The 144,179-nt window shown below is 36.8% G+C and overlaps 2 protein-coding genes across 3 annotated transcripts; one reads left to right on the top strand and one right to left on the bottom strand.

Moving 5' to 3' along the window:
- Nucleotides 1-21,649: 21,649 nt before the first annotated feature.
- On the top strand, nt 21,650-67,652 carry LOC134793653 (very long chain fatty acid elongase 7). The gene is made up of 9 exons (XM_063765291.1): nt 21,650-21,813; nt 48,259-48,404; nt 49,317-49,424; nt 50,220-50,300; nt 54,239-54,295; nt 55,599-55,704; nt 64,828-64,964; nt 65,647-65,808; nt 67,035-67,652. The coding sequence occupies exons 2-9, from the start codon at nt 48,264-48,266 to the stop codon at nt 67,173-67,175; spliced, it is 933 nt and encodes a 310-aa protein (XP_063621361.1). The 5' UTR covers nt 21,650-21,813; nt 48,259-48,263; the 3' UTR covers nt 67,176-67,652.
- A 7,228-nt stretch (nt 67,653-74,880) lies between these two features.
- On the bottom strand, nt 74,881-88,217 carry LOC134793635 (mucin-2-like). Of its 2 annotated transcripts, none has more exons than XM_063765267.1 (3): nt 88,062-88,217; nt 79,752-79,976; nt 74,881-77,690 (listed from the first exon to the last, which is right to left on the bottom strand). In XM_063765267.1, the coding sequence occupies exons 1-3, from the start codon at nt 88,210-88,212 to the stop codon at nt 75,916-75,918; spliced, it is 2,151 nt and encodes a 716-aa protein (XP_063621337.1). In that variant the 5' UTR covers nt 88,213-88,217; the 3' UTR covers nt 74,881-75,915. The 2 variants fall into 2 exon arrangements, with proteins under 2 accessions (XP_063621337.1, XP_063621336.1); XM_063765266.1 differs by having other exon boundaries at nt 79,722-79,976.
- Between the last annotated feature and the right edge of the window lie 55,962 nt (nt 88,218-144,179).

Genomic DNA, 144,179 nt, shown 5'->3' on the forward strand with positions numbered 1-144,179 from the left:
AGACCATGCTCGGAATAGAGTACCAGGCGGAGTATATTATTATACCATGGTACATACATAATAATATGTATTATTGTGTGTGATGACCATCTTGAGTCTTTGTAGGAGAAGGTTTACTACCTAAAGATAAATTTTAAAGGTTCGTCCATACTTAATATTTTTTTAAACAGGTAGGACTGGTTTTTGGGTCTGTTCTATAAACTTGTTCTTTACAAATTCAAAATTCTGTTAGTAGGTACGTAATCAATTTGATTTATACTTATAATTCAATAGCATTAGCAAAATCTTGATTTTAAGGTAGGTATTATTTTAGTGGACAACATAAAGATATTGACACAGAATAAATAATAGTACCTACTACCGTAAAGAAAGGACACTTCCTACGAAATCGAAATTTGACAGCGATTCAGGGTCGAATCATGCTATCCCTTTCTAATGTACCTCATCATCATCATCATCATCTCAGCCATAAGACGTCCACTGCTGAACATAGGCCTCCCCCTTGGACCTCCATTCGTACCGGTTGGAAGCGACCCGCATCCAGCGACTTCCGGCGGCCTTAACAAGGTCGTCTGTCCATCTTGTGGGTGGACGTCCTACGCTGCGCTTGCTAGTCCGTGGTTTCCACTCGAGCACTTTTCGACCCCATCGGCCATCTTCTCTGCGTGCAATGTGGCCTGCCCATTGCCACTTCAGCTTGCTAATCCGGTGGGCTATGTCGGTGACTTTAGTTCGTCTACGGAACTCCTCATTTCTGATTCGATCACGCAGAGAAACTCCGAGTATAGCCCTCTCCATAGCTCGTTGAGCGACTTTGAGTTTTGAGATGAGGCCGATAGTGAAAGACCACGTTTCGGAGCCGTAAGTCATCACTGGTAACACACATTGATTAAAGACTTTCTTCTTGAGGCACTGATGTATGTCGGACGAAAAGACATTACCTACGTAGTTTCCCGAACGCTGCCCAACCGAGTTGGATTCGGCGGTTGACCTCTTTCTCGAAGTTGGACCTACCTAATTAGACTACCTACTTGTCCTAGGTAGATGTACGAGTCAACAATTTCGAGTACCGAGTTCCCAACAGAGACTGGGATGGGCACAACATTGGCATTTGACATAAGTTTCGTCTTGTCCATGTTCATTTTCAAGCCCACCCTTTGTGAAACTCGGTTGAGGTCATCGAGCATCATGCTGAGTTCCTCCATCGACTTTGCCATGACTAAGATATCGTCGGCAAACCGAAGGTGACTGATGTATTCGCCGTTGATGTCAATGTCAAGTCCTTGCCATTCCAGGAGCTTGAAGGCGTCTTCCATTACGGCAGTAAACAGTTTCGGAGAGATAACGTCTCCCTGCCTTACGCCTCTTTGCAATGGAATCGCCTTCGTGCTCTGCTCGTGTATTCGGACCGACATGGTGGCGTTACTATACAAACACTTCAACACTTCGATGTACCGATAGTCAATATGGCATCGCTGAAGAGACTCAAGCACCGCCCATGTTTCCACCGAATCGAAGGCTTTCTCATAGTCCACATGTACCTATGTCTTTCTAATGTGTCCCATCGGCTATTTAGGGTTGTCAAAATTCAAGTCATTATCTCAGATAACTCTGCACGCAAAAGGACATCATGTGGTACCCTAATAATTGCTCGGAGCAATGCTGAAGCCGAACGGTTCACCTCCTAACTAGTCCAAGTTACGCAGTCAAAAATTGTGTTCCTAGCATTTCCCTCTATACCTTCTTATTGCTTAGCCTATAACAACAGTGTCATACTGTGGCATATGTTCAGATAGCGGAAAAGCTTGTTCACAATTTCACTGTAGATGGGTTTGATAGACCGAACGCTTTGTGATCTACGCGGCTATTTTGTTTTCGACAAGATTCCTTGTGTGCACCTGGTCTGCGAGTTGTCTCCTCAAATATTCTATAAAAATAGTGGTTTCTAATATGTTTTTATAAGTTTTTCAAAGGTAAGTCGCATATTTATGCCACATGGAATTTAATGTTTAAATAGTTTTTGGGGTCAAACACATTTTAGATAAAGGTCAGTTCTGTGGACATTACAATCAAAGTAAACGACTCTGGTACATAGATATCCGGTTTTTTCTTATTTGATCCTCAAGTACTGAAAAATGTATCCCGCCTGTAAAGGTGCCGCGTAAAAATTAGCTTTAGGCTCCCTTAAATTTGCAATTTTTACAGGAAAGACGCGAACAAGTTTGCTAAAAAATGTGTATGACCCTTTGGCGATAGTTTAAATCACCCCACTAAAATTGAGCTGTCGGCTAATTTCGACCTTTTGGTAGATAAAATTAGCCCTCCATATTTTACCTAAGATATGAAAATGAACAAACACTTGGGATGTACACGATTAGATTGGATGTAAACATATCGACTGATTTTTAATAGACACGAGTCCTATCACTATTTACTATGGAAACCAGTTGAAATTACCCCGCAAAAATAACTTACTAAAATAAAAAAAAACATACAACCGAATTGATAACCTCTCCTTCTTTGAGATTTGGAAGTCGGTTAATAACTAACGAAACTTATTATCAATAGTTGTAACTAGCCCGCCGAGGGACAGTTTTTGAAGTGAAAACTTCTTTAGCGGCGCTGTGCACTTTTAGAGGTGGGGAAAAAAATGTTAAACTCGAGAAAGCGTAAGGCGTAAGGCGTAACCCTCTCTTTCTACCGCGCGGCGAAAATGTATGACTGAGCCTGCTGTTTAGGCGGCGCAGGGCGCTTGCGTGACGTCATGTCAGTCATGTGTGACGGACAATGTCATTGTTTTTTTATTTAAATGCCATCTAGTGAGTTTCCCTCAAACTGGTATTAATATAACTGTAAATAGTACTCACAGTGATGTGCTTAGGTGTTTCAAGTAATGCGACGATATAACGCTAGATGGCGTTAACCTCAATTATACATAGTGCTGCAGACATTTTGCACTATATGGCGCTGTTATTCATATTTTGAGTTACAATGTCGTTGAGTTTTCACTTCTGCCGGCACTCCCGGAGTGCAACCTGTTGTTTATTTATTGAACACAATGCAAGCTTACAGTTTCAGTCCAATTCACTTACATACTAGGACAACAGTTACAACGAAATATGTTTGCCTTTTTATATAAAAAAAAACTCATTTCAAAGTATACCTACAGACTCAACTTCATTGAATGTAATTCTGAAAATATAAAACCTGGATAACTAATCTACAGTATGAATATTAAGGCATCAGTAAAAGTACTGTATTAGATTAGAGATGCAACGGATAGTTGTTTGGCCGGATACCGGATACCGGATATTCGGCCTGCCCATCGGCCGAATATCCGGTATCCGGCCGCCGAATATTCGGCCGGCGGAATTATACCTACATTTCGGTTTTCAGGTGCACATGGAGCAGATTTTGACCTGTTTCGTAGTGAACGTTCGCGCGGACTCATTTCTACGTTCGAAATGAGTGCGCGTGCATGTTTGTAGAATGATTAAATTGTTTTAAAATAATAACGAGTACGATTATGACCGTGACTGTTTCTTAAATCCAATTTTGTTTACTCCGAAATCAAGCAATGTTACTATCCGGTATCCGGCCGGATAGTAGGTCACTATACGGTATCCGGCCGGATAATAAAATAATGGCCGGATAGGCCGGATACCGGATAGTAACCGAATATCCGGTGCATCTCTACTGTAGATACCTAGTAGTTTTCGTTAGTCAAAGTTTACTTTATAACTTACCAGTCGAAATTGCCCCGCTGCGCGAATCGAATATTTATTTCATAATCTCATTATTAATGAGTCATTAATATCAAATAGTGGTCCGTCAAATATTTGCAAAGGTCACAAGCCACGCACGACGATGCGACGTCGTATCTATTCTAGATGAGATATTTTAAGGGTTCCTTACCTCAAAAGGAAAAAAACGGAACCCTATAGGATGACTCGATCGTTCGTCTGTCTGTCGGTCTGTCGGTTTGTCACAGCCTATTTTCTCCGAAACTCCTGGACCAATTAAGCTAAAATTTGGCACACATATGTAAGTTTGCGATCTAAAGACGGTCATGTAACGTAAACCAATGAATTTTAAACATGGGGGCCACTTTTGGGAGGGCTCATTTACCTCCCTTAATTAAAAATTTAAGTTTTTGGAACTATATCGTGTTACATATCAAATAAAAGAGCTCATTGTGAGAATTTCTAATATTTTTTTTATATAGGTACTTTTAGGATAAACAGTTTCGAAGTTATTCAAGAAAATAGGCAAAAATTACCATTTATCTCCAGTAGGGTTTAAAATTTTGAAAAAAATTACACAAAATAGTTCTTTATCTATAAATGACAGGAAAACCTATTAAAAATGTGCAGTCAAGCGTGAGTCGGACTTAATTACTTAGTTTTTGATCCGATCCCTACGGCTTTTTTAAAGACATTTCACTCACGTTTCACATAAAAAAATACATTGTTAAAATTGCGTAATGTACGGAACCCTTGGAACGCGAGCCCGACTCCCACTTGGCCATTTTTTTAATTCCCCGTGCAAAGGTTGTTTTTTGCCCTTCTAATTGAATTAATTCGATGTTATTTCTACAAACAAGCGTGCGATAGTGTTGAGCGGGGTCAGTTATAGTCGGAGTAAGGTAAGAAGTAAATTTTGACAGTTATGTATGTGTTAACCCTTTATACCTGTATAAAAATTGGATGTTTCATACATCTTGGATGATCTGATGTTTCATTCATCTGTCGGTGACACATCTCCATAACCTAAAAACGCAAAATCTCGCAAAATTGTATTGAAATGACACTATACACTATACACAAGTTTGAAAAATACTATAGCAGAGGTATTTATTACCTGACCGCGAAAAACTAATAATTGAAAATCGTGATCTGCCTGTCTATATATAGATAACGATTTTTTAGGCCCTCTAGTTTCTGAAATCCACCGAATCACGACAGCCTGGTGCCAGTGGTACCTATAGCTGGTCAAGCAAATCTTGTCAGTAAAAAAAGGCGCGAAATTCAAATTTTCTATGGGCCAATATCCCTTCGCGCCTACATTTTTCAAATTTGCCGCCTTTTTCTACTGACAAGATCTGCTTGACCAAGTATATCTACTAATTGTTTGGCAAATATAGACTGTCGTCATGCCAACTTTTGATAACACCGTATAACACCGGACAGATCCTCACTGAGTACAGTGAGTACGGATTCAAAACATCCATAAGTCAGGAACAAATATCTGTAATTGATAAATACATATAAAATTCAGTGTAGGTAGGTAATGTAGTCGACTACATCAATATTGCAGTGCGACATTACTGCCGACTGTATTACTGCTGCAAATGTCAAAATCGATGTTCCTGCCAGGATTTACGACAGTTGCGGCAGCAATGCAGTCTGCATAATGTCGCGCTGCAATTGGCTATGTGGGAAGTATATGGTGGGTGTAAGTAAAGCGATCGCAGCGCATGAGGTGGTGAAAATTGGAACTAACAAAGGATAGCGTCTTTAACATTTCATACAAGTTATATGGCTCGAAATGGAACTTTAATTTACGATTACTCCTGAGTTATTCATTTAAATTGTATGGTGTAAGCTTAGAGGATATAACCAACGGAGACGCCATGTCTCAAATCGTCGGTACAAAATAGTCTGCCGTTTTTTGCGGGGGAGGGGCACATCAAATGTATAGGTACGTCATGTCAGATAAACGTCAGTCCATACATATGGTTGACAAGTTGTTGACCATTGGCCGCCTATTTTCGACAGAGGGGAACGCCTGTTAATGGCGGCTCCATTGTTAATTACTCCGAGGGTGTAAGGGACCATTGTAATCTGTATGAAATGCTTAATATAACTAATAGATTTAATTTGATAATTAATAATACTGTATCCGTGTAAATAGCTTTACAAAAACTACATATTATGAAATCTTATTATAGAAGATAAGAATGGGTATAGTAAGTTATCCTTAAAAGATAGACATACACCGTCGCGGACTTTTTTTGTAGGCCGATAAAAGAGAGTCAACCCTACCATACATTGTGTTATTATAACTCAAACGGATTAAGCAGCGTTTTCGATTAAAGCACCTAGACAGCGTGATTTTTTCCGACAACATCGTCATATTTCAACCAATTTAAACAAAACCTTACCAAGTTATATACCTAAACCTTCCTCACGAATCCCTCTATTGATAGATGATATAAATTGTGTGAAAACCCGTTCAGTAGTTTTGGAGTTTGTAGTAGTTTTGTAAGATGTAGTGAATTGACGTTTTCCCCTAGATTTGTGGACGCTAGGTTGCGTGACAATCGTGCACGTAGCGAATACTGCAGCAGTAATGCTGGAACAGCTGCAGTCTGTTTACTGTGTACCTTATCTCTGGCCTGATACCTTAACTAATAGAAAATACCAAATTATTGGCCACTACATAAAAAATATACTAGTATTTTAGCATCTACTCGAGCGCACGTTGATGTCGTATGTACTGTAGGAGTGATATAGGTGCCTAAATGTTTATTAATTTTATTTGTCTATGTAAAAACTACACAAAAACCCTGAAATTTATTTACCGAAAATAGTTTTATAAATACGTATACACACCTCACATCACAATCGCATCATAAAAAGTATAAAAACATTATGAACCTTTTGCCCGGTTATTATGTTCAATGGTTGAATGAGATAGATTGACCGGTTTTTAAGTAATAGAAAATAAAAAGTACGAAAAATATAAAATTACGTAGACGATTGAATTTTCTAGTTATTTAAAACGTTTAGAAGTTTTCAAAACAAATCATTTGGCGTGTTTCTGGGGGCCGATTTTTGAAATTCGACCACTCGATTTCGTGTATTTCGTTAAATGATATCTCCACTACTAGGCGTTTAAATTCCACTAATAGAATTGAAATCGAGTAGTCAATACCACTAGAATCCAAATTTCGATCGCTCGTATTTCAAAAATTAGCATTTCGCCGTTTTTCACCGATTTTCGAGTGACGAAATCGAGCGATCGAAATTCAAAAATCGGCCCCCTGGGCTCTGTAGTCTAAGTATCATATAACAACTACTTAAATCGTTGTAAAACGTCAAGATTTTTAAATATGTTGTTAGTTCTTAGTCTTATGTCTATGACTATGAACATTTGTTTGCCAACATAATCAAGATGTATGTAGAGAGAAACTAGAACTTGGGAGTTTACCGGACGGATGAGTTTGTTAGAATTATGTACATAGAATATTCGTAAAGTGACTCAAAACAAATATTGACGGAGGATAATCAAACATACTTAAATTAAATCTTGCAGTTATGATACTGATGTAATCAGAAATCAGATAAAATAATATATCGAGTAAATATGATCGAAAAGGAAACTCAATATCAAAACATAAGGTATTTTTATAAATACACACATCGCACAAATAAATAGCACATCGTCTCCGTTGGCTGGGTGACCTCGATAGAATGGGTGAAGATCGTGCTGTAAAGAGAGCCTACTTGGGTCGACTGACTGGACGCCGTCCTGTAGGTCATCCTAAGTATCGGTGGGCGGATAGAGTGGAGGCAGATCTCCGGGAGCAAGGCGTCAGTGAAAACTGGCGTGAATCCGCGAAGGACCGGGTAAAATGGCGTGCTCTTGTGTTGGAGGCCAGGACTCATTTTAGGTCATCGCGCCAAACTAGTACATAAGTATTTTTATAAATAAATATTATGTGACAATCTTACACAAATCCGCCTAACCTCGCATTAAGCTCTATAAGGCTTATGTTGTGGGTTAGTGTAGTATAGTGACTATGACATATATATATAATAGACAGATATAGATATAAATACTAGTACTTAAATACAATACATAGAAAACTTCCATAACTCAGGACCAAATATCTGTGATAAATGCCCGTACCACCCGGGACCTCCTGCTTCCAAGGCAGGGTCACTATCGACTAGGCTAGGACACCATTTATTTGGTGTACTAATTGCCTTACTCTTAGTAGACGTAAATGTACCGAATTGTGGCGCAGTCATCCTTAAAGTAGGCGACCCGCGCGAAATCGCCTTTTCATACAAACGTAGTCCTCATATTCGTCCCTGGATTTTAACATTATTTAAAATATTTTGACATAATTTGTTGTATATCAACAACCGCCCCTACGCTTGTTTTTTTCCGTATTTTAACTTATTATAAAAATTAGGATCAATTAAAAATTTGTAATGAAATCTGTTTTTCGCACCTTATTTTTTACAATAATCATAAAATCTAAAAAAGTCAAACGTAGGTATAGGTAGTCATAGCTAAGGTTAATATACATCAAATTATGTAAAAATGTTTTCCATAATGTCAATACCCAGAGAGGAAAATGGGGACTACGTTTGTATGGAGAAGCGGTCGTCCTTTTTCCTCTTAAAAGCCATAAGTATGTCTCCTTTCTCCGCCGCTCCTTCAAATAGAGTATGCATTCTGAAGTGTGGCCGCTGCTGTGTTTGGCTGAGCTTTTGAATTCAACTTTAAGCTTTCTATGATCAAAGTTGGCTTTCAAAGCTCCACTTTAATATGTGTAACCGGTGTAAGCAAAGCAAAGGCACTCCCACTTGCAGTGGCGTATTGGAATTTACAGTACAGTGTAAAGAGAGGCAATAAATATTGTCGATGTCGTGGTCAAGTCTATGACGTTACTTATTCATAAACACGCTAAATGGTAAATACAAACCTCAATTAGCTATTAAATTCTTATCTGTCATTTCGACTTAAAAAAGGATTAAGTATACATAAATTAAATAATAAGGCTTAGTAAGTTTTATAGAGTGGCAGTCAATGATTAAATGTTGGCCGTCCGGGATTCCCTAGTTCAATTATTTTTTTTTATTTACGTATGACGGGTGGCGGGGTAGTTACTCTGTTTTGACGAGGTTTTGACATTTTGCTGGGACATCAGTCATCCGTTTTAACGCATTCACTGCCAGAGGGCGTGGCCTAGGAACAAACTTGTATGACGGTGGACGCACATGTGCGGGGGCAGTGAATGTGTTAACCAGTGCAACCTGCTTAAATGGCGGAAATAAAGGTAAAAAAATCGCGATACGCACATGCGTATTCTAATTTTAATAACAGGTTAAGAATTAGATATGGACACAGAATAAGTAATAGGTATAGTGCTACCGTACAGAAAGGAAACTTCCTACAAAACCGAAGTTTAACAGCGATTCAGGGACCAATCATGCTGTGTCCCTTTCTTATGTATGGTACTATATCCCTTTCGGCTATTTGTCAAAATTCAAGTAATTATCTTATCAATCCTAATAATTGCTCGGACCAAAACTGAGCCGAACGGAGCCGAGAATGCGAAAGGAAGAGTTTCGCACCCCTGATATGGATCTGATCGGTTAGTATCAAAAGTAGTTTTCGTAAAACGCAAGATTTACAGAAAAGTTAAAATGGCAAGCCATTTACACCGTTTACTTTACTGACACATAATCTTGCAGTAGGTAATACGGGGCATGGCACCTCAATGGCACATAACTATGTAATTCTATGTGTCACCGTTGTAAACATTTGCAAACTGCATTGTAACGAAGTTAACATGATACAGATACATACATAATTACATAATTATTATCTTCATCACGCACTTAATCTATAAGGTACACGTGGAAGTGCGGTCTGGGAATGAACTTTACTGTACAAATGTACAAGGTCAAATATGCGGCCAAAGTGCAAACATTTAGTACTTATATGTGACGTTCCACGGGAAAAGGTACCTTATGAGGGTTTCTAGTTTCGGAGATATTAAATGTTTTGTAAAGAGGTGAAAAAATGCTCAATTTTTTTTTATTGTGCGATCTGAAACCTTAATGCGTAACGTTTGTTTTTATTTTTGTTATAAGTTAGTTATAAGCCTAGTAATGTCGTCTCAGAGTTTAGTAGAAAAGGTACCTTATGGAAAAAAGATTGAAAATTCCCAAAAAAACTAGTCAATACGGGAAAAGAAGTTTGGTAGAGAACTGTATTAGCATTCTGCAAAACTAATTTGATAATTTCAGTTCTGGTTGGGGCGCCTCGCAAATATTATAACCGTACATAGACCGACATCACAAATCCAAGTAGACTGCTATTATACCAAAGTTACTCTCGTCAAGTCTTTCTTGACTAGAATAATCTTCATTTGGTTTGGTCGCATGCAGTAAATCAGCCATTGGTTTGCTGAAAAATGCCAATACCCGACGCATTACCTTATGGAATATCTGAGGTCATTGAACCTCAATGCCGCTTATCTTCAATAGCAACCGAAATATATTATTGATAAGAAATATACGATTTATACCATCTTAACCCCAAAATATTATTAGTTTATCCTAACTGTTCCATCATCATCATGCCTCATCATGTAACTTGACCACAAGGTACCTTTTCATTACATACAAATTATTGGTCTTTTTTAAGATTATTATGACGAAGAACTAATTAAATTGGGGGCAGTTTAATGTAAATTAATATTTTCTATTCATAAAAGATAAACTATAATATGATTGATATTTTGTAGTGATGTATTATTAGATTTATTTCCATAAGGTACCTTTTCGTAAATGTATGGAGCAAATACTGTTATTGTTATGTAAGTTTAAAGTGGCATAAGGGGTTAAATATAGTACTTAGTTGGGGTTTTAGGATTTATTTCATTTGAATGACAGAATTTCTTTCATATGTGCTCAGAAAAATTGATTGTGTGTCACATTAAAAGTAAAAATATTCAATTTTGTGATTTTATATGAAAAAGTCAGAAAATACATTTTCACCTCTAAATCGGTATTGTTTTTTGCTTAAACTGTCTGTCAGTGTCGTTTTCTAATAGATAAAATTTAAATCTTGAGAGCTCATTGCAATCAATCGTGAAAATGAAATAAAACTTTATTTTCAAGAGATTGGTTAGTATACACATAAATCAGTCGATATCAAAAGTTTCTATTTGCATTACAGAACAAGTCGCAATATTTTTTTAATCTCAGATATATAAGGCATTATTATTTGTAGTCAACTATGTAACTTACTTCAGGAACATAGTTTTTTAGGCGGCTAAACTTAAAACTTCTCTATCGTAAAGTTGCTCATTTCACAACATTATTTTCAAAAAATCATATCTCTGTAACTACGCAACCTAGAAGGTTGATCTTTTGTGTTATCGATAGCTTATTTATTGTAGATTACTGGGGTATGCATAACTCCATACCCGCCATAAGGTACCTTTGACCGTGGGACGTCACATATATTGCCGGCCAAACCCGATTTCGGTCCACACCGGTTCTTATGGACACGTATAAATCGTCTGCATCATTAGGATGCTTATTTTTTAAGACAATAGTTGTAGGTTGCATATTAGAATTTGAAATAAAAATAAAAATAATAGAGTTAGACCAAATAATTTTGCAACGATTTTGACAGCACAGACTGTGCAAGTGTTATTTATACGTCATAATTTCATAGAAGTTTGGGCTATCGAAATCGCTGCAGACTTATCTTGATCTAACTCTAATAAGGTAAATTTAAATTAGTTTTTTTTCACACTTGCATCAAACAAAGCTATTTCAATATTTCATACTGACGTAATGGGAACTGAAGTAATAACCTATTTTATTTCCTAGGAAATAATATACTCTACGCCAGATGGGTAATTTAAAGACGAATTTAACATTTATTTAGCTTGAAACTTAATGCCTTCTGTGAATGTGGAAAAAATTGAAAACAAGAGTAATGAAAACGTCTGTGCTGCCTTTGTGGTATCGGGGTTTCTAATAACTTTCATTTTTAATTAATAACTGTAAAGAAGATTTTTACAAAATTATATTTTTTACAAAATTAAATTATTAACTGTAAAGAAGATTTTACAAAATTATATTTCCAGTTTATTATTTAATTCGTTGATCCGTGATATACCTATAGTCCGGTATAAAATAGTAGAAATTAAATAAAATGGAACTAAACAAATTTCATGCTAAATTTTTGCCATGTTTACGTCAAAAATGTGACAGTTACGTAGGAAGTGGCGCCCTCAATAATTTTCTACAATTTCCAGTCGGACTATAGGTACCTCGATTTTCGCCATTTTTGCCCATAAAATGATAGATCCGTTAGAAGTAATTTGGTGTCGTTGCCTGGCCGCCTAGTCACGTTGCGCGTCGCGTGGTCTTTGGACTGCTTGGCATTAATCCTTGCCGCCATTAATTAATGCCACCGATTCACTTCTTGGTTGATTGTTGGGTTGCGAGTTTACTGTTATTTGTAAAAGGCGGTCTTCGCATTCGCAACGCGGATCCGCACGCCGCTTTAGTGTGATGAGCGTATAAATATTTGGTGTTAATGTACATACAAACACGTTAGCCATACATGACGCGAATACAAGCGCCAATATGCCACAGTATTTGTACAGCAACATGCGAACGACAGGACGGTCGATACTACTGACGCGTCTGTAGCAGCAGTTATAATTATTTTATTGCAAACTTTATAAGACGCAATGGTCCTCATAAACACAAATTGTGGGACAAATTAACAAAAGCTGTCATATACAGGGTGATTCAGGAGACGTGAGCAGGACTAACACTGCGCATTTCGTAAATTATAAGCAACTGTTTCGTATCAGTATTAAGTGAGGTTAACGTTAATTTTCTAGTCGTGTTAAAAAAAGTATTTAATTTATTTACGACATGCAATGGTCACCCTACAATTAGAATACTAATACTAATCTACCGATATTCTGTGTCAAATTGAATGTCATCACTGTCATCACGGTCTGGTTACTTTTGAAAACTCATATCTCACGCAAGTTTGCAGTTTATTTTCTTCGTAATCAAAATGCTGTCATTACGATGAAAGAGCCGAAAGAGGTTTTATGTTTATTAATTAGGTCTTGTAGGGTGACCATGATTGTAGAGAATTAAATTTGCCCTCACCAAAAAGTAAAAAAAAAAGGAAAAAGTGTGGTTGTTTCACCTAAATACGACGGTGATCGATCAATTATCAGTTACTGAGTGTGCAGGATTAGTCCTGCTCACGTCTCATGACTCATCCTGTATAAAGTGACATCCGCTTGTATTACAAGTTTTAAAAAAACGGGCCCCTGATATCAAATAAAAGTAACCACTCACAACAAACAAGATTTTTGGAAAACTAAGACACCTCTAACCTTTACAATAACCTCACCCGCGTTATAACACCCTCATTGATCAAAATCGGTTCAGTAGTTTTGATGCTACGGTTGAACATACGCCAAGAACATCACTACACCTTATTAAAACCAAGTCCCCGCCGCGTCTCTCTGTTTGTGTGTTTGTATGTGCGCGATAAACTCAAAAACTACTGAACAGATTTTCATGTGGTTTTCACCTATCAATAGAAGTGATTCTTGAGGAAGGTTTAAATGTATAATTTGTTAAGCCGTGCGAAGCCGGGGCGGGTCGCTAGTATATCAATAAAACGCAATAAAATAACCTTTTTCTGGGCTTGTTGTGGTTTGTTTAGTGTGGTTGCGTCACTTTTGTTTCCAATGTAAAAAAAAGATACCTACAAATGTAGCAACTATAAACAAATAAGACAAATACCCGAGCGTCTACCGCGAATATTGAAAATCGAATCGTCACTTTCGCTCGTTTAAATTGTAAACTTGCTGCATCATAACCCTTAAATTGACAACAAGACACGGATTCTATGTACATAGGGTTACCAGATGACAGGAATTTTCCTGACAGTCAGGAATTTTGGCCTTTTGTCAGGAATGGGGACGGAACACGAAAATGTCAGGATTTTTTTAAATTGATATACTTTTTTATTTACTTAAATTAATCCAAAAAAAATTGTAAAAAGTTTATAAATGACGAGATCCACTCAACTTATCAATAACTTCGTAATTATTAATTAACAAATCTTTACTCAAGTATACATACATAGATGTTTTAGAAATCGAAATCATGTCTAAATTCGCATTTGCAAAGATAACAATATAATAAGAAGTATCCTCTGCCTCTGTGATTAAAAATAATGTAGGTCCGATTAAACATCTTGTTTAATCGGACTAAACTTAACTATTAACTCACCATAATAATACTATTGCCCTTTTAGGGCCAATCGCTAACGGCTTTTTGTCAGGAAATTCTAAATTTGTATCTGGTAACCCTATATGACGGTTGCCATACGTCCCGTATATACGGGACTGTCACCGTATTTGAGTATCACGTCCCGTATTTTTACTGGTCCCGGTTTTGTCCCGTATTTTGTCGACCGGTCCCGTATTTATATTTATTTATATATTATATATATTGTGTAAAAATGTCCTATAATATTTATTTATTTATTGATAGCGCTCTAGAACCCCCAGCTCCGAACAGCAGCAACCAAATACACCCCCCCCCCCTCCCGTCAGGTATAAAACTTTGGAGACCCCTGCTCTAGAATACCACTGTCCCTTATCAGTTCCGACTAATTATGGCAACCCTACCTATATGCACAGGAGGCACATAACCTTTGACCGTCTATTGGCATTTTTTCTGAAACAGAATCATTAGCAATATTGAGGCCCTATTAGGAGGCTTTAGCTCATGACGTCATGACATTACCTACACGTTTTTAGGGTTCAGTACCCAAAGGGTAAAAACTGGACCCTATTCTAATTTTATCCAATTCATTTTCCATAGGGGTGAAATGAATACAAGATAAAACCGGGCAAGTGCGAGTCGGACTCGCGCTCGAAGGGTTCCGTACCATAATGCAAAAAACGGTCACCCATCCAAGTACTGACCCCGCCCGACGTTGCTTAACTTCGGTCAAAATTTCAACTGTCTAGCTATCACGGTTTGTGAGATACAGCCTGGTGACAGACGGACGGACGGACGGACAGACGGACGGGCGGACGGACAGCGGAGCACAGTAATAGGGTCCCGTTTTACCCTTTGGGTACGGAACCCTAAAAACATATATAAGTAACTCGCACTGTTTGATATTATATTAAGTACATTTAAAATAGCTACAACTCGTAATATCAATTTATTTCCAACTTAGATCCATCATCATCTTCCTTGCGTTAGCATTCAGCCACGGGAGCCACAGAGCACTCATGGGAGCCTGGGGACCACTTTGCAACTAATCCCGAGTATTGGCGTAGGCACTAGTTTTTACGAAAGCGACTGTCATATGACCTTCCAACCCACAGGATAAACTAAACTTTATTGTGATTAGTACGGTTTCCTCACGATGTTTTCCTTCACCGAAAAGCGACTGGTAAATATCAAGTGATATTTCGTAGGTGCATACCTACTACATAAGTTCCGAAAAACCCATTAGTACCAGCCGGGGTTAGAACCCGCGACCTCCGGATTAAAAGTCACACGCGCTGGTCGCACGCTCTTACCGCTAGGCCACCAACGCTTCCAACTTAGATTAATTATGTTAATCATGTACCATTTAATTATATATTATACTTTTAAATTTAAAATTTAACTGTTAACTAGCCAAAAAACTAACACCGCGAATTGTTAATTTAAGGTTAGTGAGTATGCATGCACCTATATGTCACTAATTCATATTCATATTGATACAAGAAAGTTTATCTATTAAATACACCCCAGGCCAAAAGTATGGAAACAAACTTACAGGACAATAAAAAACTGTAATTTTCACATAAATAATGTATTTATTAAAAATAAATATAATATAGTAAAATGATAATAGAACATTTTAAAAGTAAATTACTTATAATTTTCTTTAATAAAACTGTAAATTCAACCTTTCGTAGAAAGACAAAAGAAGCTTGATTTGTATGTTCTCTCAAATTTATATTTTTTTCGCATATATTAGGATGTTTTAATACTTTGGGTGCTGTTTTAATCTTATAAAACTGCCTAAAGTAATTTTTGCGTTACCAATACACAATAATAATAATGGAAATATTAAATTTTAAGAAAAATAACTTTGTTACCATACTTTTGGCCTGGGGTGTAGGTACGTACTTAATTTTGTGTGACAACTATATTGTCCGAGTCGAGGCTCGAACTATGGAGTGAGAGTGACTGACTCACCTTAAATGGCTATGTGGGAGCCCCGTAGGGGAGTTCGAGGGTCAAGTAACCGATTTTAGCGTGAGCCGTGGCAAAAATGTAAAAAATGCCGGAATGTTAAAAGTTTAGGTCTGTTGTAAATTGCAAACTATCAGAAAAATATTACAGAGGCATTATCTATGTAAGTATACCTAATCAAAGGACATGATATCTTGGGTTTAAAACCAACTTTTATAGACATCATGAACCTTCTATCCGAGTTTTTTAGGGTTCCGTACCTCAAAAGGAGGAAACGGAACCCTTATAGGATTTCTCGTGCGTGTATCTGTCTGTCTGTCCGACCATTCCCCCTCACCCCTTTATCTCTGAAACTACTGGGTCTAAAATTTTGAAAAAAATACACTAAATAGTTCTTTAACTATAGAAGATAGGAAAACCTATGAGAAATGTGCAGTCAAGCGTGAGTTGGACTTAATTACTTTGTTTTTGATCCGACCCCTACGGGTTTTTTACGAAAGACATTTCATTCACGCTCCACTCTTAATAAAAATTGGGTAATGTACGGAACCCTTGGAACACGAGTCCGACTCGCAGTTGACCGTTTTTTTAGCGTTCCTTACCCAAAGGGTAAAACGGGACCCGTCCGTCCGTCCGTCTGTCACCAGGCTGTATCTCGTGATCTGTGATAGCTAGACAGCTAAAATTTTCACAGATAATGTATTTCTGTTGCCGCTATAATAACAAATACTAAAAACAGAATAAAATAAAGATTTAAGTGTCCCATACAACAAACCTGATTTTTGACCGAAATTAAGCAACACGTCGGGCGGGGTCAGTACTTGGATGGGTGACCGTTTTTATAGATAATGCCACGGAACCCTTCGTGTGCGAGTCCGACTCGCACTTGCCCGGTTTTTTTAGCCTTGGAAGGGCAAGTTACTTGTTAAGTGAAGAAAAAGTATCCAAGACATGTGGGATTTCCCTACATTACACTTACCTTTAGCGGATCTGTTAACCGGACCTCTGGCTATTCAAATATAAGGAGAAATAATTAACACGTCTCGGAACAATCCACGGAAAAACTTGTAAGCCAACTATTCATACCGTCATTTTTTTGGATTCCGTACCCAAAGGGTAAAAACGGGACCCTATTACTACTCCGCTGTCCGTCTGTCCGTCCGTCCGTCTGTATGTCACCAGGCTGTAACTCATGAACCGTGATAGCTAGACAGTTGAAATTTTCACAGAGGAAGTATTTCTGTCGCTGCTATAACAACACATACTAAAAAACAAAATAATATCAATATTTAAGTGGGGCTCCCATACAACAAACGTTATATTTAGCCGTTTTTTGCGTAATGGTACGGAACCCTTCGAGCGCGAGTCCGACTCGCACTTGGCCGGTTTTTTTTTGTCTGATTATTGATGAGCGCAAAGTATTGAGTAAAAAATGTATTATGCTGGTTAAAAAAAACTATTTTTAAACTTTACAATGAACTGTGTTTGGGGAAAACCCTTCTGTAAAGTTTTTAACAGAGTAGGTACTTGTACTACTTGTATAACTCCAGCATTACTATTTGCGCAAAATGTAGATTAACAAGATATGTAAAATCTAAAAGATACAGATAAAGTATAAATGTCCTGGTAAGTAAATGTAGGTACATAGGTCACTAGATAAGTTTTGCAATAGACAAGTATGAAACAAAGAGGTGAGGTGAGGAGGTAAGTTAAATAAAACATTTCAAATAGACTGATGTCTTACCATTCGTTTTGTAACATTTAAAGTCTGCAGGGCATCGGTCGGGCAGACAGACGAAAGGGTGTACCTGTATAGATGGAACTGGACGGACGGCGAAAAAAAATGTTTTGCACGTCTACATAAAAACTGATAATTAAGACTTTCGTACACACAGGTTCAAAACATAACCCTCCCTTGATTTCAGCATGCAGCAGCAGTTGGATACCTAACAATAGAAATGGCAACGCCACATATCCAAACGCATACCAAAGCTTCTTTAACATGTTGCCAATTGTGCATAAAATTGTACACATCTCTATCACCATCACTTCCTTCCTTCTTTCCTTGAGCTTACCGTGGGGCTTAGTCAATTTATGTAAAAATGTCCTATAATAGGTATTTATTTATTATTTATCACTGGCTCATTATTTTACTGCCGACTGGGCTCTTGATAGTGTCTTGGGGCTTTTGGGTTCTGCTTATGTTTTAAAATGTTTTGTGTGTCTATGTATATCAATCAATACGTTTACCGGTAAGCACTAGTTAGGTTAAATAGTGATATAACTCTTTTTAGAATACCGACTTCGAAAATATTAAAATAATATTTTTAATTTTTTATATGTGCTACCAACTGATAAGAGTCTGTGCGGAAAGAGAAGAGTCGTAGAATGTATAAGCTTCCTTATATTCCACGACTCTTCTTTTTCCGCACAGACTCTACTGTTTGAGTTAAAGATAAATTTATCTTACAAATCCATAAACATACTTATTCTAATCTAATCTATAATATATTTTCTTGGTGCTAAAGTTGTGTTTTAAGTATGTTTTTGGATTTATAATCATTGCGTATTATGAATGGTGTTTGTTTGATTTTTTGAATAATTGGTAGCTTAGGATAGTCTATTACATATTGTTGTAAAGAGCTTTTATTTATTTTTAATGCGTGCCAATAATTATTTCTTCTAAGCGATGATTGTACATATATATTTCCAAGTAAAACGTTTAATGATTTCATATATAATTTTACACATAAGTATCTTTCTATAGGTACCTATCTATTTTATTAAAATAAATACGTACTTCAATAAAAATAAAGATAACAATTTAAAACGCAGAGTAGTAGGTACCTACATTAATCTTTGGTAGGTACCTGGTCTACATGCTTAAGCACAGTTCAGGACTATAAACGCGAAAATCGAAGTTCGCAAATTGCGGGCATCTTTTTCTGTCACTCTTATTACGCCTTCATTCGAGTAAAAAAAAAGATCCCCGCAATTTGAGGATTTTGGTTTTCGCGGTAAGCCCCAGTGCATCCTTACATTCAACTTAAACATATAAATATTAAGTTTACGTTATAAACCGATAATTTTTTAACTAGCACACAAAATGTTAAATAACTACAATTTTCTTTTTTATATATTTGTAGACCAGAGAGTTTATAGAACGTGGGTTTGATAATGGCATGATATAGAACCGGTATTTGCCTATACTTCCTACGTTCCGACGGCAATAGATCAAAACCTTCATTCATTTTTCTACCGATACCGTATGGCTCTAATTATGTCACGTTAAATGGAAACGTTTAGATTAAGTACCGAAATGTTTGGAGCCGATAATTTGTATGTAAAGACTAATACATGTATAGGTAGGTATATTATATTATATCGCTTACAATATTAGAGGCTATAACCGCATACAAATATTTTATCATGTTTATATTTAGGACCGAAAATTATAGAATCTTGGTTCATACTATGAGTGTATGTTTGTTGAATTGTTTTTATAGCTTTTAATTATCGTTCTAGAAAATATGGTTTTAGGTTAAAATGAAATCAAATCTGAATAATTGCGTTCTTAATAGTATAGATTTACAACTGGACAAAGCTACAACCCCAGTTTCTTTTAACATATTCCAAAAACTTATCTATTTTTATGATGTTTGTGTTTTATGTTATGATGTATGAAAACTTGCTAATTTAAAAAATAAAATAAAAAAGGGAACCGCCTTCAGAAACAAACCCACTAAAAAGCATTAAATATTTTCCCCTCCCATATCCTTATCCAGTCCTTATCCTGTCGTATAGTAAATTTCTGCCAAAAAGTAAGTAAAACTTTTAAATTAAATTAAAAGAACTCCTTCCTCTTCCTCAGCGAGTATGCGCCCACTGTTGGGCATACGCCTCTCGTAATCTCCTCCAAGCAGCCCGATTTGCTGCTTCTCTTCTCCAGAGTGGGCCTGGGCCGGGCACGTATGTCGCAGAGATGATAGGAGATGGAGCAAGCGTGTCCTAGCGTGGAGGCCTCGTTCAAAAAGACCAGATCACAGACCTCCAACAAGATGGGAGGATGTCATTAAAAAGATTGCAGGCCCACTCTGGAGGAGAGAAGCAGCAAATCGGGTTGCTTGGAGGAGATTTGTAGAGGCGTATGCCCAACAGTGCATGGGCGCATACTCGCTGAGGAAGAGGAAAAAGTTCTTTTAATTTAATTTAAAAGTTTTAAACAAAGACCCCCACCGCATCTGTCTGTCAGTATGTTCGTGATAAACTCAAAAACTACTGAACGGATTTTCATGCGATTTTCACCTATCAATAAAGTGATCCTTGGGGAAGGTTTAGGTGTATAATTTGCTAACTCGTGCGAAACCGGGGCGGGTCGCTAGTTATGATATAAGAGTAACTTTATCCTCAGAGGAAAACATCGCATAAAAACCTGCATGCATACATACCTACGTATAAGCAAATAAACTACATTGTGAAAATGATAGGTATTTGTACATATTTTGGTGACATAAGGAAACTCTTTTTTTAAATTCTAAGTTTAAATATTCATTTTTCCATACGAATAGATAGAGTCGGACCAAGAAAAGTCTGCAGCGGATTTGATAGCCCACGCAGTGCAAGTGTCATTAATACGTCATAATTTCATGGAAGTTTGACGTTTAAAATAACACGTGCACTGCGTAGGCTATCAAATCCGCTGCAGACTTTTCATGGACTGACTCTAGGTATCTACTTGTACGGCAGTCCCGCTCAAACTCTACCTGGAGCAAATTAATAGGGAATATAACGCGAAACTATGTGTCGGGGCGCCACTACCACAATCCATCACAATTGGGGGGTCTCCCGCGAAACAAGAAAATCGAAATTTCGTTATCTAACCCTAACCTCTATCATACTTGCATATTGGAGCGATAAAGAGGCAGATAACTATTCGATTCTCGCGTTTCCCTGTAGGCCTTTGTTAACTAATCAATGTCATATTTTTTTGTCTGTGAAAACTTGTCAAAAAACAGAATAAGGCACAGTATGTACAGGTTACTCTATGGTTTACTATAGGCACTAGTGCTGCACTCTGTCGGCAGAACATTGCAGTAATATCCCCTATTAATACAGATTTGTCAAACTATATTTTTGTAGACATCATTGGCATTGCGCCTTTGTACTATTTGTAGAACGTCCCGGTTCTCCTCAAAAGCAATAGACTAGTTTGTCCGTCGCGAGTCCGTCGCACGTCGATAAGCTCTCATAATTAAACTTCTTACTTAGTGTCAAATTAAAAGCATAAAAAACAAAACAAAAAAAAATGTCACTTGCATCGAGTAACACATGTCTAACGTTTGATTACCTTATGCGTGAAAAAATTGTACCGTCACACTTTTTGAAAGCGGTTTGTACTGTTGCTTCTAATAGAAGATCACGACGAGAGTCGGAGTCGTACTCTGGACAGCGTCGCACCCGTGTCGGTTATCGGATTACAGTCGGCAATCCGCGATTAAACACGTTATGGGAGTTTGATGCTGCGAAGTCCTTATCTCGTAGTGACGTCAGGGGCAGCCATATATACGGCGGCGTGCCGCGCGCGCGCTCATTATTAGTCCACAATAGACCCGCGCATTCGCCCGCGCCGCCAGTTCGCACGACAGATCTAGATCGCTGCGGACGGTGCTATATCCATAAAATATTATTGAACTATTGCACCAGTGCCCTGAGTGAACATTTCTGTGCTGGAGCATTAATAAAGCTGGTAAGATTTAGATTATACTTATTGATTATCAGAACATAGAACCTTATAGGTATTATTATTGTTAGAATATTTCGGTAATCTAGTTTTATTAGCGTTCATTATCCTTATTTCTTCAATGGATCTTTCAATTAATGAATAATTGTTAATACTTACTGCTCTGCGATTAAAACTAGGTAATTCATGCAGTGTTTTATCTAGTAGCACTTAGGTAGTTGATGAATGATGAAGTATACGTGTATAGGCACATACATACTTTGCCATGAAGTACCTACCAAGGCAGGCAGTCTAGATTAAAATACAGGCAATAAACATTCCAGTCATTAATTTGGAAAAATATAAACGGATGTAGAATCCGTGTCCTTCTTTGCGCTTACAGAATTTAAAAATTAAGTAAATAAACAAAAAACAAAAGCTGAATAGTTTTGTTCTAAATAGTTTAGATTTACAACTGGAAAAGCTAGAACCCCAATGTTTATTAAACATATTTATTTTTTGTGATGTTTGTTACTTTAGTAGTAGAAAGTATTTTAATTGAACTTTGCTAATTTAAAATTTACAACGAATTAAGGAAAATGACATGGCAAACGAAAGGCAAAAAAAGTAGTATACTATAATGAACAAATAGTATAATTGGCGTTAATAACATAACATAAATCAGTCAAAAATGGTTCAAAATATTTTCATTAAATCTACAAACTGTTTACGAAGATGGAAAATCACTCTACCTAGGTTTCGTCCTTGTGAAAATTCTTCCCTCGAGTTTTCTCGGTCACCCAGATATTGTTTACTAACAATGAACTTGAGATGAGGAAAATAGTCGTCAAATGGATAGCATTGATATTAATTGCTTTACCTAGATTGCTCAACATTTATCCAGTAAATAATGACTGGGTCTGAGAACCGTATTGACAATGATGTCTTGGGCTTAAATCGTTCTTAGAACTTGCTTACAGGTGACATACAAGTTCTTTGTGTCTCGGAAAGTAGTGTCTATGCAGAATGCGTCGAGAACCGGACAATACCATAGCAAATCCTAAGTACAGATTTCTATGTGAAAGTCCAAATCGTACTTACCGTATATCTGTATGATTGTCTTGGACCACATATATCGTGCACTCTTCGTCAGTCACGCTGCTTTATATGTCAAAACCCTTATCTATTAGCTTCATTGTTGTTGTCTTCTGGCAATAGACAATAGACCGCATGTTCGAAGTTCAATCGATTTTATATCGGTACACATTGGCGTTATTCATAAACGCATTAAAAGCCTCAATCAGTTATATGAATAGTTGTCTTGACTTGTCGTTGGCTGTCATTTTGACTCATGTATTTGTAAGAAAGGGATAAAACAAAATTTAACTAGGTTCGTAAAGTTTATGAATAAGGGGATTTTCCACGTATATTTAATTTTACCTGTGTTAAGTTTTACAAAAAAATGCGAATAAAAAGTAATTAAAACAAAGGTAGGTAACTGTTTTAAGGGTAGGTAGAGGAGTAGAGTTTTGTATTTTCATAGTTTTATCCTTACTCATGATCCTCAACTACCATCCTTATTAAGTACGATGATCCAAAACAATGCTTTCATGAAGGTATACTATGTGAGAATAAAAACTTCAGAATAAAAACATGCATCTAACACTAGGCTCTGCCTGTGGCTTTATCCGCCTAGAAGTTGTAAAACTGCCCCCTCCCCCTCTTCTCACTAACTACTCTAACTAGCTCTCCACTCCTGAACTAACGTTAATTGGCTATTGGCTTCTTAATACTTCAAGCTCCTTAATATTCAATGTTAAACTTTAAAGCTTCTAAATTATACCCAAGTCAGAAGAGCATTTATTTTTATTTTAAAGAACAGAGTTTCGTCTAACAGTTGTAACTCGAAGCGTAGGTACAGTTAGTTATAATCACTCAACGGAGATAGATTTTTTCCTGTTTTTGAATAACGTCATGGTTCGATGATGACTTGGGCATAATTTTCATGGCTAATAATTTTGCAATTAAAATCATGGCTCATCTTGAACCGGCTACGCGTGACGTCCGAAATGACTGACACCGGCTCGACTTTACCCTTGAACTTTAATTGAATGAACTTTAATTTTTGTCTAATTCTTTCAAGGTCGTATTATCACAACTTTTACAAATGTAATTAAGTGTATATTATTATGTTTTTGCAGGCATTCTTTTTTTTTTTGGTGAATATATTAGCTTTAATTTGTCGAATTTCGTATAGGTCCGTAAACTAAATTTAACATAGCCGTGATACTTCGTAGTACCTTATATAAATGCGTTTAGCCAAATTATCTAAACAAAATGGGCCTCATGCATGGGCCGGGGCCTCGATTTACCTTTACTTGGACTCGCGGCTCGCATTGATCGTACGTACTTAATGGCTGAATGCTTGTATGATTGTATGGACTATCTGCCCTTCACCTGCAAGTTCAATGAATTTTGCTAAAACATTCGTCTCTGATTTATGATGAAATCATTCAATGTTTCTTTAGTATCGAAGTGATTTAGTTGTTTCTTAATGAACTTTGAGTTCAAATTAAGTTCATCAATCAAATTTTTATGTTTATTTAAAATAGCGTTCCTATTCAGTTATGAACTTATGATATTAAATAATGCTGTATTTAATCTGCAAGATTTCTTTTGGACTTAGGTGTCTTATGGGCATCAATCACTATTTGTTGCCATCTATTGCAAAAAATCATATTTTAGTAGGTACTTACTTTTAAATTATCTATGATGTATTTAGTATACCTTAAAAAAGAGTTGAGGGCTTCTTCTTTTTCCGTAAGTTTGTTTATATTCAGTGGGTCTATGTTGTACTTGGTGCATATGGTATCGTGGATCGTTCTTGCGTAAAGGAACCTTGGGCAAGTTTTAATAAGGTGATCAATTGTTTGTTGTGTGACGTCGTCACAGGGACACGCGTCATTGTCAATTTTGTGAAAACGTTTTAGATAGAATTTGGTATATCCGTGACCGGTTAGAATTTGTGTCAATTGAAATGTGATGGTTGTATGTTTGCGTAACAAGTATATATCGTCCAATGTGGGTAGCCAGTTACTCTTCCATATTAGTGTGACAGTGACAGTTGCGTTTCGTTCGCTACGGACCGTTAGCGATTGGCATGTTGTCTACGGGGCTAGTGCTGTTGGACTAAGCTAATTCTGCAGACTGCATGTCATTTGTTATGACAAAGCGTGAACATATGTTATCATAGATGTATTTATGTGAGAATATGGCGTATTTATTGAGAATGACACTTCTACGCTTTTTTCTGTCAAAGTCGCAGAGTTAGGTTAGACAACTCTAAGTATTAATAAGCACGTTAATCGATTGTAACTCGAGAATAGATGAGAACACGGACGTCATTAGTAGGTACATGATATAGCCGTGAACTTTTCACTTATTCAGTAATTGGGGATACTAGCGAAAGCAACTTTTAAATCTTTTTATTATTTGGTTTTTGAGATTTTATGTGGTACTTACAACAAACTAGCAATTTAATCTAATAAAACTCTTGCAAGTTGATTCGATTTGCATTCAGATGACTGGTACAATATTTGGTACTATCGAGCTGACACTTTTGGATTAGACCGCAATAATAAATGTGTTTTTAAAAATGAAATTTTGGACAAAAGCTTATTTAAAAACTTATAACTGAGTTTAGGATGAATCATATCTTACAAAAAGTGAGCAATATGAAGATAAATACCTACAAGAACTGGGTTCCGACTTAGGGAAAAAACTACAAACATTGAAATAGCAGCCAGCTAAATAATAATCATAACTATGTATTACACCTGCAGCACGCGCGTCACAGTTAATTGATCAGTTTATTGCAAGATGTCATTATCAATGGAAATTGTCGATTTACGCGTAACGGAAACATGGGGCAAATAATCCCAAGACGAGCGAGCGAAGGCCTTATGTAATTGTATTGAACTTCGCGTGTCGGGTACATCGCAGCGCTGCGGAATGGACACCTAGGTTTGAGCATAATGGCGTCTCAGTTAACTGAGAGGACTAGTCTGACTTTGAACTTCTCCAAGAGGTTGAGCAGCGAGGAATGTGCCGGCGACGGCGGAGCGGTCTCGTGGCGCAAGCAACGCCGCCGCGGTTTAATGTTGCAATTGAACACCCGCCACTGTCGCTTTGCTGGCACACTCTGGACTTTGATTGCAATTACTGTTTCCCATTTAAACATTTTATTTTTAAGTTCGATTAGCTTACTACTAGAAGTTTTGAGACAAAAGGAATATCGAAATCGAAACGCAATTTTATTAAATACGTATTATTTATTCATCCCATTAAAAATATTAAGTATTACATAAATTATATAAGATTACCAACCTAATAATTACATCGGATTCTAGGGGGCAAATTGATTGACGGATAGGGATCCCGTCATACAATTTGCCCCCTAGAATCCGATGTATGCGTAATAATCTATGGAACCTAGATAAAATAAAATGAGGTGACTGGAGTGAGCCAAAAACGTCTAACAATAAAAACGTTTGACAGTATCGTAAAAATATTTGGTTTAACAAGAACTGACTACCTAAACGTAGTGTTTTTTGTTAATTTATCATTAAATATTTGTATATTACTTAAGAGTAATTATTTTGAACCACACTCATACAGCTTTTCCTAAAATTGTGTGAATTCTGTGAATGACCATGGAATTTAATTAAAACATCCGTTAGAAATATTATATTCTTGGTATACTCCGCGTTTACTTGTATAGATACGCCGAATGAGGCGCCAGTAATCTCTAATTAGATTGTTATTCTGCATTCTTTTAAATTTAGCTTTTAACAAAAGCCAATTAGTCGCGAGTCGTAATACACTTGTAACAACGGCGCCATATTCTATTAATCTGCTATTAAACTAGTTAAATTACATGTTACATAACCAGACAGTTTACATCAATTATTGACATTTAAATGAAGTCATCCTTTGTGTTCATATCGGGGATTACTTTAGTATCAGTCTAACGTTCGTTGACTGCGCGTAACGCAAATCTTGGAAACATAAACACAGAGGTATGTAACACATTAAAGGCGTTTTGTATTCATAACAACACTCGTTGAAAAATTATACCGTATAAAAATATATTTTACGGCTGTAGTTAAATGTAAATAACCTGGGTATGTAGTATATATTGCAAATTGTGAAGTCGTACAGTCTTACATTTACTTAGGATCACTTGTGACTAATTCTGGAGGCTCTACAGACGAAATTAAAAGACGAATTGCTATTACAAGATCTGCCATGGAGAAGTTGAAGAGGATATGGCAGGACAGAAATATCACCAAGGCCACCAAAGTCCAATTAGTGTGGTCTCTAGTAATCCCTATATTACTGTATGGTGCTGAGACATGGACAGTGAAGGTGCGAGAGAGACAAAGAATCGACGCACTCGAAGTGTGGTGTTGGAGACGAATGCTGCGAGTATCTTGGACACAACACCGTACAAACGTCTCCATACTTGAAGAACTCAAGGTGAAAGAGAGGCTCTCAGCTACGGTCAGAGCGCGTATCCTCAGATACTTCGGACATGTGACGTGGAGAGCAGGCCATATAGAGAATTGTTGTCCAGGGACGGGTCAATGGCTGTAGGTCAAGAGGACGTTCCCCAATGCGTTGGACGGATCAGATAAAAGCCCTTACCAACACCCCACTTGACACATGTGCCAGAGAAGCATCTGCCAGGGAGAACTGGCGTAGAATCGTTCGTCCGTCGTTCAACGTGACCACGACTGCTCTGCCAAGAGTAATTCGACGGAGAAAAGAGTAGTATAATTATAGGCATGGGTTGGCATAAAGAACAGTAACTGAAATGTTATTAAAACCCAATTGAACCCTTAATTTCAATAATAGAATACATATCAATAAATTCCTGTTTGTTTAACTGTTTTATGAAAACGTCAATTATCTTTAGTACTTTTAATATGCAATGTACGGTCAATAGATATACAGTGTGGAAAGATAAGTCGGGCCCTGGAGGGAAACTACCTTAAATCCTTAAGCTGGCTCATTTTACTTAAAGGAGACATTCCTTTATTTTTAAAAAGAAACAAAACTGCATTCAAAGATTTTTTAAAACTAGCTTGCCTCGCCCGGGACTCGAATCGACTAAAAATTCCAAAAAATAAACATTCGCAATTTTATTCTACTAGTCGGTACAGTTAATGTTAATGATAACATTTCTCCAAGAAATATTAGGTCTTAATACACTCGTCTGTCGTACAAAATATCCATAAAATCTAATATATAGTACTCAAGATTTTTTTAGACAAGCCAAATTGAAGAAAACTATTTGAATGCAGTTTTGTTTCTTTTTCAAAATAAAGGAATGTCTCCTTTAAGTAAAATTAACCAGTTTAAGGATTTAACGTAGTTTCCCTACAGGGCCCGACTTATCTTTCCACCCTACCACCACGTACCACGTGTCCCAAAATTCAACGATAAGCTGGCACCAGAAGATGGACCTGCTCATGACTACTCGAGGAAAAAAAAGAAAAAATATATATGTCAATTTATTACGGAATTACAAAAAAAATGAAAGTCGACACCCCTAGTGGTATTTTTAACGACCAGGGGCCTATTTCTCGTACGTTACAAGTCTTGTAATACAAGTGTGTATCTATGGTAACGCTTGTATTTCAATATTTTTTACAAGTTTCCGTTTCACGTAAATGTATAATTGTTACAAGAGCGGGGATAAAAGAGTTTTCACAAGTGTTGTTGATTCACAAGTTGACAAACACTAGTAGATATTATATACTAAAATAGTAATTTCGTTTCTCAAAAGCTGTACTTTATACTTGTAGCTTGTGACTTATCACGAAATAATGAGGAGTCTCTATAAACTGCTAATATGCGTTTTTGGTAAAAATCGATTAATAAATAAATGAAGATATTGCATTTTTAAGATCTCAAACGTGTAAGTTTTGAATGCACTTCCTTAAAATCAGTAATATTATTTAAATTTAGCTTTTATTCTCCAAAAAAAAACAGTAAACTCATTCCTATGAAATTATTATAATTGGGAAAGAACCAGTAAATGACCGATAATATAATAATTTTGTAACGAATTCACCCGTATTATAAAAAAAAACTGACCCACCCTGAAGCTTGTAAACATTCATAGAGTGACTGACGAAACTGAGTTTGATTTTACACTTGTAATTGATAATTTTGAGAAACGCTTTTCATTACTACTTGTATTATTATACGCTTGTATATTCCGAAAACACAAGTCAGCCATTTTATTTTCCTCTTATTAAGATTATGATGCATAACAGTGACATTGACATTAAGATAACATTTATAATGGCCATTGCATTTCCTTTTTGCATAGTAAACAAACCTATTTTCTAACTTTAGACAGCCGCCTTGTAGCACTTGTAGTAATCATTCCTACGAGAAACAGAATTAAAACACACTTGTACAATGAAATTTTAAATGTAAGCTTGTAGACTTGTGAACTTGTAACGTACGAGAAATAGGCCCCCGGGGCCCGTTTCTCAAAAGCTTTCTAACAAAAGCTGTCAAAAAGTGACATCCGCTTGTATTACAAGTTACAAGCTTTTGAGAAACGGGCCCCAGGGGCCTATTTCTCGTACGTTACAAGTCTTGTAATACAAGTGTGTATCTATGGTAACGCTTGTATTTCAATATTTTTTACAAGTTTCCGTTTCACGTAAATGTATAATTGTTACAAGAGCGGGGATAAAAGAGTTTTCACAAGTGTTGTTGTTTCACAAGTTGACAAACACTAGTAGATATTATATACTAGCAAAAAGCAGAGCTTTGTAAGGGCTCGCGGAGGTTTTCTACCTTAACGTACCGAACCGGTTGCTGTCCGGTACGCCTGTCTGTTACAGCTTTTACTTTGTCCTTTAAAAACGTGTCCAGACGACAAAATCAAATTGCCAATATCATCCACACGTAATATACAATTTCATAAGTGCATTACATCCTACACGGTCGCCCAGTACTTTTTGTAAGGAACCCAACTGGCTTTCCTACATAATGTTGGGTCAGCGAGCCAATGTTCTTGAATTTATTTTTGCGTCCACTCCACACAATTGATCGAATAACTATCCCGTCTGGACACCTACTGGCGGTAATCACGCTGCTCCGCACATAAACTAACACACACAGTTCCACTAGGTACAGCCAGGGTCCAGCATCAGCTCTATCTTGGGTACTGCTCTTCCAAGTTCTCATTAAGACGTGTCAGATGACCAAAACAGCGTGTGCCTATGTTGCACCAAACCTGAGTTCCACTAGGTACAGCCAGGGTTTAGCATCAGCTCTATCTTGGGTACTAATCTCCTAAGTGCTCATCAAGACGAGTCGGATGGCCATAACAGCGTGTGCCTATGTTGCAACAAACCTGAGTTCCACTAGGTACTGCCAGGGTTCAGCATGAGTTCTATCTTGGGTACTGTTCTCCCAAGTGCTCATCATGACGAGTCGGATGTCCAAAATAGCGTGTGTCTATGTTGCATCAAACCTGATCGAGTTCCACTAGGTTCAGCCAGGGTTCAGCATCAGCTCTATCTTGGGTACTACTTTCCTAAGTTCTCATCAAGACGAGTTGCATGACCAAAACAGCGTGTGCCTATGTTGTATAAAACCCGAGCTCCATTAGGCACTGCCAGGGTTCGGCATCGGCTCTATCTTGGGTACTACTCTCCTAAGTGCTCATCAAGATGAGTCGGATGACCAAACCATAATGTGCCTTTGTTACACCAAACCTGAGTTCCACTAGGTACTGCCAGGGTCATTTTGCTGAACTGCACGCCGACGTTTCGATTGGCGTGCAGTTCCCATACAAGTTGCAGTCGGGTTGTAGTCCGTCTGTATCCCAAGTAGCATGGAAGTGTCGGCAACATCAATATAGCAGCCAATTAAGAACTTAGAGTGATTTAAGGGACGTATAAGAGTGTCAGAAAAGATTTAAGCTGTATAAAAGGTACTTTACAGACATTATACAGCTCAAGCTGTATAAAATCATTATAAAGGATTCTGCGGAAGCATGGGGTGCTTTATCAGAATATAAAAAATCTACTATAAAACTAAAAGTGTTGTGAGAGACTACAAGCTAATTCTATCGTAAAAGCTGTATACAGGCTGTATTGTAGTAACACTTGGCACTTTTAGCTGTACAAAAGTATCTGTCAACTGCGTTTTAAAACATTAAGTGTTGTGAAACACTACAAGCTAATTTTATCGTAAAAGCTGTATACAGGCTGTATTGTAGTATCACTTGGCACTTGTAGCTGTACAAATGTATCTGTCAACCCCGTTTTAAAGCTATTTCTTATGGCGTAATCTTACTCTCCTATAAGAATAGTAGTTGTATAACTTCTGTCCGTAAGGGTATTATAAAACCAAATGAATAAATGGCAGCTATAGTACAGCTTTTTTCTGTATTACTGACAGAGTCGCTTATAACAATCTTTTGGCGTAATTGTACACTCGTATAAGTATAGTAGTGTAATGATTTCTGAAAATAAGTGTATTATAAAACTAAAGGAATATATGACAACTACAGTACAGGTTTTTTATTTTTTATACGGATCTCTAAAGAGAATTATAACTTATGTACGGAGAACCGAAATACAGCCAAACGAATACAAATATTCTATTAAAAAGCTGTTTTAATTACAAAAGCTGTAAAATACACTCCATTTATTACACAGCACAGCTACTAAGATTATAATGCTCTCCAACTATCCTGTGGGCTGTTTAAAAATTGTCGCCATTTTACAATAAAAAAAAACGTATTTGTAAATATAATTAAAGAAATACTTGCAAATATTTAGCAGACTAACGCCGTGTTATGATTACCAGCTAAAATAAATTGTTTAGCCTTAGAATTAATATTTATAAATATTTTTGATACTCTAACCTTAAAAACAAACAGTAACTTTACCGATTTTTGATATTTTCCTTATGGTTTCTCTTTGTTATTTTGCAGGCGCGTAAATATTTTGCCAGAAAAGATACACAGGTTCACAATAAATAATAATCCGCACTTACCAATAGTGTAATATTCCATTCAAGTCCTGTATAATATTTACTTTTACTTTTACCATCCACTATAACACTTTATTGTCGCCATTACTATATTACGAATGAACAAGATTAAGACATTTTAGTTTCTTAAATGATTATTATTCTCTTGTAATTCTTTCTTATAACTCATTTAAAACTTATATTCTTATATCGTACTTATAAGAGATTATCTGTAGTGTTAAAGTTTCCTGTTACACCGAAATATAGCTGTAATGCAGCTATTATGCAACTTATGTATTGCTTATACAGCTACTCTACAGCTCTAATAACGCCAAAGGCTGTATAATTTGGGCCCTTTTTTTACTTATAAGGGATGTATAAGCGCTTATACAGCTTTTGTACAGCCTAACTGTACAGCTTATAGTATACAAATACACTTTAATACAGCTTATATACAGCTTGCAATGCTACTTGGGATCGGCCCTAAGTCACTGAAGTTTGTATTAATTATGCTTATCTTTATTTATAATTTTAGCAGTTCCAAGCAATAGTAACACTAAAGGCGCCATTCATTAATTACATAAGACAATTTTTGCCAGCTTGTGACCCCCTCCCTCCCCTATGTAAGAAATAATAAGAATAGGCTGACCCCGTCCAGCCACCAATATAATTTATTTTCAAAAAAATTTTTTTATGAATGTTTATTTGTACCTGTACAAAGGTACTTGAGCTCGTTTAAGCTAACTCTGCACCGTGTTGGATAGCATAGAGTGTGGAAGTATTATTTTAAACGTCATAATTTCATAGAAATTAAAAAAAATATCGCATCTTTGTGATCTTACTTAAGAACTATGAAAACCCCCTCCCACCCCCTTGTAAGAAAAAATAAGATATGTTCGACCCCCCTCCACCCCAAAATCGTCTTACGTAATAAATGAATGGCGCCAAAACTGTATCTCGAACTGAAAATTACCCGATTTAAGTTTGCTAACACAACATGACTGATCATCACATCGTCAGCGTCACAAAACATACGAGTAAATTGACCTCCGCAGTAAATATACAGCAAGATTGATTGTTCTAGTAGGTATTCACAAAAACTGAATTGCTAAAATGGGAATCAAACCAAGTGAAGCGAGGTGGGTTGAATCCAAAATTGTACCCACTTTGGTATTCATCGTTGTTAATGGCGTAAGCGCCATCGACATTATTGAACTTGAAAACACCACATATATAGGTATCGTATTGTCTGAATACCCACAACACAAGCCTTCTTAAGTAGTCAATTTGTATAAGAATGTCCAATATTTATTTATTTATTTAGATATTACTAACGCCATCTGTTAGAGAAAGAAATAATTAACATTAGCACGAATGTTAATTCATCATTTTGCCAACAGGTGGCGCTAGTAGTAATACAAAGTGTTATTACTTTATTTTATTTTTTTAGGTTTATAAAATGATATTTTTATGTTTGATAACACATCTAGACATTAATTTAAATTACTATGTTAAATTTCAAACCTAACAGTGCAGTAGTTTTTCCGTAAAGTGTACCACAAGAATGCATAGTTCGTCGATTAGTGATAGGGCTCGCTTCGCTCGCCCTAACTAACATAGTAATTTCGTTTCTCAAAAGCTGTACTTTATACTTGTAGCTTGTGACTTATCACGAAATAATGAGGAGTCTCTATAAACTGCTAATATGCGTTTTTGGTAAAAATCGATTAATAAATAAATGAAGATATTGCATTTTTAAGATCTCAAACGTGTAAGTTTTGAATGCACTTCGTTAAAATCAGTAATATTATTTAAATTTAGCTTTTATTCTCAAAAAAAAAACAGTAAACTCATTCCTATGAAATTATTATAATTGGGAAAGAACCAGTAAATGACCAATAACATTGCCAATAACATAATAATTTTGTAACGAATTCACCCGTATTATTAAAAAAAAACTGACCCACCCTGAAGCTTGTAAACATTCATAGAGTGACTGACGAAACTGAGTTTGATTTTACACTTGTAATTGATAATTTTGAGAAACGCTTTTCATTACTACTTGTATTATTATACGCTTGTATATTCCGAAAACACAAGTCAGCCATTTTATTTTCCTCTTATTAAGATTATGATGCATAACAGTGACATTGACATTAAGATAACATTTATAATGGCCATTGCATTTCCTTTTTGCGTAGCAAACAAACCTATTTTCTAACTTTAGACAGCCGCCTTGTAGCACTTGTAGTAATCATTCCTACGAGAAACAGAATTAAAACACACTTGTACAATGAAATTTTAAATGTAAGCTTGTAGATTTGTGAACTTGTAACGTACGAGAAATAGGCCCCATGTCTACAATTTTTCAATTATTTATTTTAGATTTTTTTTTCCTGGAGTAGTCATGAGCAGGTCCATCTTCTGGTGCCAGCTTATCGTTGAATTTTGGGACACGTTGTATAACGTTTGGTTTTGCTTATCTGTAGAAAAATATAGAAGCCCTGTTCTTATATAATGCATACCGAGTAATATTTCAAGGGCAACATCTTGACCGACGCTGCGCCAACGCAAAACCGGACCAACGTAATAAAAAAAAAATGTTTTGCTGTTTGTTTTTTCTTTATTACAAAATGCGGATTAAATGACGAATACGGTTATAATGTACGGCTTTGTGTAAAATACTCTCTACAGAATGATGTTATAGAAACGTGATATCCTTAAGAAACGAACGATAGAACCGCGTTAATGATATCACCGTAGATTTTATTCCAATTAATGTTCAGTCATTGCTAATGGTTTTGCTATATAGAGGCTTCCCTTATTAGTAATGGTTGTTTCATTGACACTCTATAAGTAGGTAGGTACTTAATGTTGCTCAATCTTGCCGTGACGACGAGATATTATAATTACAGCGACAAAGGCTGCTCTTATTCAACATCAACAGGAAACAATTTGTTGTTACTAACAGTGGTAGTTTTTTTATAATCGGAAAGAATTTGAATCTGTTTACTTCTCCATTGTTTATGTTACTCGCTGCCGTACTCATTAATGTGTGCATAAATTTGGAACTTTCCAGTAAAGTCTAAAGCGGAATAAAAACAATTCGTTACGCCCTTCAGATGGCTTATTGTTGGAAAGACAACTTTTTGCAAATTAATTATTTTTCAAATTTAATTGACTTAATCGACCGTTTTCCGGCTCCTTGCCACACTAAGGGTTAAGCAATTATTTTCACATGCACTTAAAAATAGGTAACATTTTATATCCTTCCCGCTTACAATACGAAATGGAAGTATAATTCTGTGTGATACGATTATTGCAATGTGTCATATAACAGGGTAGTGTGGACACGGCCACGCTCAGGGCCGGCCGAGGCGTCAACGACGTCGTGTGTATGCGGTGCCCGCGCGCAGCCCGGCAATGCGCAATAAACGATTGATCCAGGCATAATCGAAGGTTCGAATCTCTACTCGATTTGCTATTGACGATTGACGATACACAGTGCATCTTGCTCGCACCTATAAGCGCGACGATGCTTTACGGGTCGTGTTAATAGGGGGCTGCCGAAAAACTGTTTTTTTTTATATATAGAATTATTACCCGTTATAATCAAGGGCAAATGCCATGAAAAAATTCACAAGTAAACTATTTTTTTAGCATTAGAAAAAAGGGTTACAAGGGGTTAAGATCAAAAGGTTAGGAAAGACATGTCAAATCACTTACCTTCTTTTTAATGCAAATAAAAACGGAGTAATAGACTATAATTGCAAGGCAAACTCCAACCAAAACCGTAGAAGATTAAAAGTTTTCATTTATGTTACCAAGCATACCATGGCAATATAATTTTAGTATAAAATAGCTAGTGATATCATAGCCGAGGGATTAATCAAGATGCAAATGCAAGCTGCAAATTTCCTGGCTTTTCGCCCCCTTGGATGTTTTTATTATTAGTACCTAGATAATAAATCAAGCTGAGATTATTATAATTCGAATACACCTCCAGTACACCAGGCACAGGAGGTAATTCTCGAATGAATATTTGCAAATTTTCATTACATTTGAATCGAATTATATCGTCACTACTTTGAAAAAAAAATCGTACTTATCTCACACTGCTACTCAAAGTTGAAAGGCAGTAACTCTGTATACATCACATATATACATAGATACCACAATTTTGTTTTGATTGACATAACAAGATACGAGTTTTTTTCAAAGTAGTGCCGATATAGTATATGCACTTTTTCGTTAATACTGAACTAAATGTGTGCGAACACGATGCACAGATAAAAGTATCGAATTAGATTAGGATAAAGACAACGCTGGCCCGATTTAATAGTATTCCATGTTTTTTTACAAAGTAGTCAGTTAAATGCCTCTGCGCACCGCATAGTCGGTTAGTAAGGTAACTAACACAATTGGCCTAATTACAGGAAACCCTATAGGTACATACTTGATTTATACATATTTTATTGGGACTTCTGATACTAACACTTTGAAATAAAACAAGTTCAGAAGTCAATCAATATAGTCCGGTAGCCGGCTGCAAGAAACCCCATCTGATAAAAAAAATAGAAAATACCTACTCTGTAGTTGACTTTTAGTAGCTTCAACTTGGTAATAAATTTTGCGCAAATGGAAAAAAAGTGGTACAAAAATTCATCAAAAATCTCATCGAAAAACAGAATGAAACTTATATGGTAGGATAGCTGCCCTTGAGGACAGTAAAAGTGGTCGGCCAAATCCTGTGTTGGCAGGTTCCTGCGTCCGAAGTTGTGATACCACGTGACAGCTACAATTTGTAACCTCATCGAAAATTAGAATTTAATAAATAACGGATTATAATAGCTAAATTAAACGTGTTGACGTATGTCTCGGTTTTACCACTTTTACCTTAGCCTGGAAGTATTTGCAGTCCGACCACATTTTTTTTATAAATTTGGTCGGACTGCTTATTTTTTTAAATCTTCAATAACAAGCGACAAAACTGCCAGATTGCCCTAATGACCTCTGCAAAAAAGTAGATATTTTCGAGCACCTCAATAATGTCCAATAGGACATTATTACAAATCTAACTAGGAATTAGGATAGATGGAGACAAATTTCCGGATGTCAGATCAGATCATTGCGGTTCTACACAATACAATGTATTTTTTATTGCTTACCAATAATAATACAGTGGAAACATAAAACTAAACAATACGATTGGTAGGATAAAGACGGTTTTATCTTTAACAAGCCATTTCTTCCAGACAACCTGAGTGGTGGAAATAAAGCAAGATGATCTAAATTGAGCACTAAATAGAAGATATATAAATTTATATAGGTATATAAATTTTAAAAGTTGGTAACTTAAAAAAATGCCATACATTTATTTAAATAAATAAATAGGTATGTATATATTACGTTTGTGTTTTCATAAAAAACTCGCATCGCAAGGATACCTACCGAGTGGGCAGTGCCTACTCATAAGTCATAATGTAGTTAAAACAGTCACGGTCAAAGTTGCACTAATATCATGATCCATTTATTTCCTTCCTCTTCCTCTTAGTTATTTAATAAGTCTGTAACGACGCGATTCGGGAAATGAATTAGAGATTCACTAGATATGAAATAGTAAAGATAATAATAAATAGTAAAAATAAATAGTAAAGATATCTGTATTTCTTTAGGGCAATATATATTTACTATTTCATATCTAGTGAATCTCTAATTCATTTCCCGAATCGCGCCGTATTAGGTATATTTAATCGACTTAATCGTAGATCTATGTAAATACATAGTAGGTAAATAGATGTGTAGAAGTAAAAATGGAAAGAGAGAGGTGTTTTTTGTGTAACCTTCCAACAGTCTAAGCGAATAATATAACATTTAACTTTCATAACAATTATAACACCTCTATGTAGAACCCTTTTTATGTGCAAATAAATGATTATGATTATTAATTGATCTACAATGATGACGTAAATGTTACAGAATATTTTAATAATTAAATAAATATACTTGTTTTGATTTGTTAACGATATCGCGTGTTTATTTTTAAACTTGTAGAATTTTTCCAAATATATTTACGTTACATTGAATCTATTTATGGAATCTTGTACATTGACTAGTTACGTTATACAAAGGCTTAATGTGATGCATTGATTATCTCGCAATAAAAATGTAAATGATCTTTAATCCAACAGGCCAAAGTCACTCTCGTATATACGACGTATGTACCTATACTTAAAGGTGCATTTAAACTGACTATATTTAATGTATGCCTGACAACCAAATGTAAATCTAACAATTACATAGAACAAGACCTCCAAAGTCGTTACCGTCATAGTATATTACATTACAGAATAGCCCCCGTCTAAAGCCGACCACCGACTAACAGTCGGCCGGACGATATCGGCCGGTCAGTTGTTCGGAACTGTCAATTTTTTGTTCTAACTGACAGGCCGATATCGTCCGGCGGCCTATTAGTCAGTGGTCGGCTTAAAAGCCCCTAAAACAATATTTACATACAATATAAATGTTTGTAGGTCAGTTACCTATAGAAAAAGTTTTAATCTTTTTTTTAGAGTAGACTTAGAGGTCTACAAAGAAAACAGCTTTTGAAATGCAACCCGCGTAAGCGAATGAAAATGGGGTTGAACAAAACTAATTAAATTTTCCTCTCATCTACTCTAAAGTTAGCTGGAAGAGATCCCTTATAGGGATAAGTTTGCTTTTGTACTTCTATTCCTGTAAATTGTATAAAAAGCGCTGTAAAAAAAGCGCTGGTGGCCTAGTGGTAAGAGCGTGCGACTTTCAATCCGGAGGTCGCGGGTTCAAACCCCGGCTCGTACCAATGAGTTTTTCGGAACTTATGTACGAAACATCATTTGATATTTGCCAGTCGCTTTTCGGTGAAGGAAAACATCGTGAGGAAACCGGACTAATCCCAATAAGGCCTAGTTTCCCCTTTGGGTTGGAAGGTCAGATGGCAGTCGCTTTCGTAAAAACTAGTGCCTACGTCAAATCATGGGATAAGTTGTCAAGCGGACCCCAGGCTCTCATGAGCCGTGGCAAAATGCCGGGATAACGCGAGGAAGAAGAAGAAGATTCCTGTAAATTGTATATATACTTGGTCAAGCAGCTCTTGTCAGTAGAAAAAGGCGGCAAATTTGAAAAATGTAGGCGCGAAGGTATATCGTCCCATAGAAAATTTGAATTTCGCGCCTTTTTTTACTGACAAGATTTGCTTGACTAGCTATATTTATACCTGTATTGTGTAGAGGTAGAGTCTGTGCGGAAAGAGAAGAGTCGTGGAGTGTAAGGGAGCCCATAATTATATTCTATGACCCCTCTTTCCGCACACATTCTACATCAAAGTGATTGATAACTACTATTTGCTACTACTACAACTACAACTACAAATTCACGGGCGGTAATTAGTTCACAATATCGGGGCAATTTACGAAACTTATGTTTTTTTCTCAGTTTTATCGGTCATGTACCTATTGATTTATTACACGGCCACGGCTGCTATTAGATACAGTAAACCTGTGTTTATGTTTTAACACTCGAAGTTTTTTATAAACACCTAAGCAAGTGCTCAATCGATGCCGCGATGCATATAAAAATGGACTTAAAATCAGTATTTTTCCACTAAACGAGAACAGCGGACGCTGTTTACTTGTCGGGGCTTTCGGACTCGAGAAGCTTCCTTGGTAAGCTCCTACTGATCACACTCTTATTACCTTCCCTTGTTAATAAAATAATCTACTTTTATCAGTCGTATCGTCAATGCGTTTTGACGAGTTCTAATTCTTCGGGAGTGTTAAATACAGTCAGCATTCAAAAAGTGTTAAAGAAAACCATTATGACAAACCTATTTTAATAATTATCTTAGTAATTATTTCGTTTTTATTGATGTTGTTGTATTTCTGTGCATAGTACAGTTTACAAATTTAGAGAAACGCAACAAAAGGTTTAATCATGGTTTAATTACTAATTTTGAAATTACTTTAGGTGCTGTAATCCAGTAATTAATAATTTATTATTTGATTTTGTCTATAACTACCTACTTACTAAGTTCTGGTCGAGGCTCTGGCACAAAATGTGCAATAGGTAACATAAAATTTTAACAGTTTCAAATTGTCACATTAAAAAGTTTATCGTTTGATTCCTAAAGGCGACGTTTACCCGCATTAATACCTATCTATTATAAATAAATAAATGAAATTAATAGGTACCTATGCAACTTCACTTTAGATAAAGTTCAGTATAGGCAAGCTTTCATATAAGACTAATAATTTTTGTACAGTTATATTATCTAGAAGCTCATCATCATCAGATCATCACCATCATCATATCAGCCCTTTATCGCCCACTGCTGAGCATAGGCCTCTCTTCTAGTACGCCACTTGTCCCTGTCCTGAACTAATCTCATCCAGAAGTGACCCGCAATTTTCCGGATGTCGTCCACCCTAGAAGCTACAGGTGTCTACTCGTAAATATTTTAGTAGTGTCAATTTTAAATGATAAGATAATTTTGAAATTTTCTGTTGATTGGGATCATTTATACTTAAAATATAAATATATAAATATATCTTATTTATTGGTTATTTAGGATATTATGACGTCAAAAAGTTCGTTGCTCCGAATCTCATTAAATATTTGCGACTCGACTCGAAAACCTGTTGGCGGCCGTAAGCTTCTGAGGTCAACCCGATTTGATAATCTTGTTTTTATTATTATCCGACTTGACCACATTAACCGCTTAGTTGACGTCAAAGCTTGAATGTACTTACTTACTTATGCAGAAATTTGCAAACAGATTTGACAGTGGAAACAACTTTTCTCTGGAGTAGATCCAGTTTTCTCTAGTGTAGTACATTCGAATTGTCCTAGATTCATGGTCACAGACATATGAGATGAGGCTACATTGATCGACAAAAAAAAGTATACCTAATACCTACCTACTACCCTTAGCTACTACTATACTTACCTACTATTAATGTTATTATTCCATTTTTTCTGCGTTAAAGTAATAATATTAATCAATTATACGAGTATATAAAAATAACTGAATTTCAAATTTTTATTTGAACACTCATTGTCAGTAACGAAGCGATAGCGTCTGAGAGTTATGTAAATAAAAAACAACGGGTTGCACTCCGGGAGTGCCGACAGAAGTGAAAACTCAATGACTAGTCCAAAATGTCTGCAGCACTATGTATATTGACCCATCCTCCTTTCTATTGAAAAACTTTAGTTCCGAAATTGCTGGCCAGTGAGCTTAAATTTGTAGCGTTAATTGTTTAAAATTCGAATAGAAATTGTTACCTTGCAGACCTCGCATCTAAATATATTTGGTCATGATATTTTGAGTTTTATTCACCAGTACTAGAGTTCACTTTTATTAGCGATTTCATCAAGATGTAGCTTTATTGAATTATATTGGAGTGATATAAAGTTAGAATGTAACTGTGAGATCCTCGTATTTCAGCCCGTACAAGATTAGAACATTGAGCTTTATTGCTTAATATAAAAGTCCAGTTTTAAATAATTGACCTGATTATGATACCTTATGACTAAAGTTCTTTGGTGAATAACATTGTCCGTCACACATGACGTCAGCGCGTTACGCGTTACGCTGTCTCGAGTTTATCATTTTTTCCCCACCTCAAAAAGTGCTCAGCGCCGCTAAAGAAGTTTTCGATTCAAAAATTAATATCTGTGAAACAGAAAATCTTATACTAAATAGGTACACTAAAAGTTAAATTTTGTCTCTTTCTAACAAGCAGAAATGTCAAAATGACGGATACCGATTATCGACAAGCGATTATCAACGGTTTCTTAGATTTGACAATAGGGTATTATACTTTATACTGTATCTAAAATAAATTATTTAACACCATGCATGAAATAAAACACCAGATAATTATTAGAAAAACACGGATAGGAGTTATTTTTAAACACAAGTTCTATTTAATAAATCGGATAGAAATATAAAAAGTAGGCGAGTTGACCGGCGTGACGTCACGATGTAACGTTTCATATAAATTCCATATTAGCAAATCCTTTTGACAGTTCTAAAAAAGTAACTGATTTGACTAGTAGTAGTTAATATTCATGTCATTATTCTAATCTATCTAATACCGATTACCGATGAAATTTGATATATGGAGATTTTCGGGGGTGAACGATCTAGCTAGGTCTTATCTCTGGGAAAATGCGCATTTTTGAGTTTTTATATGTTTTCCGAGCAAAGCTCGGTCTCCCAGATATTGTCAATTAAGCTTAGGTGTATATAATTGATAATATTATCAATTTTGTTACATGCTTTTATTAGTTTCACCTGTCCCGTTGTCTGTTGTTCTGTAATCAAATCATGCAAGTTAAATTTGATCCACTTCCCGGTTTCCGATTGAGCTGAAATTTTGCATGCATGTATATAAATCGGATGACAATGCAATATTATGGTACCATCGATCTGATCTGATGATGGAGACAGGAGGTGGCCATAGGAACCCTGTGATGAAACAACGCAACCTAATTGTGTTAGGGGTTTTTAGAATTGTCTCGATGAGTATTAGTTGTCTGTCGTAAGAAAAGTACAGTCAGTTATAAAAGCTTGTACTTACCAAAAATTAAATTTTTGCCAAAAACTTTTTCTATATATAACACATAACTGATAATACTATCTTAATTGACTATATTATTATGTACTGTTTTGTTAAAATACACGCAACATATCGGTATTCTGTATTTCTCTAAGATTCCCACGTTACAGGCTGAGCCTAGTGTGGGGATCACTGTACTGTCTTTCTTGGAATGCTAATTTCTTGAAATAAATATATTTTGAATTTTGTTTTTTTTTTTAATTTGATTAGAACCTTAAACAAAATGACTGACAAAAGGTATACGTTTAATATGTCCACATGTAGCATGTAGCATTAGCCTTGCTGGCTAGTGAGCGGGTTTAGATCCATAGATAACTGATTAATTATGATTGTCTTAGGAATTTTGCTATTTCATAAGTAGGTATCTGATTACAGAAGTTAACTTGTAAATGCCTGGAATAAAAATGTCGTAATTTCCGTTAAATAGTTTTTTCATCACGCTGGCTCGAAAAATATCTTATTTTTAGTTTATGTTTAATAATATTTATATAAATAATTTAATTTAATAACCCTTTAAGATACTTTTTATTAGAAGAACCAGGGTCCTGGTCTCCAGCAGAATAAGTGGAACAGATAGTAAACGCTAGTTTTGGGTAGAATCAATATATTTTCTATTCAAACATATTCAAACATTGACATTACTTTAGACGTAATATGTTTACAGTATATTGTGCCAGTCCAGTACATATGCAACCTCCAATACGCCCTCTTAAACTATTACGGACATACATAATTTACTTTTGTACTCGTCTGTACTCGGTACATAAAATAAAATTTATATGCTAAACTATCGTGACTGACTTTACACAAACATAGAAATCCGCCAACAAATTAAATCGCATAAAAAGCAAAAACTAGAAAATTATTCTATTACTTGACACAAAACATTTAAAAAACATATAACACATAATAATATCAAACACCTAACTACTCTAATCCGCCCTCTCAATAGGATAATTTGACAGGGATAAATCCTTCAAAAAACCTTTTAACTTCGGGCCAGAAACACTTTTAGTTAAAATGTCCGCTATCATTTTATCTGTTGACATATACCTTATTTCAACCTTATTAGCCAGTACACACTCACGGATAAAATGATACTTAATGTCAATGTGTTTTGTCCTATTATGCATCATTTTGTTGGCTGCAATTTTATGTGCCGACTGATTGTCGTTAAAAATGACTACAGGTTTACTCCCTCCAGTAGTCAAACTGTTCAGTAAACTACGCAAATATAATGCTTCCTTTGAAGCTTGGCTCAGCCCTACGTACTCTGCCTCTGTAGAGCTCAATGATACTGTCGCCTGTTTTTTGCTTTCCCAAGAAACAATATTGTAGCCTAACTTGAAAATGAACCCCGTGAAGGATTTGCGATCGAGCGCGCCACCCCAATCTGCGTCTACATAGCCACGTAAGTCTAAATCACCTGTTTTTCGAAAAGTGAGACACACGTTAGACGTACCTTTTAAATACCTTAGGACCCGTTTCGCGCACTTAAAGTGTATTTCATCATAACATGAATTAAATTGAGAAAGTACACTTACGGCGTGTGCAATGTCTGGTCGCGTATTACAGGCTAAATAATTTAGGCATCCTATCAAATTTTGGTATGGTAGGTGGCATTGGGAATCAGTCGACCTCTCTAATTTCATTCCTACTTCCATTGGAGTAGTTACCGGCTTAGCTTCTGTCATGTTAAAGTCCCTCAAGCAGTCCAAAATAAACTGTTCCTGATCGAGATGGATAAGTCCCTTCTCTCGTCTCAGTCTCATGCCTAAAACATGTCTAGCCGCGCCTAAGTCCTTCACTTTAAACTTGTCAAGCAAACCTGATTTTAATCTTTGCTTTTCCTGTTCACAATCGCCAAATATAAAAAGATCATCAACATAGATCACGACAATTAACTTCTTGTTACCTTTAAGCTGTTTTTGATACAAACACGGTTCTATTTTTGATTGTACAAAGCCTAAATTTAACATTTCACTGTCTAACTCTTTGAACCAAGCATTAGACGCTTGTTTCAAACCATACAGAGATCGCTGCAGCTTACATACCTTGGTTTCTTGACCTTTGGTGACTGCTCCTTTCGGCTGAAGCATGTAAATATCCTCTTTTATCTTCCCGTATAAAAATGCAGTCGTGACATCCCATTGGTCAATAAACCAATCGTATTCAGCAGCTAGCGAGAACAATAATCGTAGAGTAGAGCTTCTAACTACCGGAGAGTAGGTCTCCGTATAATCTACACCACATACCTGTGTGAACCCTTTCGCTACGAGTCTAGCCTTGTACTTCGTTACCTTGCCGTCGCTATCTTTTTTGATCTTGAACACCCATTTGCATTGGATTGGCTTCTTATCAGCTGGTAGATCCACTAACGTCCAGGTCTGGTTCTCCTTCAGTGACGTAAGTTCATCATCTATAGCTTTCTGCCATAATTCGCTGTCTGGTCTCGCCAATGCTTCCTCTATGGTGACAGGATCTCCATCAAGATTGCTCTCTTTGGCATACATAACATTGCAACCGTACCGATCAACTTGTCTGCGTTCTCTCTGAGGATACCTCCTATCTGATAGGCCAGGTATTATCACTTCGCCATTGGTGACCACCTCATCAGGTACGTGCTCATGCTCAGGTATTTCAGGTTCAGGTCCTTCTATGTTCTCGTCTACAGCGTCAAGAAACTCATTCTCGTGCACTTCCGATACTTCAGGAACACCCGTGGATCCATTTGATAAACAGGGCTGACTATCAGAGTCCGTATCGAGGTTAATGACGACTTCTGACGACTTATTGACGTTCTCTTTTTGTAGAAACACATTTTCTAAAAATTTTACGTCTCTCGCAGTTGTCACTTCACCCGTCTTTGGATTCATCAGACGATAACCTTTCTGATTGTCTGGATATCCTATGAAAATCATTGGTTCTGTCTTCATATCCAATTTACGTCTCTTTTGTTTTGGTATAAGTCGATAAGCCAAACAACTTCTTCAAATAAACAACAGTATTAACAGCCTCCGCCCAATATTTTTTGCTCAAGTTCGATTCTGACAGTAGTGTTCTTGCTTTTTCGATGATCGTACGATTGGCTCTCTCGACAACAGAATTCTGCTCAGGCGTGTAGGGTACAGTCGTCTGGTGTTTTATTCCTGCAGACTTTAAAAAAGCATTAAATATTGCATTACAGTACTCTCCACCTCCATCCGATCTTAAAATTTTAATCGATTTGCTCGTCTCATTCTCTACTTCCGCCTTATATTCACGGAACTTATCGAAAGTTTGACTTTTATTTTTCAAAAAATAAACATGAGTCTTTCGAGTATAATCGTCGATAAACAGCAGAACATACCTCGAACCTCCGAACGACGGCTCTTCCATGGGTCCACATAAATCAGTATGAACGATTTGCAGAACATCCGTGGCTCTCGTACCTTTGTTTTTAAAGGGACTCTTGCACGTCTTTCCTTCAATGCAGGGAATACATGGTTCGCACAAATCTGTGCTCTTAAATTGCATACCGGTCACGATGTTTTTCATTTTCAACATATAATTTCGGGATAAATGGGCCAAGCGCTTATGCCAAACGTTATAAATGTTTTCATTTTGTTTTGACAGTGTCAAATAAACGACGTTGTTTTTCTTTTCTGTCAACTCGTAAATGCCATCGACTTCTTTACAACTTGCAATAGTTCGGTTCTTCTTTTGAATTACGCAACCTTTTTCATCGAATATAACTTTACATTTCTTCTTGGTTAAGTCACTTACCGAAATTAAATTCATGGACAAATCGGGAACATGCATAACGTTTTCTAAGTTTAATTTTTCGTTCTCGCTGACTTGGGACTCAGCATTCCCTCGTCCTTTTACTGGTAATTTCTCACCGTTTGCTACCGATATTTTCATGCTGCCTCTTTCAGGTTTATAAGACAACAACTTACTCTTGTCGTGGGTAAGGTGGTTAGAGCATCCACTGTCAAGATACCACTTATCTTTGTCAATCGCCTCCTTAGTGTTCAGGCAGACATTCGCGGTCTTGGTACGCTCCTTGCATTCGGACGCCTTATGTCCTTCCTGGTGGCACCTGTAGCACTTATAAACAAACTTCTGCTTACGATCGTTAGGTTTAGGTGTAGATCTGACATCGTTTCGTGCTTTACGTGTCAGTAACGCTTGCTCGTAGTCCGTGTTCAACTTGCTTTGACGACTTCCTTCTTGCAACAATTTCGTCTTAATTTGCTCTAACGTTATTGGTTGGCCACTATTATCTACAGCCATTATGAGGGGGCTGTACTCCGCCGTCAAACCAACGAGCAAAATCGATATCAACCAATTTTCTTGGATTTTTGCGTCAATATCATCCAATTGCTGTGCAAGGTACGTCACTTTGGATATGTAGCTCTCCATAGAATTGAAATTCTCCATCTTACAGTTAAAGAGCTCTCGCTGTATGTGGATACGTCTGCCCCAACCTTTATCTTCATAGGCGTTCTTCAGGTTGTTCCAGGATTCTTTGGCAGTCTTCGCATTGTAGACGTGGGTAAAGCACTCTGGCTCCAACAACAGGCAAATAGTTGTTCGTGCTTTCCTGTCTATGTCAGCATTTACTACATCTTTCGATATTACCTCCCACCAGTTTTTATTTTCAAGGTAATTACGTACCAGGAACGGCAGGAACTTCCAGTTAGGGTAGTCCGACGATCCCTTCAGCTTTTTTATACCACATATGCCGTTTTCTTTGTCTTCAGACATTATTTACATTTACGCAAGTTTCACTACTACTCAAATATTTCTACCACTCTTTTATAAACTAGCACTATCAGTGCGTGAGGCACATGACCTATTAGAAGAACCAGGGTCCTGGTCTCCAGCAGAATAAGTGGAACAGATAGTAAACGCTAGTTTTGGGTAGAATCAATATATTTTCTATTCAAACATATTCAAACATTGACATTACTTTAGACGTAATATGTTTACAGTATATTGTGCCAGTCCAGTACATATGCAACCTCCAATACTTTTACACAGTTTTCAATCGTGGCTGAATGCTTTATGCCTTATAGGATAGGTTATGCCTTCGATGCCTACCAAAAAATGATAATATGGTGGACGAATGCTTGAAATGTCACCGTATTTAAAAATATTATCGCTTAAAATTTAGTTTTTACTTCGCGCCGTGATGTACGTGTGATGAAAAACATTGTATGTAACTCCGGGGGTAAGAATATTGCAAACTCGGGTCTTTAATTCACTCCAGCCTGCGGCTGTCGCGAATTAACACCGTTTCCAATATTCCACTTACTCCCCTCGTTGCACAATGTACAATGAAATGAAAAATTGAGAGTAATTTGTTTGTTGAATGGTGACTGCCTCGTGTACGGTGGGTAGTATGAGAATAATTCGTATTTAAAAAAAAAGAGATTCTCATACGAACCGGAAATTTTCCCATATTTTTTTTCTTATTTTTTCTTATAGGGCAATTTACATTTGCAGATTGACTGCAATTTAAATTAAGACAAATTGATAAATATTGTGTTTATACTTAAGAAACCATCTGTTATCAGTCCACTCACTACGTAGGTTCATGAGTACAAGGGCACAACACAGAATTTGGTCGAATGAACGTTAAATACCTAAGCCTAATCTGAGAGCCAGTTTGTCTTGACATTCGGCCTGGCTAGCCGCTAGTTACTTTACCCGATCTGCCCGACTGTCGTAAATTTAAATAAGTTTCTGTTTGTTGCAGTGAAAATGGAGACGTTGAATAGGCTAGTGGCGGGTTACCATGACCTGATGGACAACAAAAGTGACCCGAGGGTCAAAGACTGGCCCCTGATGTCGTCCCCTCTGCCTACGCTGGCGATATGTCTCACATATGTATTCGTAGTCAAAGTAAGTACCTAAGACATTTTAATGCATAAAAAACGCTGTAGCTTGGGTAGTTCTATTTATAAAGGTTGATAAGTTACGATTTTAATGACATAATTATCTAGGTGAATCAACTTTCACTCGTTGCCATGGTTACGATTGTATTTTTTATGATTTATTTAGGTTAAATTCAAATAATCTTACTTTTGAAAAATTATAAAAATAGAAATAAAAATGTTTTTCTACTTCAAAACTTATAAATCACATGTACAAATAGTGTGACACCAGATACTTAAAAAAATTCTGAATAATAAATCCTTTTTTTTTTTGGATTTCATACAACTTTGAAAAATTTCAAAGTGGTTGAGCACCCCCTTGTAGTTGAGATAAAATTACGAAACTTGGTGTATTTTATCAGCATAATAAGTGTAACAAAATAAGGGGGTGCCCCGTAGGAAAATAAAAAAAAATGATTTTTGAACCACCCTACCATGGATACATACCTTACAAACTATTACAATACATTATATACAATAAAAATCTCATACTTGATATACATTTTCAGAAAAAGTTCATTCTTCTTGTATGAAAAAGTTCTTATTCCGAATTTGGGCTCTATTTTTATACAAAAGCCGGCCAACGTCGCATAATGAAGGATTTCCTACTTTCATGGGTATTTTACGAAAAAATAGCACAGAAAAAAATATTTTTTTCTTATAGTTTTAAATATTCCTCACACTTATTTGGATTAAATACCCCGTATGTACATACTTACTCTAACCTAGGATGTTTATTCATTATTATACCTATTTATGTAATACATATCTAAGCTGATAAGTGATTACGTTAGGACCGGACTCAACAACTTAATTCTCGATAAAAAAAGAACTATTCAGCGATTGATGTAATCTTTTATACAGTTTTATTTCTTTACAGGTAGCGGGGCCAAAATTTATGGAAAACAGAAAACCGTATGAACTCAAACAAGTGCTTATATGGTACAATTTATTTCAAGTGCTCTTCAGTATCTGGTTATTTAATGAGGTAATTATTTTTATACTTATAATGTGGTTGTTATTCGCCGCACTGACCTTAAGTATACTTAGGTACCTACGTTGCATGTCCGATGCTGCTTAGAACGCAGATATAGGTACATAGAGTCTGCGCGGAAAGAGAAGAGTCGTAGAATGTATTGGATACCATACATTTCACGACTCTTCTCTTTCCGCACAGACTCTAGACGATATTATGTAATTAAAGGATTAATATTATTTCGTTAATTCGCCTTGATGAAATTAAAATATTTAATGGGCACGGGCAGTAGGTAATATATACTAATGCCTAAGAATAAGTCTAAGAAAAATCGTGATCCCGAGTGTGATAGTCTAAGTAGTAGGCGCCGGTGCACGGCGCCATGTTTTGTGGTACCGAATCGACATAAAAGTCGTCAAACTTACTTTTTTATACTTTACTCATCTTATTTCGTTGTAATTCTACATGTAAGATGTATTGATATTTGAGCATTTACTTACCTACTTATACAATGAAATCAATGAATCTTTGCATAAACTATTGCCGCTGTTTGCGGTGCGAGTTCAGCGGCACCTGTCAACTTTGCTATTGAAATTATGACTACGATATATGTTTTTCAAATGATTTAAGTGAATGATATATTGGGGTTTTGTTTACAATTTTAACCACATATTTCGTACCAATACGTTTAAATTTATTTTGCACCTAGATCTTAACATAAGATTGTATGTCAAGTTACATGAAGTCAAGTCTATTGTGAGTAGGTACTTATATGTGATTAATAGTTGCATATTTTTCCCGTGACAGAGCATAGCCAGTGGATGGTTCACGACGCATAGTTTCCGATGCCAGCCTGTAGACTACTCACGGTCACCAATGGCAATGAGGGTAAGCATTACCTATATTTTTTTATTTAATACTTAATGAGGTCAATTGAAATCGTAGGTATGTAAAGCCTGACCAGTAATATATGATTATTATCAAGAGAGCGCTGTTATTCTCATGTAGGGTGACAGTTCGGTTTAGTATGAAAAAAATAGTTCCAATGAAATTCGACAGCAGGGCGCGTGATCATATAGATATTCCTGGTCAGGCTTTACCTAGTTCTTTTTCTGCATGTGTAAATTAATTCAGGTTAGTATCAGCCTAGGCCCAAACTTAGAGTTTTTAGTCATATAAACTCTCATTGTCATGTTTATTAGCAGACGCTTTGATTGACGACAATGACAACAGTTATGAATTGAATATATATGAAGCTAAGAACATCTACTTACCGTTTAGCTGATAGCTTAGCGTCATAAATACCTATAAGTGTCAATTAATCAATAAGTTCATAACTGTCAAAACTCTATTGTTATGTACGTGGACATAAGAGTATGAAAATAAAAAAAAGGTTTCAGTTAGAGTAAGATGGCTATAGTAGGCTACGTTAAAGTGAATCGAGAGCAAAACGACAGGTTGTTAGCCTTCAAGTTTGTATGCGTTATTGACATGAACAATGATCAAGAACCCGGCTAATGTATGCGCCTGCATAACATCACCAGTAAATTTGATGAAGTTTAAAATATAACCGGAAAACCAACGCGAACCATGTTCGAAGTGTTGCCTTTCTGTCGCACTTGTAAATTCGTTCGTAAGTGTGACAGGGAGGCAACACGTCGAACTTGGTTCGCGGTAAGCTCTCAGGAACCCAGCTAATGTATGCGCCTGCATAACATCACCAGTAAATTTGATGAAGTTTATAATGTAACCGGAAAACTCAATAGAATCGCCACAGACAGAGTAAGCGTGAATCTATATATTGTTGGTGAGCTGTCGGTAATACGGAAACAGTAATAAGCCCTTGAAGATTGTGAATGGGTAATAGCAGTGTTTAACATTTTGCACGATTTATTTGCAAAAAACATTGTGCTTACTAATAATTTCTTTGTAGCTTTATTTGACGTTCATAAGCGCATTGTAATATGCCTACTTGAATAATAAACTAATATTTATCTTTATCTTCTGAAATTCCGTTGTTCACTGGGATTAAGGACACACTTATCCATATAGAGTACCTACTGTTAGCTTCTGCCCGTGACTGCATCTGCGTGGGATAATGATGATGATTGATAAAAACTAAATTTCATCTAGATCGGTTCCGTGGTTTAAACGTGAAGAGGTAACAGAAAGACAGATGGGGCTACTAAATCGCATTTATAATGCTATTATACAGGGTGGAAAGGCACGACGATCCTTCCCGGAAGTATTAGGTCGTTTAAGTGATACAGAGACTATTGGTAATGGTAAGAATCGTTAATTGAGTAAAAAATAAAAATTGCAAAAATACTACTTTTTAACTGTGGTGATAACCCTATAGCATGTGCACATGACGGCTAGATTAACTTAAGGATCTCCGTCGGGAAAGCTCGGGACTTTACACTTTTTTCCGATCGTTGACAGTATCGCAATGATGTATGAATGACGCATAAATGTCAAATAAATCAAATGCGTGCAAAAATATTACAAACAATTTTATTACTTTCTTAGATAATTACTTTTTTCCAATATTTAATACTATCTTCTTTTCACATACGGTGTTCAAATGTACCTCCGTGTATTACAACGCCGCCGCAGCCCGTACCCGAGTATGTCGATGCACATGCGATATAGTGTATGCTCTTCGTCATTTATCCTCCGCAGAAAGCACCAATTAGCCTTTGTCTCATTTCGTCCGCAGTTTCACATTCCGTTTGGTTTGGTACACCATATCTTTTACACAGCCCCACAAATTTAAATAGCCACGAGCATCTAACATTTTTATTTGAAGAATATGACATTCAATAAGTATAGTTCAATGAAAATTTAATTTCAAACATCAGACGTCTTGTCTATTTCCTACCACGCAAGAAGGTTTGTTAGTTTGGTATTGAAGAAGTATTTATTCTTGATTTATTCTTAGTATTTCATTTTTGCAAGTTCATTTGGTGCAACTAACACAACCTACATGTAATTTTTTATTATTTTAAATAGTTTCCAATTATTCGAAAATAATTTTGTGAAACGTGTTAAGAAACTAAAACCTTTTTATCAGTCAAGGAAACCAGAGATATTTATAAGACGATTGCGTACTTTTGAGTGGTTGTCAATGTCACCATTTGAACTGTCGTTGTAAACAATGTTGTGGTTAGTATTATTAATATTAAGGAATAACATAACTATTTCATTCAAGTATTGAACAAGTGGAACCACTAAGAAAGCGAAAATCCTGCAATGATTCTTACCGTGCTGTAAGCAGACCTAAAAATGGTTAGATGGCAACAAATTAGCATAATTTCCTGTCGAATACTGATTGTTTACAAGTAAGTTCATTGACCCTGTCACCTGTTAGGGTTAGAACAAAGTAGTTTTTTGCGTGGATGTTTAAAAGGTCATAATTTAGAAACGGTTGCCCATATTAACATAGTTTCTATGGAGAAAATATAGAGCTTAGGCTAAACTATCTCCCATTTCCGGAAAGGATCGTCGTGCCTTTCCACCCTGTATACTCTGCTCGCGACTTCGTCTGCGTGGAACGATGTTGATGATAATTGATAAAAACTACCCTATGTCCTTACTCGGGGTCCAAACTATCTACACGGTGCCCAAAAAATAAGTGCATTCCCGTTGCCATCAGGGAGGTTTTGGGATTATACTTCAGCAACTTTTACAATGGGACCAACCCCGAAATCGCGAAAAAAAATTTACCGTGCCATAGAAAATGGAGCAGCCAAAATGTATGAAACAGCCAAATTTTTTTTTCGCGATTTCGGGTTTGGTCCCATAGTAAAAGTTGCTCAGTATAATCCCAAAACCTGCCTGGCAAAGAGAATGCACTTATTTTTTGGCCTTCCTGTATAAGTATACCAAATTTTGTCCAAATCGGTTCAGCGGTTTAAGCGTGAAGAGGTAAGAGGCAGACACTTTCGTATTTATAATATTAGTATGGATTAGTGGGGAAGAAGGGATTAGACAAACGGATCGAATGGCAGTAATAACACGTCAAATTGTAAGCATTCAGTAAATTAGTGTAAGTCATTCCGTTTAACTCGTGATCGTTTCACACTTCTCCAATAGAGTAGTTAGACAAACGAAAACTAATGACACGCAAATTGCCAATTTACATACACTGTCATGTTATTAGCGTCAAAGCCGGACATAACTACATAATATGGCATTTACTCGGAAAGTGTAAGAGAAGACGCTACACGACAGTTACGTACTTTTAATTAACACTTTTGGGCTGTGGGAATTTTTATTTGCTTAGAGTAACGTAGGTGTGTAGTTTGTAGAACCGATTTGAGGTGACCTTCTGCCGCTAATGTAGCTAGTAATGCTCTGGGGAAATTAAAAAATTGTATGGGAGATCGATACTGCCGGACACAGAACAAAGCCGGATATATTGGTATCTTTGTACGTACCTATCGCAAAGGATCCAGCCCACAAAACTCTGTTAATACAGTTTTAATTTTCTATTAGTAAAATAAGTCATTAGGTAATTGTAATGCCTATTTGAATTTTTGTTTTACTTACCTGTATCGTTTCCGTATTAAATGCCTCAATAAAATCCTAGTGCTTACTTTAGTTCTGATTCTTCGTTTTTTATTTGACAATTTGATCTTTGACCTATCAAATTGTCAAATAAAAAACGAAGAATAGGTTGTGATATTTGATACAATCTTAATTTCCTCATGTTTACCTACATTTGGTCATTGGGAAGCTTTTTATGGGTTGATTGTACAAGCGATATAGTTATGTTTGTTAAATACAATAGATAAATGTTATATTTTTGCAATGGTTATTTACAGACGGCGTCCGGATGTTGGTGGTACTACTTTTCAAAATTCACGGAGTTTTTCGATACTGTAAGTATTCTTCTAATTTTAATACATAACTATTATAAGTTGTAATATAGAACATTGTCTTGGACATTAAATACGTTATTTAAATAGGCAAGCAATACATACATACGTTATAGAAACTGAAACATTATATAGGTACCTATATGTATACGAAAGAAAGTTACTAAGGCCCAACGGGCCAGGGCCGGAACCAACGTCTTCTTTCGCAACCTCGGCCTGCTCGGGCTGCCAGTTGGCAGCGGTGATTTTTTTCTTTCGGATATAGAATTGAATCTATATCCATTTATAATTAACAAATTCGTGTTTACTAACAATAACACAAACCAAATATTTAATAAATTATTCATTAGGGAATAAATTAATCTATACGTAATTTTATACCTTTAAACGAGCAGTTCTTGTATATTTATTTATATATATTTCGGCGATCTCGGACACGGCTCTAACGATTTCGATGAAATTTGCTTTATGGGGGTTTTCGGGGGCTCGATCTAGCTAGGTCTTGTCTCAGAGAAAACGCGCATTTTTGAGTTTTTATGTTTTCCGAGCAAAGCTCGGTCTCCCTGATATTTATATTAATAGGCGAGTATGTACTTATTTGAAGGATTTGGAAACAAATGAGGAAATTTATATATGTACTAGCGCATTTTTTAAATAGTTTTTATAGACTTGTAAAAGTTATAAATGAACACTGCCAAGGTGCACCAATACAGCACCAAGGCAACTTGTTGGCGATTATGTTTATTTCCGCAACTTATATGGTCACATCGCAGCATTTGCATAAGTAATATTAAGTCTATGAGTCCGATCTACTATTTGTTGGATTTCTTTACGTATGCTTCGCCTAGCCTCGCTTCTTCGAATCGTAGTCGTAAATGAGATTGGTTTTCGAATATGTATTTGAGTTTTATTCACGGGAATATTATATACTACATTTTTTGAACTCTTTCTTACTTTGAACTAATTCTATCAGTTCACATTTAACTTCAGCGCGCCAATATATATTTTATATCACATATAACAGAATTATAAGGTACATATTATTGAATTTCAGATTGAATACTGCGTTTCTTTGCAACATGACAAAGAAGTTCAATTAAAATACCTTTCTCATATAAAAGTCCCAAATTCGAAACACGCGCAACAGTCACGTCTCGGCCCTTTACAAATAAATTAAGAATGTAAATTACACGTTATTTATAGAATAACCAGAATGCCTCATCTCATTCTTGACCGCTGACCGGTTTCATGCCAAGATATTTTTAGACGGATGGAGTCCATAATTTGCACTCGACGCTTGTTACAGATTTTCTTCGTGATGCGAAAGAAGTTTGACCATGTATCCAAGTTACACGTGATCCACCACGGCATCATGCCGATGTCCGTGTGGTTCGGAGTCAAGTTCACACCAGGTATGTCACAAACATTTTCAATTTTAAAACTATAAAATAAAACACAAGTTTAACCATTTACCAGGCTGACAGTTCAAAAATGACAATCGAATGTCAGTCTTACTCATCGAAAATAGAACATATGTTTGAAGTGCCGTATGTGGGAAATATATACCCGTTAGCCTGGTAAAGGGTTAATAAAGCTATCGCTTGACGCATTTTAGCCTATAGGGCTGTGTGTAATGTAAAAAATATGTTTTAATTTATTTATATTGTCGACATTTATTACTGATTTAGTCTACCTAAATAATAGGTCTTCTTTGTTGGAGAAAGTGAAGAGGCGTTAATGACCGGATCATGATAAATTAAGTACAATAAAGTACAGAAGGCCAAAGTTACAATTTTATTCCTCGAAAGGTACTTTTTATACCTGAGTACGTTGTCTAAGAGACTGAATATGTTGTATGATAGAGATATAGTAAGTTAGAACGTGTAAAAATATAGTACATAATTTTAAATATCTTTACGACTATTTTGAAAGCTAAAATCTACATTTGAGTACGAAATTCGAGCACGTGCACAATCTTTAACCACAATCTAAATCACTTTACTCGTAGTATTAAATTCCTTTAAAAATTCCAATAAGTCTAATTTGGAAATTTTTCATTAATGGACATGATCATATTTAAACGATCATTCTCCTTTACCTCTAACGACTGTCAGTCTATAGAGCTGCAGATGTGTTATAGATTTAAATAAAGGTCATTAATGTCATTATGCTGATAATTGTGCGGTCAGTTCAGATATACATAAACGACACTTGGGTTCTAATTTGTATTTAATTAAACTTTTTGTATAAAGGCAATATTGATAAGACTAAAGGGGCCCACTGATTAACAGTCCGCCGGCCGGTATCGGCCTGTCAGTTGTTCGGATCTGTCAAAATTTTGTTCTAACTGACAGGCCGATACCGTCCGGCGGACTGTTAATCAGTGGGCCCCTTAAATAAGTTTGTAGTTGTACGCCCTGAAAATAAAAATAGCCTTCTTTTAATGTTAAGAAAAAATTATGATATTGACATTGATACGATAATATGATATTGATTCGATAATATTGATCGTACTGACATAATACATAATAATTATTTTATGGTTAAAAGGTCCGATAATGAGACAGACTGTATGAAACGAAATGACGTCATGTCAAACGTATGAAAATATAATTCATAGTGCACCGTACCGTAAACCCCTCTAATGAAGGCTAGTCGTATGCTAGTGATACGTGTCGGCTTACCAGGCAACCTTGGCTAGTTACCTAATTATTAACGGTTATATTAAGTTCAGAAGTACTCATATATTTTTAGGGTTCCGTACCTCATAAGGAAAATACGGAACCCTTATAGGAGTACTCGTGTGTATGGCTGTCCGTCTGTCACAGCCTAATTTTCTCCGAAATTACTGAACCAATTAAGTTGAAACCCGAAGACGGACATGTAACGTAAATAAAGAAATTTTAAATATAACATAGAGGCCACTATTGGGGGTAAATGAGACAATTAAAAACAAAGTTTTGCAAACTATATCGTGTTATACCTATATAAAATGAAAGAATTGAATGAATCTCAAATATATATTTTTTTATAATTTTAAGATAGTTTAGGTAATTTAAGAAAATAGACAAAAAATGACCATTCCCTCCCCTTTATCTCCGAAACTACTAGGGTCTACAATTTTGAAAAAAAAAAATACATGAAATAGGTCTTTGTCTATTATATAGATCACAGGAAAACCTATAGATGGTCAAGCAAATCTTGTCAGTAGAAAAAGGCGCGAAATTTAAATTTTCTATGAGACGATACCCCTTCGCGCCTACATTATTCAAATTTGCCGCCTTTTTCTACTGACAAGATCTGCTTGACCAAGTATATTAGAAATGTGCAGTCAAGCGTGAGTCGGACTTAATTACTTAGTTTTTGATCCGACCCTTACGGGTTTTATTTAAAGACATTTCACTCTCGTTTCACATCAAAAAATACATTTTTGAAAATTGTGTAATGTACGGAACCCTTGGAACGCGAGTCCGACTCGCACTTGGTCAGTTTTTTTAATAAACACTTCATTTGTTGATTGCATGTCATTGACGTCCTTTTGATAAGAAATTAGAATATTTGAGAAACTTTACCGACAGTCATAATCATAATGTCTGCAAAAACGTCAATCTGTTCGAAGGTCTTGGACTCCTTGGAGCCTCACAAATTACGATGTTTGTAGAACGCGGTCGAGGCCCGAACGGATTTTTCTCGAACAAGTATTTTTGGAAACTTACGTATGTAGGTAGTTTAATTTTGGCATAAGCGCAAATTGCGCAATTACTTGCGAACTTAATAATAAGTATAAATAGTTGGAACTTTACAATCATATGCCCATCCAAATTAATATCCCATATAGCGACACAAAAAGCGGAAAAGATACCTAATGAATTAAACGAATGAATGCATACTGATATGTTAAGATAAATAAATTATTTTTGGCCACACCAGCTCGGAAAGGCTTACTTTGCACTTCAAAAACTGATAAGAAAGTTGCATTTTTTCCATATGTGAGGCAAAGTCATATTATGAAAATTTTGAGTTGTTTGCTCATGTTGACTGATAGAATTAACTTTTAAATGATTGTTTTGGATGATAAATATTTAACAACATTCATTTGGATTTGATTTGATTTCATTTTGTTTGATGTTTTTAGTTGGTATTTTCCTTGCGTCGGTGTGGTGAAAAATTTTGTATTTCACTCGGTGGCAAAATTTGTTTAACCCTCGTGCCTTGAAACCCTCGCAACGCTCAAGCTTCCACTACTCGAACCACTCGCTACGCTCGTGGTTCAATGTTGGAATCCTTCGTTTACTCGGGTACTATCAATATTAGCACGAGCGGTTAAACAACAATTTTGCCCCCTTGTAAAACAAATAACTATTAGGTCTTTATGAGTAATAGGAGCAGGTTGTAGGCTACAGGGCTATCTTGGTCTGACTCTACATTGCTAACTACAGTAACTACAGAGTAGTTAACATGAATTCAGTGGATCGCCCAAATACCGCAATGTCGACCAAATAATGCAACTTCTAACATTCAATCTTGTAGCTCAGTTCAACTTGCTATCGGTACGAGAAAAGAACACTAAAAATTCCGCTGTCATTAGTGTTGACATGACGTTGTAAGACTGTGCACTGTGCGTGACTCTGGTGCTAATACTTATAGTATACAGGGGCCTATTTCACGAGCGGTATTAGTCTAATATTATTAGTGTGTTGCCATGGTAACGTATGGGTTACTTGACAGTTCGTGGACTAATAATATTAGTCTAATAGGTACCTACCGTTCGAGAAATGAGCCCCAGTTGTAGTGCATTTATACCATCGTATTTTCAAGGAAAATCACGAACGTGTTATGCTACATATTTCAGTCAGTCTCAGTACAAAAAGTCCTGGGGCCCGATTATTGAATTTCGACCACTCGATTTCGTGTATTTCGTTCAATAATATCTCCACAACTAGGCATTTAAATTCTACTAATAGAATTGAAAACGAGTGGTCAATACCACTCGATTCCCAATTTCTATCGCTCCTATTTCAAATATTAGTATTTCTCCGTTTTCCACCGATTTGCGAGTGCCGAAATCGAGCGTTCGGAATTCAAAAATCGGCCCCCTGTGGTTGACTGAAGTAACATGAAAAATACGAACGTTTCCGAGAAAATACGATGGCAAAGGATTATGCAGTACATCTGTATTTATGTCAATATTTACCCCCTATAATATAAGCTTTAGAACAGGATTAATTGTTTTAAATATCTGTAGATATGCCGATAATATTGCCGGATAAATAGTAAATTTCATTTCACAAGAATATTCCCCCCTATGGGAGGGATTCCCTAGGACTAAGTATTATGTTGGTACACACACACACACACAGAGAGCTCGACGTTAAGCGTGACGAGCTAAAGGCCAGACCACCTGTGGCCATCACGCACAATTACGTCGGAGGGGTGCTGACCTGCAGCGAATGTGGCCGCACATTTGCTGCAAAGATTGGCTACGTCAGTCACCTGAGAGCGCACCAGCGACGCTCTCAGCTGTATCAAAGCAGTCGCTGTAGCCGAAAACGGCTAGGAGAGGATGATGATGATGATGATGATGTTGGTAAAACGCCATGGAGTTAAAGCAAAGTACACGAACATTGTGTTACCTATGCATTTATTAAACAACATGCGCAATCCAACATTATTTGACTTATATTGACGTCAAGAAAGGTTTTAAATGCCAATCTTACATAATACAAGTCTCTGCAGTCGTAGGTATTAAGGATTTAGTATTTTATCAGATTTGCGCGATGTCGGTGTGAAATCATTTTTAATATTTACATAATTATTTGCTATTAGTTGCAGATTATATGCTCTTTAATAAAATATTCAAATGATCAAAAATGTATAAATTATGTAGATGATATGAAGGAAAAAATAAATAATCTGCAGTTATTTTATCTTAACCCTTTACCACCAGGCTAAGGCATATATATTTCCCACATACGGCACTTCAAACATGTGTTCTATTTTCGATCAGTAAGACTGACATTCGATTGTCATTTCTGAACTGTCAGCCTGGTAAAGGGTTAAGCAGCCAGGGCAGGAGGATGGGAACACCCAAATATTCCGAAATATGTTTTTCCGATTTTCATAACCTCGATTTTCATAATCACGATTTTTTATACGTCCGAAATATCGAAATCACGACTTTGAAAACCACGAAAGAAGAAAATCACGACTGCGCTATTTCCGAATACTTAAAATCCGATTGTCATATGAACGAAAGCTTAAAGTTCCGATTCTTAAAAAATCCGATTTTTTTTTTTCCGAATTTGTCTATTCCGAAAAATCATTGACATTCCGAAATAAAATAATTCGGAATTCAGATTTTCGATCTTTTGTAAACTCGGAATAATGAAATTCGTGATTTTCAAAAGGGAAGTAATTAGATGGTCAGCCGTTTTTAAAATTGATCTGCAAAAAAAAATGCATTGAAAAGTGGGTTAGGATAGAACTGCGATCTTTACAGAAACCAACTTCTACTTGAAAAGTGGGTTAGGTGAGGTTAGAACTGAACCTTCACAGAACCCAACTGCTACTAGAAAAGTGGCTTAAGTTAGAACTGCGACCTTTACGGAAACCAACTGCTACTAGAAATGTGGGTTAAGTTAGGTTAGAACTGCGACCTTCACAGAAACCAACTCCTACTAGAAAAATGGGTTAGGTTAGGTTAGAACTGCGACCTTCACAGAAGCCAACTGCTACTAGAAAAGTAGGTTAGGTTAACTGCGACCTTTACAGAAAGCAACTGCTACTAGCGAAGTGGGTTAGGTTAGGTTAGAACTGCGACCTTCACAGACACCAACTCCTACTATAAAAATGGGTTAGGTTAGGTTAGAACTGCGACCTTCACAGAAGCCAACTGCTACTAGAAAAGTAGGTTAGGTTAGAACTGCGACCTTTACAGAAAGCAACTGCTACTAGCGAAGTGGGTTAGGTTAGGTTAGAACTGCGACCTTCACAGAAACCAACTGCTACTAGAAAAGTGGGTTAGGTTAGAACTGCGATCTTTACAGAAACCAACTTCTACTTGAAAAGTGGGTTAGGTGAGGTTAGAACTGCGGCCTTCACAGAACCCAACTGCTACTAGAAAAGTGGCTTAAGTTAGAACTGCGATCTTTACGGAAACCAACTGCTACTAGAAAAGTGGGTTAAGTTAGAACTGCGATCTTTACAGAAACCAACTTCTACTTGAAAAGTGGGTTAGGTGAGGTTAGAACTGCGACCTTCACAGAACCCAACTGCTACTAGAAAAGTGGCTTAAGTTAGAACTGCGACCTTTACGGAAACCAACTGCTACTAGAAAACTGGGTTAAGTTAGGTTAGAACTGCGACCTTCACAGAAACCAACTCCTACTAGAAAAATGGGTTAGGTTAGGTTAGAACTGCGACCTTCACAGAACCCAACTGCTACTAGAAAAGTGGCTTAAGTTAGAACTGCGACCTTTACGGAAACCAACTGCTACTAGAAATGTGGGTTAAGTTAGGTTAGAACTGCGACCTTCACAGAAACCAACTCCTACTAGAAAAATGGGTTAGGTTAGGTTAGAACTGCGACCTTCACAGAAGCCAACTGCTACTAGAAAAGTAGGTTAGGTTAACTGCGACCTTTACAGAAAGCAACTGCTACTAGCGAAGTGGGTTAGGTTAGGTTAGAACTGCGACCTTCACAGACACCAACTCCTACTATAAAAATGGGTTAGGTTAGGTTAGAACTGCGACCTTCACAGAAGCCGACTGCTACTAGAAAAGTAGGTTAGGTTAGAACTGCGACCTTTACAGAAAGCAACTGCTACTAGCGAAGTGGGTTAGGTTAGGTTAGAACTGCGACCTTCACAGAAACCAACTGCTACTAGAAAAGTGGGTTAGGTTAGAACTGCGATCTTTACAGAAACCAACTTCTACTTGTAAAGTGTGTTAGGTGAGGTTAGAACTGCGACCTTCACAGAACCCAACTGCTACTAGAAAAGTGGCTTAAGTTAGAACTGCGACCTTTACGGAAACCAACTGCTACTAGAAAAGTGGGTTAAGTTAGAACTGCGATCTTTACAGAAACCAACTTCTACTTGAAAAGTGGGTTAGGTGAGGTTAGAACTGCGACCTTCACAGAACCCAACTGCTACTAGAAAAGTGGCTTAAGTTAGAACTGCGACCTTTACGGAAACCAACTGCTACTAGAAAAGTGGGTTAAGTTAGGTTAGAACTGCGACCTTCACAGAAACCAACTCCTACTAGAAAAATGGGTTAGGTTAGGTTAGAACTGCGACCTTCACAGAAACCAACTGCTACCAGAATAGTGAGTTAGGTTAGGTTAGAACTGCGACCTTTACAGGAACCAACTGCTACTAGAAAAGTGGGTTAGGTTAGAACTGCGACCTTCACAGAAACCAACTGCTACTAGAAAAGTGGGTTAGGTTAGAACTGCGACCTTCACAGAAACCAACTGCTACTAGAAAAGTGGGTTAGGTTAGGTTAGAACTGCGACCTTTACAGAAACCAACTGCTACTAGAAAAGTAGGTGTAGGTTAGGTTAGAACTGCGACCCTCCCTCCCCTAGAAACTTACTGCTTACAGAAAAGTAGGTATAGGTTAGGTTAGAACTGCGACCCCTATAACTGTTTTTAAGAAAGTAGGTTTAGGTTACGTTAGAACTGCTACCCCCCGTAGAAACGTAGGTACCTTTATTTATTAACAACAAATTCGGAATATCGTTATTCGGAATTTAAAAAATAGTAATCACGTCAAATCGAAATTCAAAATTTCGGAATTATGACAATTCGGAATTCGTGATGTCAAAAATCGTAAATGTTAAATTCGGTGTTTCTCCCTATCGGAATTTTTATATTCGGAATTATGTGGTTCGGAATTTAAAAAATCGTCGGTTTTACTATTCGGAAATATAAAACTTCGTGATTTTCATCGTTCGGTAATTACGACAATCGGAATTTTGATGGGTCGAGCATTTAAAAATCGGAATAATAAAATTCGATATTTTAAAATTCGGCATAAAATATTTCGGAATTATGTAGTGTACCCCAGGAGGATAAACGCTGGTGCAAATTTAGGTTTATAGGTACAACTTACGTCTTTACCTATAACTACATAATTATTATCTTTATGAAAAACCAGAACACCGCCACGCGTTATAATTATTTTATTATATGAATATTATAAATCGCTAATTCAATTTCATAGTTCAAGTATTTGGTTATTACTTACTTTTTAGTTTATTTATTTATCAAATAGTATCAAATTATTATTTGATATCGAATAATATCAAATTCTGAAATCTAGCAGGTTGCTTAAAACTTTTCAACAAAAAGCAACAGTGTGCACTGCCAACAAAAACGGCTGTCTGATGCAATTTAAGCTGGTTGTACAGTCACCTGCAATAATATGCTATTCTTCGAAGGCCGCAAAAATATGTGACCCGCTCTTATGGCTCTACAAATAAGATCGTGTCAGATATTTTTGCGGCCATCGTTGTGTAACATATTATTGCAGGTACATAGTCAGGTTCCAAGAAGTGATTACAGAAATATAGACCAGTTCTAGTTGCACTTGGATCGAGTAAATAATTACTTTAATAGTTTTAACGCATTTACATGACATTGTATACCTATTTGTAAGATTAGTGTCATAAGGTAAAGTGCAAATCAGTTAGGCCCACTTGCACCAACCCAATAAATAACCCGGGGTTAAGCGGTTAAACCGTTAACCCAGTGCCAAGTTGTACTGGTAACCATGGTAACTCCAGGTTTAACCGGTTAATCCCAGGTTAGTGGAATGGTGCAAGTGGGCCTTAAGGAAACAGCTATCGTGAAGTTTATTCATGACTGTTTGTATAAGAACGGTCGTATTTACTTGCAATGTCGATAAGTACCATTGTTCATGTTACAAGTAAATATTTAGTCATTAGTGTATTAGAGAGTTAAATAAATCATATGGTATGACGTAAATAATAAGAATCCCATTAGAAAATTTCCTAGTTCAGTTTAATAGTATATTTCATTTTATGGCGTCAGTAGAACATGAAAGCATTTAACTATTTATATTTGATAATATTTTAAAATTAATCTCGTACTCAGTTATAAAACCAGCTAGTAAATCTGTACAGCTTATATCAAAACAAATTTTGAGTTATAAAGTAATATTTATAATTATGATTTAATTTTATAATTTGTGTCTCTGTGTTCTTTTTAATGCATTGCGTGGCGTTAAAGAATTTCTAATACAACGTAAAATCGAGTTATACTAATTACTACAGTACATTAGTACATTAGTGGCGATAAATTGAAACACGACCGAAGGGAGAGTTTTAAATCGACACGAGTTGCGAATTACCTTTACGCACCTGTATTGTACAACGGTTTACAGAACATATGGCCCTTTAAATTTTTGAAATTGGCACGTATTGTCCTTAATCCCGCCCTAGGGCGGTAATGTAGCACCATATGTACTGTAAATTACTTACCTATCAGTAATTTTTTTTATATTTTTTTCAGGTGGTCACTCAACTTTCTTCGGCATGCTGAACACATTTGTACACATCATTATGTACTCGTATTACCTCCTGGCCGCGCTCGGACCTAAGGTGCAGAAGTACCTGTGGTGGAAGAAATACCTCACCGCACTGCAGATGGTTAGTACATGTACTATTTATGTATATTATTGTACATTATATGTATATCTAATACCTTTAAACGAGCAATTCTTGTATATTGTGACTACTTAAAAAAAAACGCGTATCTTGTTCTGTTAATCAAAAGAAAAATGTGGTAAGTGGGCCATTTTATTTAAAGTTGTCCCCTAGACTTTTTTTCAAATTTGGGATTTTTTATGTTATTTCTACTCAGAATCATGAGCTCTTTTGATCCTAATAGGATCTAGGTCCCAAGATTTCCATACATTTTTCGATCTTTCCATTCCGAAACCGCCATACAAAGTCTATGAAAAAATGATAACGGAATGGAAAAAAAACCTTGGGTCACTTTTTTTCTCCTATTAGGATAGAAAGAGCTCGTGATTCTGAGTAGAAATAACATATAAATTCACAAATTAAAAAAAAAGTGTAGGGGACAACTTTAAATAAAATGGCCCAAGTATGCATGGGAAACATACAGAGTTACTGCATTTTAACTTTGAGTATCAGTGCGAGATTTTTTCAAAGTTGTGACGATATTTGTATATTTCGGGGATCTTGGAAACGGCTATGAGGGTTTTCGGGGGCGAAAAATCGATCTAGCTAGGTCTTATGTCTGCAAAACCGAGTTGAGGGCCGTCCACTTTGCTAAAGCGTACTAAATTGTTACTGCTCATTTCAGGTTCAGTTCGTGCTTGTGTTCTTTCACACGTTCCAGCTGCTATTCACGGAGTGCGACTACCCGCGCGCCTTTGTCTGGTGGATCGGCATGCACTCCGTCCTCTTCTACTACCTCTTCTCCGACTTCTACAAACAGGCTTATTTGAAGAAGGAAAAAGCTAAAGTGAGTACCTACTTGGAGTTCTACTTATCTTTTAAAAGGAGCTTAGCTGAAGAAAAGTAAAGTTGTACGGTACTAGAGTCTGTTCGGAAAGAGAAGAGTCGTGGAATGTATTGGGCCCCATACATTCCACGACTCTTCTCTTTCCGAACAGATTCTACATTTAGATAGTCGACATAGAAATCATTCTTGCAAGGCCGATACCACATATCTTCTGGATGCCTGTCTATAGCAGAAACTTAATAAAAAATCACTGTTGGCATAACGCCTACGCCTTAAACTATGATTCCAATTGATTAAACTTCCACAGACGATCTTGATTATAATATATCTACTGATGACATTGTAAAACCTAGGGTCACTCTTGATCATTTGCATGTCTAGGCAATCTTTCCGTAACCTGTTCTCTTGGTCACTGGAAATATTTAAAACATATTTCCTGTTGAGGTTCAAGACCTTAACCTAATTTGTACATGTCCACTTCCTTTTTCTACAATAAGTAGGCGTGTTTGACATAGCGTGCTACCTTCGCTGGTAAATATTTTAGCTAAACAATAAACCTCTACAAGCATATAATTAGATTATGAGGACCCTGAAATCAAAGGTCTCTAAAAGATATACATATCCAGCTCTTTATATGAATGATGTAGTAGCGAAACTATTTCCAACACTTCAATTATACGAATTTGACGCGATAGTAGAAAATAGATTAGATAAATATTATTTTCTAGAATATTTTTTTTTTAAGTTATTTAGGCTACAAACAGTCTTATACAAAAATAATGTAATATCAAAAAGAATAGATAGTATAGAGGGGTCCTGTCATTGTAAATTTTGTAGTCACTGTAAATTTACTGCCATCTATCGACACACGACTAAAACTCAAAATAAAAACGTATAAAGTTATCAAAAAATGTATATATATGGATAAATAATTTTATTATTTTTATATAATTTTGATCCATGTTCATTCACTGATATATATGTGTTAAAATTGTTAAATATGAAACGGTGTCGTCACGCCATCTAGCCGAGGATAGGTTAAAGGTGTGTGCGGCATCTATTCGAGAATGACTTTTACTTGAATTCCGAGGCACGTTTTTTCCTTAGACTTTATTCGTCTTATACGAAGCTACATATGTCTTTGGTAATATTAAGCAATGTGTTAATAGACCTTGTTTTTTAACATCATATCTTTTTTGTTAACATCATATCTCTCTATCTTTCAGATCGCCAAAGCGAAAGTAGCAGCGGAAGCAGCAAAATCGGAATCAAAGGACATGATGTACCCACTCCTGAACGGGTTCAGCAATGGCGCCGCGCTTGGCGACGTGCGGCAGCGAGTCGCCGGCGCCGTCGCCGCGCAGTGATAGTGACTACCGCGCGCCCTTAGATCCTAGAACAATCCACCCGCAACCACGGGGGTGCTACCCACTCCAATAGCCAACTCTGCTCCTCAGTCCGGTAACCAAACGCTACCGGAGAGCGAAAGGAGTAGACGTTTCGCATTCTATGTGGCCCTTTAAATAAGAGCTGTTTCCCACTGACGTCCAGTTTTTTGCGGGATACGGTTTTTTTAGGATCCCGTTTTCTGTAGTAGTCATGCAGGAATCCCGCAAACAGAATCCTCGTGTGAAAGTTACAATATTAGCACCTATACTACTGAAACGGGATCCTGCAAAAAACCGTATCCGCAGAAAACTGGACGTCAGTGGGAAACAGCTCTAAGAGTACCCGATGAAGAAAGCTCAATTAGGTAATCTTAAGTTATTGTTAATAATTAGATGTAGAATTGTTATAAAGTATCAGTGTAGATAATGTTGTGTGACTGCGTAATTTACAACGTACATACTTAAGACTATCCGCAGACCAAATATACGACTGGAGTCAAAATTACTATATTTTTCTTTCTTGCTGCAGCCATGAAAGTGTGAATATGAGGATTTAAAGTACCATGCCGTCAATTTGGTTTGCGGTTAGTGGAAAAATCCGTCTACCTGTTTAGATGACCGTCCAAATTTAATTTGTACCTACCTATATGTTTTGTTGTAGTTGTTTGCTTATTTAGAAACCGTCCACGTGATGAGACGAGAGACGACCGATGTTTGTAAAAATTAAAGAGGGTCCATTTTTTTGCAACCTGACCCGAAATCAGACTGGTATATTTGTGACCATTACACAATTGGGATCCTTGCATAGTTATTAGTAGTAATAATAATCTACAAAAAATATTACTCATTGTACCTCAAAACTATCTGTCAAAACAATAGTTACTTTACGCCAAAAACCTCTCATTGTTGCTTTTACGATTTCCTGTGCTATGAATCTGGCATTGATCTTAGTTTAATTATATTGTAACGGACTTACTACCTTCCTTATGATTATGACTGCAGTTCGTATTTCCAATATGCACCGAGCTCTGCGCCTCAGGCGCACCAGTATTAGAATGGTCCACGATTACGCTTAGTTTTAACGGATCTCTAGGTCATATGTTATACTGGTTTGTCTCGGACAATGAACTCGGACTCGGTAAAAGAGGTAATAGTCCAGTAATACTACTTTTCAAGTGTTGACATTGCTAGTAATTGTGTGAGTACGTTTGAAGGACGTCAATATTTTTGTTGACGATTCCGTTGAATGAGAAGAGTGTGTGTCTAATGTACGAGTGCCATTGGTAGCGATACCACCACAGTGTACTTACGTAATCCAACTATTCCGGTAAAGATCTAGATGTTAAAAATATACCTAATGATGAAATTGTGCTATCAGTCGAGAATTCAGGAAATTGTAAATAGTGGTGGATTGAACGTAGATGTGGAAGTTTTGATATGTAATACAAGTTCAATATTTAATTAGAATTTGCTAACTTATTTCACGATGAACTTTAAATGTATTGTTATTTTTGCCTCCTGATTCAACTTACGATTTGACAAGCGACTACGTGACGTATCACAAAATCTAGTAAATATATCTCGGCTGAAGGCTTGGCTAAACACTCTGACATTTGTCAAACTATTGCAGGCATTGCAGCATTGTACTTAATTCCAGCGTAGTCGCGGGGATTACCCTTGGATTTTTCTATCTAGGCCGGGCTAATATTATAATCAAGGCATTATTGTAAGTTTTGTAGCATACTGATGTATCAAGCCATTTATCTAGCCTGTAAAATATTTTAACTTTATTTAGGTTAGTTATTATTTATAATTGAAAGTAATTATCTCTTTTTAGTTGTGAATTACATGACTGTTTTATAATAATATCCAAGTATTGTTTTTCGATCACTTTTTTGGTCGACAAACAAACAAACTAGTTTTTTTTCGTGAGGGGTTTAGGATTGCTGTATCTCTTTGCATGGTATTCATGAACAAAACTATGATAGATCAGTTGTATATGATTCCAGGTAGCTATATTAGTTGATACCTAAATTTGAAACAGAATTTTACATCTTTGTGAGAAATTCCCACTTAATACATTACATAACTGTATTTAAAATACGAAGTTCAAACAACCAAAATGGGTTGTCCTTTTTTTTACGCATAAAAGATTCGTTAGCCTCGTTTGGCTGGGCTATTTAAGAATACCTATACTTTGACCATGTATATAGGTAATGGTTAAAATAACGCCGTGTTATCAAACTTTGTGATACTTATTTAAATAAAAAATAAGATAATAAAAAAACTATGAGTTTTTTTACCTTTTTTCTACAAAATAATTGTAGTTGTAATATAGTATTTTATACAATCGTTATACCTATATATAGAGCTTTTCAGTCGAGTACCATGTTAACCCTTTTGCAGGCTGCACCAATCTACAAGATTTACCCAAAAAAGCCATTTAGATACCAATTAATCCAGCTTTGATGATTCATTTGAAGACAAGTCACATTTCCCGAAACTACAATCTAATTTGAACCTTAAATCGGAAGGCTAAAGTTGAAATTCTATTGACGCGTATGTGGTCGATAAATCGTACTATGCCTGCAAAAGAGTTAAGTAAGGTACGAGATTGAAAACCTCGGTTATATCACTATTGTACTTTTTGGCTGCTATTTAACTGATTACCAGATTTAGTAAAATTTAATACCAAAAAAATCTATTTTACCACCCTAAAATAATAAATGATCACCAAAATTATAACACCATTTTAATGTGAAATGATTACCTATTTTATTACATTTTATATCCTACTAAAGGAAATAACACCAAACTAATCATTACTAACCCAAAAATAGTAACTGATTACCAAATTTCAAACCCCATTTTAATATGAAATGATAACCAAATTTTTACATCTTGCTATCCTATTAAAGAAAATGTCACCAAAATAATAATTGTAAACCCAAAAATAGTAAATGACCACCAAAATTAGAACTCCATTTTAATGTAAAATTATAACCAAATTTTTAAAACTTGCTATCCTATTAAAGCAAATTACTCCAAAATAATCATTGTAAACCCAAAAATAGTAAATGACCACCAAAATTGTAACCACATTTTAATTAAAAATGTGCAAATATTTAATATACCTATCGTTATCCTATTAAATTAATTAATCTACTTCGTCACCTTTTTCTAGTAGCATGTTATTTCTGTAACAGTCGCAGTTCTAACCTAACCTAACCCACTTTTCTAGTAGCATTTCGTTTCTGTATGGGTCGCAGTTCAAACCTAGCCTAACCCACTTTTCTAGTAGCATTTCTTTTCTGTAAGGGTCGCAGTTGAAACCTAACCTAACCCACTTTTCTAGTAGCAATTCTTTTCTGTAAGGGTCGCAGTTCAAACCTAACCTAACCCACTTTTCTAGTAGCATTTCTTTTCTGTAAGGGTCGCAGTTCAAACCTAACCTAACCCACTTTTCTAGTAGCATTTCTTTTCTGTATGGGTCGCAGTTCAAACCTAACCCAACCCACTTTTTAATAGCATTTCTTTTCTGTAAGGGTCGCAGTTCAAACCTAACCTTACCCACTTTTCTAGTAGCATTTCTTTTCTGTAACAGTCGCAGTTCTAACCTAACCTAACCCACTTTTCTAGTAGCATTTCGTTTCTGTAAGGGTCGCAGTTCAAACCCAACCTAACCCACTTTTCTAGTAAGTAGCATTTCGTTTCTGTAAGGGTCGCAGTTCAAACCTAACCTAACCTACTTTTCTGATAGCAGTTTGGTTCTGTTCTGTTTGGTTCTGGGGTTGGGCGGGATGGGCTAGTAATTTTGGCATTAGTTTACTTTATTTGGTAATATGTATACATTTTATGGTAATCATAGTGGTTTATTTAGGTGAAAATATCGCATTAATTTGGTCTTCAAGATTTGGTGATCATTCAATATATTTGGTATTTGAATACAAATTGTAGTGCAGTCGTAATTAAAACGGTGGTACTTTTGTATTTTTAGGCCTTATTTTTTTGGTGTTCAGTAATTTTTTTTGGTAAGCATGATTTTTTTATTTAGGGTACCAAAGTATTTTTTGGTGGTCATTATATTTGTAGCCGTACTTTTTCTACGAGTCAACTACAAAATTAGGTATATAGGTAGGTAGATAAAAATATAGGTAGTACAAAAGACATCAACGCACTTCTTATTCATTAAATAGTAGCGCGTTCATGTCTTTTTTTCTATCCTTTGATTTTTTCCTCTTGAACGCGGCGACATGTGTTTGGTCGAATTCATTACAGTTGACTAAAGTGTTTCGTAAGAAGTCGTTATAGTTGAGTCTCTGATATCTTACGGTATACGAAGTCGTAATTCAACCAAGTAAACGAGTAGAAAAAAGGATTTTATAGGTCTACTCTACTATGTATTGAACTGATGAGGTTGGTAACAAGACTAACAAGGTATTATTGTCAGCTATAGACTGGTGGCCTAGCTATAGGGTTCCGTAAAGACCTAGGAACCATTATAGTTTCGCCATGTCCGTCTGTATGTCTATCCGTCCACGGTTTAGCCCCCTGACCTTTAGTGCTAGAAATAATATGTAATTTGATATGGGGATCAATCGCGCCGAAAAAGTACAATTTGAACTTTAATAGCTATCAATAGAGTTTTTTTTTTTTTTTTTTATAATTTATTTATCATAAAGTACACAACACTTTTATAAACATTATATTCCTCGCCAAACTGCAATTGCAGTTTGTTGGCGAGATCGCGCTCATCTTCACAAACATACATATTATGCTATGCACTAAATACTAAACTTAACTTAACAACTAAATTCAGGTATATTTTAGGTACAGTTTAAATGTTAGGGTATATTATCCAATAACGTATTTTTTAACTCAGTTTTAAATTTAGCCCTACTACATTTATTTTATTCCCTTAGGTAGTTAATTTCGTTATACAATTTTGGTATCAAAAACAAATCAGTTCTTTTGCCATAATAGTTTTTAGCAGTATTTTGTACAATTTTTTTAAGCCTTATGCTCTTTGTTCTATATCTACTTTGTTTCAACACCTTAAATTTATCATCAAAACAATTTTCTACTGCTATCAAGTATTGCACCTTTTGATGTATAGGAAGTATTTTACATATCTTGTACAATTTGTCGTAATTCCCTTTAAGCCTATTTTTAATTTTTATATTAACTAGGTATTTCATAGATCTTAACTGTATTTTTTTAATTTCGTCTAAATAAGTATGAAAAGTTCGACCATAAACACTTAGACCATAATTAATGATTGAGTCCACTAACGCGTAATAAACAACGAGCATTGTCTTTTTATTAATTAATCTATTTAAGTGATATAACTTGCTTAGGACTGAACGGAGTTTAGAACAAACTGCAGTAACATGTGTTTTCCAGTTAAAATTGTTATCTACATGCATACCTAAATACTTGTATGTACTAACATATTCTAAAGGTTCACAGCTACAGCTATAGATATTATTTATTCGGTTGTGCAGACATTCGTACCCGTGACCTATAATTCCATACTCATTGTAATTAACAGTTTTCGCCTTACGATTGTATGGGGAATATATATGCATACACTTCGTTTTTGATAAATTGATAATTATACCGTTATCGTGGGCCCATTTCACTACATTGTCAAGGTCACTTTGAATGTTATTATGGGCTACCGATATATCTGTATCTGAAGCTAGTAAGCACATATCGTCCGCGTACATAAATACTTTACATTTGCTCACGACGTTTACAACACTGTTGACAAGCATTAGATAGCCGACAGGGCCGTACACCGAGCCGGTCGGCACCGCGAGCGTGACGTCACACTCCGCGCCCGTGGCGCCGGCGATGCTCGTGCGTATGGTCCTGCCCGCTAAATAGCTGCGGAACCAGTCGTTGACGGGGCCAGCAATGCCACACTCACTCATGGCCTGGAGTAGCACTTCATGGTCTAATGTATCAAAAGCCTTTTTATAATCTATAAAAAGTGTGAGAACTTGCTTACCGTCGTTCAAACAGCTGTTAATTTCATCTGAGAAGTGTGCCAGAGCTGTCCCCGTGCTTCGACCTCGCCTGAACCCGTGCTGCGCGTCCGTAAGTACATTGTGTTTCTCCAGAAAACCCGATATTTGTCCGACGACCACCTTCTCAACAATTTTATTAATTACCGGCAAAATTGCTATAGGCCTATAATTCGTGTTCGTGTTTGTATAATTTGTGTAGTTGAATATCGTAACTGCCATATATGGCTTTGTAAGGGGTTTCATTTTTAACGTTTCGCTCATTTAACATCTACTAATTTTAGTAGGACATTTTTCTCTCTAATTAGGTGTTAGGTAAGTGTAATATAGGTATTCGGCCGAACGAAAAATAATGAGTAATGACTAATGACATCAATGCATACTAGTTTCTAATGCAGTGAAATATAACTTGATTGATGATTGTTTGAATTTAAATTGATTGAGCCCCCCTGATAAACCATCGATAAACGCCTAATTAACGAAAACAAAAAATGAATTGGGATGACAGTTGTTACGAAAAGTCACGTGACTACTTCCACACATTTAAGTTGGCCATTGGCGTTTTCTGTCAACATTGTCATCTTGACTAGGCCCCAAGGGGGCTGTACATAAATTACGTCATCGATTTTTGAGCCCCCCCCCCCCTAAAATCCAATTTGAAATGACGTAATTTATGAATAGCCCCAAGGTAATCACTGCAGCTGATTTAATAATGATTGCACTAAGCGCCATCTATCGTTGAGTAGCGTATGATAAGATTGATAACTGTATTTGACTGTATGAAGCGCCTCAAGTTCAGCCAATACAATATATCACTTACGCAGTTCCGCTTCATCAAAAGATGGCAGTGTTTCAAGAAACTTATAAACAGTATTCGAGGAAAAAAATATTGAGCTATGTGACCTATGAAAATATACCCCCTGTGTTTTAATGTGATTGCCTTCCCTGTCATCTATTGGAAAATATTTTTTGAATTTTTTTCAAAATTTTAGACCTTGTAGTTTCGGAGATAAAGGGGGAATGGTCGGACAGACAGACAGACGCACGAGTGATCCTATAAGGGTTCCGTTTTTTTCCTTTTGAGGTACGGAACCCTAAAAACAATGTAGGTCCTACCGTCCTACGCTCCGGCTCAAACCAATTATAGAATCTTTCATAAACACTGTAAAGTAGTAGGTATTTCTTTTGTTTCATTGCTTTCTCAAACAAACGAAATTCATCCCAATTTACGAAAATAGGAAAATTTTGTATAGTGGATAGTTGGCCCTACGAGGTAAACTGAGCTTAACCCATTTCGAAAATAATGAAAACGTAATGTTTTATTGGTATGAAAACTATTAATTTACAATTAAATACAATTCAGGGGCTCATGTTAACAAATTTTACTTTTGTGGGAATCTTAAAAATATGAAGTTCCAACTTCTAAGAAAACTATTTCTAAAACAGACTTTAGCGGAGAAGTACCTAACAATGTAAAATATTTGACTGTTTTCATAAAATTTTACGATTAATAGGTATAATTAATGTCAATGAGAAAAGATAATGTGTGTACCAAGGCAAGTGACTAGTTTCTTATGCGAAACATATTGTTACCAGGGTAAGCATTACCAACTATTTCACACGCGCACAGGTTGAGAATACAATTACGCAAACCATTGTATTTAAGAAAACTTTATTTACATTGAATTATTTTACATCTATCGTTATAACTTACTCTCTATTGTACATACATAGGACATATATTCTCTTATTCGCGAATTGCGTAATAAATACCAATGTTGGCAAGCATTTTACATCGGTTAACAATCAATGAAGAATTTTCCCGACAAAAACTGTCCCGTCCATTGGAGTTTAACACTTTTAGAATAAAGGCAAATACTTTTTAATTTAAATCACTGAAAACAAAAGTATTAGGGACGAGAAAATGTTTGTCGGGTTTCTATTCTATAGAATAATTATAATTCTCCTCGTTGGTACAGCTCGCTCGCATGCTCCGATACTTAATTCTTCTTACAAGTAGGCCTGTGACTACACAGCGACTAACCCAACAGACAAGAGTAACTTCGAACATCCATAATATCACAAATAATTTAGGGCGGGTAACTACAAAGCCTCTTCAGATATACGCAATATCGATATAACTGGCACGGTTTATTCAGTCTGAATATTCTGCTCTGCTCTTTCGATTTCTTTTTCGTACTTATAAAAGTTACTAGGGTGCAAAAAAGGTTCAATTAGAAATGAGTCGCTTAACTTCAAACTCGGGTAAATCCATCTGTCAGATTATGCGATTATAGTATTAAGAGAAGGTAATAGAGAAGATATTTGCTGAGAGGGTCGAATGGATTTACCCGAGTTTGAAGTTAAGCGACACAAATGTACTTACATTGCTATGTTGTACTTTTTTATCCGCGATTAATATCTTGTCACTGGTCGCGTAACGTGCTATAATCCATTTATCTCATACAATAACTAATAAAAAAGAGATGGAACACGAGGCAAACATTCGCGTGGTCAGTTGTGTTTACTTACCTACAGAATATTTTTAAGAAAAAGTAAAATCTTGACTTAATCTGGCTTAAGGTAAGGCATCCTGTCACACCAATGATGAACTCATAACAGACATTTTCATTATCATCTAAAGAGGCGACTAATTTAATGGCAGTATTTAAAATTTTAATACGACAAGTTTACGCTTTTGTTTTTGTTTTACCGAATTCTTCTATGTGATCGTATTCCGAAAACCCTGGGTCTGAGTCGTAATACGCGTAGTCGTAGCTCGTGTCCTCCTTGGGTTTGGCGGGATTGGCGAAGTGTGGCGCCTTGGGTGCCGGCTGCGGCGAGGGCTGCGGCGCGGGCCGCGGCGGGGGCCGCGTGGCGGGCGTCGGCGGCGCGGGCACGCGCGTCGTCGGCCGCGGCTCAGGGGTGCGCGGCGCCGTCGTCGACGACCTCACGGGCACGTTCTCAAAGTTTTCTGTAGTCGGTACATGGACTGGAGCTGGTGGCTCACTGGGCCTTACGGTGGTTGTGTAAGTTTGGAAGTAATCAAACACGCGCTGAGTGCTTGTCTGGGGCCTGTAAGTAGTTGTGTATGCGGGTTCGAAGGTCGACGGTGGCGCGACGGTAGTCGAGAGCGTGGGAGCGGGTCTGAAAGGCCTCGGCGCTGCCGTTTGGGATACAGGCTTGGATGGTTTCTGCGTTTTGCCCTTTTGTTTTTGTTGATCTTCGGGCAATCTATTTCCGCTAGCAGCGATGTTGAGCGAGTGAGCTCCAGATAAAAGTTCACGGTCACGTTCGCGCTCGCGTTCGTACAGTTCGGGTCTGTATTGACCGTCGTCTTCACCGGCCGGGGGGCGGTACTGGCCGTCGTCTTCGTCGCTTTCGGCGTAGTTGGATGACTGCGCGTTAAACCCAACGTTTGTATTATAGGCTACCGTATTCAGATTATACGAGGGGTCTGCGCGAGTAGTAGTGTACAGGGTAGTGGTTGTTGCCGGAGTTGAAGGGCTGTTGAAGAAATTCTTAGCATTCGACTGTTGGACAAAGTTGTTCTTTTCCGGTTCGTAGGAAACGCTATTGAAGTTTCTGTAGGCAGGAGTCGTGCTAAAGCCGCGGTTCGCAGCAGTGTTGTAATCTATCGTGGTGGGTGTGCCTCGACCATTGTTATTTTTATTTACGTTAGTACGCACAAAGTCTTGCTCTTGAGGAACATCTGTCGCCACACTGAAGCTGTTTCTCACTTTGAACGGTTTGTTGTCATTTTGAACGTTGATTCCCGGAGTGGATTGTGCGTTATAATTGTACAACTCAACAAGCCCTTCCTTTTTCCTGAAATAGGGATTTAGTGTAGTGGGTTGGGAAAAAGGAGCGGGAGAGGGATTGTTAGAGAAGTATCGGTTTTGTTTTGGGGTCACGCGGCTGACTTCGACGTACTCATCTTTATACTGAGGAGGGACGCTAGCCGGTGCCGTAGTAGGGTTCGGTCTGCTCTGCTGCGGGACCCGACGTTCGAAATCCGCAGGTTGTTGGTATTCTGGGAATTGAGGTTGAGGGGAGCTAGGTATAAATGTCGAGGGAGCTAAAGTGGACGCATGAATGGGGCGTTTGCGCACGAGTTTCCGTTTGTGGTCGTATTGGTTATTGCTGAATGGTTTCGGTGGCGGTGGGGGCGGCGGATTCGTGTATTGCGTGGTAGGGGTGGTCCTGGGGCTTGTGGGTCTTCTGAAGGAGACACGTTGGGATGCGGAGGGCGCGGGGGACGAGGGGGCGGGCGGGGCGGGATCGTCGCGGCCGCGGTCGCGTTGTCCGCTGAAGAAGTCGGAGGAGTGGGCGGCGCGCAGGTCCGACGCGGGGGCGTTACCGTTGTTCTGGGCGAGACGGCGATCGCCGGTCTCGGCGCGCTGTAAACCGAATTCCGCTTCTTCCTCGCGGGCACCAGGCGACGACAGTTTCTTAGTGTCAAATCCTGTGAACACAGCATTTTCATTTGGTTTATATTTGTTCAATCTGTTTGTTTGCTGATTATATTAACATATATTTTATGCAGGCGATAAGACAATAATCAAACATAATCAAATCTTTATTTACTTTACATAGTATATATGTACAATTGTACATGCATTATGTAATTATGGTCGGCCGTTTTTCTAATTTGAGAAATTGTTGATTTTTAATGAATGGCGTACTGGCGTAGGTAGTAGCGCACTAAGCCAAACAAGGCAAGCGTAATTTATTAAATAGGTACACATTTTAAGATCACCACAAAAAGCACAACGCAAGCGTACGACTGAAGCTTAGTTTTTTTGCAATCCGTTACCAAATACAGCGTTAACTTCGACTGCGTATGTTTAACCTTTCAAGCACTCATGATGCAAGCGGTCATCTCCACTTATGCCCTAATTTAGTGTACATATCTCTAAGAAAATCACATATTATACGTTTATCAAAAAAGTTGCCATAATCTTATAAATAATGTATGATTTAGAAGTAATAAAAACGATAGTACCTGCTGCGCTTGAGTGGGACAGCGGTATAAATGTCAGTGCAATTAATTCGATTCCGCGTTTACAACCAAGTGTGTTATTCCAAACACTCACCGAGCGCAGGTGTATTGTAGACTCAGATAAGCTAGCATAATTGAGCTCTTTGACTAAGCACAGATTTTACGAGCCGTTGCGTACTGTCGAGTAGTCGCCGGCGACTTGGTCTCTCGGCGAACAAAACATAGTCAACTGAGGCCAGGCGACCAAGCCGAGCGCAAGCATCACTAAAATATGTTGTGTTATTCACAACTATGTTCAAGAGAGAGACGGATACAAATTTGTCGTCTCGACAGTTGCTCGCAGTGTGTACATTTGAACCCGTGTTCCTAGTGGTCGCCGGCGACGCCACGACGCCGGCTGGTGCGTCGCCACTACGCAGCGAGACTAAGTGCGTGAACGAACATATAAATTATAGAAAATCACAGTTGCTATCGACTGAGTCGCCGGCGACAAGTCGACACTTCGACAGTGCAACTGTAAGAGCCATTACGCACTGTCGACTGGTCGCCGGCGCCCTAGTTGCCTATGTTTTGGTCGCCGAGAGACCGAGTCGCCGACGACTAGTCGACAGTGCGTTATGGCTCTAACAAGTCTAACAGCTCTACAAATCTCCAGGCCACAGTTAAACTGGTTGGCCTGCTTGGTAGGCTATGGTTTCACGGCTAGTAGACTATATGCATAGCTTAGTAGGTATTGCTTCATCTTTATTAATTACAGCCGGGTTCTTTAGTATTTAGATCAATCGGAAGGTCTTTTGCATGTTGCTAATTAATTTTATTTTAATGAGATCATCGGATCACTCATTCGTATGTATTTACATACCTACTTATTGGTTGATTGATGTACTTAATATTAATTGCTTATTAAAATATTAACGTTAAGTTTACCTTGAGATCAAATGATTGCAATATCAATTGGGTTGATGACATAGTAGATGACATTTGGATGAAACTGTTAGAGTTAAGTTGTTGATTACTATCTAACATACAAGTTATATAATTGGATAATAAACATATATTTACATACATATTAATCTTGGTGGCCTATTGTACAATCAGCTAGATCATAAAATTCATAAGCATATTATGAAACGCCGCCAGTTCAAGATTTTACTAGCGACCATCCTCCATATCGTTCAGATCTCATTGACGATTAGCCTAGCGACGTTTAGGCATATCGAATAAGTATTAAGTAGCGCGTACAAGTTTAAGCCAATGAAATCAATTGTTAAAAAGGTAATATAATTAGTTTACCTAGTTAATTAAATTAATGTATACCTACCTATACCTAATTAAGAATTTCTGACCATCATTGAGGTACATATTTCAAGATTTCACACAGTTACAAGTAAAAACTATTTCTTAATTTGCCAGCAAGAAAATTATTGTCAACAAACCAACTGATCACTTAAATACATTAGCGAGTTTAGGCCTTGTTAGTAGCGAAGCGCTCACCGGATCCGATCTTGTAGAGATCAAACTGACCGTCGTAGAGGTCTGCGGGGCAGGCCAGCGGGTCGTCGTCGCCCCAGTCCGTGCAGGTCTGCGCCTCCTGGTGGAACAGCGTGCCGGGCGGGCAGAAGAACCTGAAGTCCCGTATTCCCCCGCCCGCTACACGCACGCAGACGTGGAACGCTTTGCAGTTGGCCTTGGCGTCGGCGTAGTAGGCGCCCAGGATGCGGCCCCGACAGTTGAACCTTTCCGCGCCCCCTGGATACAAGAAAAGAGTTAGAACAGCTGATCGTTATGTGAATTAAAGCCTGTCCTCGTTGCATAGGTAATAAATATTTTTTTAGAAAAAAAAAAACAAGCTGTCACAGCGAAAGGTGACCGTAATAAGTTAAAAGAAGTTGTTAGTTAACAATGTTAATATAGTTTTGCCTGAAAAGTATATTCTAATATGAAAAATAGGTACTTTACAATACGTTTTTCACTTCTCATGCTCAAAAAGTGCACCTTTATGTCGTGCGTAGACGACATAAAATCGCATTTTATGCTCTAGAGCATAAAAGTAAAATTTTCTTCTAAGACTAAGGTAATCGGTCTCAACAGCCAAACAGTTAAAACATATTGCACAATTTTACTGAGCAATAAAATTGTGTAGATGACAAAACTTGTTATATTATTTTATTTTTGCTACAATTTATTAGAAATCCGTATTTTCTGTCATTAAATTTAGTAAATCACATAAAATAGGAGTCGATTATCGTTCAAAAATGCTCCGAAATGTTTGACTTGGCAGAAAACCAAGCGTCTGAAACTCTGATCACATGTTGAAAATTAATAAAAAAATAATTAAAAAGTTAGTTGGCGGGAATTGGTTATGTATTATGTTCTTTCGCGTTACGACAATTTCGTGGTGTAAATTGCCGTGAAAAATATAATTATTTTCCTCGCAATCGAAGTGAAAAGCAGAGTGTACAACAAGGGCATAAATGTCAATTTTTACCCTCGTCTACTATTTTGGTCTTCGCTTCGCTCAGACCAAAAAATTGCCTCGGGTAATAATGGGTCACTTTATGCCCTTGTTGTACAATCTACTATTATATGTACTTTCTATCTTTATAATTATCGTGTTTTATAATAAGTTGAATAGGTAATATTAGCTGATAAGAAAATATAAATCCACATTCTAAAAATTTTTAGCCCTAATAAAAAAAGATCGAAGTAAGCACCTACTTATGTTAAGTACATAAATGAGCACGTTAATATCACATTACACTTAGTTAATAAAATCTTTGAACCACATCACAATGTAATAAGATATCATTATGATTATGTTAATGCATTATATCATGCAAAGGTTTCTGTAATGAAATGAGAGTGCATGTTGCGGTAGGCTCATTAAAACCAAGTTAACCAACGGGTCGTGTAGGTGATCTACTGACTGATGAGATTATGACAGTAGTTTAAGGTATAAGACCTGTCCAGACGGGAACAATTTTTCGCGTCCGCACGGCCTGATTTGATTGATCGGACAATTTAATCAGATTGGCAAAAAATTGTCCCCGTCTGGACAGGCCTTTATACTAGTGTAAATGATACATAGCTCGCACACAGTAGGTACCTAGTACCTACCAACGAGATGTCGGTAGCGCGTGGTCAGGTCACTGAGACACACTGTGCGAGGTGCACCTCCTACGCCCTTATGTAATGAAGATAATATCTTGCGATTCGGAGATAGAGGAATTCCGGTTTCCATGGTTACGTTTACAGAAATATGTGAAGCTGCATTTATTTGCCAGTTCGCCGCGGTTTCACACCAAACCCACAAGTGTGTTGCAACTGCCTTATCTTGAGCATCAGCATTAGGTCTGACCTTTCTCAGACATTATATTTTTACAATGGGATTAGATAATAAGAGACACTTCCTGCCGAATGAGCTAATGACAAAAACGCATTGTACCAAATTAAAACGGTAAAATGGAAATGTCCTTTTCAATTACGTGGATTAATGAGGTAAGCAATTAGGCGAATAACAAAATATGTGAGTAATTCCTACAGGTCACACATAATATTAAGCTAGTGCGAAGTTTGTAAGGTTGTCAATCTTTTTATAGGTCTATAAAATATATTTGTACCTATACATAGTGCCAACTCTTTGATGGGACGTTTACATACTTAAATGTCCCAGAGCTGTACACTGTCTCAATGTTTGCCACCCTCAATTTTAATTCCAAGCAAGAGATGTGAGAAAGGACCTGTCAAACACTAGTGCCTTTACCTTATAACCATTACGACTTACCGCCACTTGTACCATCCCACTAACCCGGGGTTAACCGGTTAAACCGTTAACACAGTGTCAATTTGTACTGGTAACCATGGTAACTCTAGGTTTAACCGGTTAACCCCAAGTTAATGGGATGGTGCAAGTGGCCCTTATGTTTTTTCGTAGGCGATTAAAAAATATTAGAACATAATTGGGGTAAACCCGGTAAACCTTATACAACTGCATACTTTACATTTCCATGCCTAAGTACTAGTACCTATGTATGTTATCCGTATTGACAATACAAACACGAATAGTGAACACTTGAACACCGAATAGTAACAAAGTCGCAAGTGAAATGATTGTGCGAGTGTGCTATGCTGTTGCATAATGATGTAGGTATCCAATTACCGCGGTCACTGACATGTCACAGCGCATGGGCAGGGCAGGTGATGCTGAGTTATGCCATCTGTCTACTGCCTGTACCTACCGGTATAGACGTGGCAAGTACCTACATATAGTTGCTATGCAGGTAGAGTTAGCAGCAGAAGATCCTAAGCAGGCGAGGTGATCAAAATAAAACACAAGTTTATTTTATCGTTAAGAGTAAGAGCGAGCGTATGTAGGTTTTGAACACTTTACCCACTTAGGTGCTTCTCCTGCTTGCTGTACAGTAACTTTATCTATTCCACGCCATATTTGTTTAACGGTGTAATGCATGCGTTAATTGACTTTTTGAAATGATATGTCCTACACTTACGTAATATTATAATCATCTAAATATTTGGGTGATCGAGAACATTTGGGAAGACGAATTCTCACAAGTTTTAATTTTAGCTAGATCCCGATCTAGCTAAAATTAATAATTGTGAGAATTGGTCCAGTCTGTTCTGCCGTAGGTAAAACCCGTTTTATCTAAGTACTACGGCACAACGGACTGTACGTGCGAGAAAGAGAGATGTTAAGAAATATAAAAAACACGCCATATAACTTTGTTTGGAAATTTCCATATATACTTACTGACCCATTATCATTGCTATTGGAACATTTTACTATGTCTCCGTAAAATATCAGTTTACCTATTCTGGCGAGCTATTCAATAGTAGGTAACATATCGATAACTCATATTATGCAGTCTTAGTCTTAACGCATGTCTACATTGCAATTGCAACGTATATTGCATTAGGTAGAATAGATTTGTTTCGTCACGTTCTCTAGTGCACCGATATTGTTTCCTACTGACTCTGTATCTTTAGGTATTTCAAAAAAAGTAAGTAAATAAATAATTTGTACATTTTCGGGTAGTTATAACATTTATTGGTTAACCGACCAAATACAAAACCGCCTGGATCTGTCACTTAACGACCTGACTTTAACGTCCACATTATTTGATCGTGTAATGTTTTCATCTACCCTCAACTGGCTAGAGAAGCCATTTGAGGGTAGATTTTGTTTACTTTTATTTAAGTAGGTACCTAAAGATACAGACTACTTGTATTATGCTATTAAAATATCAGAAGTTTATAATTATGAAATATCGTCTTGTTAGTGCAAGATTAAGCACGTACAGTATTAAGTATGTATACTTAAAATTAAGTGTTTTTCGCAATACGACAGTCTAAACATTCCTCGTTCTCAGAAAACATTTAACGCATCACCGCTTAACTGACAACTCGCAAAAACATCTCAAAGTAGACCAACGTAATGAGATGAGATTGCCTCACGTAAACTACCTCTAACATGCACTAAATCCGGGTGAACGTGTACCTAGTCCAGTGGAGGTTAACCGAGGTTCCCATGCGTGGGGGGAGGGGGGTGTACCATCGCACGCGAGCCTTGCGCAAGAGAGCGCTGCAAGGTGCCGTAGCATCCTCGGCGAAAGGTCACCCGTACTGTACTGCATGCAAATACGATGGGTTCATTCGTAGTTTGCTCTTTAGGCCCTATGCTGTTACATAATGAATGAACTCTAAGTATGTTCTTTATTTTGATGGTTACCTATTTATTTATAGTTTGGTACTTAGTTTGCGTTCAAGGTTTAATGACTTATCGTAATAATAGGTAAGTACATACGTAAATTTAACAATTCCATTTTTTGAAGATAAATAATTTTGTTGTGTTTTGTATGTAGGTATTCTCCATTATCAAGTAATATTGGGAGTATTCTACAAATTACATCTCAGCTGATGTAATAAGCTAATTGGAGTCTAGAAACTAAGTAGGAGTACCTATCTAATCGTAACTAATTAAATTACGTTCGTGAAAATCTGATGGCGTGAGCAGTTTGACAGTTACGAGTATCTATGTGAAATGACGTCGATACAACCGATCGTTAATCTACCCTGCGGGCTCAGCACGGTTCCATTTTTATCGACTATCAGTATGCGCGTCCCTTTCGCACTTACATACTTGTTAGAACGTGACAGGCATGGCGACAAGGGATAAAAACGCGACCGTGCTACGCCGCCTGATAAATAAAAGGAAATATTCTTCGTGGGTAACATCAACAAATGTCGAATTTAAAAACCTATGTCTACAACCACTTTTATATAACGCTTTAACACCCGTAGGTACCTAACACCGTATAAACTAATGTTACTAATACGGCGTTTATACAGACAATGTGTATTAAGATAACAAAGGTAGAAACTGAAGGCGCAGCGTGGAAAGCTCTATTGTCTAGTGTGCAGCGTGAAATGACAGTGTTGTAAGCACGATTTTCCGGTCTCTCGTGATGACGGTTTGGGCAATACGTATGTGGTAAAATATGTATCAAACTGAAATTACTAGGATACCTACTTGCAACATGATGACAACAGATACTATGTATTGTATGGAACGAATATGTTTTGGTAAGAGTAATTTTAAATGTTCAAACCAACTTCAATAGAGGCTCACTCTCATTCCTAATTTAAGTAGATAAAGAATTTTACAGTACATATGGTGCTATTTTCCCGCACTAGTGCGTAAAGCGCGCTTTCCGTGCGTATGTCAAAAGTTTAAAGGGCCATATGTACTGTAAAACGTTGTACGATACACGTGCGAATAGGTAATTCGCATCTCGTGTCGATTTAAAACACTCCCTTCGGTCGTGTTTTAATTTATCGCCACTCGTTTCGAATTTCCTCTTTTCCGCACTTTTATCGTAAATAACTATTGTTTAGTTATGATTTAAACGGTAGGTATGTATACAAGAAAACAATCGAATGACCTAGTAATCTAGTCGAATGTCTTTTTTGTTAATTTTAATTTTTAACAAGCAGAAACCACAGAAATAAATGGGGATGGAGTGAATCGGCGGCATGCGGATGTGGAAAACCCGAACAAACAATCCGCCACATGGTGCTAGAATGCCCCAACACCAAATTCGGTGGCAACATTGAAGAGCTCAAGACCTTGACTGGGAAAGCCGTGGATTATTTTAAGAATTCTAGTTTTAAATTTTAATTTTATACTGCAGTGACGTGTAAAGTATGCCATACGATAAATAAGTAAACAAGCAGAAACGTCTGCGAACGATGCTATTAAGCTTAGAATAAAAAAAATTAAAAGTGGAAGAATTAAGTACCTACAGTAATTTTTTCACTTTTATAATTTATTCTTTTTTGGTACCCAGGAATTCTCAAATCGCAACATGATTGCATTTTAGAAACAAATATACACCGTGTTTTTATTGAATTCCGTTAACTTCGGGGTATGGTTAAGTACGTTTAAGAAAACTAAATGGCATAGTTAATTTTGAAAAAAAAAAATTTTTTTTTGCTTTTTTTTCAGAAAAAATAATATTAAAAAGTAATTAAATGTAGCATATAGCGTTGTTGTAACACGGGCATTACATTTAACTAAACCAAACAATTGAAATCTGTGACATATCAATGTCAATTCGAACATCGATCGACCGAGATTTTACTTAAGTTTAGTAGCAAATGTATGAACTCATTCTAAACACTAATCAATATGTAAACCGGCCTTAAGGCAAGTGTACAAGCTTGTAGAGGCCTTATAGGAAAAAAATAAAATATTGATTATCTTCCAAATGGAGTTAATTAGAATATCGGTGTCTTTGGGAAAGTTATTTGATTTAAGCTCAGGTATGCACCCTTGAAATTAACGGAAATCAAAAAAAACACGGTGTATAGTAGACTAATAAAAAATAGTAGACTAATTTTGATTAGTGAATCTTAGTGATATATTTGCCTGTTGCACTACTATTATATGACCCATCGCCAGGTCGCGGGCTGTCATCAAAAAGGTCGAATGTAATATAATGGTGACCTATTGCAATTCCTAATATGAAACTGTACTGTACACTATAGGTGCAAGATGCGCGTTGGTTTACGATGAATATATTAATTACATAACGCATTGTTGTGATGAGTCAGCGTAACATTAGAACGTTTACCGAAGACGCATGTCCAAAACGTAACAAGTTAATAAAAAGTGTCATTTAAAATTGCACTTTATGAATATTTTACATATGGCCATTTTAGTTTACAGGGAAACTTTTTGAACGCAATCTTCCCATAGTGTCGTGACCCGATCGATAAACATCATTGCACTTTATAGGTAGGTAGCCTTACGAAACATATCAAAACTTTATTGAACACTTAAGTGTCTATTAACTGTTATGTGCAAATAAAGGCTTAATTGATTAGTTACACTTCTTTAGCAATATTGTTTTAAGAGTTACTAACATGTTTGACCTATCTAATTGTCCATTTAAATATGGGTACTTTCTAATCGCATGAAAATATATACCTAGGCACAAAAACGAATACATTTGAAAAAAAAATATATAAACCTTGTTTTGTTACTAATGCGGTTCACGATGGCTCTGAACTTGTGGTAGGTAGTAATTAAGGAGTTTTGGTTGTTACCTGACGACACACTTAACGATTTAGTAGATTTTACTACTTTAAATTAAGGTCAATTTAAAATTGAATGTCTCAAGAAGGAACGTAAAGATTAATTAGCAACCTGTCCTTTTAATTAGACTAATTAATTAATCTAAATGCAGAGTAACGTTGGAAATGAGTTTTGCCTTATCATCTTTCTTTACGACACATCTCTGCGGTGTCCTTCATATGTTTTTTTTATATTAGTTTTAATTAGCTTCACTCCGTATATTTGTAAACCTTTATGTTTGATTCAAATTATGTAACCCGAATTCGAACCACCCGGTGTCGGATTAGCGTAAATTTTGCGTAGTGTCGTAATCCTAATTCTGCTGACAATGCCATAAAATGCTAATACAGAGCTGTTCTGATGATGCAGTCGGAAGGTAGACATAGGAACTCCGATGGAAAACTAAAAGTCATCGAGTATAGGCTCATTAGAAAGGGCTCAAGAAGTACAGTCAACAATAAAAGTGCGGCAAAAATTGTTTTTCCATGTTATATATATTTATATTTTTGATGTACATGTAGAGCCTTGAGCGACCATCACGCTCTACTTTGTAGAGAACGGAGCGTGGGAAAATCGTTTATGCAAATCCGGGGAATCGATTACCCAGCGATGGGCGACCGCGGCGCGGGCGCAGAATGGAAAGTGCATAGGTTGCGCAAGGCGCAGCGGAGATGCACACACGGGACGCGTTTACGTAATTACCTATAAACATGCACTTTGCCACTAATGGGCGCGCAATGTTGCGAAAGGTCTCCAACAATCAAGATTTTAAGATCGATATCATCTCTTTTTGTTTATTGTTATGTTTGAGAATTGTGGTAGGTTACGGAGCATGAATTAGGTAAGTCATAATTGGTATCTTTGTCTAACTTCTTGTTCGAAAACATTGAATTTTAAATATGTTGACTGTTTTAGTCGGTCTATATCAAAGTAACGTGCAGCAAACTATGATGCGTCGAATAAATACATATCCATGCTCCCGGACATCCTGCACCGTAAAAACTTCCACGAACACGCACGCGACCAAACAATCGTGCAAAACACAATTAATTCCGCTATCCATGGCAACACACATCAGACAATGGAAAAACTTGATACGCTGAAAGAAAAAAGTCACTGAAATTTCACTTGGGAAATTGTTTAGTCACTTCCGTTCACTTGTCACCTGTTCACACACTTACCGAGGATGGGGAGCAGTGTGAGCACGATCCACAGGGGAGACATGTCGGCGCGAGCGTCGCGAAGGGACTGGCGGTGCGCCGACGGCGCGGCGGCCGCGCGCCCGCCTAGTGGAGGGGCGCTGAAAGCTCGCCGCCCGCCCGACTCATTCATCCACGCGCCCCACGTTACCGAGGCCAATTCGAATAGTAATTTATTGTTATCAAACGGTTATGGATATGATTTGTCAGCTGTGACGGTTGTAGTTGAAGAAATGTCACTGTTGAGCTGACAGATCATATCCAAAACGGTTTGATAACAAGATGTTACTATTTGAATAGACCTCCCGATCAAAATGCAGCGTAATGTTGCATGACCATCAGTTACGTTTGCATTATGTTTGTATTCGCTAATTACTAGTAAGAGATACGTATTAGGTACCTATAAAAGTTTAGAATGAGCACAATTTTTAATCAATCTACTGGAGAATGATTCCTGTGAATGATGTAAGTACATCACAAAACTGAAATCGAAAATATTTTATACAATAATTATAATCATCTTCATTCGATTTATAAGACTGAAAATACCCAAATGGATGACTATTGATGTCAGTTTAAAGCTGTTTGATATAAAAGTTATATTTACGGAATAATCGCGGTTACACCACTTAACAAACACACCCCGTAGGTATCTATTTGGTGGCTGTAACTACCTACCTACATTAACATACCAAAAAAGAAAAATAAGAAACTTGACAGGAGACTGTAATAAGTTTAACTGTTTGTCGTTTAGTTATTATTGCACGAGAAACATTTTGGTCGTGTAAACCAGCGGTCGGCAACCTTTTAGCAGCCAAGGGCCAATAGTAGTTAACGGAGGTGACGAGGGCCGTACTTTGTTAATATTTATGACTTTATGAGACATTGTCGTTGTCACTATTACATACAAAACAAGCCTCTCGTGACAGTTTCGCGAGCCGCATGCGGCCCGCGGGCCGCAGGTTGCCGACCGCAGGTGTAAACCGTCGGCGTGGGGCGCGCCTACACGCATACCGCGCTACCTACCGTTTGGTGCATCATCATACGAATAGTTAAAATGGAAAAAGACTATTGCCAGTTTTATTTTAATAACATTTTATACCTTACGCACAACATGATAAGGTACTATTTTGCTATGAAAGTAATGTAAACAATAATCATATTACTCTTGAAACTACATTTGTAATTGGAAGCATTGTTTACTTGACTCATTATCGAAAGATGTAATCAATTAAAGGTCTCAATATTAGTTAGAACAAAGGAGCAATCAATATGAATTCTGCAGTTTTTTTTATTGACGTATGGGTGTTTATCAATGATTTCTGCTGGTTTTATTCCTTTGACGGTATGGGCGTATGTCAGAATCTATGTTTTAATGTTTACTGAAATTAGAGACGATCTTGACGAGAGGTATTTAATTAGTACGCAATATACATTTTCGGGGTCGGGTAAACATGTCCGAGAAACCAATCCTTAAAATTACTGATCTGAATTTCGAGCGCTCGATTTCGTGTGGCTCCCTTCAATATACATATCTCCACTACTAGCTTTATAAGTTCTACTAACAGAATTGAAAACGAGTGCTCATTACCACTAGATTCCCAATTTCTATCGCTCGTATTTCAAAATTCGCATCAGTTTTACACAGATTTTTGAGTGACGAAATAATTTAAAAATTAGGTAGGTATAATAAAAGGTTTTACCTTAGTTTTGAAACCGAAAGAACCGTAAATATTTCTTAATATAAATTGGCATATTAAAGATTTAAATACGCATTGTTTTCTCTGTAACTGTAGATGTAATCGGCGTAATAACAGGTCCACTAAGCAGTAAATCATCTTCATTAGCGGCAGTTAGTGCCGTGAGGTTCCCATGAGGGGCGGTTGCCCAACCCCGTGGTTCCGTGTTCCACTGGGGTTATTCTTGCAATCTTTCGTTATACTGCCCTGCCGGCGTATTATGGATAGCTTTATCCATCTTTATCCACGTGATAAACTAACTGTCACTTTTTAACACCGTGGGATAGAAAGTGACGGACACCGTTTTATCACGCTGTCACGTAGACAAGAACGACCATCATATCCGTACTGGTGACTTATTCGAACATTACAATTCTAACTTGATATTGATATGATATTTATTTAATACTTTCAGCAGCACAAGGGGTTTTAAGTCAGAATAGGCCTCATTTGCTATGCCAAGGAGCATATCTATATCTCTGCTTCCAAATATCAATAAAATGAAGAAAACACTGTTTTCTGTTTTAAAGGATCACATTTTTATTTTTATTTCAATAACGTTTTAAATGAAGGAATTCTAACATAATGTAGTTTTTGTTAGCAGACATACCTGCGACAATCATGAAACGTTTAAGGGACAATTTGGAGTATTTTAGATATTTTATTCATTCCTGTAAATTCCTGTTCATGTACATAGATTCCTGTAAAATTTCATACATTATATTACACTTTCTGAGCGATTATTTCCAAAAGTATTCTCTAAATAAATAAAAAAACGCTTTAAGTAACCTTAATATTATTTTTAAAGACCTGTCATGGTTTGCCACACTTTGATTTTTTCAGTTTTATTTTTAAATTGTTAATTACGTGTATGGAATTTAAACTTATGACTGTGAGTGAAATGGCTGTGACATACGGACAGACAGACGGACGGACGGACCGAGGGACACGACGAAACTATTCCGTAGCCAAAAAGGCAAAATCGGAATCTGAAAAAGACTTAGAACCCGATGTCAAGAAATCATAAACTTCCGTAGCCAAAATGGCAAAATCGGAACCTTAAAAAGACTAAGAAAACCGATGTCAAGAAATCATAACCGAAGTGAAGTGTTCTAGAATAACCCCCTAGGTGCACGACGCGCGATAATCTGTCGCACGTTCTCTAGCACTTCATTATTTCATTGCAGCGCTTTTATTTTGCAAAACGCTTTCAAGTTTCTTGCGGAACGTTTAAAATGCCATTTGTTAAGAGCCGTGTTAATTACCTATGCTGAAACTTAATAAAATGTGTATACTCGTACTTTTATGTTTCCATTAAAATATTTTTTTTGAGTGCAAGTGGATTTATTTTATTAAAATGTACAAATAATTAAAGGAAGGTAGGTAGGTTGTATTTGGTTGAATCTCAGTTCCTGCACAGCATCTCATCACACGACCAATACAGTATACGATGTAGGTACATCAGAGGAGAGATGCACATTGCATGTATGTATTTCTTGAGACTTTTACATTATTGTCATGTTTCAATTGAGGATAGTGTGTAAGGATTACAATTGCAGAACCAGCCGGCCTAGCCAAGGTGACAATCGCTTGCGCTACGACAACGAAACGTTTTGTGTCTCTCTACCACTCTTCCATATTAGTTCAACAGTGACAGTTGCGTTTCGTTCGCTACGGAGCGTAAGCGATTGGCATTTTGGCTACGCGGCCAGTATCGCATGTGTTGCTACGTATGGCAGAACCATAACCATAAAAAAGCGAAAGTTGAGGCAACTTAGGAACATTAAAAATAAAATAGGTCACATTAAACCTTTTAAAAGCAGGATAAAAATAGTAGTCGCCGATTATTTGTGATATTTTCACAAGAGCAAAATCACAATGGCGGCAGTGCTATTGGCAAGTGCACATGACAATAGATCACAGCGAACAATTGGGAGACGTGAGATCGTCGATCGATGCGGAGGTAGAAAGGCCGTCCCGTGTCAGGTGCTTGTCACTTTCTTTTCGATTGTTAACAAGACAGTGCGCATTTACAAAATATATTTATAGTGTACAAATAAGGGTAACATTCCATTTCTAACCGCAGCTGCATTACTGTCAATTTTACTATGGAAATTGACAATGATAGCGACGCGTCCAGTACCGGTAGTGCAGCTGCGGTTAGAAATGGAATGTTACCATAAGTCAGTAAGGATTAAATCGCCAAAAAACTAGTCCGTTTATAATATTAGATAACTACTAGGTATATTGACCCGCTGCGGCTTTGCACGAGGCTTACCGCATCTTAACAACATTATACCCTTAAACCTTCCTCAATATTCACTCTATTGAGAGGTGAAAACCGCATGAAAATCCGTACAGTAGTTTTTGAGTTTATCGCGAACATACTGACAGACAAACGCGGTGGGGGACTTAGTTTTAAATATTTTAAATTAAATTAAAAGAACTAGTGAAGGATTAAATCGCAAAAAACTAGGTTCCGCTTGTAACATTAGATAGTTTTATAAAGATAACACACTATCGGCTCGATTCGGAAAATTAATTAGATTTCTAGGTACTAGACTTCAACAAGTTACGATACGGATAATTTAAAGATAATGTAAGATAGATATGTCAAATTTGACGTTTCCGCGATTCTGAAGGTGCTCTTGAACGATTTCGACAAGTTATGTCTTAGATATCCAAGTCACATCTAGGCGATATCTAATCCAAGTCACATCTAGGCGATATCTAATGTAGATCTAGTTGATCTCTAAATCGTCTCAAGATCTTGTGATTATCTCGAAATCCGAATAGGCCTGTATGTACTGTAATGACTTACGTGGCACTATAGCATAATACACATTGTTATTCATTACAAATCTTTTAAAGACGTTTTCAAGATGAATGGATGATGGAGATGGATGGATGGTTGCTTGTGCGCAAACGATCAAACACCCTAAATGCCTTTTCTGTTATAGCTGTTAAGCGTGGTGGCAGTATTTTCATTTGTCTTTTCTATTTCCGAAAGTTAAGAAGACTGGTGATACAAAATGCCAAAACTTTGATAAGTACCTGAAAACTACGAAGGCAGGGCCCGTTTTGCCCAATCTGAATCACGACCAGAAATTTTCTATCGGGTACAGTTATAATGATTTTTGTTATCTATCTGTGTATATGACCTTAATCCTGCCGAAAGCTCTTGACTATTTATGCACCGCAAAGTATGACGTGTCACACCCGTGTCGTGTGAACCTTTATCGGGCCAATATACCTAAGTCTCTGAATGCGCACTTACCAATCATGATTGTTCAAGCTGGCCAGCATAACTGTGACCGATATACGTCATAAGTACGAGTATTTGTATTGCAGTCAGAGATCCCACTTATACTAGCTGTCTTAGTAGGTCCGCTATCTATGAGTTATGTGATGCGCGGACGACGCAATGGCTGATGAATGGCAGACAAAGCGGTAGGAAAGTTGACCTCCGTGCGTTATGATCATTAGTCTGCGGCTCGCCTATCATTGTTCTGTACCAACCTGCTGGGTTTTGATTGGGATTGATTTAATCATACTTTCGATCTTCCATTGGACAGCATCAAATTGTTACTCAATTTTAAACAATTTGCAACCAAGAACATAATTCTAAACCATAATCCTTAAACCTAATACATACCTATTAGCATAGAATGTTTACCAAACCAAATAATAGTTATTTAATTATACATACACGTGGGTATAGAGACATGTAAATATTCTTTTAACTATAAAATATGTTAGCCTTCACTTATAAATTATGTCGATACATCGAGTGTTACGTGCATTGGTAGTAGGTTTTGCATTTAAATAAAATATGTACAGAGTAAATGACATATAATAGCAAAGTAGGCTGTCATTAAAATCAGGAATTATACTCGTCGTAGGGCTAGTTACGAGGACGGCCTGATGAAATCCAGCTGGCATGTACGTATCTACTGGTCACCGATTCTCATAGTCCGAGTACTCTGAACTCCTAGAGTATGTTAAGATGGAATCCATTACAAAGACTGTTCTATGTAATACTATGTACTCGTAATATATATGACGCCTGACGTTTTCGAGCGATAGTCCCCTATCTCTCGAAAACGTCAGGCGTCAGGGTCGATTTGTTAACTTCGTAATTGATCTCGTTGTCATCAATTCAGGTTAGAGTCTGATGGTGTGAAGAAATCGAGGGAACTCTTCAACTATAGGCACCAATAGTGATTTGTATATTTTTATAGTAGTTAAATGAAAAATCTTTGTGACATAAAATAAAAATAAAACAAATGTTATTCGTACATTTTGTAAAATTAAGTTAAAATTTCCAAACTGACCTGAGAACTTAAGTACTTTTCCTTAAGTAAGTAAGTAGGTAATTAAATGGCGTGACGCAACGAAGAAGCGCATCTGACTAGTTCTATCTCTCGGGTTCCCACCACATTATCAGGTTTGTTAGAATGTTGTATAAATTTGCATATAAATAGTAATGAATTAACTAAAGATGTCTTTAAAAATAGATCTAAATTTAAATTCGATTTTTGGCACACATCACGCAAAGATTGTTTAAAAACTTTCAAATTTATAGACATTTTATTAAAATTACAAATTATACAGTTATTATCCAATTTGCCAACCAAAAGCTATAATATTGACTTGGCAATAATTATGGAGTGTAAAATAACTTTTTTTTACACTCCAGCAATACGGTATAGGTTATACAGAGGAAAATAGGCAGTATACGCAGAAGTTCAGATATTTTAAATAGCACTCTACAGCAGTGGTGGCTGAAGAACTTAATTCGTACAAACTTGCCTATTTTAAATCGATGCCCGGTTGGGTTTAAAAACGCGCACGTTATACCCGTTATCAATACCTACCTACTGGCTAAGTAAACCTTAGTGGCTAGGTTAAAAACTACATGTAATCAGGGGTCATACTTATTCTGGTTGACCTGTAGCGATGCCGTCGGCACACGATATGAATCAGCTGTCACTTTCATTTCGCCGACAGTTCAGGTCGGGCTACTCGGGCTCACCAATCGGCGGATATTACAAATAACGCTCATTTGTTAAATGAAGTAACACCTCACATGTAATTACGTGTGAACTATCTTATTTACAGAGCATACGTTTTGTTTCCTTTTTGGTTACTTCATCTGAAAGAAGATTGCTTTATTAAGATAGCGAATGAGTTTACTGTTAGGAGACAAACTTGATTGTTTTTTTTTTATCCGGGTCCTCCCCCCCGTTGGGATACCCCAACGTAATCGTGGAACATGATGGAGCTCATCTGCATTATCTGCAAGGCTTCACTCAACATAAAATCCTTAGGTATACAATATAGGACATAATCTACCCTCAGTCTACATTCAAGGTCATGTAAAAAGTTATTTGTAATTTTGCATTCATCATATCAAATAGGTAGTTATATAATAAATATAATTTCCTAATCTGAAATTCACCGACAAGAGCTCATAAATTTATGATGTTGATAAAACTAAACTTATATTGTTTCTTATATTATATTATTTCTTATGTTATATTGACATATTATTAAAAAATATAAATAAAAACCCTGCTTTTATTATATAAGTAGGTATTTTTAAATACATACTACCATTGCTTAAGAAACTTAAGTAGGTACCTTACCTACACACTTCATAATATTGCGAAGATCTCGGTACATGCGCACTTGCGCACGCGTTGAAGTCTACGGCACTACGACTCGCGCGGCGCGCCTTGGAGGGCATTTTAGGGCACAGCAATTTACATACAAACGTACCATTTATGAAACATGGCATTTATTGCGTGGTTAGATAGAGATACATAAGACATAATTTAAAATACATGCTCATGGGTCATGTCCAAATTACAAACCATTTTATATTTAATCCAATAAATACCTAGTAATCGTAAAACTAACCAATAAATTAAAAAAAATCATTGCTTCCTCTGAATTTCTATGCATATCATATTGGTCTGAATATGAATTCTTAAAGTTATACTTTCTTAAATTTCTATATACTTTTATATACCTACTGTCAACCACTCAATAGTGTTAGGTTAGTAACAAATAAAACTACTTAGACTAATTATCAGAAAATTCCTTTCTGCTTTATGCGTAGTCTAGTGGCGGAAGAACAAAAATATTATCAATCAATCATCTTTTTGTTTCTCCTTATGCAACAAATGCATCAGCAGCGGGGTCGTCCGATTTGATGACTAATGATTGATTCTCTGCACTCAATGATTATTGGCAGGGACGTAGTCACGTACAGTGAGATCACAAGCAATATTGTTGCATGCTCACTTGCACCACTATTCTTTAGATCACGTAAAACAGTATTGCTGTCAATCTGTTCGTGTTGTGTGTTATGTATTAGTATTCAAGATACATAGAAAAAAATAAGATACGTAGAAATGAACCAATATCAACTGTAATTAATACGTTGTACGCCGTACGCTAATGACATTAATACGTTGTACGCCGTACGCTAATGACATTTGTAAATAAAGATAAATATAATTTCGGGTTCCTCGTGAGCACGTTGCGTTGTATGTATTATTTAATGTAAAACCTCCCAACTATAGTCCAATATAGGGGGGCTACCGCGAAAACCGAAATTCGCAAATTGCGAGTTTCGGTTTTCGCGAATAGAGTGACAGAGAAAGATGCCCGCAATTTGCGAACTTTGATTCGCTATTTGCGAACTTTGATAGAAGAGCTAACATCCCCTATAACGAGATTGGTAAATCAATCTTTTATTGAAGGCACCTTCCCTGAGTTACTTAAAATATCAAAAATCAAACCCATCCTAAAGCCAGGCGGGGATCCAAAAAATCCAAGTCAATACCGGCCGATTGCGCTTATACCGTCAGTGTCTAAATTATTCGAAAAATGTATGACAAATCGTGTGTATGAATTTTTCGAAAAATATCATATTTTAGACAACAACCAATACGGTTTCCGAAAACACCGCTCAACATCACTAGCGGTTTACCAATACATATTTAACATCTTATATCACATAAATAATAGATCATATAGCGTAGGGCTCTTGTTAGATATGACAAAGGCATACGAAAAAGTCTCCCATGAAATTCTACTTTACAAACTACACGGGATGGGAATACGTGGTTTGGCTTATAACTGGTTTCAATCATACCTCAAAAATCGCAGGCAATGTGTAGAAATAAATTACTTTGACACTGAATCAAATGAAGTCAGACCCGTTACATCTGATATGCGTTACACGACATGTTCCATTCCACAGGGCAGTGTATGCGGATGCCTCCTGTTCATAGCCTACATTAACGACTTACCGAAAGTCCTAGACACCAACACGACTTGCGTAATGTTTGCAGACGATGTGTCACTACTTTTTAATTGCAAAAATAGCATTGAATGCAACGACCGCCTTAAAAATATTTACAATAATCTAAAAGACTGGCTTAACGACCATAACTTAGAAATAAATTTAAATAAAACAAAAATTATACAGTTCAAACCAGTGCAAAAAAAACCTTTGGAACTATACCTAAATGTAAACGCAAGTAACGTACAGGAGGTTGAGGAATTTAGTCTTTTGGGTATAACAATAGATTCCGGAGTAAAATGGAAAGCACATATTCAACAAGTTAAAACTAAATTGTCAAAATTCCTGTATGCGCTTCATATACTAAAATCAAATACAAATTTTGAATGTGCATTATCTGCATACTACGCAAACGCATACGCATGGCTTTGCTATGGTATTGTGCTATGGGGGGGCAGCACCGAAGCCAAGCAACTGTTTGTAATGCAAAAAAAGTGTATACGCGTCCTTGCAAATGTACGTCTTCCAACTAGTTGTAACCCATATGTGACGTCCCACGGTCAAAGGTACCTTATGGCGGGTATGGAGTTATCCATACCCCAGTAATCTACAATAAATAAGCTATCGATAACACAAAAGATCAACCTTCTAGGTTGCGTAGTTACAGAGATATGATTTTTTGAAAATAATGTTGTGAAATGAGCAACTTTACGATAGAGAAGTTTTAAGTTTAGCCGCCTAAAAAACTATGTTCCTGAAGTAAGTTACATAGTTGACTACAAATAATAATGCCTTATATATCTGAGATTAAAAAAATATTGCGACTTGTTCTGTAATGCAAATAGAAACTTTTGATATCGACTGATTTATGTGTATACTAACCAATCTCTTGAAAATAAAGTTTTATTTCATTTTCACGATTGATTGCAATGAGCTCTCAAGATTTAAATTTTATCTATTAGAAAACGACACTGACAGACAGTTTAAGCAAAAAACAATACCGATTTAGAGGTGAAAATGTATTTTCTGATTTTTTCATATAAAATCACAAAATTGAATATTTTTACTTTTAATGTGACACACAATCAATTTTTCTGAGCACATATGAAAGAAATTCTGTCATTCAAATGAAATAAATCCTAAAACCCCAACTAAATACTATATTTAACCCCTTATGCCACTTTAAACTTACATAACAATAACAGTATTTGCTCCATACATTTACGAAAAGGTACCTTATGGAAATAAATCTAATAATACATCACTACAAAATATCAATCATATTATAGTTTATCTTTTATGAATAGAAAATATTAATTTACATTAAACTGCCCCCAATTTAATTAGTTCTTCGTCATAATAATCTTAAAAAAGACCAATAATTTGTATGTAATGAAAAGGTACCTTGTGGTCAAGTTACATGATGAGGCATGATGATGATGGAACAGTTAGGATAAACTAATAATATTTTGGGGTTAAGATGGTATAAATCGTCTATTTCTTATCAATAATATATTTCGGTTGCTATTGAAGATAAGCGGCATTGAGGTTCAATGACCTCAGATATTCCTTAAGGTAATGCGTCGGGTATTGGCATTTTTCAGCAAACCAATGGCTGATTTACTGCATGCGACCAAACCAAATGAAGATTATTCTAGTTAAGAAAGACTTGACGAGAGTAACTTTGGTATAATAGCAGTCTACTTGGATTTGTGATGTCGGTCTATGTACGGTTATAATATTTGCGAGGCGCCCCAACCAGAACTGAAATTATCAAATTAGTTTTGCAGAATGCTAATACAGTTCTCTACCAAACTTCTTTTCCCGTATTGACTAGTTTTTTTGGGAATTTTCAATCTTTTTTCCATAAGGTACCTTTTCTACTAAACTCTGAGACGACATTACTAGGCTTATAACTAACTTATAACAAAAATAAAAACAGGTAAACAAACGTTAGGCATTAAGGTTTCAGATCACACAATAAAAAATAATTGACCATTTTTTCACCTCTTTACAAAACATTTAATATCTCCGAAACTAGAAACCCTCATAAGGTACCTTTTCCCGTGGAACGTCACATATTTTATTGAGTATGGTTTATTGACATTGCCCTGTATCTATATACTGCACTCTGCTCTCTTTGTTCGTGAAAATCCCCACTTATTTGAAGTAAAGCAAGATAAGCAGAGAACTAGAGAGCAGTACCGAAATAAAGTATTGGTCCCAAAATGTAATCTAGAAATGTATAAAAATAGCCCACACTACAACTGTATAGTCATTACTAATAAAATTCCATATTCCATTAAACAAGAACCTCGATATGCAGTATTTAAAAACAAGCTGAAAAAATTATTAATTGAAAAATGTTATTACTCTGTAAAGGATTTTATTAACGATGACAATTTATTATAAACCTAATTTAATTATAAAATTGTATTTAGAGTATAATTTGACTTTGAAAATTATTAGAATTAATTTATTTTGATTGTATGAAATTATATTTGTTTTAACTTAATTGACTCGAATTTAATTAAATTGATTTTATTATTTTTAATTAGCATTATTTGTAATTTTATCCAATTTATTTTATTTTGTTTTATTGTTTTAATTTAAATTATTTGTTTTTAATTAAATCGAATTTGTTTTAACCTAATTTAATTAGTTTTAAGTACTTATGTTGTGTGCCCTAGCAGGGCGTCATGGACTGACTTTATTTAATTATTTACACCTGTTTGCGTTTATGTACATGATTATACAATGAATAAATGAAATGAAAAATGAAATGATTTTCGCGGTTATAGCCCTGCAACTATGGTCCACAAGTTCAAAAGGAAATTCATATATTTATTTACATACAATATATATATAATTAAGTATCAATACCAATGTTCCTTTTAGTTTACTCCGAGTTTCTTCCATTTACAAACATACTGAATACAGTAAAATAATAGAAAATAACGAAAAAAATTACAGTAAAGTTCGGACCATAGTCACAGAATAAATAATAGTACTAGGTACAGAAGACTCACTCTCTAACAAAACGCGTCTGTTACGATCAGCACAGATATGGCCGCTAGGTGGCGACAGCGCCACGCGCGGCTTATGGCTTTCCCCAAAATTGGGGCGGAACGGATGTACTTTTAGCTACCTGTAGCAAAGCGACGAAATCGCGGAGTGAGCCACGCCTGCCATAGTTGGCTTTGGACTGGAAGGTTTTACGGTACACTATATGTATAGGTAAGTAGTTTCATGCTGGCGTGGCGAGGTGGATAGGTACGTACATTACCTAAGTATATACCTATAGTTCGTACTGTAGGTAATCGGGTAAGAAATTGACTGTTTGACTACGTCTGATTAGAGATAGACATTTTCAATGCGGCAGCCAATATTTTTTTCGAACTTTCGGGGTAGGTATTGCATGTTGTTCAGTATGAACACACTATTTATACACGAAAGAATATTTCACCATTTATTTAAGTATACCCTTCACCACAAATCGAAAACTAAACAAGTAAATTATAAACTCATATTCATTACCTAACCCTTGACTCGTTACTTAACACCATCTGAACCGTGATAGTTGAGTAAAAAACGGTCAATTTGCTTGCAAAACAAACTCACGAGAGAGATAAATCCAAACTAGTTGCATGGAATTTGGTGAGTGCGATAACTGGGGTCAATTACGGCGCCAACGAGGGTGATTAGTGGCGCAACGAGCGCGGGATGCGGCGTTGGACTTTGCTATAAGATAAACGTCCGAGTGCTCGACACTGTCCCTGTAAATGTCATATTTAAACCTACATAACCCCTTCATGAGGTATTAGGAATGAAAAATCTAATAGAATTGTATTTATAACACATACTTACGTATTGATAGGTAGATACCTTAGAGCATTTAATAACTGGAGTCGCCTTTAAGAGCTTACCCCTCCGCCGAAATCCTTGCACAGTTATGCAAACTTTTGTATGGACTGACATGGCTTGTACGTTACGTAGAAATCATGTAGGAATTTAATAGCAATACATTTGACGTCCCCTCCCCCGCCTCGGCAGACTGTTTTGTTCAGAAAATGACAGCCATGACGTCTCCAGTTACTAAATGCTCTAAGGTAGATACTCTACATTTAATAACACGGCCTTGCTCCACCTTCTCAATGCTCATCAAACTTGTCCGTTTACATGTTCAAACGTCAAGTCGCTTGATGTAAACCCGGCTGTTGCGTAGCTCGCTGCTCTTTAAAAACAAAACACCATCATATTGCAAAAATAATTCCTATTCTAGACGCATTTGTGTCGCATTAAGGTTGTAATTGGAACCGCGATAGGTTTCTAGTTACCGCTGTGTTGATTTAGAGACGCGATAGCTGGATGCGTAATGTTGCTTCACTCGTCAGGGCGCCATCGCGGGTCATCGCGCGGGTCGTGCCCTCGCCGCGATGGACGCGCGCCCGATACCAGCCATGTGCGCTATAAGATAAGCGCCTGAAATTTAGTGGTCGGTCGACCATAAAAAGATACTTAGGGTCTTAAGTGGTAACTGCACAGCATCTTAATTGCAGTTAAGTAACATTAATCAAATGAAGAATTAAAGAGTAAGTAAACTTTCGGCGGATCTTCACTTTCGCTTTAAAGGGAAAACAATTACGAGTATTTACTTTAAGTCAATTTAGATTCCATACGAATACGTCGTGTCGAAGACGACTATGGAACTCTACACTTAACATAGCCCAAAACGCTTTTACCAGATCCGTTGTTCACATTGAATTTATGTTGTTTTTTTACGATACATAATAGCTTAAAAAGTTATTTTAGATTTTATTACTCTTCGTGCACGATAAATGACTTCTTTTCCGGTTACTCAATAACTTCCGAAATCATGCATTATTTAATTGAGCTAAGCAAAAATTGCCTATTATAATTGTTTGAATTGATGGACGTTTGCGAATTCCTTTAAAAACTTACTGTAGATTCGAATAAAATATGATGAATTGATGACGATGGTTTGTGACGATTCATTGTCTGTCACCTCAGTGCGTTTTGATTACATGTCTTTCACATCACGGAACTATGGTGCGCGGAGCCGAAGCCAACACGTAGAGGCCCTATTGACACTTTAATGAAATGTAAGGGGTACACCGAGCGGATGCTGCCCTTACCCGTGTCATGGGACGCACGCAGAGGCAGCACCCGCCAGGGTGTAAGGGCTATTGAGAGTTGATGGAATCTAAAATGAACTAGGTTATTGGGTGAAAGAGATGGACTAAGTACTGAGGGGCTACCGCGAAAACCGAAATTCGCAAATTGCGGGGATCTTACTCTTTTACTCCAATGAAGGCGTAATTAGAGTGACAGAGAAAAATGCCCGCAATTGACGATTTTCGGTATTGGCGGTAGCCCTACTGAGCTATGGGGTAAAAAACCGGACGCCTGCCTAATAAAACGGTATGCAATTTTATTTCCGGCAGACGGTGACTCGCCCTCACAAGATGGGCCCCCACAAAAAGCGACATCTAGGATGGCTCAAGGGCAACACCGGTGTGAGCGGCTCAGGGGTATCGAAAGGTGTGCGCCGCTTTCTACCCAGTGGCTGTTAACAGCGACTGTGCCAACTCGCGTCTTATGCACATTTCACTTCCACCCCTGGAGCTTATAGCTCTAACGACTCCACTCTGGCCGGCCGGCTAAGGCAAGCCAGAGGCAGATAATCCTGTCCCACCCACCCTCCTTGCGGGTAACAGAACTCCCCAGGAGCACTCATGTACGTGAGGTCGCTATTACATTATTATTAACTAGCGACCCGCCCCGGCTTCGCACGGGTTAACAAATTATACACCTAAACCTTCCTCAAGAATGACTCTATTGATAGGTGAAAACCGCATGAAAATCCGTTCAGTAGTTTTTGAGTTTATCGCGAACAAACACACAAACAGACAGACGCAGCGGGGGACTTTGTTTTATAAGGTGTAGTGATAAATAGTCGCAACGTGTACTTATATGTGACACCTCTGAATTAGCAAGTCTGCCTTCATCGTTAAAAAAAAACAACGGGTTGCACTCCGGGAGTGCCGGCAGAAGTGAAAACTCAATGATATTGTAACAGTTTTTCGATCAGGTCACGTAGTCTTACGTCTTACGAATCTTACGGTCACGTGACCTCTCGCGAGTTTAACATTTTTTCCCCATCACAAAAAGTGCACAGCGCCGCTAAAGAAGTTTTCACTTCAAAAATTTGAAAACAGAAATGACCTCGGCTATAATTTTATTAGGGTAGCATATACATCATCACAATTCGTTTCATTTTTTAATGAATGTACAGGTAAAAGCACCAATGATAGACGCTGCACCAATGTTCGACATGGCACTTATGTCAAAGTAATAATATAGTTTAAGTTTGAACAACGATTTTTTTTTCTTTATTCAAAATTAATTCCTGTCACTTTGACCTAAAGTACTTATGTCGAACACTGGCTAAAAGTGTCGATCATTGGTGGTTTTCCCTTAAGAGCATACAAGAAATTCGGGATTTTTACTTATAATATTTATACTTGTGAGTTCATGCATATCATAATTTTATTGTGAGAACATTTATTATAAATGCCTATGGACAAGTAAATAAAGCAACAGTTAACCCTCTTGATTGTCATTCTGATGTTGACAAATAACCTGAATTGAGGTTGATATGGCTATCATTGATGCATCACTCTGATATCTAAGCATGGTAGCTGTGTACATGGATATAGACCAATTTAGAGTTACCTCGAACTACATTCTCCCATTTCAAAAATAATATGGTTTACATCACGACACTTGTATGTGTATTGTATAGGTTTCCAAAAATATATCTATATATTTAATTTAGGAAATAACTCAATACATAAAGACATCGGTCTCTTATAATTTCCAAAAGTTTGTTTCAGGAGCTTTTTGGCTTTAAAAAATTTCAATCCCTTCTAGGTTCACATTGTACTAGTAACAAAACAAACGTGTAAAAATCTGCATTGGTAAGAGGAATTTGCAAAAATGCAACTCATATATCAATAAACATACAATCACACCACGCATCAAAACATATTAGCATAATCACCAGTGATCGTTAATTTTCCAGCAATTTGGTGCAGCATTGTTGGTTAAAAGCATCTGTATGCCCTACTCTAGGTGGTACATAATTAGGGTTAATAACAGTAATATTAACCTTAACCAATCCTCTCCCTAGAAAAAAATTGAAGAAAATCCTTAATTTTTACTATGCTGCACCAAAATTGCTGGAAAATTAACGATCACTGATAATCACTTACGTGAAATGGAATTTTTGCCTATTATAATGTCATAATGAACTACATTATACGTTACATCTCTGCTCTTAACGTGCTATTGTATGTGTTTAATTCTGCCGTAATCTCCGCGACCTCGCGGTGACCTTTCGGGATGAGCTGCGCATTCCGATCCGCGAACATTTCCCAAGCTCATCCATTGTTTTGGCATTCCAATTTAAAAAGGAAGTTTTTATATTTGTGATTCACCTTTTGTTGTAAGTTAAGGTGTAATAATAAAATGAACTGATGCTATTATTACAATAATTACGGCATTGTTGCGAGTCATCAGCAGCAGTAGCAATAGTGCTGATAATAGAGCTAATAATGGTACCTATTATTGTAGGTACATAATTACACATATTAAAAATGAGGAATTAGCATTCATTACATTCTATTGGCAAGGTATTTCAGGAATCTAAATATTTAAATTAAAACAATATGAATTTTACTGTGACCATACTGTAGTGCTAGGCGTCATTTTAAAATTATTCCCCTAGAATGACGAGGTACTACACACAGCTCATTGTACAGCGAGCTTCAAAATTGCATTCACATGCAATGTGCACAAAGTGGCCATGCACTTTTGCAGCTGGTTGTATATGCACAGTTAGCGCACGCATACTGAGGATTTTACACGATTACCTTTGCCTTTGGGGCACTCTGCCTGCGACTCTAGAAACTTCCTGCGGGAACTGTATGGTTGATTCATTTACTAGCTGATGCCTTGGCCTAAACCAACACAGAAGCATTTTCAGCTTAATTTCAGACAGCGCAGTGAATGTGTTCCCACACTGGATAATTACCTACTGCTCGTAATTAGAAGAACCATTAATCATTAGCATCACTCGCGTACAAAACGGATCATTCCATCAGGCGTTGCTCGAAGCAAGCTACGGAATATCCAGCAGAGGATGATTGATTTTCAGTATCAAGTATTTCTACTTTTTTGAAACATTATCCAAACTACTTATTTGCCAACACAATTTAAAAAAATACCTTAAATTTAGATCACATCCATAACTAATCCAGATCTAATTCATAACCTGTTATTCAAATCAGAACACGCCTGTAAGTCGAGTTATTTTGATAACATTTTCAGCGTATGCTTCAGAGCGACAGAACAGTGAATGTGTTCCCACACAGGCTATATACATATTATTTATACATGGTACTACTAATAATAATTAGACGAACCATTAATCATCGCCTGCGCTGCACACAACGGATCGCTATATCCGCCGAGTCCAAGGCCGGCTATGGAATATCTATCAGAGCATGCGCATCATCCAAGTTGAATTGTTTTCAAAGCTGAAAGTAGCAGTTGTCTTAAAAATGTTTGGTGACATCTTTGATTAGTCGTTTCTCTCTCTTTCCGATGTGATAGTTTGCTATCTACTTTTCCATTCACGCACCGCTATAGCTTCCCAGGCAGAGTTGTATAAAAATATGTGACGTTCCACGGGAAAAGGTACCTTATGAGGGTTTCTAGTTTCGGAGATATGAAATGTTTTGTAAAGAGGTGAAAAAATGCTCAATTTTTTTTTATTGTGTGATCTGAAACCTTAATGCGTAACGTTTGTTTACCTGTTTTTATTTTTGTTATAAGTTAGTTATAAGCCTAGTAATGTCGTCTCAGAGTTTAGTAGAAAAGGTACCTTATGGAAAAAAGATTGAAAATTCCCAAAAAAACTAGTCAATACGGGAAAAGAAGTTTGGTAGAGAACTGTATTAGCATTCTGCAAAACTAATTTGATAATTTCAGTTCTGGTTGGGGCGCCTCGCAAATATTATAACCGTACATAGACCGACATCACAAATCCAAGTAGCCTGCTATTATACCAAAGTTACTCTCGTCAAGTCTTTCTTAACTAGAATAATCTTCATTTGGTTTGGTCGCATGCAGTAAATCAGCCATTGGTTTGCTGAAAAATGCCAATACCCGACGCATTACCTTATGGAATATCTGAGGTCATTGAACCTCAATGCCGCTTATCTTCAATAGCAACCGAAATATATTATTGATAAGAAATAGACGATTTATACCATCTTAACCCCAAAATATTATTAGTTTATCCTAACTGTTCCATCATCATCATGCCTCATCATGTAACTTAATCACAAGGTACCTTTTCATTACATACAAATTATTGGTCTTTTTCAAGATTATTATGACGAAGAACTAATTAAATTTGGGGCAGTTTAATGTAAATTAATATTTTCTATTCATAAAAGATAAACTGTAATATGATTGATATTTTGTAGTGATGTATTATACTTGGTCAAGCAGATCTTGTCAGTAGAAAAAGGCGGCAAATTTGAACTATGTAGGCGCGAAGGGATATCGTCTCATAGAAAATTTGAATTTCGCGCCTTTTTCTACTGACAAGATTTGATTGACCGTCTATATTAGATTTATTTCCATAAGGTACCTTTTCGTAAATGTATGGAGCAAATACTGTTATTGTTATGTAAGTTTAAAGTGGCATAAGGGGTTAAATATAGTATTTAGTTGGGGTTTTAGGATTTATTTCATTTGAATGACAGAATTTCTTTCATATGTGCTCAGAAAAATTGATTGTGTGTCACATTAAAAGTAAAAATATTCAATTTTGTGATTTTATATGAAAAAGTCAGAAAATACATTTTCACCTCTAAATCGGTATTGTTTTTTGCTTAAACTGTCTGTCAGTGTCGTTTTCTAATAGATAGAATTTAAATCTTGAGAGCTCATTGCAATCAATCGTGAAAATGAAATAAAACTTTATTTTCAAGAGATTGGCTAGTATACACATAAATCAGTCGATATTAAAAGTTTCTATTTGCATTACAGAACAAGTCGCAATATTTTTTTAATCTCACATATATAAGGTATTATTATTTGTAGTCAACTATGTAACTTACTTCAGGAACATAGTTTTTTAGGCGGCTAAACTTAAAACTTCTCTATCGTAAAGTTGCTCATTTCACAACATTATTTTCAAAAAATCATATCTCTGTAACTACGCAACCTAGAAGGTTGATCTTTTGTGTTATCGATAGCTTATTTATTGTAGATTACTGGGGTATGCATAACTCCATACCCGCCATAAGGTACCTTTGACCGTGGGACGTCACATATTATTATTTTACAGTTTGTGGTTCTTTCTTAATTCAATATTTCCCGTAGGTTACATTTAGGTTTATGTAGTTACGTAATTGGGTTGTGCAAAAATCTTCTCTTTATTTTACTCACGTTCAGCTGTTTGTGTCATTGGGGGAAATTTATACAAATGGCACATTGACAGAAAGAACAACCGCAATAGTAATTGACCGATCGTAATCAAAGGTCTCCGTTTCAGGTTGGGTGAAAAGTCTTTCGTATGTCCGGTTATTCTCCTTTGTGCTGCATTTGGTGAGCAGGTTTGATAATTATACACAATTTTTTGACGATTAAGTTTATGTTTTTTTTTAAAAAGGCGGAGCCATGTGGGTTCGCCTCACTAGTATTATAAGTTTAAAATAAAGAATATAAGTCCCAAATTTCATAATCTATGCGCTGGATAGTGCATAGTTAGCTTTATAGGAGGTTCAAGCCGTTCAAGCAAGGTCCGAACTACATTAGTTTAAGCAGCTCCGTGTCCGAAGGATGCACTCAAATTATTACTATTAACCATTTAGCTGCAATCACTCAAACTAATTTGTCCGAAAACAAAGCACGCCACTAACAAGGTTAAGAGATGAGTTATTGTAAGTGGAGGTTATCTAAGTATAGAAAATAAACGTCTTTGTATGTTTTTGTGCAATGGAAGTAATTATGAAGGTTTTACTATTCACTAATTTAAAAAAATAGAATACAAAAACCTCAATTTAATTGGGATACCTACAATTTCTACTGAACATAAACGTAGTGAAAAATTAAAAGTTTTTAAGATATTGCTACTTATTGTTTATAGTGCCACGCCAACCCTTTCGATTCGATACGTATTAAAATGATTTTTAAGTAAGTATTAGGTAGGTATCTACAAAATATTATCTAACGCTGGCTGTCGAATTCTTTGATTCATTGATGTGGCCATCCATACACGCATTCAGTTATGCCATTGTTAAGCAAAATACTCGATGTTCGGTGAATACTTATTGAGTGTTATTTTATTGCTCATATCTGTATATTCAGGTTTGCGTGGATTGCATCATATAGAAACGCCTCCTCTCTTCCAGTGAATGGCGTAACTTTGGGTATTTTCTAATGATGTGACAGAACTTGCTTTCCTAGATAGAAACCAAAAGGAATCGTTATCAATTTTAAATGCTAGGCCAGGGGTCGGTAAACTCTTAGGAAGAAGAGCCAGCCGCAGTAGAAATCCCCAGTTATATACTTAGGAAGCTCAAATATTAGCCACAAATGTAATTTTTTTGGAAGACTCGAAGGGCAGTTCATGGTTGCTGCTGATATTTCTTTATTATCAGACTATTCATATATACATGCACTCTTTTTAAAGCTAATAAATATTTATTGTAAGTATATAAGAATCAGGTACCTACATTATGATTAAAACTATAATTAAAAGTAAACTAAAATAAAAATAAGCCTAAATAAATCTAAAATAATACTATATTTTATCTAAAAAACGCTTGTAGGTACTTACATTTAACAGTTATAAATCAGCAGGATACTCGAAAGTTTTAAATGTGAATATTGTATAAAAATGCGGAAAACGAAGCCGTGTATATTTTATTCCATAGTGAATGTGAAAAATAAGGTAAGGTAAGGTGGATTTTAGTTTCTGAGCCAGCGGAATTAAGTTGCATACCTACTGTGTATTTTGTTGTGGTAAAACCAAACGCCATTGTAAACCCAGGTTATGACACCGAAAGGCATTTAATTTGATTATCTAGCCATTCATTAATTAACAATGCTCTTTGTGCAGCGGCAAAAACGACGTGGGTTTCACTGCAATCATGGCCCGCGGCTGCTACTTGTTGCCTCGAAATGAAAATTTGGAGAGGAAAAATTACTTATTCTACCTTATTTTGACATTGGAAATGTCTTTTCGTTCGCTCCAGTATACGGTCCGATTACACGAAAAAGTGCGATCCCCTTATATCTCGGAAAGTTGTGAAGATATGATATTAAAAAATAGGCTCAAAAGACGCATAATCACGAGAGCTGTAAGGTGCAAAAATAATTATTCGAGAAAGTCAAAAACAAAAAAAGTTATAGTCGAAATAGTGAAAATAAAATTCAATTTTTTCCGAATTTTTGATTTTGGTGCTCGATAATTTGGAAACGAAGAATGATATCAAAAATTTGAGAAAAACGGCTCTGGACAATTTAGTCAGCTACAATTTGAGCCTAAAACAAAGACGATCGGGTTAAGGGTTTGCCCTGTAGCCTAACCTTAAAATAGTCAAAAAGTCAGAACGACATTTTTCACAGGACATTTATGACTTCATGTTTCGCAGAGTTCGTTATCGGTGTTTGTTATGAATTATCGGGATTATGACGGCAGAATAACACTTGCACTGCGTGGGCTTTCAAAATCGCACAGATTTTTCTTGGTCTAACTCTATCTATCCTGTTTGAGACGGGCGTAGATAACGCACTATTCGACAATCTATGCATTCTTGTGGTGGTGGAAATAGAAATAGAGATAGAGGCAGAGGGGAGAGGGAGAGGGAGAGGGAGAGGGAGAGGGAGAGGGAGAGGGAGAGGGAGAGGGAGAGGGAGAGGGAGAGGGAGAGGGAGAGGGAGAGGGAGAGGGAGAGGGAGAGGGAGAGGGAGAGGGAGAGGGAGAGGGAGAGGGAGAGGGAGAGGGAGAGGGAGAGGGAGAGGGAGAGGGAGAGGGAGAGGGAGAGGGAGAGGGAGAGGGAGAGGGAGAGGGAGAGGGAGAGGGAGAGGGAGAGGGAGAGGGAGAGGGAGAGGGAGAGGGAGAGGGAGAGGGAGAGGGAGAGGGAGAGGGAGAGGGAGAGGGAGAGGGAGAGGGAGAGGGAGAGGGAGAGGGAGAGGGAGAGGGAGAGGGAGAGGGAGAGGGAGAGGGAGAGGGAGAGGGAGAGGGAGAGGGAGAGGGAGAGGGAGAGGGAGAGGGAGAGGGAGAGGGAGAGGGAGAGGGAGAGGGAGAGGGAGAGGGAGAGGGAGAGGGAGAGGGAGAGGGAGAGGGAGAGGGAGAGGGAGAGGGAGAGGGAGAGGGAGAGGGAGAGGGAGAGGGAGAGGGAGAGGGAGAGGGAGAGGGAGAGGGAGAGGGAGAGGGAGAGGGAGAGGGAGAGGGAGAGGGAGAGGGAGAGGGAGAGGGAGAGGGAGAGGGAGAGGGAGAGGGAGAGGGAGAGGGAGAGGGAGAGGGAGAGGGAGAGGGAGAGGGAGAGGGAGAGGGAGAGGGAGAGGGAGAGGGAGAGGGAGATCTTATACAGAGAAACATAAAAAAGAAAAAGTGCAAGTGCATGTTGCTGATGCTGAACCCTGGCAGTACCTACTGGAGCTCGGGTTTAATACAACATAAACACACGCTGTTTTGGTCATCGGACTCGTCTCGATGAGCACTTAGGAGAGTAGTACCCAAGATAGAGCTGATGCTGAACCCTGGTTGTACCTAGCGGAACTAAGGTTTGGTGCAACATAGGCACACGCTGTTTTGGACACCCGATTCGTCATGATGAGCACATGGTAGAGCATTACCCAAGATAGCTGATGCTGAACCCTGGTAGTACCTATTGGAACTCAGGTTTGGTGCAACATAGACAAACGCTGTTATGGTCATCTCTCGTCGCGTCAAACTGCTGTCAAGAAAATTTCATATCTTGCAGCAAATGGGCCGCTGCCGATCTTCGGCTTCGACTTCTCGAGTTGACTACGGATTTGCCGTGTAATAATTTTCTTGTACTTTGAACATTAATATATCCTGCTTATTAATCGAAAAATGAAATATGTACCTATACTTATGCGCCACGGCGACAATTATTCAAACTTGGATACGCGTGTGGAAATTTTGCAATTTGTTTGTTCACATGCGTTATGTCCAGGATACTTGTGTTAGTCTAAGAATAAAATAATTATCATTCAACGTTGTAGTTTTATTTTGTAACTTTTTCCTTATCCAGACTTTCTCGTCATTTTTCTCAATATTTTTTCGAATTCCGTAGATTCATTTCCAATGTGCTCGATAGTCGTGTGAGGCACGAAATCTGTGAATTTTTTTTTAAGATTTTATTATTTTTATTTAATAAATTATTGCAATAAAAATGAAATAGATTAACTTAGAACACAAACGTTAATATTTCATCTGTTAGACTGTTACTATTACGGAAACGTTTGATTTCCTTATTGTGAGTACCTAAATATCAATAATGAATGTGTATATCTATATCGGGTGGAACAGAACGAAGGACTTTTATGAAAATGGGGAATTGTTTAGGCTACGTGCTTTATTTTTCACTTATTAATCACGTTAATATTTCTAACCGTTTTTGAGATATGGTTTGTTAAACATTAGTGCACAAATCAGTGTGTTTCAACCCTAGCAAATAGATCCTATTGAATGACATGACATGTGTCAATTTAAAATTTAATAACTTTGTAGGGTTGTCACTGATATAAAAATACTTCATTTTTATGATTTTGTTTTAATTATTAATCCAGTTTTACGATTATAAAAACTCGTTTGTAGATCACTTAGATAACACTATCCTTTCAGCTCAGTCCCTAGAAATGTTCTACCCCGTATATATTTCTCGTAAAGTATAATAAGTAGTAGGTAATTAATCAGTTATTTATTGGTGTGTGTGTGTGTAATGTGAGAATAAACTTTCGTGATAATTATATCAACCACCGCACCCGTAATTAAGCTGTCCAAACATTGAAAACACTTTACTTATAAGTCTTATAACGCAAAGTGATTTATAATAATTGAATTTTTCGTAACATGACGTGATTCACCTGTACGATTTTATGCGACTCAGTAAATATTAGGTAAGTAACGAAAGATTATCTACTCGACCTTTACATTTCATTAAGTAGACATTGAATAAGACATATTTTTACATCTCTGGCTACTATAATCCTATTGGAATATATTTTGACTTTGTTAAATGAGTAAGTAAACTAGAGTTTCATATTTCCACTGTCTTTAGGCTTGTCAGTTAAATATCGGCGAGACTAGGGTAAAGCACAAGCGGATAAAGCTAAAGTTATTTATCTTATAGACACCTTGCTTCGTCCATGATGGATAAATTTTTAAGCACGTCCTTGGAGTAATTAACACAATACAGTTACACCGACCGCATTTTAACGGACTGTTAAATATAAAGCATCGTTAATCGAATAAAATGAGGTACGGAACCCTAAAAACTGTCAAATTCTTCATACAATAGGTATTTTATTAAAAATAATTACGGTTGCTGGACTTGAATGACCTTATATTATTTTTATTTCCCACGTAAGGACGATGCTACTCATCAACCTGTCAAAATGCCATTGATTAGAAGCCGATTAACTGTTTAGAATAACTTCAGAGCCCGGTGGCATTGTTTATTATCTACTCATACAGCTCGGGGCTGTTATTCAGATACCTACTAAGCTTATCGCCTCAAGAAAACCAGCTTAAATCGGACTTCCGATAGGATTCATATGTTAGGAATCCCCGAGTCAAGTTATAAAAGCTATGTGCTTATTCAAGTACATAATGTTTGATGAATAGATGCAGTGCAGAGCGTGACGAGAGATGACGAGATGACCCACTTCGGCTCCCATTCTAATGGTAAAGATGAGATTCCGAACTTATTGAGATGTTCGTGGCCATTGATTCGTTAAACGCATGTCGTGTCCGCTGTATGGCAGAAGTATAGAAGGTATTGAAATTCGAAGAATATTATGTGATGTGGATATTAAGTAATGTAGTAATGACGGAACCGGGATATACACAACTATATAAAATATGTTATTACTCGTACTATGGACATCAATAGCTTAGTGTAACTAGGTGTACCAGTTAAAAAAAGATTTATCTACTCTTTTACGCGGGTAAAGGTTCAGTTAATAAAGAAGTGCCAATAGACCTTAACTATGGGACATGGGTATGTCCACAGAAAATACTTGAGCTTAATTTAAATCCAAATATCGTGGAAAAGCGAATGGACCTAATGTTCACACACAATTGTTTTGAAGGAGCAATAGGGCTTCAACCATACCTTAGTTACTTATTACTAAAACAAATTAACAAGGGCTTGAAACCTTGAAATCTCTTTTTGTTTGTGTTATTGGCCACACATTGTATTCCTTGACCGGAACAAAACTGCGTAATTCGCTTCTTAAAGTTGCCCCGCGCCGAATCGAATAACACACAAAAGACAATGTGTGTGGCCGTGAACCAAATGCTCTTCACGGTTCATGGTTCGAAGTACTGAGGCAGCAGAGTACATATTTATATAAAGTAGTCCATCTTCAAACTAGAATGCACATGAACGCGGGCTTTCTACTCAGGTTGGACTAAACTGCAGCGGTCGGCAACCTTTTTTTGCGTAGTTTTAGTAGCGTAGTTAACGATGAGTAAGTATGTTGACGCGGGCCGCACTTTGTTAATATTTATGACTTTATCAGACAATGTCGTTTCTCAATATTACATAGCCAGAGAGGCTCGCAGGCCGCAAGTGTCAGTTTCACGAGCCACATGCTAGACCGGGCCGAGCCCGGGCCGAGGCATCCGACTTGTCATTTTCTATGACGGCTGATCGGTGATCATGTGGTGCTTTCCATAGGAAACGAAGCGCCGGTAGCTCCGGCCCGGCCCCGGCCCGGTCTAGCGTGAGTTAACTTTAACTTAACTTAACTTAACCTTAACTTGAAGGCGTATGCAAGGTGACAGTCGTTTATAATCGCCAATCGAAAAGTAAGTAGAATGACAGACAAAATCATTTGATCATTTACATACATGATTTACATTTCGATTTTACCTTTGCTACGTCCCCTGAATTAGTAAGCTGTAAGGGACGCGATGTGGTTGCGTTATTTGAACTTCAAACGAGAATTCCTAAAGGGCCATACATAGTTTACTGTTGTCGTTACACTCTGCCGAGACGCTCCAGCGAGCGGACAAACTGAAGCAACCTGTTGAGGCATCTCTGATGATCTATTGTTATTTTTTCATTAAGTACAAAGTGTCGAAACTTATCGACTGTCTGTTTGTATCTTGCGCGTGTGTCGAAAGTTCAGTTAAGTGTGATTATACACAATGGAACCTGCTAAATATTGACGGGTCGCTGTGAATTACAATGTGACTATTAAATGCCTAATATTTTAGTTTCGCTTTCCCTGCATATGAAAAAAAATGACATTTACTTAAATTTATTTATAATATATCTAGTTTAAACTCTTCATTTCGATATACTCGTACTTAATAGATAAGTATTGTACCTACCTACAAAATAGTTCGACCACTATAAGCATTGCGACTACCGCTCAATGCATATTGTATACGTAGGTATGTACATCTTTATTGATTAACGGATACTTTTAGAGTAAGACAGTTAGTTAAATTGTAATCTTACCACATGTTACATGAGCCTACACAAGTATCTTAAACATTTGTATAATTCTATCCAAAGATTAAAATCCCTCATAAACACACGAAGATTTCAAAATTATAATTAAGATTTAACTAGGCAAGTAGGCACACATAATCATTGTCCTCTAAGATTTTCCCAGAACAAGCATTGTTGCTGTGAATATGTGCTGCACTTGTGAAAAAAACTCATTTACTGTTTTGCAACGTGAGTGTCACTTCACTACGCCAGGCCACAGAATAAATAATAGTACTAGGTACAGAAGACTCACTCTCTAACAAAACGCGTCTGTTACGATCAGCACAGATATGGCCGCTAGGTGGCGACAGCGCCACGCGCGGCTTATGGCTTTCCCCAAAATTGGTGTGGAACGGATGTACTTTTAGCTACCTGTAGCAAAGCGACGAAATCGCGGAGTGAGCCACGCCTGGCCAGGCCCACCCACCATACATAAAGACAGCTAACCACAAGACTGATATTAATCATAAGGTAGTTTGGTAAAATATTGTGTTTAAACGGAATCACCTCTTATGGCGAACATTTCTTTGTAATGCTTGCGGTTGGAACTTACAACCCAAGATTTATTTTAAGATAAATAATTGGTAATGTGCAATGTTTGTAAATAAAAATGTGTAATTTTTACCACATTAATATTTATTAGCGCTGCCAATGACATGATTCTCCTTTCATTGTTCTGATGAATGTGTTAGTAGGTATTGGTAGGTATTTGCGCACATTTGTCGAAAAACTACATAATTTTGCGTTATTTATACTTAGTCAGAATAACAAGTACTTCATTAAAAATAGTAGTCTTGTGACGTCCTTTCACATAGTATACATTTTACATGAACCGTCACAACTCGTTGATTCGTCTACATAAAATAAGGAATCCCTGATTTAGCCGCAAGAGTTTCAAAATCGAGAAGCTTCAAAAGGTTGAGCTCTCCCAGGGGTGCCGACCGCGATGCACCCGATAACCGCTGATAACACGAGCGAAGCGTGGGAATCGGTGCAACCGTCCAGCGTGCGCGCAAATCGCTCACTCCGCCGTAGATCTGCCTCATCTGTGGACTTAACACTAGGGCTCTACGCCTGAGGGCGTTGGAGAGACATGGAGTTAAGCGTGGTCGATTTAATTTGCGAGTTTGATCTCCGGTGAGATAGGTTAAAGCTGTCATAATATGGTGTTAATATGGTTTTTATCCCAGGCAGCCATACTATAAAAATAATATTAAATACCATAAATACTATAGATATATACATACGACATGGATGAGCACAGTGTTGAAAGATTTGAGGACGACAGGTGCAAGCCCTGACATGACACAAAATAGAGAAGAATGGCGCAATTGACGCAAAATTATACGGAGAGCCGACCCCAAACCCTAGGATGTGGGATAAAGGCTAAGATGATGATGATGAAATGCTATACATTACTATACTTTATATTTACCATGTATTGGTGAGTTCCCGATATTTCGGTACAGTGCATGCCTCCTTCACGCAGTAACTGACGTACTGCGGGTTTAATAGTGGTTTACCCACGCACCATAGTGAGCTACCCTCTTTCAGATTCGCTTGTCATACACGATTCCACTACTACTATCGTCCGCATCCACACTTGAAACTCGATCACGCGATACAGAAAACTTACATTTACTACTTTAGGCATTTTTGCCGAAAATGACTCTTCTCTGTTCGTGAACTTGCAGAGCAAGAGACCCAACCGCAAAAAACGAAAATCCAAATTTCTTTATCTGTCACTCTATCGCTCGAATATGCAAAAACAAATGGTAGGGGAGCCCAAGAGGGGATTTTTTGTGTTTACTCGAGCGCGTCAGATTAAGATATGAATGATATCTTGCTACCCCGTGTACCCCTTTACCCCTTTTAGCCATCTATGTTGAGCCCTTGGTTGGTGGGGGGTTCAACAAATTGCCGGCTCGCTGGAAAAAAAAAACTTTATGTAACTTTTTTTTCTTCTTATCATCTAATATTACGATTCCAATAGGTCTGTATGTCGCTCGAGTAAATCCCGATTTAGCATCGTGGGCTCCCCTACTAAAAAGAGAGGCAGATAAAGACATTTCCAATTTCATTTTTCGTGGTAGGCCCTCTGACACCCGGCACTTGAAACCCATCTTCCCGGTGGAAATTCCCATTAAACAAATATTTTATGTAAGGTAAATACCGCGTATTTAATATTTAGTGTAAATGTAAGTGTAAGTAAGTAAGGTTCCAAGTCTAAGGTACTAAACGCATTTAGTCAATTATTATTATAATAGTTAACTGAACACTGTAATAGCCAGATTGCAATCAAAAAGGATATTTACATCCTTATGCTCTACGTGAGTTCATCGCGGAACTAAGGTCGAGGTTACAGGATAACAATCGTTATAAAAATTCAATGTGTTCCTTATTTTAATAGGGGGCCGGTTAAAAAGCTGCCGGTTAAAAGGTCGCTCACCTTCACTAGGAAAATGCCTTGCTGCTGGCATTCTAAAAGTGGAAAAACCTTAAGCAAAGATATTTTAAGCTAGTACCTACTCAACTGAGACTGGTCTTTTTAGATTCGGTTGAACTTTATGCAACTAGGTATGTTGTAAAATTCTATCTCACGGCAAATTATGACACATTGCAGCCGCAGATTTAATTTTGTTATTTCCGCTCGGAGGCTCTTCGTAAAAACATAATTACGACGCTTTTGCTATTCAGCGTATGCTCTAGTTGGACAAACTGAATCTTCTGTATAAGTAAGCATCTAACTAGTGGCGGGACGCCGACAGCGATCTCACTTTCTTTCCGGGCTCCATTCTTAAAGCTTTCCCACAATTAACGTGCTTTGATTGGTCGAGATAATCATTCCGATTCTAGTATGCATAATCCTGTTAGAGAATATTACGGGAATTGCGTATAATGTGACGTAACCTCATTAAATTGGCAAATGAAGCGTTTTACAGGTGTAAAACAGCGAGAAAATGCCACCTTCTGAACTTTACGACTGCCGCCTATTGTGCTGACTTTTTATTGCGGACTTTCCATGTTTCTCCGCAATGGATATTAAGGATGACTCACGCTGCAACGGTCCGGGCCGGGGCGTTCGACACTTCAGTTCTCTAAAGTACTTACCTACTTACCACCGGTAACATTTTGGAAAAATAAACAATTTACCTTTTACCGTAGCTTTCTTCATAATTTTTAATATTTTTCTTCCTTCGAGTAGGTAAGGCCCACTTGCAAATGGTAGACCATTAAAGATTTACTTCAATTACAAACTTAACAACCACGTAATGTTTCCACTCCCAACATCCCCGTTGGTTACCGAACAATAACCAATTTGTCAATCGAATAATGTATTGACACACGCAAATGTCCGCCGCTGTAGTTGCCGCAACCCGCTGCTTGTCGATTATTTAACCGAGACAATGTTGATCGCACGCCGCCGCGGCCGCCGAGCTTCTCACGGCTGCCGAAGGTCGTGGATAGCACCGCCATTGCAACACGATTTAAATTATTTGATTTCATAACATTCGTACCCCGAGGCGCTCCTTAACGACTCTAGGAATCATCCAATAATTTTTGGCAAACGTAGAAGCGATCAGAAGTAATTATGTTATTAATGTTATACCAATTGAGATTGAACTACTGGGTGTTCTTAGGTACAATGTAATTATTGCCGGCGGGGTGCAATAAATCCACTTATAAATTTCGTTTATTATACTACGTAAGTATATCTTTTGGTGCTTAAATAAAAGTAGTAAAGGTATTAGGGTGCCTGCCGCCAGTAGCCTGCAGCAGACTTGTAGATCTATAAAGTAGACAAATATTGAAATATAGGGTAAACCCTCCAGTGAATGAACACCCCCCAGTGAATGAACAAAATCACGTTTTTTGTCTAAAATAAGAAATATAGCAATTTTTACCACTTGTCGTATTTTTTTTCTTATTAACAACTCTATTTCCTATGCAATTTCAACCCCTGCTAAATTTATTTTCGACCAGTTTGAACGTGACTGGCGTTTGAAGTTTACGTATTTCTGGTTTTGAAGTTTTGTATGCAAAAATTATATCCCAGATAAGAACAGTGTACGTTTGGACCAACATATGAAGTGCTTATTTAATGTTTACCTGTACAAAGTTTGGTTATTTGGTTAGATTAAGAGTTAAACCTTCTATAAATGTACACTTTGTCGGTGTATTATGTGATTAAGTCTTTATTTTTTATACTTCCAATACTGGCTTATCAAATGTTCTGAAACCAGTAAATGAACGGTGTGTTCATTTACTGGTGTCGTCTAGATTTAATTTTTTTTCTAAATTTATGTGTAGACGAATTGGTATTGAGCTTGTTTTTTGTAATCCTGCATAGAAAACGATTCTGATTCTTTCAGCCAGTATTGGAACAAACAAAATTTCTATAGTCCATTTACTGGATTTTTCATGCCTATGAATGAACAATACAACATTTGGGGTGTTCATTTATTAGATTTCTACTAATTCTATGTATGAACAATGTAACCACGAACAATGCAATGACAAGTTTATCATTATTTGCTGATCCTAACTTTTGTTCATCAGAATATGCTCGTTGTTTCTTGTTTTAAAGATTGATTCTCTTTTTCTTATTAATATGTAATAGGTTCTGGTGAATAACCATCATTTTATTACATTCTAATCTATTTGAAATCAATATGGAGGGGATAAAAATATATTAACGCTTTCGCTATACCTACTAAAATAGAGTTGGAAAGTTTTTTGTGTTAAAAATGTTTTTTTTAAAGCTGATTAAAAAGATCTAAATGATGTTCATCACTGGGTTTTGTGATGTTCATTCACTAGTTTTTATGTTCATTCATTAGGTTTTTGGGTAGTTTTTGATAAATTCTGCTATAACTCAAAAACTATGAAAGTAATAAAAAATCGCAGAAATTACTTTCTTATTTATTAAATGAGGATTCATTAAAGTGCAGATAATTATTGAAATTATTAATGAATGCTGAGAGATGATTTTTCAAACTTGGATAATTCCTTAAGTGTTCATTCACTGGAGGTCTTACCCTATAGTTAATTAGTGATTTCGCCATTCGTTCCTGTCCTCTGCGATCCAACGCCATTCAGCCGCTTGGATGTCACACAGGTCTATTTAGACCTCATCGGTACTATCCTTCCGACCGGACGTCTCCCTGCCGCTTAACTAACTTAGAGGTGGAAGAACTGGTGGGCGAGCCCAACATCATCGGCGAGAGCAAGGCTGCTCGACTTCGCTGGCTCGGCCATAGAGGATGGGAGAGGATGGTGCGGCCAAGAGATACTGAAACCTAATTATTATTTTTATTTTTTCTCAACTTTCTTGCTAACAACAGCTTCTTATACGAGTCCGTTACTATTTGTAGAATAATATTGCATTAAACCAATTTATTAATAAAAGCTCGTCGTAGCAGTCCCTAGGCCCGATCGTGACGGCAATATGAGACAGTCGCGAGTCGTGGGTGTCGCGCGCGTGACGATGCGCCGCGGGCCCCACGATCGGAGATGGGACGGGACGCCGTGCAGATGCTGATTCGAGCCCGTTCCACATGTGTCAAAACATGTGCCAATGAAGAAATTACATAAATAATATTCTAATTAGCACTTTGGCAAGACAATCAGTAGGAACAAAACTCGGAAAATCACAAGTTAACACATTCAACACCAAGAACCCGACTGTCGGGTACACTGTTCGTAGCGACTACGCGCTACATACGACGAAACCGTGGCTACGCGCTACGAGCGTAACCCGTAGCACTTAGTGGTATTGAATGTGTTAAATATTTTACTACATATCCTTATATCTGGCGCTAGGTTTGAAGGTCCTAAATAATTTGTATTGTTTTTTTTTATTTAAAAAAAGGTTAATTTAACTGCGTAGTGCCTTTGCAACGTCTGTCCTATGTAAGATTTCCAGGTTACATATATAGGTAGGTACTCCAAAACTCAACACACGTTTCCGATGGTCTCCTTTAGCGGTCACGGCAGCGGCGCGCCAGAGGCGAGCTAAGAGGTGCACGTAAGGAATGTCCAACTCTATATCCCTCCACTCAAAGCAGGCCTACTGGCAAATATGTTTACTAACACATACGCTGCCATAGATTATAAAATAGGGTCTACATGGTCTGGCACCTATATATAATAATAATATAGCCATTTATTTCCATGCAAATATAGATACAGTTTTAAATACAAATCATTATATTTAGATCTTTTTTTCTTTACATGGCCCCGCTTTGGGTAATGGCGTCCTCCATCTGTTTCCATTTTATTCTGTCCTGTGCTTTAAGCTTCCAGTCTCTACCAGCAATTCTTTGAATTTCGTCAATCCAGCGGTCTTTGAGTCTCCCTTGGCCTCTTTTTTTCCGATAGGGCCCGCCCATTCAGTTACCCGTTTTGTCCATGTTCTGTCTGTGATGCGATCAACTCGCATCACAGACCTACATACTACTTATATACTCACTTATACACTTATAGTCACTAAGCCTCGAGGCGATTCCATCACTATTAGCCTCGACGCCCCGCGAGCGCCGCCTCACTAAATGTTCTCATCAACTGCCTCTAACAATCCCACATTAACTTAATATTTAACCGTTGCCACGGAGGTCGAGCACGCACGATTGTATTTGCGCAGTATCTAATAAGATACATCTTATTTTTATTACCATGATAATGGTTACAGGACTTACAGGTAAGATTTTAGACATTGTTTTCATAAAATATACAATTGATGACTTTCGTGATCAAAGCCATCAAAGTGAAATGCAACCCGGAGGACTTCGCAGTTACTGTCTCAGTTTAGTTCTCACGAGCGCGACTTCCATCTTACCATCCATCCATCCATAGCACCAAGTTAAGACTTAAGAGCTGTTAACTGCTCTGTTATTTTAACGATGAGGATAGCTACCCGCAGATGTTATTGTGTGTGTTACTTTATCTTAACACTTTCCTTAAAGTTCTTAAATGACCCTAGGGTCAATGGCAGCCTAACCCAAATAATTGGCGCAGGCACTAGGTTATTCGAACCTGACTCTATTGAGATTAGTCTGGTTTCTTCCAACTAGTGTAAATATCGAATAATATTTTGTACGGGAATATCGAGAAACTCATTGAATTAGGTACGCCCCGGGGTTCGACCCCATGACCTCTGGATTGAAACGTGAACTTTGATGTAATATAAAATTATTTCTAAATGTTTATATTTATTAACCATACCTCACATCACGCTTATTATCACATTCATCAGAGTTGTCTGCGATTAGCATCTCTTGCACAAACAGGCATGTCAGTATAAGTTATGCCCGCGTAATATTAAGCAGTGAGATTCTCGATTGCTCAACACCAGTAATGAGTATATGATACCGAGTGCTGACACTCGCAGCAAAATATGTTATATGCATCTTGAGAAATGCATTCAATAGGCTTTAATTAAATTTCAATATATTTTAGACGCCGCTATAATACCTTCTACTAAGATGTATTGATACAACCACAATGCCGGTAAGCACTATTGAAATTGACCGATGAAAAGATTCTGGTATAATAAATAGATAATTAATTACATTGTAGTTAACACAAGTAGACGTCGACGAATAATAGGTATATAATTGACCGGTATTTTCATCACTCTCAGTAAAATATTAAAAAAACTAACACAGCCCTATTATAATTTAAATTATAAAGTTCTCTCTCTGTGGTCGCTCCCTCATGACTGAGGATCGTGGTCATCGGTGGATGTGGATGCTCCACACCTGGTCGTTATGATCTGCCTCCAACGGTGCCTGTTCATCGCGTCTCTGACAACCAGTTGGTTGAGGATGGAGCCCCTTTTAATTGATCGCTCCATCTTGTTGGAGATCGTCCTCGAATTATAAAGTTAACCAGAGCAAAATGAATATGAAAATTTTATAAGTAATTTGGTACTGACCTCAACCCAGCACTTTAGGTAGGATATCATAAAAGAAACCAAAAAATAACGTATGCAATTAAATCTCTACCAAGATTATGCACCTTGAGTTGTAATTATTTCCTTCCTTTCTTAATTTCCTTTATGGTATTGTTACTCATCAAGTTACCTAACCTTAAGATGTCAGTTTCAATGGTCAATGTTAATACCTGCCTACCCTTTTCCTACTGATTTACACCTACAAATATACCTATACAATGTGTATACCTAATAATCGTTAAACGATTGTCAATTGGCACGCTGATCTGCCTAATAAGTTTTTCATGAATTTTCGTAAACTTCGTTAAACATAGATATTGAAAACTAGCTGTGCCCGCGGCTCCGCCCGCGTGGAATTCGGTCTGTGTCAGTAAGCGGCTAATTTCTAATCCTAATTTCTCTACCTCTCCCCTGGAGGCGGAACTTGAAGTAAAGTTGACATATGGATATACTGGAGGACTGTAGTCCAGATAAAATATTTTACAATTAGGTACCACTAAATAAAACTACACTCCAAAATCAATAGTTTTTTCGCCTTTATCAAAATTTTACACGTGATTTAAACGACAGAGTAGTAGATGTATATCGGACGATACAGTAAGGTATACGCGCGCGAGCGAAAGCGAAGCGGCCTGCCTGGCTAGAGCGCCACCCACTCACCGTGGTCTTCTTCAGACTCCTGAGGAAGACCACGTGCCCCTTGTAACCTCAATGCGTTGCGAGACTTTCGCGAATGATTCGATTTTTTTCGGGAAGGCATGGTAATGCGTATAAAATGATTTGATAGACAGTTGTAATTTTTTTCTTTTAGTATGGAAATCAGTCACATAATTTTATCACGAAAATTGACAGTGCTGCAACAGAGTAATGCTGCTGCAGTCGCCATATCTTAGAAAGTGATTGAAAACGCGAGCGAAGCGAGCGCGAAAATTGTTCGATATAAAAACGCAATTTGATAGACAGTTGTACATTTTTCTTTTAGTATGGAAATCAGTCACATAATTTTATCAGGAAAATTGACAGTGCTGCAGCAGTAACGTTGCAACAGAGTAATGGTGCTGCAGTCGCCATATCTTAGAAAGTAATTGAAAACGCGGGCGAAGCGAGCGCGAAAATTTTTCGATATAAAAACGCAATTTGATAGACAGTTGTACATTTCTACTTTTAGTATGGAAATCAGTCACATCATTTTATCACGGAAATTGACAGTGCTGCAGCAGTAACGTTGCAACAGAGTAATGCTACTGCAGTCGCCACCCGAATGTCACCTTTATCATATCTGATAACGTTATTGAAAACGCGAACGAAGCGAGCGCGAACATTTTTCGATAGAAAAAACGCAATTTGACTTAGAAAGTTATTGAAAACGCGAGCGAAGCTAGCGCGAAAATTGTTCGATATAAAAACGCAAATTGATAGACAGTTGTACATTTCTACTTTTAGTATGGAAATCAGTCACATCATTTTATCACGAAAATTGACTGTGCTGCAGCAGTAACGTTACAACAGAGTAATGCTGCTGCAGTCGCCAACCGAATGTCACCTTTATCATATCTTACAACGTGATTGTAAACGCGAGCGAAGCGAGCGCGAAAATTTTTCGATATAAAAAACGCAATTTGATAGACAGTTGTACATTTTTACTTTTAGTCCCAACCAGGCGCGAAGCCAGGATTGGCTTCACTCGAAAGCGCTACTTGATAGGATTGCTTTTAGTTTTCGGCTTTCACGGGGCCCCTTATAACACTTTGACAGTTAGGTCTCAGGATCGCGGCTAAGGAGCAACTCGGCTTGGCCGACAAATATGGCGTGCAAGAGGACAAAATTCGCTATAAAATCGGTAACCTATGTCGAAAAAATCGGCTGGCCTAAAGCAAGATTTTTTTTCCATGACTTTAAGGGCCTCCGCGTAAGGTCAAATCGAAAGCCTACGTTGGAGATGTTCTTACGTACCCTCACTCTCTTACTTGATCCCTACGACCCTTCGTTATTAGATGGGTACTTGTACACGTATAAAAGTTTCATGTAGGTACCTACTCCACGACGACTGCAATGCTTATTTTGCTTAAAACTCTAAAAGGGTTAATCCGGCACTGCAAATGACAGAGGTCAATGTTTTTGTTTTTCAAAGTACCCACCTTCGTGGCCATTATTAAGTGCATAAAGGAGGCGATACCTACTTACGTATGAATATGGATTTGATATGGGTGCGATATAATTACGATTAGGTATAATTCATGATGGAGAAAATTTATAATTTTAAATAAATATGCAATTATAGTAGTATACCCTATAATGGACACGGAACCAGTAATGGGACAAAAAAACACAATTCCTCTAAAATAAGTATATAAAAGTAGTTTATAAACACTGGATATATTTTTATCATAAATAAGAGTCCTAGAGCTGATTATGTTTGAATTTTTATTAAATTCGGTTATTTTTTAAGAAATGTGCGTCAACCCAAAAGTTGTCGTGCCACTGAAAAAAAATATCACTATAAATTCTTAACAACTTCGCTAAGAGAGGTGAGTTAATTTATTAAATTTTAATTAATTAATACTTGATGAAAACTAGAATGTGTTTTGTTAATTGCATTTACCATGAGATAAGGTATACAACACACTATGTTGTGACTCCACAGATGTAAAAGAATAGTGGTATTTGGCCCAATCCCATTATAGGAGCTGTAAAACTGCATACCTCCTATGATGGGACAATTGACATAATGATGCTTGCCATGCCATAATTTCATGTTTTAAACAATACAGAAGTAAAATGTAGTTACGAAATATGTCAACCAGGAGGTATTCTCGGACTTAGGATAAATTAATATCGTTTTTCCAAACTTTTATTTAACTTGCCTTGTTAGTTAGTGTGGGTCAAATCTTGGTAGCTGAATTTGACCCACTTTTCGATTTCCGATTCAGTTGAATTTTTGTGTAAGTACGTAATTAAGTATGCAAATCGGATGATAATGCAATATTATGATAACATGGACTTGATCTGATGATGGAGACAGGAGGTGGCCATGGGAACTTTATCGCAATAAACCCTAACTAATTGTGTTTGGGTATATTAGAATTGTCTCGATGAATCTAATACAATAATAATTGGCTGTGGAAAGAAAAATACATTCAGCGATAAAAGCTTATACCAAAAATTGATTTTTTTGCCATAACTTATTCCCCATTTCAAAATTTTATACTGATAGAGCAATGTCCATTATAGGGGGCCCATTACTGGATTCACGTCCATTACCGGGGGCCCATTACTGGAGCTTTGGTGTCCATGACTGGAGAAAAAGAGCATAGTTTTAATTTGTTAATTATGTGGAAACTCATTGCAGTATCTTTGATACAACACGCCTAAAACATGAAAGGCGGATAGGACTTTCATCTTTTAACACGCTAAGCGGAAGACCATTAACATGTACAAGGGAAATATCATAAATACTCCAAATTTCCTCTTAAATGTCCCATGACTGGTGCTGTTACTATATACGCGTGTTGATATGTGTGTTTATTTTACCAATACGTAGGTAACTATGTAAACTCATTTTTAGTTTTCTTGATTACTTAATGTTTACTCAGTTCCCCAAAAGATGGCACTGTGCAATGAGGGGCAATTAATTTACTGTCGTTTAATTTTGTTGTATTATTAAATCAACATAATTATTCAATTAAATTTGTTGATATCCGTACCCCTCTTCTAAACTTAGAGTTAATTTGGCAAAAACTTTCCTCGGTTGCTTATTTATGTCACAACGTATTAAATTCAGCGCCATCTGTTAGTTTACCAGGGTACTCAATAGTGATAGCACGTATTTGAAAAAAGTTTGCCCCTCCTTCCTAAGTAGCGCCATAAGATTCAGGGGCAAACTTAAGTCAATCTAGTGTTGTGGCTACCCCCCCTTTTAGGGGTTGAATTTTTATAGCCTATAACCTGGCCGGGAATTTTCTCGACAGATTAGTAAAGTTTTCATCAAAATCCGTTCAGCGGTTTTTACGTGATGCGCGTTCAAATAAACAGACAAACAGATAAACAGATAAACAGACAAACAGACAAAAATTCTAAAAACTTTTGGAACGTGTTCTGTTATCGATTCTAAGTATCCCCAGCCAACTTTTTTTCAAATATCTTCCATGTACAGACTTTCGACCGTCTTCAGCTTTATTATATGTATCTTCGATATAGATATAATAAAAATAATTGGTATTCAAAATAAAACTGTTGCTCTTATATGGGTAAACAACACTCTTACTTTGCTTTTTGGAATATGTCGTCGGGTGAGAATACGTTTGTGCCATATGCCACTTACATGGTTTGCAGGAGAGCGAAAAGAAGCAAAATAAACATATTTTTCGGAAAGTTTGACATTTAGGAAATATTGAACGTATATATCATTTAGGCATATATGTTTACTATTTGTAGTACCAAACAAATATTGTGAATACAGTGGTAATCATGAAATAAAAGCATTTTTATTTTTGCCATATCCGTTTTTGACGACTAAATGTTAAACGTATAATGTATGACATGGCACAAAAGTTGTGGATATGTCACACTTTTGTAATAATTTTCTGTTGACAGAGTGTAATTACCCTATACGTTTATACGATATGGCATAACATTTTTCAAAAATTGTTTTTTTTTTCAAAAACCAACCAACCAAAGTGTCAATTATAGCATATTTTTTGTTATTTTAGGAATCATTAAAAAATATGTTTCTAAAAAATGGATATATATGGCACAAACGTATTCTCAGCCGACGATGTGTTAAAAACTACTTGGAGGTCGGGAACAGTCGGATGAGCGTTGATATCAATATCCGTATTGCTCGTCTGACCCGCAGGCCGCGGGCGCGCTTTCACCCGCGGTATATCACGACCCCTATACTTCCGCGTGCACCGGAGCATCTCGCTTGGACAAAGAACTAATCTAACCTAGGGAAGACATCTGCAAACTTTTAACGGTAAAAGGTAACTTGATAACTATACCTAGTAAAGTTTGAGTAGGATAATAAAATTCCTACGCCAAAATATCTTTTTAAATATGGAAGTACCTAGATACCTTTTAATTTCTTCAGTCAATTTGTAGGGAGAAAGGCGTTCAGATTTTACGTTAGGTATTACGTATTACTAATTTAATTTAATACTATTTTCATATTGCACCCGGTTACTTGTTGGTGTGAGTGCGGTTCATTGTTCTAAAGTTATGCAAGTAATAATATCATAATATCAATAACAGATTTTTGAACTTGAATGCCATTCAAGGGCGTTTATTGGTAGAATGCCTAAGGTTTCTAGTGTTGGCATAAAACAGTGAATTAATTATAGTTTGTCAAAGGACTGTCTCATTTCAATCATACAGAGAGGATACTATCTTTGTCTTACCCTAGTACCCTACTAGCACCCAAAAGAAAAGGATGAGTAGGTATAGTTTTCCTGGTTCTTTTTTTTTATTTAATATTATTATTATAGGACATTCTTACACAGATTGACTAAGTCCCACAGTAAGCTCAAGAAGGCTTGTGTTGTGGGTACTCAGACAACGATATATATAATATATAAATACTTACATAGAAAACAACCATGACTCAGGAACAAATATCTGTGTCATCGCACAAATAAATGCCCTTACTGGGATTCGAACCCAGGACCATCGGCTTCACTACTGACTGACAAATTGGTTTGACCAACTAAAGCTAGGTGATTAATTTGTAATATTGCATTTTATCACTCCTCAGACTTGGGAACGCCTAAATTCAATCTACGTTCTCAATAAAAACTTTTACAAAAAAAAAGTAAACCGCGACTTCAAAAAGGATTAAATAAAATATTATCCGTTTTTAAGTATATGCGTTACCAACTGATATGTTTGAAGTCGGTGCCAAGACAAATTTGAAGGATACCAATGATTTTCTAGGACGATTTGATAAGAATGTGGCTATATGTATGTACGTTAGATTGCCTTACACGACAGCAGTGACGTGTGACGCATGAATGAAAATCATAAGAATGCGTATCACTAAATTCGAAATCATTCCTGTCACTGCACAAACACAAAATCCATCCTCCGCCCCGTGAGTCTTCGTCACTGACTCAATCCCTCAACCCCCCGATCACTCAACCTCACAGCACATCAATCCCTATCACGGAACCCCTCGACCCTGAAGCCTGAACCACCAACCCTTCAACCGCCATTTCCCGAGTTCTCAGTAGCCTTACCATAAGTCTAACACTGACATATTCGCTAGCGTGTGCATAACTTACTTCTATGCGTCTCGCTCGTACTGGCATCCCATTAGTGCGAGCGAGATTTACGAAGACGTTAGCGAATATGTAGTGTCAAACTCGTGATAAGGCTACAGTTGAACTTCATCAAATTGGTGATTTTCGGGAGGAAATGCTTGAGTTACTATAGAAAACAACGATGTCGCCATACTCGTGCCTTTAAAAATTGAGGAGTTCCCTCATTTCCTTATGAATTCCGTCATCAGATTAGAACCAACAACATTATGGGAACACCTTGGAGGTAACTTCGTTCAAACAAAAAAAGAATTACTAAAATCGGACCACGGGTTCTGGAGTAATCTACATTTATAAAATCATCATCATTATCATCAACAATCATCATCATCAGGTCCACTCCATCAAATTAGTGGTTTTCAAGAGGAAATGCTTGATTTGCTTAAGACAATACCCAAATCACCATACATGTGCCTTTAAAAATTGAGGAGTTCTATCAATTCTTCATGGATCCCATCATCAAAACAGCACCAGATTAATGTGGGACGTCCTTGGAGGCAGTTCCCTTCAGACAAAAAAATAATTGCTCAAATCGGACCACGGGTCTTGAAGTAATCGCTGAACGTCCTACATTTTAAGATATCGTCATGATTATCATCAAAACAATCATCATCATGAGGTCAACTTCATCAAATTGGTGGTATTCGAGAGAAAATGCTCGAGTTGCTTAAGAAAACACCCAAATTACCATACAAGTGCATTTAAAAATTGAGGAGTTCCCTCAATTCCTCATGGATCCCATCATCAGATCAGCACCAGATTTATGTGGGACCACCTTGGAAGTACCTTCTAATGAACAAAAGAAGAATTAGTCAAATCGGCCCACGGGTCTCGGAGTAATCGGTGAACATACATAAAAAAAAACATAGCCACAACCGAATACAGAACCTCCTCCTTCTATGAAATTGAAGTCGGTTAAAAAAGAGATGTCAACGGGCTTGCTCTCACACCCGGCAATGTTTTTGGCGTACCCTATGACCCTTTGGCTGGTATTTGAATGGTAATTTCACAACGACACGAGGCATGCTGATGCGCTAAAAGGCACTACTCGCTGAACTTTCTACGGGAATGTCGCCGCTTGCGTCAATGCGCCATTTTACGGAAGTACCTACTCGATGTCATCTTAGTACAGTGGGAAATAATTTGTGAAACTTCGTATATTTTTTAAACATAATTCCAGTTCGGTACATAATAAACCTGTTTAAGGATAACTCACGTTAGACCGGGCCGTGTCCGGGCCGGAGCTTCCGGCGCATCGTTTTCTATGGAAAGCATCACGTGATCGCCTGTCATGTCATAGAAAAGTAAGCTCTGGAAGCTCCTTTATTTGTGTAAACTTTTTGACCCGAGGACCCAACTGCGCCTTAGATAAATTCGAGTATGAGTATGAGATACCTGGCTTTTATGGCTGGTGTCGCTGTCTCCGGCCCGGCCTTAGCATCCCGATGTTGTTCCGTGAATAATTTTTATTTTGTATGTAGATATCTTCTTTTATGGTAAATAAAGCAATTATGGGTTACCATATACTTAATACCTACTATACTAGGGAAAGCATTTGTTTGTTTTGAGGTGAACGGTGCGATTACGTTGATTTGGTCGGGGGCAGCCGGGCCGACCTCCCTGACGACCCACCGCGAGGTCACTCTCACTGCAGACTGCAGTTGCATCTTGCAATGCACAACCATACCAACAGTAATCCATAGTTAGGTAGTAATAAAAAGATAAGTAGGTACAGATATCTAAACACAGCCGGCTTCGGCGTACCTACTAACATTCTCCTATTTATTAGTAAAATAAAAACGGAAGGTAATACTTAATGATAGTTATTAGCACTTTTGCAGAATATTGCCAAGAAATGTATTTAACTGGGTAATTTTAGATCATCGAAACAATCAAATGTATGGTTGTGTAATGTGTAGGTACATCTTTGGAATTTAACATGACCTAACGTTTTCACCGCATTTAATTTCAATGCGTTTGCGTCGTCATCCTGAAATGGAGTCCATTATGGATCTCTATTCAATTCCATTCTGGTATTGAGCGCTAGCTTGAGTATATATTTTAGTTTGAGAAGAGATCGTTATTATTGACTGAAGCAAACAATTTGCAAATCACGAGAAAACTTAATTCAAACAATCTAACTTGCCATTTGAGGTCAATAGGTGGAAGATAAAGATGGGTATCTTCTTTCAAATGTCAAATAAGTACGATGCGAAATTAATGTAGGTAATGCGTTCAATTTAGGCAATGGCGAAATCGTCATAGCTCGTTTGTGTTCGTACCTTCAATTGAGGTCGACATTTTTATTAGGTATTGCATCGCCTTGATACGTAGGTATTATTAGACATTATGAAAGTTCAAACAAAATGACAAGGCGTGTGAAGTGTCTTTAGTACTTTATTTGTGGGTTTGTAACTGATAGTCGACATGTTACCTGGGGATGGTGACAATCTTTTGTTTAGGTTTCTGACAGTTTTTGACTACCGTAAAATCAGGTAAGTTTAGTCCACAACTTACAACTATGGTCCAAATTCAAGTTCCAGTAAAATATGTATATAAGTATTTTGCAAATTATGTTGAGTATCTCATATAGAAAGAGCATTAGTGTATCTAAGCTCCAAAATAAATTGTTAACTGCTGAACTGAAGTAAAACAAAACACTTCGATGTGGTAAAATAAAATAAACTATGCAGAAAACTATAGCGGCTATTCTTTTAATAGCTACTTACATTCTAGTCTGTTTATTGACACTAACGTACCTATTTGTTTATTTTTCTTTTGTTAGTAAAAGCAGTTACAATTATACGCCGTTACCCACTCAGTAGGTATCCAGTTAATTTGATACCATAAAGTGTTCGCGAGGTTTTGTTAACGTGAGTACGTAACTTAAATAACAATGCATTTCTTCAACTGAGTACTTATTTGCAACTCAGTCAGATAACCAGACTTAACAATGTACCTACAGTTCTAATTAAGCTATTGTACCTACATACGGTTGCACGCATCAAATTAGTTTCTTCATATTACTTTCACGCCAAATGTGGTAAAACATCGCTCTTTTCACTGAAGAAAGCGAATATACCTATAGAAAACAATTGTCAAATCCTGTAGTAAAAAGATTAGAGAACGATTGTTTTTGATGAGTTTTTGTGTGAGTGTTCAGCTGTTCAGTTCCGAAACGTGATATGTGTAGAGTGTCGTTGATACAATGTGTGTTTTTCTTCTGGGCTGTGTTCCAGTGACACGAACACGGGCTGCGTGCGCATCGCTTCCTTTTCCGTTGCCGTCTGCGTAATTCTAATTTTATATAATGTTAGTGTATGTCTGTAATATGCGGGCCACGAGGAAAGCAGATAACTTATCATGTTCAAACAATTAATTGTTATGTATGTACGTTTAATTAGACTTATTAACGTAGTTGCAATGGATCGGCTTAGGAATCACGCAGCATAGTTTACTTTTTTACTAATCTAAACGTTGAATAACAAGTAAACCTGTACATAATAGGTCATAAATTCAATGAAATAAAAAAAAATAATGCAACGACCAGTAAACAACAATATCTAGGTAGGTAACAAATATTTTTGTAACTTGAGTATACCACTCTTAAGGATGACTCACATTAGACCGGGCCGTGTCCGGACCGGAGCTTCCGGTGCTTACTTTTCTATGACATGACAGGCGATCACGTGATGTTTTCCATAGAAAACGCCGGCCCGGACACGGCCCGGTCTAACGTAAGTCATCCTTTAGTATTAAAAGCTTCTGCTCCACTGTTTTTTTACCGTGTTTGATATCCACTTTTCGTACGTTCATTCACGTTCATCATTTACGTTCATACGTACTACAACTTATATAGGTATTAGGTGTCTATAAATAAATCGAGAGATAAGTACTTAATAACAATAACACTAACGGTATGAGCCACCGTGGGAGAAAAATTGAAAATTAATATGAATACAATACAATTACTCCTCCTAAAGCCCCTCTATCCGATAACCGCTTTAGTAAACCCATATATATGTTAGCAACAACTTTAAGTGTACGAGTATCTAATAACACGTTGGAGTGTTTTCGTGATAATTTAAAAGGGTTTATGCGTAGTAAAACATTCATGAACCAAAAGACCTTTTAAAGTAGGTAGTTAAGTTAGCAAAGACAAGTTAAAAAGAATGACCGGAAAATCCATATGAGTATGTATCCCGCATCATTGATATAATAAGCTTTGAGTCACACCTACTCCTACACAAATAGAAAAACAACGGATGACTTACTAATAATTATTAGTACATTACTACAGAGGCCGGGACGAAAGGGGTTGCCGGCCGAAGACATATAGACGGCCGAGCGAAGCGAGGCCGGATAGGTCTGAGCGCGGGCAACCCCATTTCCCGCCAAGGTGCAATGAAATAAATAAAATAAAAAATCCACGAAACCCAAGTTTTATTTATAGAAAAAACTAAAAGTAAACTACACCCAAAATATAACCAACACGTACCTATATCATTATCACGCGTATGTTTTACACGAGTCGTGTATTTTTACTACCCGTATATTTTCATGTATCTTTGATTTTTTCGCCTTGTATCCGTCTGACGGTCGTTTTCGTCACATAAGTTTACATATCACTTTCATGTTGATATCATGTTTCACATACATCGTTGCTTTATGCATGGAGTAAATAAGTATAATTTCCACAGTGTTGACGAGTTTGTAGTTACATTCATTTAAAATATGCCACAAAACTGTTTCTAATAAACTGTAAGCCATTTTTCTTAGTTTCTCAAATAATAAAATTGCCATAAGCAACCATATAATATACATACTTCGTCTTTGACTTGGCGGCAGAGGCAGCAAGTTATTAAAATCAATTCTGCTTACGCTGCCAATTCCAACACCTACGATTACAATTAATATTAATTTCATTATTTCGTCGGAACTCATATTAAAGTCAAAAAATCAACAACGCACCATAAATCCAATAAAACAGAATGAATATATTTCAACTTTACCTCCATAACAATTTAAAAAATATAACTACGCGTGTTTGAGTAGACCTTTTTACCGCTAACGTTTAGATGAAATATTTTAAATGTTTTTATTTGTGTAGTTAAATTTATAATTTAAAATTATTGAATGTATTATTTATTAAGTTCATGTTGATTTTATACAAATAAAACTGCAAATTATAGCAAACATTGTTTTTTGTTTTTTTTTTATAGGCGTAGTGGCAGAGTGTCATTACAAACCATAAAGCAAATACTGCCTCTAGTTTTTTTTAATGGATGAATGCCACGATGCTGTGTCACAAATATCTGTGAAATGAAAATTAAAAAAGAGGACTTTGCCGGCCTAGGCCTGCAAGATGTGTATGAAATTCCATTAACGACCTTTTGTCCTAGCCGCACCTGAAACGTCATACTTCGCAGCCTATTATAAGGAACATAACATCAATATTTCATTGCATGTTTGAGAAAAATAAATTATACATATACACTGACAAGGTTTTACTTGACCTTCGCCATGTTGCGGATTTTAAGCAATTTTCAGTATCGTAGAAGTACGTCTACAAATGGAGGACACATGACTAATTGTATAGGGAGAACACAAAAATGACAGGAAACGTGAATATGTATAGAGATTGCCATTACACTGATTTAAATTTTCACGATTTTTACACATTATTAAATTGTACAACGGGACTTAATCGCGTATTTAAGTTTTAAGATTTACCTCCGACGTTTCGAGGACGGCGTTGTCGGCGTTGTTGTTGTTCTTGTTGTTGTTGTTGTTGGACGGTCTTGTTGTTGTTGTCGGAGGCAAATGTTAAATCTTAAATACGCGATTAAGTCCCGTTGGAGCATTCCACGGGCTGTCCTGTACAACTACAAACGCATTTTATTTCCTGTGTTGCGACTTTTTTTCGGCATTTAAAGCAGGCGATTATTTTTCTGTGCGTATTTTTGACCATGTGTCATAGAAAAGGAAACTCTTACATATATCTGCAAATCTTCAGAAAATTCGCGTTTGTACGGAACAAACGGTAGACAATTTCATGGAATGCTCCCGTCGTACAATTTCATAATGAGACTGCCATTCTTTATAATTGACTAGTCTCCGGTTGGCTAGAGTAGGCTAAACTCGACACGAAGCGGTGTTTCCCACACTTACCGCTCGTCTCGCGCACGTTCTTACTTCTTTCGCAACGATTGTAGGTCCGATTGATTCGCCGGTGTGAATTATTGATCGATATTTATGAACGTGTACCCGATTTACGATTTGAATTGATTTAGCCGAACTGATGACATACTAAGCAATATATTGAATATTATGCAATCGGAATGTGACTTTACTTTCTGATATGCATTTTGTTTAGATTCCGAAAGATGCGAAAATTATAGAGTTATAAATATTACTATGTAATGTATGAATATGAATGTAGTAGCTTTTTTGAAAACTTTTGTGATTTGGTGATGTCATTAACTGTCCAATTTTGCAAAACGATAAAATGCGACACATGGAATCGACAAAGATAGTTCAACCTGCACATGTACCTCTACTATATAAAAATCAGATTACATGTATTGTATAGGATGTTATCATTGCCATTATCACATATATATTATTAGTGTCTTAATATGATATTTGAAATTGTAAACTAATATCGTCCGGTATTCGTCTTACAAGTAAGTAGCGCCGTTCATTTACTATCTACCTAGTACCTATGTATTCCATATCGATAATGAAATGTAAAATTCAGCCAATGAGGTACCTACATATTTTTGTATCTATGAAATACCGTGTCTTAATTAACTGTTGTAAGATTCCGTAGATGGTGATTCTGGCACGCGACGACGGTCCCGTCGTGCGCGCGTGTCAAGCGTGGCTCCCGCTCACTTAACTTGAACAGCATACTTGCCGAGATGCACACGTTTTGGTCTCTTACATAGGTGACTGCGCTATACTACAGAATACATAAGTATCTAATATGAAGTGAAGTATTAGGTGCCAATTAGTTTTCGCCCACGATTTTAAACTTTCACAATCTAAACTTCCAACCCTGCTCGAACCCCTTAATTCGACCCTAAACATGTCCTATGTACCTATCAATCCAGGTTCCAGTACTGTGCCAATTTTTAGGTATCCTACCCGATTGTGCTAAAGTCCGTTCTTCCCCACAAACGTTCAGTTGTACCTATCCCTACAACCCCTAGTATGTAGTAATTATTATTTATAAGTACCTACCTACTTAAATAGTTTCGAGATGGGAGACCAGTTTGAGCGGTCGGTTACTACCTAATAAATAGAGCTCATCCGTTCTTAGGAAAGAAGGCACGTTATCGGCGTTTAGTTTTACATGTTGTTAACTTAACAGTACCTTGCTATTACCGGTTTAACTTCTACACTTTTTATTTATTACATAAAATCAATTACTAAATAACAACGTCCGCATCAAATTGATAACAGCGTACTCTCACAGTAAAGGTTTCAATTACGAATTTAACGTTTTCTCAAATTCAAATGCCGTCGGAAACGAAACAATGGATCCGAATGATTCACGTCTATCTATCAAATCAATCAAGTCACAATAGAATTGCGTTCGCTTTCACTGCCTTCGTCACCTATGAACCATTTGCCTAAGATTTGATCCCATCAATTACTGATGGCAGACATGGCATTGTGATCGACCGGGACTGGCGACAACTGGGGCGTGGCTTGGCATATAGGTACCTCTCTGTTAATAATATGTTGCCTGCCTTTTGCATGTTACACATTGTCAAAACGTTATATACTCGTAAAGTACTTAAGCGTAATTTTAATGATGGCACATCGGACTCTGTCATCGGAGTATGTAAATGAATGAATGTACGTGTATAAATGAGGCATATATTACCTACCTACCTACTACAGAGGCAAATCCATTTTGGTATGTGTAATTAAGGAAATTAATGTAGGTTATATAAGTGTAATTGATCCGATTTAAATAATGCAAGTAAAGTTATCAAATCGTCTCTTTGTGGATATCCACTATATAACCAAATTCCATTCATAAATAATTGGTTAGTGGGTATGCACTTTTGCAGCTCGCTGTAGGTAGGTACATACCTACCTAACTAGTTACGTTTCAATTTTGTCATACCTAAAGGTTACATAATCTAAAATCCTATTTTTCATCTATTGATTTAATGAAACATTGAAATATTGTTTCCTAAAAATATCTATAAAGATGCGACCTTTTGTGCAACACGGAACGGCGCAACATGACTTGACCTATCGAACTACGAGTAGGTACCTTGTTAGAACTGATCGGTAATGGAAGTCTCTTGCATGTTTGATGATGAATATGATAATTAAGGTTAAATACCATACATTTATATAAGTACCTAATGAAGAATTGAGGATGAATGTCATTGCGCTTGTTAAGTGAGACGCATGCCTCGATTAATATAGGTATACCATCCGATTCATATTTTCCATCGTTCTTTCACGGAATCGTACGAACGTGTCTTTGTTATTTCAGTTAGTCTCGGTACAAAAAGTAGTTGACTGAAGTAGCATGACAAATACGAACGTTTCCGAGAAAATACGATGGAAAACAATTATGCACGTAGGTACCTACATCTGTATACAGGTAGTATTTTCTAAATATTTTTTTGTTTCAACATAAATCGAAGTACTTAAAGTAGATAAGTATCTACATAGGTACATAGGTATAGGTATTTACATAGGTACCTGACGGTATATATGTGTAGAAAGCTTCAGTTCCGGATTAAGATACTGGGTTATTTAAAGTAATTTTTTGAAATCCACCTCATGGATCTCTCCAAGAGAACTGACCCAGAACGATTTATACTCTGTTCATACGCTGAAGCCGACGACACAGCTTCTCTTTCATATTTTAAAATATGGACAACTCTTAGAACAATAGGTACCTATAACGACTGATAACGACGATTCGTTAAAATCCAAAGATTATAAAAAAAGACATTGATAGGACTTTATATCTATAATCTTAAAATAACAATGGGTGAACGTTATCGATTTAATAGCCCATAAAATAGACAATTATCTTCATGAATTTTCTCACATCGTCGGCAGTTCCGCATACCAACAACTATTGGCATTTAGTTGACCTCCGCGGGGTACTTGCGTTTATGGGAAATGAATACCATTTGGAAGATGACACAACGCCATAGGTGGTGTACGCCTGTTCGTAGTTCGATTAGTTCATGCAATCCGTTTCTAATGCAATGTTTAGTTTTAGCGCATGTGCCGATGCCGTGTGCTCGCTCAGTAGTTCTTCTATATGCTCGTCTGACATGTCTTCCATTCGTTTAATATGCATACTTTCACCTACATTTAAAATTATTCGCCAAATAAATATCTTAAAACAAATTTTAAATGACAGTAATATTAATTCTAAGACAGCACTGCTTATTCTTATGGGGAATAGGGGTAATGTGAACAATAGTTATTTGTACAATAAGAGATCAAAGTTTGATATTTCTTCGAGTGCTTATTTTGAGTCCCGTGCAAGCGAAAGATTTTATAATCTCTCACAACGCTCGTGAATCTAATTTAGAATCTTGAGCGTAGTAAGGGACTCAAAAGCGCACGAGATGTAAATAACTTTGATCTCGTGTAGTACACAACATTTTTCACCTTAGCAGTGAGAACATACCTATTAGACAACTTGAAAAATGTAGTCCTTCTTCGTCACTTAATACCTATGCACTCATGTTTTCTTAATTACCGCAATCGAACACAAAAACAAAACGTAATAATAAATTTCAGTAAAATAATATGGAAATAACGAACTTTTTTTTTTTTCGTCCATATGGACAGGCTAAAGCTCTAAGCCATACTGCCTTGTCATAAGTAGATTTTTTTGTCTTTTCAGTAAGTTCAATCCGGTAAACGTCTTCAGTAAATAGGGCAAACCTGGGCTATTCGGTGATACGTAGTTATCCGGTGATAGTCAGTTTTAATGTCTTTTAGCCGCGTTACCTGGTAATTATATTACTTGAAACCATATTACACCTCATTAGTCACATCCATGGTATCTCTTAAACATTGTTTTAAGCAATAAAATTACCGGGCAACTCGGCTAAAAGACAATAAACTGACTATCACCGAATAACTACGTATCACCGAATAGCCAAGGTCCAATTCCGGGAAATAACGAACATCAACTGACACTTCAATCGACAACTTTTTATTTTGTAAAAAAAAACTGTAAAACTGTAAGATACGGTCCGAATTGCGGATACGTACTATTTGTCAACTATAATAGAAATTCTTAAAAGTAAAATAATTAATTTTTCGTGATAATCTGTGTATTTTTTGAGTTCATTATTTTAATTGTACAATAAAATATCTAGAATATAGTATTTTTATCAGTTTTTATCAAATCTTAAACTTTATTTTAATTAAATAATTATTAAGAATTCATACTCGTACGGAGCTCGTACGTGGTTTGGAACGATGCGTTCTGAAGTTTTTCGGGGGTCTATTATAAACAGTCAATATACCGTTGAATGTCGTTTAAACTTTTTTTCGTCTGTTTCTTTTTGCTAACAGTGTGAAAGGGACAGAGATAATAGATCCCAAGTATTTCGAACTTCTATTAGACCCCGCATGTTGAAATGACATTTGACTATAAAGGTCACTTGAATGTCATTTTGTCTCACTCAGTGAGCAAAATCGCATTTTGCTCACTGTTTTTAAGAAGCAAAGTACCCTTGTTCGAGCTGCTGAGGTGAAAAAATAATTTAATTAAATACTTTGAACAGTTAAACTCGCTTGCAGTGCATGAAATTATTTTTATTCATGTAGGCCTAGCAACAAGCTCTTATGAATTGTAATTAATCTTAATCTAATTATCAGAGCAATTTATTGATTTTAATATTATTCCATAATAAAATTGGATTATTATACATATCAAATTTAACACTAAGAATTTCACAAAAGGATCGTCAAACATTAAAAAGATTGTATAAAAAAATACTAGTCTAGAATTTCTAGAATAAAATCTAAATGTCAAAAAAAAAAGCATAAGTAACAAAAGAAGTAGATAGTATTACATCGGAATATCCATTTCCTCATCAGTAATCAAATATACCTAATAAATAAATAATCATTCCGAATAACAATTAATCCCACGTTGTAATATCATTCAAGTAGTCTTGTGTGGTATAATAAGCTTTAGAAATAAGTTTACGCTTTACATAATTCTTAAATTTATTAATAGATAATTCAGTAATATGGTTTGGAAGTTTATTATAAAATCTTACACAATTACCCATGAATGATTTTTTATTTTTATTTCTTCTTATGTTTATTTCTAGTATTAATATTATGAATTTCACAATTTTTCCTAAAATTTACAATATTTTTATGTACATACAGAATATTCTCATAAATGTATTGACAGTGCACTGTCATTATGTCAATTTCCTTAAATTTATCTCTAAGTGAGTCTCTATGGTTCATTTTGTATATTGCTCGAATAGCCCTCTTCTGCAGAACAAAAATGGGTTTTATCTCTGAAGCACCGCCCCACAGTAAAGTACCATATGCCATAATGCTATGGAAATAACTAAAATATACTAATCGAGCTGTTTTCACGTCAGTTAACTGACGGATTTTGCTCACTGCAAAAGCTGCAGAGCTCAGTCTATTCGAAAGAGTAGCAATATGGGGACCTGGAGTTTAGAATCTAAAGTTATACCAAGAAAAACTGTACTATCAACTAATTCCAATTCCTCATCCTTCACAATGACACTTGTTTGCACATGCCTTACGTTACTACTAGTGACAAACTTAATACATTTAGTCTTTTTCTCATTTAACAATAAATTATTAATATTGAACCAATTTACTACTTTTGAAATGGCATCGTTTTAGAAAGGGTTTTTAACAACAAAAAATATACTGTACGAGGCACCACTCTACTTTTTATAGTTAGCTAGATATGGACGTTTAAATAGCGACATTTGTATGGCACTATTTAGCCATTTGTAAGGCGCTTTTGACATGTATATGGCATTTTTTCGACATTGTATGGCAGTATCAATATTTTTATGGCACTATTTATTGTTTTTGTTATTCAATAAACAAAGAAAAATTTGGGGTGTATCTTTAAGTCATAACAAAACAAGTGCCGCGCAGGACAACGATAAAAAGGCTTCCCTTGATTTATTAAATAACGCATTAAATTATCGAAATTATTAAATCTATTCTCTAGAAAATGCTCTTTATAATAATATAAAGTTATTCATAATACGTTGCCTACATCCAAAGTTATGATTTTTTTATTGGATGTGTGCCGCCACTGGGACACGCAAAAAACGGCAAATTTCGCCGTTTTTTGAAATTCAAATGCGATTTTGTCAGAAACAAATAATATTTAAGGTACAGTTGTACATTATATTTAAAGTTTACAATACATTTGATGAAAATATATACAATACCCAGTCTTTTAGTCCTATGGACTTCGAGTTATAGCCGTGGGACAGCAAAAAATGCCTATTTGAAAATTGACCAATATAATCTTTGTACATATAGTAGTAAGTTTAGCATAATTGACACTAACAATTTTGTTAGTAAGTAAATACCATATGCCTATGGTGTTTTTGACTAGAGGCAAGTGTTGCCTTTCAAATTATTACAAAAGACAAATAGCTTTATCGCTATCTTATTTACTTGACATTCCTGCCAAGAATTTGGCAGACAATTCTGCTCCTATTGAGCAGCCCAGTATGAACATGGAATTGGTTCCAGTCATAACCAATGATTTTATAAAATTAAACTAGCTGTTAAGACAAAAGATTCTGTCTCTGGCAATTTAGTTTTAAATAAATATAATGAAAAATACTGCAAACATGGAAATTATATCCACCTGGTGCATCAAAATATTCAATGTATCAGAGGAAAAAAATTACAGATAGAACTTTTTTTTAATGATTTTAATATTGATATTTTATGTCTTACTGAACATTGGTTAAATAATAATGAATTAATGCCCCAATTTAATAATCACCAGGCGGGAAGTTCGTTCACCAGACGTAGTTCCATACATGGTGGGTCATTAATTATATTAAATAGTCAGTTAAAATTTAAGGAACGTAAGGACATTGTATCCATGTCTGTTGAACGGACTATAGAACTAAGTGCAGTAGAATTAGAGCAATTTATTGTTGTCTGTGTGTATAGGCCGCCATTAAGTAATTTTTAATTATTTGAAAACATAATGGAATCTGCCCTACTTAAAATATCATCTTCTAGTAAGAAATTGCTTATATGCGGCGACTTTAATGTAAATATTATGGAAAATTCAACAATGTCTTGTAGATTATTGAATCTTTTTAAATCTTGTAATCTCAGCCACATGTTTATGGAGCCCACTAGAATGACTGCTACTAGTGCAACCTGTATAGATAATATTTTCACAGATATTTTTCCTATTGCTAAAAAAGTTATCAGCAATTTAGAATCAGACCACTTAGGTCAATTAATGGTATTTGAGGCATTAAGGAAAAATACCTTGAGAAAACAAATAACTTTTGTACCAGTAACCTCGGACCGCGTGGAAAGAATGAAGCTAAGTTTAGTTCAGGCGCTACCCTTTTTGTCTTCCGATATGAGTCCTAATAGTATGTATAATTCATTCTTTCACACTTTTATGGATCATTATAATGCGATATTCACCTCAAAATCGGTCGTAGTTAGTGGTGCATCAGTTTTTAGTGAGTGGGCTACTGCGGACTTACATCAAAGAAGACGTGAACTGTATGCCTTATATGAAGAACGACGGTTTAAACAGAGTGATGAATTTAAAGAACATGTGAAGGAGTATTCGAAGAAGTTTAAAGTAGATTGTCATATAGCTAAGCGAAATTATCTAAGTCAGAAAATAAAAAGTAGTTCCGTCATTGTTAAAGCAACCTGGAAAGTTATAAATGTGGAGACTGGTCGCTCGAAACACACAATTAAAGAACTTAAACTAAACATTGATAACAAAATTATAGATTCCATTTTAGAAGTAGCTACAGAATTTGAAAAATTTTTCACCGAGGTACCAGTATCCACAACTAAGGATTTAAATTCATTACCCTCATCTGCTGTTACATTATTAAAACATAACGCTCCAGAGTGTTGTGGAGACCTTCATTTTGAACATGTTTGTACCTCAGATGTAATAAAGACGTTTAAATCAATTAATGTCAAAAAAACTAATGTCCTCTGGGGAGTCTCTGTCCATGCTGTCAAATCCTTAGTAGAAATTGTAGCGCCTGACTTGGTAGTTATATTTAACAACAGTGTTGATTGCGGCGAGTTTCCTGATCTAATGAAACATAGTAAAGTACTTCCTTTATCTTAAATCTGGTAGCAGCTCTGACCCCACTAACTTTAGACCGATATCTGTGCTACCAACATTTAGCAAGATTTTTGAAAAATTAGTTCTTTCTCAATTAGTACGACATTTTAACGTTAATAATTTGATGCATAATAAGCAGTTTGGTTTTACACGGGGTCGCTCAACAACCGATGCTGGTGTTGAGCTAATTAAGCATATTTTCGATGCCTGGGAGGAGTCACGAGATGCTTTAGGTGTTTTCTGTGATTTATCTAAGGCTATTATCGACTGTGTTTGTCATGAAACATTAATCAGGAAACTTCATTATTACGGAGTTAGAGGATCGGCACTGAATTTACTTAAGTCCTACTTAAATGGTAGAATACAAAGGGTCGATGTGAATGGACAGCGATCACCTGGGTCATTGGTCTCTATGGGTGTACCACAGGGGTCAATATTGGGGCCTTTCCTGTTCCTTATCTACATAAATGACTTGCCATTCCTTGTTAAGACCCACCATGACATAGTATTGTTTGCAGACGACACCTCACTTATTTTCAAAGT

Source organism: Cydia splendana, chromosome 9 (genome assembly GCF_910591565.1).
Source record: "Cydia splendana chromosome 9, ilCydSple1.2, whole genome shotgun sequence".
In the NCBI taxonomy this organism is placed as follows: domain Eukaryota; kingdom Metazoa; phylum Arthropoda; class Insecta; order Lepidoptera; family Tortricidae; genus Cydia; species Cydia splendana.

Excerpts from the sequence above, each read along its gene's own strand:
- LOC134793653 (XM_063765291.1), top strand. The coding sequence starts at position 48,264 with ATGGAGACGTTGAATAGGCTAGTGGCGGGTTACCATGACCTGATGGAC. Across the intron at positions 49,425-50,219 it reads GTATCTGGTTATTTAATGAG|AGCATAGCCAGTGGATGGTT; the intron begins GTAATTATTTTT and ends TTCCCGTGACAG. Across the intron at positions 50,301-54,238 it reads GGTCACCAATGGCAATGAGG|ACGGCGTCCGGATGTTGGTG; the intron begins GTAAGCATTACC and ends GGTTATTTACAG.
- LOC134793635 (XM_063765266.1), bottom strand. The coding sequence starts at position 88,212 with ATGAATGAGTCGGGCGGGCGGCGAGCTTTCAGCGCCCCTCCACTAGGC. Across the intron at positions 79,977-88,061 it reads CACACTGCTCCCCATCCTCG|GGGGCGCGGAAAGGTTCAAC; the intron begins GTAAGTGTGTGA and ends TCTTGTATCCAG. Across the intron at positions 77,691-79,721 it reads TCTCTACAAGATCGGATCCG|GATTTGACACTAAGAAACTG; the intron begins GTGAGCGCTTCG and ends CTGTGTTCACAG.